This window comes from Odocoileus virginianus, chromosome 33, assembly GCF_023699985.2.
Source record: "Odocoileus virginianus isolate 20LAN1187 ecotype Illinois chromosome 33, Ovbor_1.2, whole genome shotgun sequence".
Lineage (NCBI taxonomy): Eukaryota > Metazoa > Chordata > Mammalia > Artiodactyla > Cervidae > Odocoileus > Odocoileus virginianus.
The window spans coordinates 37,315,577-37,437,472 of NC_069706.1; the positions used below are offsets into that span (position 1 = coordinate 37,315,577).

A 121,896-nucleotide genomic window follows, 5' to 3' on the forward strand; every position below is an offset into this window, starting at 1 on the left:
CTGGTGGCCCAGTGATTAAGAAGCCTCCTGCAGGGGACATGGCTTCAACCCCTGCTCTGGGAAGATCCCACGTGCCGCAGAGCGACTAAGCCAGTGCTCCACAACTACCGCACCTGCGAGCCGAGCCGAGAGAAGCCAGCTCCGTGATGAGAAGCCTGTGATGTCAGCGAAGAGCGGTCCCCACCCACCACAACTGGAGAAAGCCTGTGTGCGGCAGCAGAGACCCAGGCAAAAATAAATAAATAAAATAAAATAATAAAAAAAGAGGAGGCAAGGATTCCCTGGCAGTTCAGTGGTTAAGAATGCGTCTGTCAATGCCGGGGACATGAAATCGATCACTGGTTCGGGAAGATTCCACATGTCTTGGGGCAACGAAGGCCGTGCGCCACAGCTCCTGAGGCTGTGCTCGAGAGCCCCACAAGCTGCAGCTCCTGAAGCCCCTAAACCCAGAGCCTGTGGTCCGGAATAAGAGAAGCCTCCTCAATGAGAAGTCCCAGCACCAGCCAGAGAGGAGCCCCCCCACTCGCCGCAGCTAGAGAAAGCCGGTGCACAGCGACGAAGACCCAGCGCGGCCAGAATAAACAAACAAGTAGAAGAAAGCCTGGGACAGAACCACGCAGAGAGGGGACACCAGGGGAGGCCATACAGACAGAGGGTGGACGGCCTTGTGATGGCGGGGGCAGAGATCAGAGCAAAGCAGCTTTAAGCCAAGAAATGCCAAGAACGTTGGCCGCCACCAGAAGCTGGAAGTGAGGCCCAGAGCAGATTCTCCGTCGCGGCCCCAGAGACAGAACCAGCTCTGCTGACACCTTGATTTTGAACTTCTGGCCTGAGCGGTGAGAGAGTCAATTTCTGCTGTCTGGGCGACAGAGGGTGACGACTGGACGGCATCATTGACTCAAGGGACATGAGTCTGCGCAAGCTCCGGGAGACGGTGAAGGACAGGGAAGCCTGGCGTGCTGCAGTCCGCGGGGTCGCGAGGAGTCGGACACGACTGAGCAGCAGCCCCAGCGGCCACCTAGCTTGTGGCCCCGGCCAGGACAGAGCTGGCTTCAGTCGTGTCCTGGGCAACAAGCGCTGCGGCAGTGGCCTGGGGACAGGACAGGGCTGACCACAGTCTAGGCAGTGCCAGCTGGGAGCCCATCCTCTCCCTGGCACCTGCCCAGAACCCAGCTGCTCGTAGAGGGAGTGAGGCGGTGGTCACCCGGAGCACGGGGCTTCAGTGCCCCCCTGGCTACCTGAGTGCCTGCGAGCAGTCAGAACCGTGTGCATCTCAGGACCATCTGCATGGTCAATGTAAGCACAGCACTCCTGCTTGAGCTCAGGCAAGGAGCTCCACGTTACAGCCAGTAAACTGAGGCTCGGAGAGGGGAAACGGCTTGTAAACGTCACATACCAAGTGAATGGCAGAATCGGGCTTGAACCCAGGTCGGCTGGCTCCTCAGATCCCTCCTGCTTCCTTCCAGGGTCATTCCGTCAGCGGCCCCCCGGCACGGGCGGCCTGGCTGGGGACAGGCACCGCTGAGTTCAGACCCCACCACGGAAGGGGCGACACCGCGTCTTCTCTTTCTGACCTCGCTCTGGAAGTCGCGGTGTCACTTCACGTGTCTGGTGAGAGATGCAAGATTCCACTCCACTGGGAGAAATGCCAAGGTCACAGTGTAGAAAGGGGACACATCCTCGGAGGATACAATGTGTCATGACAGCCACTCGAGGATCCTGGCCCCAGGCCCTGCAGCAGCGGCATTTTATCGTCTGGAGCTGGAGCTGTGACCTGGTGATCCGGTGTGGGCGGGGTGTGGCGAAGGCCTGGCAGAGAGAGGACCAGAGAGGAGGAGGAGAACCGGAAGGAGGGGGAGGCGAAGGCAGCCGGGAGGGACGGGAGAAAGCCTCCAGGTTTGCCGCTGGTACAAGCGCCGCCCGTGGTGAAGCTCTGCCTCTGGGGCAAGGCTTTGTGGAAAAAATCTCATCCATCAGCCATTCCTCAGGTCTGATTAGATCTCACCCTTAGAGAAGCGTGTGATGGGAAGACAGGTCATTGGCAGTCTGTGTTCTGTCCAGCGTTTCCATCTTTTCGGATAAGCTGCTGGGGAATTGCCTCTATCTTGCTGCACATGGCCATAGCCTACCACACAGAGAAAACGGAGGTTCATAGGAGAGGATGGGGCCAATGGAAAGATAATTAAAAATTGAGAAGGAGGGAGGGGGTCCTTGATTCACCTAGGGCATTTGGGCTTCAGTAGTTGAGGCACGTGGACTCGGTACTTGCGGCTTCCAGGCTTCTAGAGCGCAACCTGGGCGCCAGAGCACAGGCTCCATAGTTGGGCTGCACGGGCTTTGTTGCTCCGTGGCATGTGGGATCTTCCCAGATCAGGGAGGGAACCTGGGTCTCCTGCTTTGGCAGGTGGATTCTTTACCACTGAGCCACCAGGGAAGCCCCCTTTTTACTAAAAAAAGATATCATTTATTTTTGGCCGCATCGGTTCTTAGTTGAAAGCGGGAGGGATCTTCGTTGTAGCATGTGGGCTTAGTAGTTAAGGTGTGTGACCTTAGTTGCCTCGAAGCACATGGGATCTTAGTTCCCTGACCAGGGATTGAACCTACGTCCCGGGCATTGGAAGGTGGATTCATCTCTGGGTCACCAGGGAAGTCCCAGCGCTTAGTCGCTCAGTCGTTTGCGACCCCATGGACGGTAGTCCGCTAGGCTCCTCTGTCCGTGGGGATTTTCCAGGCTAGAATACTGGAGTGGGTTTCCATTCCCTGCTCCAGGGGATCTTCCCAACCCAGGGATCAAACCCAGGGCTCCCGCATTGCAGGCGGATTTTTTATCTGCTGAGCCACCAGGGAAGTCCCTGGGGCCCACTTAAAACCTCTCTGTCTTGTTTCAGGCGGAGGCTCCGTGTGACGTGGCTCCTCCCGTTGCTCCTGGGCCTTCTCGGCAGCGCTCACCACGCTCATGGTTCTTTGTTACCCAGCTGTCCCCTTCTCTGGACTGGAAGCCCCGCAGGGAGGCGTATTCTGGTTCATTGTGCTCACCACTTTATCATCAGGCCCTAGCACAGAGCCTGACGTGTACGTATTTGTTAAACAAACACAAGGGAATAAATACAAGGAATGATAAATGCTCTGGCAGCGAGAGTCCTCTGTGATGATCCTCTGTTCCCCGGGATGACCTTACATGGAGGTGGACAACTCAGGAAATCTAAGTGCCCTGGGATGCTGAGTCACCACATGGAGTTCAGCTGCCCTGGAGGGTTGCCCAGGCTCAGAGCAGACCACGTGTTGCGGAGAACACATTTGTATGAGCTGTGTTGAACTACTGAGATATTGGGGACTTTTGTCACGGCAACGTAACCTAGCCCATTCTGACGATGCACCCTGAACAACAGGAGATCTGACCCCCTGGGGGCTATGGCTAGGCTGCAACCCGCTCCCCCCTCTAGATGCCATCCCACTTCTGTTCACTCGTGTTTCCCGCCTGACTCTTGTGGTCATTTAAATCTGGGATGGTATGGGAATTCCCTGGCAGTCCAGTGGTTAGGACTCTGTGCCTCCACTGCCGAGGCTGTGTGTTCGATCCCTGGTTGGGGAACCAAGATCCTGCAAACCGTGTGTCTTGGTCAAAAAAAAAAAAAAAAAGGAAAACTGGGCTGGTGTATTAGTTTGCTAAGGCTGATATAACAAAAGGTCATTGACTGAAGTCACAGAAATGGATTCTGTCTCAGTTCTGAAGGCGGGAAGCCCAAGGTCAAGGTGCGGGCCGTGTCAGTTCCTTCTGGACTAAGGGGCAGGATGGCTTCCCGGCCTCTGCCTCTGCCTGGGTCCCATTCGTATGAGGACGCCAGTCCTACTGGATCAGGGACCCCCCCCCCCCCTCTAGTATCGGAAAAGGCAATGGCACCCCACTCCAGTATTCTTGCCTGGAAAATCCCAAGGATGGAGGAGCCTGGTAGGCTGCAGTCCATGGGGTCACTAAGAGTCAGACACGACTGAGCGACTTAGCAGCAGCTACTCCAGTATGATCTCGTCACTAGGTACAACGGCCCTATTTCCAAGTAATGTTACACTTGGAGATATTGGGGGTCAGGACTTGAACACATGAATTTTGGTGGGGAGGTATTCAACACCCAGCAGAAGGGCTCCATGAGGAAGGCCCAGGGGGGCTGGGCCAGGTGAGCTGGGCTGGACAGAGGAGGCTGGGGAAGAAGCCACATATTTCCAGCAGAAGAAATCACGTAAGCAGGCCTTTCTGGCAGGGTCGCTCTAGAAGGTTCTTAAGAGACTCCCTGCGGCTGCAGAAAGTATGTGAGTGCATGCATGCATGTGTGTGGGGGTGGGGCTGCCTCGCACTCGTCTCTGGGTGGAGACAGACCAAGACAGGCAGAGAGAGTGGAGGGGCACGGGAAGGGGGGGCCTGTCAGGCTTGATCTTTGTGGGTTTGTTTTTGACTTTCTGCTGACTCTGGAAATGGACTGACAGGGGTGGGGGTGAGACAGAGGCAGGAAAGCGAGGGAAGCTTTCAAAGCTGTAGCCATGGGAAATGTTTTTATTTTCTGCTTGAAAGAAAAGTGCCAAAGAAGGATTAAAAAAAAAAAAGGCGGGAGGGGGTGAAGAGAGTAAGAGAGGCTCATGTGTGACTCACTCACACACGCATACACATCCTGGAGGCCTGTGGGGGTAGGAGGCTCCTGGGAGGCCTGGGAAGCAGGGTTTGGTCCTTCCGTCCTCTCCCAAAAGAGGCCACCATGGGCCGCGGAGGACAGGTGAGGAGCACAAAGACGCAGAGCTGGGTTGAAACCTGTCTGGCTTGCTTGTCGTCACCCAGACTGGGCGATCTTAGGAAGGCGTCTCACTGATGTGGCTCCCGGGGACCCTTTGGATGAGTGTGTCTCTAACAAGGGCACAGACGTGTGCAACAGAAGGTGTGTGTTAAGGAGCAGAACGAATACCTGGAGGAACGCCCAGACGGGGGTGGTGTGCCAGAAACCGGGAGACCCCAAGGGAGATGGGAGGTGGGATTCTCCAGGGACGTGCTGCGCCCGAGCTCCGCCAGGTAAACGGAGCCCCAGGCCCCCTGAACTCCTGACCAAAGAGCCCTCCCAGCCAGGAATGAGGGCCAGGCTCCTTCAGCCAGCCTGACCTTACCCTGCCCCTACCAGGCCCGGCCAAATGGGCTCCCATTAACCTCTGATCCCTGTTGCCTCCCCGTCCCAGGCGAGGGCAGGAGAGAGGCCCCAGGAGAAGGTGGACAGAGTGGACGAGGCAAGGCAGGAGGAGGGTGGCGGGCTAGGTCAGCACCGTCGGCTGGGCACCTTCTCTCAGCTGGCCGTGGTCAGGCTGGGGGCTCCCTGGGTGCTGGGACTCCCCGTAGGTCTCCCCCATCGCCCCGCGCCCCTGTGGGCCTGCCCTGCTTTCTGTACCTCGGGTTTCTGGTCTGTTATACGGGCCCGACAGCACTCATGTCAGAGGGCGGTCCAAGCCTGCACGGAGCAGAAGCTCGCATCAGGAGGAATTTTCAGACGGAAGGAGAGGAAACCCGAGCGTTCTGTTGTGGACGCAGGTGGGCTGGGTTGGGTGTGCAGGGGCCACGTGGGTCAGGGTGGTGGGCAGGGGCGGAGATGCCTCTGGGGGGCCAGGCTGCCCAAGGAATTTACTCCGGAGCTCTCAGCATGTACAGGCCTGCCGGGCAGGGGTTCAGAGGCCCAAATGGAGCTGCCAGCAGGCAGCAGGAGAAGAGGACCTGGAGGAGACGGGAGGGCGGCCCCTCGGGGGACACTGACTCCCCACCAAGAAGTGCAGCGCCCCTCCCCTGGCAGCCCCCCACCCCCCCACCAAGCACACGGGCTGCCAAGGCCTCCATTAGTCACCCTGGCCGCTGACATACATAAATCCCATTAGTCATAGGCGCACACACAGGCTTGTGAAACACACCCAGGCACACCCAGACAAAGAAGGCCCCCACAGAGGCCTTGTCTGTGCCCCGTGTCCCTTCCCTGGGAGCCTAGAACAGTGCGGGGACCCTAGGCGCTCAATGGACATGTGGTCAGCTTCACCCTCCAAATACTGCTAGCCCCCCCCCCCCCCCCCCACTGCAAGTAACCACAGCTGCCCTATCCCCTGGGCACACGAGCACCAATAAGCACCCCTGAATGCCCCTGGCCAGTCTCTCTTCTGCTCCTCTGCGGAGTGGGAGGGGGGCTCGGCTGGCACGCGGGGCCCCTCCCCGTGCCTGTCCCCCGACGGGTCTAGCAGGAGATCCAGTCTCCAAGGTCAGCAGAGCTCCTTAGCAGGCGGCCCCGGCCTGATTTATTGGCGGTTTATTTGGAGAAACACTATCGCTCTCGGATTCTGGAGGGGGGAAAAAAAAAAAAACAACACACGCTCGCGGTGGACTTTAACCTTGGGCTGAAACCGCAGCGCTTTGTTTTCGGAGGCGCTTCCTGGGGCGCCGCGGGGCTGGGGCTGGGGCCGGGGGAGGCGCGGCCGGAATGCGGCTCGGCCGCCTCTCCACTCCCAGGCTGCGTTCCCGCCGCGGAGGGGAGCGCTCAGATTCTTCTGGGCTCTGCCCGGAGGCCTCGGTCCCTTCACTTGTGCTTTTAGAAATTCTAGGAAGGAGCCGAAGCTCCCCGGGTGAGTATTTCGCAGCGAGGTTTCCAAACCCTCCGCCTCTGGCATCTTCCACGTGCCAGTCTGCTGTGGCGTCTCTGGCTCAGGGTGGATCCCAGGAGGCACGGTGTGTGAGTGTGAGTGTGTGTGTGCGGGTGAGTGTGTGTGTGAGTGTGTGTGCGTGAGTGTGTGTGTGAGTGTGTGTGCGCGAGTGAGTGTGTGTGTGAATGCCTCCCCCTTCGGCGGCTGTCCCCACCAAAGTCCAGGAGGCTGTCCGGAGGTGGCTGTCCTGATGAAGAGCGTGCATGCCTGCTTGTCGGCGGATGCAGGGCATTGGAGTGAAGGCCTGTTCCCCGCCCCTCTGGCAAAGAGACAGACAAAGCTGGTGACTTTAAGCGTTATTATTGCAAATCCACCCCATCTGGATCAGTCCCCCTCTACCCGCCCCGCTCCTGCCTGGGGTGGAAAGACTGCCGCCCCTACCAGGCTGCCTCCAGCGCTGGACCTGCTTTCCCGCTGGTTCGCCTGTTTGCGACAAAGCAGGTGGCCGACGAGGGGGCCGAACTGGGTCCAGACAGGGGAAAAGCCCAGGTCCCGGCAAGGAGGAGATGGGGCTGGCACGGGGGCGGGGGGGAGACCAGAGGAGCCCCTCGCCTACAGGCGAGGCGCCTGGAGACCCCGTTTGGTCCTCGATGCACACAAAAGCCCCCCTTCCCACATGGTGCACCCACGGAGCGCTCCAAGGGCCGAAGGGTGGCCTAGAATGGCCGCAGAGTCCGTGCTGGGAGGCCGAGTTCTGAGAAGTCACTCTGACCCAGCAGAGCCTGAACTGGACTCAGGCAGGTGGCGGCACGTGCCCACCAGAGCCTCACCTCGCCTTCTGAGTAGTAAGCGCGTGGCTGGGCGCCACTATCCCAGGGAGTGGTCAGGGGATGCCCAGGCCCCCTCAGGGTCCCGCGGCTGCAGGGATGGAAGCTGGCGGTGCCCAGTGGACAGAGCTGTTCGTTCCCTCTCTCTGGCCAACAGGGAAATTTCTGACTTGACTCCCTGCTTCGTCTTGGGGCGCCCATGCCCTGACCTGGAGAACAGGGTGTCCAGTGCAGTCCAGATGCCGGCCTCCCCGGGAATACCGGCCCAGGCAGTGGGAAGGAGGCCCTCCCCTGCGCCCAGATTTATGGCCCCAGCCGGCCCCCAGCGCCGGAGACAGTCTCCGTCCCCTTAGAGTCAACAGTCGAGTGGAAGACCCGACCCGGCCTGGCCTGGGGAAGAGGCTAGGGCTGGAGGCGGAGCCGAGCGCCTCAGGGATCCGCGGGACCCGGCCGTCCAGACGCTCCGGAGTCCCGGCTCTGTGTGCGTTGCGGCCCGGCTCCTGCGGCTTTCCGGACTCCGGCGCCGCGCCCTTGGTCTTCCTGGCGAGTCGGGACTGATCTCGGCGGGGCTGGTCGAACCTCGGCTCGGCGCCGAGTCGTGACTGAACCAGTCCCGGCAAGGGGATGGAGAGCCTGGCTTTCCCGGGCGGGGCCTCTCCGGGTTTTAGCAGCACCCGGGCCAGGAGCTCCCTGGTTGTTGGACCTGGAACCTGAAAACGGGCGCTTAAAAGACCGCGTCACGGCTTCCCAAGCGGGCAGCGGAGGCCGGCGAATTCCCGGGGCCCCCTACACGGAGAGGCTGGTGGAGCGCGGGGATTTCGGTCCCCGCTGCACAAGGCGGCTTGGGGCAAGTGGTGGAGGTGGCTTGGGTGTCCTCGCCTAGGAAACGATGGTTTCTTCTCGGGGGGCAGGGTGAGGAGAGGGGTCAGGGGAGAATGTCGTCCCTGCGGCCAGCCACACGAGGATTCCGGGGAGCGCAGGGTTTGACCCTGAACTGGGCAAGATTGCCCAAAAGTGCGGGACGCTGAGCCCGCGCCGCGACAAAGGCGCGGCTAGGGAGCGCCGAGTCCAAGGTTGGCCTGTCATTTGGTTTTTTAAACAAAGCGAAAGAATTTTGTCAGTCGGGCTGCGTCCACGGAACTGGAGATCCGGGAACGTACAAAAGGCCTCGGCTCTGGCGGCCCCGCGGATGACCGCGGACAACAGCGCGGGCCTGGGCGCGTTCTCCGGGGACTGAGGAGGTTCCCCGCTTCAGCCGATTTTCCGCCCAGCCAGTACAACACACACACACACACACACACACACACACACACACACACACACACACACTGCGTCAACGCACTCTCTTTTTGGCCACGGATCCTGCCGAGTAAACACAAGTATGCGGGGGGAGGGGCGGAAGATGGCGGCTGGACCCGGGAGCGCTGCGGAGTCCGCGCGCTGCGACCCGATCCACGCGGGGCGCCCAGGCCCGGGTTTATGTTGAGTGTGGTCACCTGAGGGGGGACCGTATTTTCCCAGGCCGCGAGGGTCGGCCGGGGGTGCCCCTGAGGCCCCCTACGAATGGTGGGGGGGTCTTGAAAGCAGCCTGGACTGCGCCCACCTCTCCATTTGGGATCTCTTCCCCCGCCCTTAAGATGGCTCCCGGCCGCCTGTTTACTCGGCGACTGCGGGCGGCTGGGCGCCGGCGGAGAGGGGCAAAGATCGGGGCGCACGCAGGTCGGCCCGGCCGGCCCGCAACCCCACCGCGCGGTAGCTCGGAGACCCGGCACTGCCCGGCACGGTCTGTCCGGCGAGCCAGGAGGAGCCGCCGCCGCCACCACCTCCGGGTTCCCAGGCCCTGCACCCGGGCAGCGCTGGCCAGGGGCTCTGCGGGCTGCCGGTGTGCGCGGGGACGGCCGCACAAGGGGGCCGCAGCCCGCAAAGGTCCGGGGTATGGGGAGGGAGGGGGCCTACGCTTGCCCCCCGAACCTCGGCCCTAATGAAATGCACGCTTGGTTCGCCACGCCGACCAGGCGCACACTTGGAAAATGCAGACGCCATTGGCAAATCCAGGGCAAACGCACAATTTTTATTAGCAACTAAATGATTTATGGCACATATACCGCGCCGGCACAATTACGGCGTCTTGGAGCATCCAGGGGTGAAAACATTAAACATTTATAAAAATAGGCTTTTGTTTTTTTCCACCCCCGTAAGCCCTTTGTATTCCCCACCCCTACTCTCTGGACATTTTTTTTTTTCTTGAGCTATATTAAAACAAAGAAAAACATTCCAGATCCCGGGCGGGGGTACTGGGATGGGGGATCAGTGTTTGGGGTCTGAATACTGAGCGATGGGGGTTTCAGGAGTGGGAGGGTTTACTAGGAACCCACAAAGGCCTCTGGATAAGGCTGGAGACACTCGGCGCCCACCCGGGCTGCGCCCCTACTCAGGGCCCCTTCCCCGGCTTTGGCTTCCAGCAGCCTCGCGCAGTTCAGCTGCATTTACTTTACTTCTGCAGTCACCCCCCTCCCCCAAGGCACACAGCACAATACCTCCTTTCTCTAACCCCCCTCTCCTCTCGGTCTGTGCTCCCGGCCGTACCGGGGCTGCACCAGGAGCCTCCGGCCGCCCCGGCCGCCCCTGAGACCTGCGTGCCCTGCTCCGCCACTCCTTCCCCTCGGCTCCGGCTATTTTCGAGGCTTTCTTTCCTTCTCTCCCCTCCTCCCCCCCAGCAGAGCTCCAGCTTCCAAAAGAGGGCAGCCTAGAAACCAGCGCAGGAGGCTCCAGGAAGGGCAACTTGAAACTGCCCTCAAGAGGCTGAACTTTTTTTTCCCTAAAATTTATACTGGAATTAAATTAAGACACCCCCAGTTCGCTCTCTAAGCCTACCCCCTTCTTTTTCTAAAAGTGGAGTAAAGAAAATAGAACGAATGGGCGCGAACTAGCTCATTATCCCCCTCCTCCAGAAAAGTTGCCTTAAAAATGGATTGAGGGAAAAAAAAAAAAAAAAAGAACGAACGATGCAAAAACGCTGAGTCCGCAGCGAGGGGCGAAAGAGCGGGCTTCTCTTGTTTTAATTAAAATGTAATCACCGCGGTCGGTCTCTGAGGCAGGATCGGAAAGGATTTCTGCCCCTCCAAGCTTCCTTTCGAGGGTACGTAATGCCTAGTCGGGCACGGGTTCCTGCGGGGCTGCGCAGGGTGCGGGCGCCCAGGACGGCCCCTACGACCGCGTCCGCACTCCTCGCGCCTGCAGCCAAGTAGGTTGCCGCGGGCAGCTCCCGGCTACTCAACCCAGAAAGGATTTTGCTGAAAGCGCAAAATAAAAGTACAAAGTCTGGGGGATTGGGGCTCCCCTCCCCCTCCGGCCGCTGCGGCCAGCCAAGCACTTTTTGGGCTTGGCTGCTGCTTCCTCTGAGCTCAACAGATTTTTTTTTTTTTCCCGGTCTCGCCCTCCCTGGAGGGGGCGCGGCGGATGGAAGGCGAGAGAGGCCCCCAGCCAAGAGGTTTTTAATATTACACTTTAATAGGTTTCAGAAGGCCCCGTGGAGAAATGCTAATAGGCTGAAATGTCAGAATCGAGAGGGAGTCAGTTTGCGCTCAGCCGATCTAATCCTTTTTTCTGCTCTGATTTTTTTTTTTTTGGTGGGGGGGGGGGAGAGAAAGGGAGGGGAGCGCCCACGCAAAGAGAGTCTTTGGGGAGGGGCGCGAGGCAAAGCGCCGCAGCCCCGGCCGGGACGAGCGGGGGGCGCGCCCTGGCCCGCGTTTCTATAGGAACCCCTTTTAGAAGATTAGAAACTCACCCGCTGCCCGCCGCCGCGGCCTCTCCAAAATATTAATCAGTAACCATCTGACACCGCGTTTCAGGGAGGAACCCGCAGACCAGGGCTAGAAAAACGGCCTTCTCGCCTGCCCATCCCACCCAACCGCGCTGTTCGGGGAGAGGGAATGAATCGCTGCTTTGTTTTAAAGCGAGGTGGGGGGAGGAGGGAAAAAGCCGCCCTTGTCCGTTTTGGCGTCTTCCACCGCGCGTTCTAGAAGGCGCGCCTCGGGGGGAGGTGGGGAGTCGGGGGGCCCCCGGGCGCGGGGCGCAGCCCGCCGGACCCCGGCCCTTGCCAGCTCCCTCGGCTTGTCACCTCCTCCCGCGAGCAGGAAGCTGACAGGCGGCCCATTAAACTGCGCCTTGCAAAGCCCAGGATTGCGGCGACAACCATCTTCCTCTATTCTGATCACTCAGCCCAGACGCTGGGGGAGGGGGGAGGAAAAGGGAGGAGGAGGAAAGGAGGGGGGGGGGGGTCCGAGCTGGTGGAGGGGGAGGGCTGCCTAGAAACGGCCCGGAAAAATTCTCACCACCAGTTTTGATCATTCAGCCCCGCCGAGGGGAGCCTGGAAACTGCTGGAGCCCCTTGGTCCGTAATTGGTTTTATAGGAATGGCCGAGGGCCAAGGTGTTTACATGCGCGTGATGGGCGGCGCGCGCGGCCAATGGGTGGCGGTCGGGGGCCGGCCTGCGGGGAGGCGGGCACCCGGGAACAATGCGTGTTTCTTCGCCCGAGAGTGTTCCCCTCCCCCAGTCGTCCCCTCCCCCCCCCCGCTTTTTTTTTTTTTTTTTTTTAGATCCAGCGAGAGGAACTTGAAAGGGGGGTTGTGTAATGTACCTTTTCCAATCCCGGGCTGTATATGGAGATTTGGGATTCTTTAAACCGGCGCTACCTGGATTTTATTAAAAAGCGGGGAGGTCGGCGGGAGGAAAGCTGGCTTTTCCGGGGGCTGCGGGAGCCCGGCCGCGGGAGGGCGGAGGAGTTGGCGCGCCGAGCGCTCGGCCCGGGGAGCGGTTTTCTACCAAAAAAAGGAAAGGCGGGCAAAAAGTGTGAGGCGGCTGCGGGTGGCGAAGGGGAGCTGCGGCCGCGGGATGGCGGGCAGCACGGGCGCTTAGCCGCCCCGGGAGCCGGGGCCGCCACCGGAGTCAGCGTCGCCGGAGCCCGGATCTGGGAGCCCCGCCGCGCCAGGTACGCCGCTGGGCCGCCCGCCTGCCCCTGGCCGGGCACGATGGTCTCCAAACTTCTCCAGATGGCCCCCACCCCACCTCTCCCTCGGGGTGCGCCGGGGATTCCCGCAGCTCTCCAGCTCCGGAGAACAGAATCGGGGGGACCAGGGCCGGCATGGTGGGGCGCCCCGGGAGGGGTGGGGGCGAGTCCCTGAACCCTGGGCACCCACCTGAGCCCCCAGCCCTGCTCTAGCCCGCCCAGCCCGGCCGAGGGGCGTCGGTTCCCTTCTCGGTTCCCGGCAGGCGGCGGGGGAGCCAGGGACGCCTAGACGTTTTCGATTATAGGCTGTTTTTAATTAAAAGCCGGATTCAGCCATTTTAACTGCATTTAAGAGGGGGAGAAAAGTAGGGAGAACGCAGCAGAACCCGCAGATGGCCGAACCAGCTTCTCTGCCGGAGCAAGGGTGTTGCGGGGGGCTTCACCCCGACTTCCCCAAACTGGGGCGCTGGGGTATGCCCCGAAGCGCTGCCTTTTAAAGGAAAGCTACACAAAGAACATTAAAAAAAAAAATCACGGAAAGCTCATCGCCTCTTTAAGACGTTTATCTTCGGATGTGGCGATCTTAGATTTTTTCCAAAGTAAACGCGGATCTGGTAACCAGAGCCTGATGGGAGGCATCGAGGGAGGGAGCGGGTGTTTGTAACCAAAACCGGGTTAAAATAAGCACCCTTAGCAAACTTGGGGAGGGAGTCTGGAGGACCCCGGAGGGTTTGTGGCTGAGAGGGTCTGCAGTCCGGGGCCTGGGAGCCAGCCGGTCGCGGGGCGCAGGGCGGGCAGCCGTGAGCCCGGTGGCTTTGGCGAGATCGGCGGCTCTAGGAGCGTCCCAGCCTCTTGGAATCAGGAATCCGAGCTGCCGCGGGCAGACGGAGGGCGAGGGCAGGGTTGGCTCCTAGACCCCTCTCCCGCCCCCACGGGAATCGGCAAATCTTTTAAACAAACAGCTTTAAACTGGAACGACGCGGGGATTTGCCCAACGCTGGGGGAGGCGCCCCTCCGTCGCCCGCGCCGCCAAGGTTTTCTTTGTAGGTTATTTTTGGGATCGGGGGCAAGCTAGGGTAGGAGCGAGACCCCGGAATGCCTCCCTTCCTCTCTGATGCCCCCCAAATCCCCCGCGCTAGGCCACGTCCTAGGGCCGCAAGATTCCCAGGCCAGGGCGTTGGAAAATGAAACCAAAGCTTGTTTTGAAGGATTCTTTCCAGTCCTCAGGCGAGAATGCCACGTCTCCGGTCCTCAGACTTAGACTGTACGACTCAGTGGCCCGAGGGGGGTGGCGAGAGGGGGCGATGAATCTCTTTTAAAAATAAGAAACCCACTTAGTACCCTCTGTCGTGAAAAAAACTAATCCCGCGTCTTGGGGCAAGCTCAGGGAAGCCAAACTCAAAAAAGGAAGACAAGGGTCCCCAAAGGTTAAATATTAAACTTTTTGGATCAGATAGTGACATAGTGTTTAGGGAGACATTTCGCACCGCTCACGGGAAGGTTTCACGGTGTGAAACTCTGGAGCATGTGACGCCCAGGAAGCCAACACACTTCGGAGGTTTGTATTGAGGCGCTCCGGGCGCGGCCGAGGGGCCTTCAGTTTCGGGAGCACCCGTGAGCGGCCGAAGGAGAGTCCGGGCTGGGCACTTTTTGAGCCGGGTGCGCAGGAGCCTGAAGCCGCTGAAGGAAGGAGCATGGAATTGAACTTTTTATGGAAAAGGGGCTCCTCCCAGTTTCATTTCTGGCCTCTTCGGCAGCCCCCAGTCCCGAACGGCAAGACGACTTTCTGAACTTGTTTCTTTTTTCCCCTCTCCTTTTTCTTTTCTCCCCTGCTTCTTGTTTCTTCCGCGGCCCGTCTCCTCTCCCCGCCAAGACGCCTTGTGCGCCGCCTCGCGCCGCTCCGCCTGGCCGCCCGGAGGGGCCCCATCGCCGGCCGGCCGTGCGCCTCGGGCCGCCGGCCCGCAGCCGAGCGCAAGCCCCGCTGGCCGCCGCCGCCGCCATGCACGCCGCGGAGCCCCCGCCGCCCGAGGACTCTGGGACTACGCCGACGCCGAACTTTTAGGTCCCACTGAACGAGGCCCGCGGGCCGGGTGGGGGGCTGGCCGCGGCACTCCCGCGGAGGATGGATGGCCGAGACTTCGGGCCCCCGCGGTCCGTGCACGGCCCCCCGCCGCCGCTGCTGTCCGGCCTGGCCATGGACAGCCACCGCGTGGGCGCGGCCACGGCCGGACGCCTGCCCGCTTCAGGCTTGCCCGGCCCGCTGCCGCCCGGAAAGTACATGGCCGGCCTCAACCTGCACCCGCACCCGGGTAAGTGCCCTATGCAGTGCCCGCTCTCTCTTGTCCCCTCGGGATCCTGCGGGGGAGGCCGGCCCCGGGGAAGCTGCCAGGTCTGTGCCCCCGTCCCCGCGCTCGCACTGGGGATTCGGCCCCTCCTTCTCCCCCGACCGGTACACAGGGTGCCCACGGGGTATGGGCAGGCCCAGGGGGTGTCTCCGCCCGGGGCAGAGGCCAGTCTGGAGGCCCTGACGCACAGGGGCGCTGGACTCGAGCCTTCCCCAGCGCGTCCGGCTCTCCCGAGGCAGTCGAATTGGCCGAAATCGGAGGCCCCAGGGGCGATTCCAAAGCCGGGGCTCCTGCAGTTGGAGCCTGGACTGGAGTTTTCAAAATCTGGGCGAGAAAAGAACAAACCCCGTTCCACACCCTTTGGAGACGTCTGCACCAGAGCTGCAATGCTTTTCTTGGCAAATGTCCTTTCAGGCGCCGTGCGTCCGGGATCGGGCCTTAGCTTCTGGTCTCTCGTGTGGGGTCTCCAGCTAGTCCGGGCGCTTGGTGTGTGCGGGGTGTGAGTGGGCAAGAGAACAGAGACCCCCAACACTGGGTTCTTGGCCTTCAGCGGGCGGGCCGGCTGCCCTTGAGAAGACACCGCGTCCCCGGGGAACGGTGGCAGGACCCGTACCCCGGGAAGAGGGCAGAACGCGGGCCCTGGAGACCCCTTATACTCCAGCAGCAAGGCCGGCGGCCCCGCCGCAGGGATGCAGACTGCGCGGCCGCCATCCCGAAGCTCGGGACGGCCTGGCCCGGCACGGCACGATCCGCGGCGGGAATACCCTGGGTCTGATATGGAAGCGCGGGCGGAGAAGGCCCGCTGGATCCTGCCGTTTCCCCAGCGGGGCTGCCCAGGCTCGGTGGGGACCGCGCGGGAGATGGGCAAGCCTGCCTCAGCCGCTGCGGTCTGGTGGGGGGACCTCAGACGCCGGGACCCCCAGACCTGGCTTCGGCCGCAGCAGGAACCCCAGCCCCTGCTCGCCCGCTGCCTTCAGTCTCTGTGCCTGGCGTGCCACGCTTCGGCTTTTAAATAAAAAAAAAACCCCACCTCTCCCACCACCAAGTGGAGTCTAGGATTCCTGTGAGTTCTCCGGGACCCCAGGACGCTCCCTTGGCCTTGGAAGGGACACCTCGGGCCGCCGTGGCCCTGCCCCACCGACCCTGCCCGCTCCGCAGCGCTCTATTTTTTTTTTTTTCCTGCCTCTTTCTTTGATTTTTCTCTTGAAACTTTTCAGGAACCTGAGTTCCAGGGCTCGGCGGGACAAAGGGCCTTTGTGAGGCACCAGGCGGGGGAGGGGCGCGCGCGCGAAGATCCCCGCCTGCGGGGGGCGGGGGACGTGTGTGTGTGTGGGGGGCAAGGAACCGGGTCGTGGCCTTGGGGCGCGCGTGTCCCCCAAGAGCTGCCACAATGAGAGCCAGGGTTTTCTCCCAAGTGGTGCACTGCGGGCCAGGGAGGGGTGCCGGAGACCCTAGCCAGAGGAAGGGCCGGGGCTGCACCCCTTTGCGCGCGCCCCCCAGAGGCCGCGGTCATTTTTGTGTCTGCGCTCCAGGGGTCGCTTGGCCCGGCCAGGGGAGGTGGCAGGGTGCTGGAATCAGACCACGGGGTCTTTCTGACGGGCGGGGCCTTCCCTCGCCTCCGAGAGGCTTGGGAAAGGGCGCCGCAAGCCTCTGGTCTCCAGTCTGGGCCGGGCCTGGCAGCCGCCAAGTCTTTTAACCAGAAGCCGAGGGAAAATAGCCGTGGCTCCAGGGGGCCCCTGCGTGCGCGCACCACGCTGGTGCGCTGAGCCCAACAGCAGCAGCAGCCAGACCCATTGGGTGCCCATTAGGTAGATGGGGAGACTGAGGCACGGGGCGAAGTGGCTTGGTGAAGGGGCAGGCAGGACGGGGAAGTCCAGCGGGAGGTGGCTTCAGAGGCCTGGGCCGGCGCCTTGTACGTTAGGAGCGGCCTGAGTTCTGCGTGCTCGGCGGCTGAGGTCATGGAGGAAACAGTCCGGCGCGGGAAGCGCGACCCGGGCAGGGCGCGGAGGCCGCCGCTCAGGCCGCTGCGGCCGCGGAGGGAAGGGTGGCTGGCTGGCTGGCGCTGGCTCGCGCTCCCCGCACTAGGGACCCCAGGCCAACGCCCAGAGCAAACCCGGAGCTAATCCCATTAACCAGGCGGTGGGGAGCGGCTCCCCATTCACTGTTTGGGGTGGGGCCGCATTACAAATTCCTCCACCGGGAACCGTCCCCGCCCCTCTTGCGGGGTGCAGGTGCTAAATTTTCTCTTTCTACGGGCATCACCTTCTTGGCTGTCAGCTCTCGAAGTCTCGCCAGCGTTATCTGCCTCATCCTTATTTGTTTATTTTTGTGCTGGGAAGCCTGGAGAGGCTGAGCTATTTGCCCGGGGTCACACAGCCGGAGAGGCCGAATTACCTCTGGACTCCAGTGTGGGCGGGAACTCCAGGTAGATCCAGCTTTCCAAGACAAGAGGGAGCTGGCCGAGTGGGGAGAGCTCAGAGCTGGAAGGGCCCCCTGGCTGGGGGGTGGTGGGGGTGGCTGGGACCCCATTCAGGCAGGTAGTGACAGGGAGGTTGTGGCGAGGGAGGGTCTTCAGGGAGGAGATGAGGTCTGGGTGGAGAGGGGTGACTCCTTGTTCTGCTCATGAGGAGGTGAAATCAGGAATAGAAGGGGCTTGGGATGAAGAGTCCCCGTTCTCTTCGCGGTATCCTTGAGTACTGTGAGGTGTGTGAGCTCTGAAATGTTCACAGCAGTTGGTGAAATGGACAAGTAAGTGACAAACACCTGGGCGGCCAGCCCCTCTGCTCTGGGTTTGGGAGGCCTGGATTCAGTCCTCCTCACCATTGCAATTAAAGAGCTGTTAGCAGGATTTTGTGTTTGGATGTTTATTTTCCCTGCCCCCACACCTGGGCCTGGCCCCTGGAGGCTCTGTGAATGTGAAGGTAGGAACCCAGGATCAGGCCCTGCACTTTGGACTGACCGGTGGACAATAGCTGGCCGTGGGCCTTCTCCAGGGTCTGATCAGCTCTATCTCTGGAATCCAGCCTGTCGGCCTACTGGGATTGATTTAAAAAGCTTAATCAGTGGGACTGGCTGGTGGAGTGATGCGATCCCCAAGATAAGGGAGATTTGCTGGGTGCATCCTCCTCTGGGCAGAGGCCCGAAGGAGGCCTGAGGGAGGTTCTAGAGTCTGGAAGGGCCTCTGCAACCCTCCCTTCCTCTCTGAGCCCCCTGGTTCTTTAGCTCTCAACCCCACGCTTTCTTCTTTCCACACTTGTTCATTTGCTCTGCAGAGGGATTTCCAAGGGCCTCCTGCGTGCCAGGCACCGCTCCGGCCGTGGGGCTCCTCGGTGACCAAACACAGAAGTCTTTGCTGTCATTGGATCTCCCGTCTTAGTGTGCGGGGGCCAGGCAGTAAACATAAGTCAGCCAAGGAAGTCATTTTAATGAGAGATAGAGGCTGTGAAAGAAGGAAAATGCCGAGGGTCTCTTGTTGGCCAGAGTGGTGACTGGCTGGAGCTGTGAGAATAGCTGGAGCTTTGTGGGGGTGCGGAATGGGAGGAGGGGAAGAGGAGGCGATGGGACCCTGCAGGTCCCTGAAGGCCAGTAATGAGGTCTTGGAATTTCAAACTGTGAGGAGTGAGAAGGCAGTGAAGGGTTTTAAATGGAGGGAGTGACTCACGTTGAGGGACGTTTTATGGAACCAGTCTGGACTCTTAAACAAAACACGTCGTGGAAGGCAAGATGAAGGCTGCGGACTGTTCCTGGTTAGAGGAGACGAAAGACCGACAGCAGGAGGCCCTGTGTGGCCCTCGATGGGATCTTGGATCAGGGAAGAAATTGCTCTAAAGGACATCACTGGGGCAATTGACGAAATTGGAATATGGACTGTAGATTAGCCGATAGCACCCAGTCAGGATCACGTTTCACAAAGTTGTACTGTGATTATGTAAGAGCGGCCTTGCTCTTCGGACGAGAAATATTCAGGGGCAGGGGGTGTGAGGTCTGCAGCGTAGGCTCAGGAATGGCTCAGGAAGAGGAAAAAAAAAACCATCTAAAATGTTGAGATGTGGGAGATGACGATAAGTCAGATGACTTCAGATAACACGTCGGGTGAGAAAGCAGTTCATAGTTGCTGAACCTCAGGGAGGTCATAGGGCAGTTGGATTGTTTGTTCGCTGTACTAGTTCAGACTTTCCTTTGAAATTATTGCCAGGGAGTCGTTTAACAAAGTTAGTCTGGATTGCTGGAGACTGGTAGACTGGAGAGAAGCCGGGGACTTGTCAGTAATGAGGAGGCTATCAGGATGATGATGGAGACCCAGAAGCGGGGCTGGAGGGGAGGGCTGGGGTGTGATGCCTTGGGAAGTTGGGGCCTCGGAGATAGATGTGGAGGGGCTGATAAGGAGGACGACAGACGGGGGTTTTTGGTCATTGCTGCTTTTGCAGGAATGGGGAGGAGCGGATTTGAGGAGATGGCAGTGATGGAGCATTCTTGATTTGAACATGGCCAGGTTGGGTGCTGTTGGTTCCTGGCGTGGACTGGTCTGCGGTCTGATCTTACTGACCTGCCACCAGGTCCCTTAACACTTGTCTTTGGTCACATGGGGTCCTGTCATGAACCTACCCTGTCCTTCGCTTCCCAGCCCAACTTTGGAGGCTATAGGCCTTAGGCCTGTCCAGGGGCTTGGAGGTGGGTGGGGCCCTGACCAGTGGTCAGCCTTGGCCCCCCAGGGCTAGCGTCCTTGCCGCACCAGCTGCTCGCAGAGGCCTGGCATTTGACTTTAGAGGAAGTCAATGCCCTTTAGTGGGGATCATAAAAGCTTACTACCGCTGCAGGCTACGAATGCATTCACCATCTGCATCCCAGGTAACGAAGAGATGGACCCTCAGCCCAGAGTGAAAAACCTGCTTTGCACACTGTCATGAATAAATGTGTATGGTCTGGGTCTCCATACACCAGCTGGGGCTCTGCAATCTCCAGATAACTGCTGAAGGCTGGAGGGCCTAGGGACCGAGGTTGGATTGCTGGAGTTTCGGTGTTTTCCTCCTCCCCTTGCTGGGTGATGACTCTAAGCCTCGGTTTTCTTATCTATGAAATGGGTTCATTTAGTGGCTCTGAAGTGCCTAGCACACAAATAGCCCTCTGCTTCTAGAACTGGCAGTAAAAGTGATTGCTGTCATTAGAATATGTCATTCACCAGTGAATTCCTGACTCTAGTCTGGTCCTCCCTCGGGGAGGGCCTCTAGGGTGTTGTTGGCCCCTCTGGATGGTCCACAGGCTCCTTAGACTCCAGGGTCCCAACTGGAACACATCATTTTTATTATTTTTCTTTTTGGGTGTAGTGAACATTCTGTAAAACGCTTCTGTCTCCAATAGTCAGTACTTGTCCTTTCACAAATCCTACAAATGGGTGTATAGAGCACACCCACCTCACCACCAGCCAGCTCAAGGTCAAGACATTTCCTGTATCCAGAGGTTTTCCTCTGCGCTCTTCCAGTCACTCTGCACTCCCACCCCCAGACTCATTTCTGTACCTTAGTTTTTTTTGCCTGTGTTTGAACTTTCTGTAAATGGACTCGTGCAACCTGTCATCTTTGATCTCTGGCTGTTTTCACTCATGCTGGGTGTGTAAGATGCGCCCGTATCTGCGGCCTGAAGCAGTCGTTGATTTCTGGTTGTTGTATAGTATTCACTCACACCTCTGCTGATGGACGTTCAGGTTGTTGGCAGTATTTACTATGAATAGTGCTGGTATGAGCATGGCCTTTTGGCCCATATAGGTGCACATTTCTTTGGATATATATATATGTGTGTGTGTGTGTGTGTATTATCTAGAACTGGAATTGGTGAGTCACAGACTGTGTGTAACTTCAGCTTTTGTATTGGTGAGCTTTCCAATGGTTGCACTGTTGTACGATCCATTCCCTGTCTTGCCAGCCGGTGAGATTGTCAGTAGCTTTAAATTCTATTCATTCTGGTGACTCAGTAGTAGTATCTAATTGTGCATGCATCTTAAATTTTTTTTTTTCTGTATTTGTATTGAGGAATACTTTGCATCCTATAAAATTCACCCAGTAAAAGTGTGTACTTCTGCATTATGCTTCGTATAAACTTTAGAGTAAAGGTTAGGTATCATTTTAAAAGTCAGATGGGGGCACTTCCGTGGTGGGCCAGTGGTTAAGACTTTGTGCTCCCAACGCGGGGGGCCCGGGTTTGATCCGTGGTCAGGGAACTAAGATCATGTGTGCCTCACCTAGAAAGATCCCTCATGCCCCAGAGAAGATCAGAGATCCTGAGTGCTGCAGTTAAGACCTAGTGCAGCCAAATAAATAAATATTAAAAAAAGACAATGTCATATAGTGTTAGGATTATAAAGAAAACCAGCGATCTCTTGCCTCCTGCCTCCCCATTCCTGGTGCCCCCTTTTAATTCTCTTGGCTATTTCTTTTGGCCTTTTCATCCATATTTCTGTGTAATAAGCTTCTACTGCTGGTTATTTTTTAGAGTTTGAGATTCTTTACTGACTCCTATGGAAGATGAGGATTTTGCGTAGATTGTCCAAGTTTCTTTTCTGACTCCCATTTATTAATATTAGCATGAGACCAAAGGCAAGTTTCTTTGCCTCTCCTACCTTGGTTTTCTCATCTGTAAAATGAGGATAATAATAGTATCTACATCATGAATCGTTAATACGTGTAAAGCATTAGAACAGTATCTGGGAAACAATAAGCACTTAGTAAATGTTTATTGTTTTGTTGCCTCACCGTCTCCCTGCCTCCATCTCCGCTTCCTTTCTCCTCCCAGTATTTGTGAAATACAATTTTGTTTAAACCAGTTTTATTATTCCGGCTTTGGGTTTGTAAATATTGTTGATATTTGAGTCAAGTGGTATGATAAAATTCATTTCTTATTTCCTTGAGTTATTAATTGCATCCCCACCCCACCCCTCATTTGCAGAGCTTTCTTAGAATCTCTGTCTCCTCGTTTCTTGGCGCACTTTTCATTTGGTTAGATCTGTTGGATGAACCGCCTCTTTCTTTTCTTGGGATTTCCTTTCTGCACTTTTTCTTCCTGCTCTAGTCTGGTTTGCCTGGTGCTTAGGTCTGTTCAAACTCGCTGTCCCTTTGTGCTGTGTTGCATCTCCTGTTTCCTGATTTTCGTTCCTCCCTTTTTTCTGCTTTACTTCCTTGTTTTGCTGGAGCATATTTGCAGTAGCATATACTGCAGTAGCATTCTATGAAAGGATACAGGGAAGGCACATTTTATTGAGGCCTCATATACCTGAAAATGTCTTTACTGTACCTTCACGCTTGACTGGCAGTTTGGAAATTATTTAAAGGAATTACAATGCCACCTCCTAAATTCCAGTGCAGCTCTTTGAGGGTGTGATGTTATTTTGATTCTTGTTCTTTGTATGTGAACTTTCAGTCTTCCCTTTTACAAGTACTTAAAATCTCTTAGAACCACATAATAGTCGAGCACATGAGCTCCAGACTTCCCTGGTGGTCCACTGTTAACACTCTGAGCTCCCAATGCAGGGGGTCCGGGTTCGATCCCTGGTCTGGGGACTAGATCTTGCACGGCACAATGAAGTTCAAAGATTCTGGTAACTAAGACCTGGAGCAGCCACATAAATAAAATATTTTAGAAAATGTACATCTTCAAAAAAAAAAAAAAAGCAAGCAATGCTAACAAGCTGATGGGACTGGGATCCAAGTGTGGGACTCGTTGACCTTTGTGGAACTTTCTGACGAGTCTGTAGGTCCTTGCTGTCTTCCTCTGTCTCTCAGGCAGGAGCCCTAACTGGCTGCAGGGAATTTAACGCTGGCCGCCCCTCTTCCGAGAACTGAGTGTACATTTCAAGGATGAAGAGTTGTACTCTGGCTGCATTTGTGTTTTGGTCCCCCCACCAGCCCTGAGAATCTAGCCAACCCCCTCAAGGGCTCCCTAGTGATCAACCTGTTCTCTTTTTAAACTTTGTTACTGTTATTTTTGTGACCTTCCAGCATTCGGGAGGGGATTTTTTTTTTTTGGAGGTGGGAGCGCTGTGCCGTGCAGCTTGAGGGATCTCGGTTCCCCAACCTGATCCTGAATCCCTGCCTCCTGCTGGGGAAGCGCGGGAGTCCTAACCACTGGCCGGCCAGGGAAGAGCCTGGGACAGAATTTGTCCTGCTCGGTCTCCGCGGGAGCCAGCCCCCTGTCCTCCTGGGTGCCCAAGAGACCCGGTCCCTCTCTGTCTCCGCCGTCCCCGCTGGGACAGACGCCCCCACGGTTCCTAGAATGCCCTCGCTCCATCCTTGCCTCTACTTCCTCTCGGCTGGGACCTCGGTTCGGGGGGGGGTGGGGAGGGAAGAGAAATCAATGGGGAAATCCTCTGTAATTGCTTTCGAATTGGGAACGTCTGGAGCCCTGGGGCGAGGCTGGGCTGGATATATTTGCATATCACTGGCCGGGCTGGAGCCTCGAGCTCTCGGCTGCCTGGGGACTCCCTTGTTTAGATTTGAGCCTCTACTTTGGGTGTGTGGTGGGTTCTGGGCTGGGGGAGGGGCTGGGGTTCCACCCTGATCGCCCTTCTCTTGCTGGGGAGGGGCTGGGAAGTCTGGAGCGACTAAAAGGTGCCCTCCGGGATCTGACCGTCAGGGGGTCCTGGCAGGCTCCAGCTGGAGGGGAGGGAGGCTGGATCGGGGAGCTGGATGGGGGAGCTGGATGAATAAGGCCCCTCCGGCCTCCCTCGGGCCAGCCCTCAGGCCCAGCCGGACCCCTCCCCACCCAGAGGGGGCGGGGCAGGTTGATCTCCTGGCTTGTAAGCCTCTGCTTAGATTAGAGGAGAAATACGGTTCTCTGCCAGTTACCGTAGGGATGGGAGCCTGGGGACGTTGGCCTTGGCCACGGGTCCTGTGGGCCAGTCACGGCGGCAAGGATGTGCAGGGTGAGTCCCCCCCCTACCCTCTCGCTCTGACCCCCAGCCTTACTGGTCTGTCTGAGGTCACCGACCTCCGGGAAAGGGGAGTGACACCAAACGGAGGAGACGGGCATGGCCCCAGTCACAGATTCCCTCCTTTCCTGCCTGCCCTTCATTTTACTTATTTTTAATTTCATTTTTAAAAGGGGAGAGCTTTGCATGATGATTATTAGCCACACTGCACAACTTGCGGGATCTCAGTTTCCCGGCCCAGGATTGAACCCAGGCCGTGGCAGTGAAAGCCTGGAGTCACTAGTCCACAGGGGAACTCCCCTTTTTACTTTGAAGGAAAGTTAGGTTCAGAGAGGTTGTGTCACCTCTCCAAGGTCACACAGCCAGGAAGTGTGGGATCTAGGGGCCAGACCTGAGCTCTTAGCAGAGGTGAAAGTGAAAGTGAAGTCGCTCAGTCGTGTCCGACTCTTTGTGATCCCATGGACTGTAGCCCACCAGGCTCCTCCGTCCATGGGATTCTCCAGGCAAGAATACTGGAGTGGGTTGCCATTTCCTTCTCAAGGGGACCTTCCCGACCCTGGGATTGAACCCAGGTCTCCTGCATTGCAGGCAGACGCTTTAACCTCTGAGCCACCAGGGAAGCAGAGGTAGTGGGTATGAAAATAATTTTTTCTTTCACTTCCTCTTTTCCCTTCGGGGCTCATTTTTATTTATTCGTTTGCTTTGGATTTTGCAAGTTCTGTCCATGTCAGAGTTTCATGGAAATTACTCAGAATGTAGCACTTTGCACACTTGTGTTCAGATCCGCCCTCTGCCCTCAATTTTTTAAAGGATATTTTTTATTGGGGCTTAAGGGACACACAGAAATAAGCAGGGATCATAAGTGTACAGCTCAGTTAGTTTTTTCACCAACGGAAACAGGTTAAGAAAGAAACCCAGGCGTCCTGTCCCAAGGTGACCCTTGCTGTGGCTGAAACCGGTGCCTTTCACGTTTGTGGAAGCACATGGTGTGTTCTCTTCCCTGTGAGGTCGTGAGCTTTATCCTGTTCTGGTTGCTATAGTGGCTTCCCTCGCTGAACGGGTTCCCTCCTGTGACATTGCCACAGTTTATCCAGCTCATTGTTGGAATTTGGGTTATTTCCCAGTTTTGGTGATTACTAGTGGGGAAGATCTCTGAATTCCAACTTGCAATCTTTTCTCTACGTACCTGCGAGGGCATTGCTGGGTCAGAAAGGTGTCTAGACTCTGCCAAACTCTTTGAGAACGGTTGCACTAATAATTTATGTCTCCTCTGGTTGTGTATTTTTCATATTGTCCATTCTAACTTTTCTGACATGTTAACCCTTCCGGTGGGTGTGTAGAAGTTTTCATTCACACTTTCTCCATGGTTTAAGAGGCTGAGTACCTTGTTGAGGATTTATTAGTAACTCAGACATACTTATTTGCCATCCTCTTGTTGAATCTTGCCAGATTTTACATTGAGTTGTCTTTTCTTATTGATTTGCAGGTGCTCTTTATATATATAAGCCCTTCCTTGGGGGCACAGGTCTTTTTTTATTTTTTTAATGTGGACAATTTTTAAAGTCTTTATGGACTTTGTTTAATAATTGCTTCTGTTTTATGTCCTGGTTTTTTGACCAGGAGGCATGTGGGATCTTAGTTCCCCAACCAGGGCTCGAACCTGCACCCCCTGCATTGGAGGCGAAGTCTTAACCACTGGACCACAGGGGAAATCCCAGGGCACAGGTCTTTTTCCATGAGGTGGTTCACGTTTTCATTCTTCCAATAGTGTGACGTGATGAATAGATGTTCCTCATTTTCATAGACTTCAGTATATCTGTCTTCCCTTCATGGTCAGTGCTTTCTCTGGGGTCTTTAAGAAAGCCTTGGCTGCCCTTGATCCACGAAGGAGTTGTCCCGTGTTTTCTTCTGGAAGCTTGTGCCCTTCCTGCCTGGCTCTGCCGTGCCCCTGGAGTGGGTTTTTATGTATGATGTGGAGGGGGTCGGGATTCATGGCTTTTCCCAGATGGGTGGCCAAGGGGCCCAGCCATGTTTATTGAAAAGACCATCTTTCTCCACCTCGTGTGCTGGGGGGCCTGTTTCCGGTGCCCTAGTCCCGTTTGTCCCACGTGCCCGTGCCACGACGGCTGCATTGTTGGCATCTGATAACCTAAGTCTCATGGGGTCGCAGAGTGGGACTCGACTGAGCGAATGGACAAGAACAGAACCCGAAGTCCTCCCACCTTTCCCTTCATCTGGAAGGCAGCGTTGCCTTCTTGACTTTGTCTCTGTGTCACTTGCTCTTTTAACTGGTAAAGTACATAGAACACACGCTTAGCATTCTAACCGTTTTCACGTGGACAGTTCAGTGGCATTAAGGGCTTTCACTGTTGCATGACCGTCACCCCATCCATCTCCAGGACATTCCTGTCCCAAATGGAGACTCTCTCCCTTGTAAACGCTAACTCCCAGTCCCCCTCCCCCAGCGCCTGGCACCCACCCTTCTACTGCCTGTCTCCATGAATTTGACTCCTCCAGGGACCTCCTAGACGTGCAGTCATTGTAAGGATATTTGCCCTTCCTGACTGACTGATTTATTTCACTTAGCATCCTGTCTTCAGGGTTCATCCACGTGGGGTCAGGTGTCAGAATTTCCTTTGTTCTTAAGACTGAATAAAGATAGACCACATTTAAAAAATTTTTTAATCTGATAACCCTTGGGTTGCTTCCACCTTTAGGCTGTTGTAAGAATAATGTTCCTATGAACATGGGTACGCCGGAATCTCTACAAATTTTCACCCTGCTTTTAATTTCTATGTCATTTTAGAGACAGGTGTTCAGTTTCCATCCTTCCCCACCCAGCACACCCCTCTGCCCCACTGAGGTTTGGATTGGGATTGCTTTACATCTCTGGGTCAGTTTGGCTGCAATGGGCATTCTCAGGAGGGGCCCCCGGAAATGGGTCCGGGCTTTTGATAATCTGCTGATTTATTTCCAAAAGCTGAGGATGTTGGCTCCCTCCTTACTCCCCCTGGGTTGTTCACCTCCACCCCCACCCTCCCCACAACTGAACCAAAAATATGCTGATTTGGTAGATAAATATGATGTCATCCTGTCTCGATGGCGATGCCTTTACCTGAATTCTGATGTTATTTACTGTTCTTCATCTGTGACTTGCTCGGGGTTTTTAATGAATGATAAGGCTTTTTCTTTATAAGATAGAGCATTAACCCCTTCTCCCGCCTAGATATTCCAGAAGTCTCTTGGGTGAATGAGAGTCTGAAGGTCATTTTATCCAGAGGGTCCTCAAACTATTTTCCACCGCTGTCATAGAAACGGCTAAGTCACATGTCCATGCTCTGGGCTAGAACGGCTCTTTTTTTCGGATGATAACCCTGATCTGATCTGGCTCATGAGATGTTCTGATAGCCTTTGGTGACATCTTTAAGGGATGTAGTTTCCTTTTAAGATAGGAAGGGGAAAAAAGAAACATGTTTGTTCTGTGTTTGGTTGGGGAGGGTTCTTGAGTAAAAAGATGAAAACAGGGTCTTGAGTCTGGGTGGTGTGGCTGAGTGGAAAAGTGTAGATTTCAGGGTCAGAGCCTATTTCTTCCTCTATAAAAGGGATAAGAATCCACCCCCCGCCCCCAGAGTTGATGGTGGGGCTGGGTGGGTGGCTTAGAGACAGAATCAGATGAAGGGTGGAAACTGTCCTCTGGCTGTACAGTGGGACCCGAGAAAGTCTCCTCTTCGTCCTTCATTCAGTCCTAGCTGATCATGACCTTGCCCACCCCTCCCACCCATAAATATTAATTGAGTACCTACTGTGTACAGTAGGGGGTCTTGGGGGGGGGGTTCCGGGGATGGAGTAAACCTTCACTGTAATGCATGGGTCTGCAAACTGCAGCCAAATCTGGCCCATCTCCTGGTTTTTGTAAATAAAGTTTTATTGGGACAAAGCCCAGTCCTTTTAAGTATTGTCAGGCAGGCAGAATAGGCCTGCAATGCCTGAAGTTTTTGTTATCTGGCCCTTTCAAGAAAAAGCCTGCCGACTCCTGTTCCAGTGGGTGGAGAGGGACAATATACAAGGAACTACAGTGAAGAAGGAACTAGCATGGATATGGTCTGATAAGTGGTGATAAGCATGAGGGAAAAAATAATTCAGGAAAGGGCGTGGAGGGCGGGGTGGGTTGCAGTTCAAGACAGCCCTGGTTAGGGAAGGCGGCATCACCTAGACTGTGAGAGAAGGGGTGAGGCATGTACAGATGGGAGTAAACAGATAAGCTTCTAGATATCTGGAAGGAGGAATGGCTTCCGGGCTGAGGTGCAAAGGCCCTGGGGCTTTGCTGGTCCCTGTTCCAGTCTGGGCTATGATAAAGTTCTCTGAGCCCTTCTCTGTTTACCAGACCTTTTGTACCCGCCCTGATCTCACTGAGTCCCCTCCCCGCCCCCACCAGCCAGGACTTCAGGTGCCTGTTACAAAGTCAGCTTCTGGAAGGATCCCCAGGGACTGCATGCATTGCAGAGTCACGATCCCACTGGCCGGCTCGGGGGGCCTCACCGGCGTCCTCTCTGGGGACCCCCAACAGGTGAGCACTATGCAGTCCTTTAAGGGGTGCATCCTGGTGGCCTTGTTCCCCAGCCCCGAGCATCCAGGAACCGCCCCGCCTGAGCTGTGACGGGAGGAAGGAAGCATCTTTTCGGGATTCGAGTTCTGTCTCCTGGTGACCTGGGCCAGCCTTGGACTTGCAAAGCCCTGAAGTCTGCCCTGTGTTCTGGGTGTTGATGGGGGGGGGGGTCACCCCCACACTCATGGCTCTCTGCTGTGTTCCCACAGTGCACTGCCTGGTGGGAAGGGCTGGGATGATGGTGGGTCCCAGCGAGGGGCGGGCCTGTTAGCTCAGTGCTGGAGGGGACACAGACGGGGTTGGGGGCGCCGAGGCTGGGTGGAGTGCCCAGCTCCCTGCTGTCCACATTCCAGAGGGACCCTAGATCCCTTCCCCAGGCAGCGGCAGGAGCGCCTTGCCCCATAGCCAGGCCTCAGTGTCTCCTTTCTTGCCCCCGGGGCGTCCTTCCTCTCTCCCCGGACAAGAGTAGACCTCCGAAGGCCAGGCCCTGTGTGTTTGCAGTGGAGGGGGGGTCCCTCTCTCAGGGGCCAGCTGGGACTCCTGAGCTGAGGCCTTGGTGGGCGGTATGCTTGCAGCATCACCCGAGGGACTTGATTGCCCAGGCTTGGTGATGCTGGGTCCTCTCTCTGAGCCTCAGTTTCTTAGTCTGTAAAATGGGTGTAATGAGATTCCTGTACTTTGAGGTCTGTGGGAGGGTGTGCCAGGATGGGAAGGTGCCCGTCTGGGGACCCCTGAGCCCTGAGGCACCCTGGGCAGCGGGGTCAGGGAGACCCAGGGCGGGATTCAGAGGCAGAGAGGTTTTGTATATGTGTGTGTGTGTGTGTGTGTGTGTGTGTGTTTTAAAATTCAGGTGAAATTCACACAGTATGCAGGTCACGACTTGAAAGCATGTGGTTCGGTGGCAGCTGTGTGTGTGTGTTCAGCCCTTCAGTCGTGTTCGATTCTGCGACCCTGTGGACGGCAGCCCTCCAGGCTCCCCTGTCCCTGGGATTCTCCAGGCAAGAATACTGGAGCGGGTTGCTATTTCCTATTCCACGGGATCTTCCTGACCCAGGGATTGAACATGCATGTCTCTTGCATTTCCTGCATTGGCAGGTGGGTTCTTTTACCACTGCACCACCTGTGAGGCTTTGTGGAAGTTAGTGCATTCATAGTGGGCGACCACCAGTTCTCTCGAGTTTCAGAATTAAAATCTTATTTTAAGGAATGACAGATGGAATTTGGGTAGAGGTGGTGGTTCTGCTCAGACCCTGCCCTTTTTATTTTAATATTTATTTGGCTGCTCTGGTTCTTAGTTTTAGCATGTGGGATCTAGTTACCTGACCAGGGATGGAACCTGGGACTCCCTGCGTTGGGAACACTGAGTCTTCGCCATTGGACCATCAGGGAAGTCCCCAGACCCTGACCTTGAGTAGTTGCTGGCCTTCTCTGAACCCGAGGTTGTTGCCCTTCAGTCGCTCAGTCGTGTCTGGCTCTGTGACCCTGTGGGCTGCAGCACACCAGGCTTCCTTGTCCATCACCGACTCCCAGAGCTTGCTCAAACTCATGTCCATTTTGTCAGTGATGCCATCCGACCATCTCATCCTCTGTTGCCCCCTTCTCCTCCCACCTTCAGTCTTTCCCAGCATCAGGGTCTTTTCCAATGAGTCAGTTCTTTGCATCAGGTGGCCAAAGTATTGGAGCTTCAGCTTTAGCATCAGTCCTTCCAATGAGTATTCAGGACTGATTCTTTAGGATTGATGGTTTCGATCTCCTTGCAGTCCAAGGGACTCTCAAGGGTCTTCTCCAGCACCACAGTTCAAAAGCGCCACAGGTTGTATAACTGTAAATAATGAGGCGCTTCATGAAAAGTATTTTGCAAATGTGAACTCATTTAACCTGCACGCCCCCTTGGAGGGGGCGAGGTTCCCATCACCCTATTCTTCAGCCTGGGGAGGTGAAGGCAGAGTCCCAGAGCCCTGGGCGTGGGGGCCAGGGTTCGCCTTTCACTGTCTCCTGGGGGCCCCCCGGTCACCCCCTGTTCTGGTGGGGGCCTGGCCTGCTCCAGTTTCCGGCAGGGAGGAAGCCTTCCACCCAGGCTGTGGCTAAATTAAGTCCAAATTAATTAAAATTTAATAAAATTGAAGATGCAGTTCTTCAGTCTCATCAGCCACGCATTTCGAGGGCTCGGTGGTCCCTGAGTGTCCAGCAAATTCTGAAACAGGTGCGGGTCCTGTGGGTCACTGGTTGCCCAGGTCCTGGTCTGTCCGGGGTGGCGGGCCGACCGGCGGGAAGGCTCTACCCCAGGGGTCCTGGGGGCCACGTGTGGCCGCCCTCCTGTAGGAGGGGGTATGGGCTGCAGGGATCCGGTTCAGCCCTGGCTCTGCCCTGCCCCGGCCCAGGGCTGTGTGTCTTTGGGGCTGTTCTCTGTGCCCCGTGGAAGGCCTGGGAGGAGACTCTGAGCATCTTCGTGAAGCCTGGGGTTCGCTGGAGTTGGGCTGGGTTCCCCTTTCTGATTGTGAACGATGATACTTCATGATGGGTGCCCTGCATGTGCCACAGGCCTGGAGTTAAGACGCTTGCATGGATGGGCAGGTGGCACAGAGGCCTCTAGTCACCAGGGGGCGTCCGGGGACCAGGCAGGGGGACCAGGCCCCCCTCAACCTCAGTCTGTGATGAGAGTGGTGGAGACCCCCCAGCCCCCCACTGCAGGCTGTGCTGGAGGATTTCTGGTGGAGTCGGTGGGCTCTTGTTTGACTCTCACTGCCCCCCCTCCGGAGCCCTGGGGGACCCCCAACCCTTTCGTGGAACCCAGGAGGCCATGGCTGTATCCCCAGGGGGTATGAGGAGTGGAAGACTCATGCCTAGTCTCTCAGGAGAGCTGAAGGTAATGCTGGGGGGGTGTGTGCGGAGCTCAGAGGCAGTCTGGAGAAGCTCGTGGGGTGGGGTGGGGGTCAGCCGCCTGACCTCGACCCCAGGGGGACCAGCAGGATGTCCAAGCTGGCACTTGTGTTCTCGGGGGTCAGGGCTGTGTGTGCCTTCTCCCCTAACCCTAACATGTGTCTGTCTGCTTTGGCCCTGAGTGGATTACATACACAGCGGCCCCTTAGGTCAAGAGTTGATGCCTGCTCTGTGCCAGGCCTTGGGCGCCCCTGGAGAGCCCGTGGCCCCGCTCGGGAGGGCATCCTCCCCTGGGCTCACAGCATCTCCACTGCCAGGTTGTCCTGGGCAGGGGGCTTCTCCGAGGCCCGGGGGGAGGCCTCCGAGGTGGGAATGAGCAGAGGGTCCGGTGGAAAAGGAGGCAGCGGCCGGGTTTGTCTCCTGTGGGCTCTGAGATCTGACCCTCTGCTTCAGGGGCGTCACTGGGGCAGCGGGCGGGGACACTGGAGTTGTGCAGATGAAGGCCAGTGTCCGGGGCTGGCAAGCCCGTCTTACAGAGCTGCACGCTGCTCTGGGGAGGTGGGGGACACAGGCCCGCCCGCGTCCCCAGGCTGGGGGCCCCCGGGGAGGCAGTTCGGGGCGCCGTTGAGCCCTGTGGCAGGCGGGAGCCGTTGGTGGCATCCGGGCCCCAACGCCCTGCCGGGCCTGGGGTGCCGCTGGGCGGGTTTCACAAGCTGGGGCAGGGGCAGGAAGAGCTGGGGGCTGATGTAAGCCCTTGCGCAAACCCCTTCCGGAGCTGGCTGCCCGCCCACCTGCCGAGGAGGAAGCCGGGGCCTGGGCGCCCCGAGGCCCCGCTGCCCAGGCTGGGGCCACACGGGCCACCGGACCGGCCACCATGGCCCTGGGGCCCGAGGGCTTGGCGTTGGAGTCTGGTGAGGGGGCTGGCGGGGCTGGCACTGGGGGCACCGACGGGGAGATGTTGACGCCACGTGTGGTCAGGTGTCCTCCCGCGGCTCTGGGGGACGGGGAGGAGGCCCTGCCCCTGCACCCTGGGAGGAATGCGGTGGCCATTCGGGGTGCCCTGTGCCCCCCAGGAGGTGCTGAGGGGGGTCCGCAGGCCCTTGGTGTGGGTGAGGGCTCAGGTCAGGTGGGGTCTGGGCTGGGCCCCCCTGGGTACCCCTTGTCTCATGTTGCCTGGGTCCCCATGGCCACCTCACTCTGGGCCGATATAAACTGCTGGCTTAGAGAGGTTACCTGGGGGGGCACATGGGGAGCCCTCATCTCGGATGGCCAGAGCTGGCGCTTGGTACCTTCCGTGGGCAGTGCTGCTGTTTATTATGGTTATTAAGTGCACCCTTCTTGCTTGACTATGCTTCTCAAGGGAGGTCTTACTCTCTCCATTTTGCTGATGAGCAAATCAAGGCCAGGGAAGGGTAGCCCCCTGCCCAGGTCTTGTAGGCAATCCCCCTGGGCTGTGAGCAGGGGGCCTGCCAGGGTCTCTCCCTAAAGGCTGGGTGTGGGGCAGGAAGGAGGAGGCCTCCCTGCGGGAGGGGGCCTGGCTGAGAGGGGCGTGGCCAGGGTGGGTGTGGTTTCCACCCGGGCAGCCTGGCTGTCCCGTCTGCCTCCCCAGGAGAGACCCCAGTGGAGGGCCCCCCGGGGCTCCCTTGCGTGCTGTTCTCATTCCTTCCCCGACTCACTGGCCCATTCCTGTGGTTCTGAGTTGCCTTCAGAGTCCCTGCTTACAGGCCGTGGGGGTCAGGCATGTCCCATCTCTGAGCCTCAGCCTCAGCATCTTCATCTGTTAAGAGGGCACACTGTCCCTCCCGCACAGGGTTGGCTGAGAGTTGATCCTGGTGCCTGTCCAGGGTTGCCGTGGGGTCCTCGGAGGTCCTTCTCCAACTGAACCAGGGGTTCCCCTGGGTCCAGGCACTCAGACCCTGAGTCCCCTGCTACCTCCTCATTCTGTGTCCTCTGGAGGTCCCCCGTCCCCGTCCCCCCCCCCCCCCCCCGCCGGCTGAGCCCCAGCTTTCAGCTGCAGATGAGGAGAACCACATCCCCTGGGGTCTGGGGAAGATAATGCCCTTCTGCCAAGAGTGCTGGGTGCTCTGGAGGCACCTGGGGTCTCTTTCTCCAGCCCGGAGTCTTGCTGAGTTGACCCAGGCTGGTGCTAAAGTCCAAGGCGCTGGGGTGGGGTGGGGCGGAGGTGGGGAATTTGGGGTGGTGGGCTGGGCGGCGGGGGCCTGCTGGCTGCCTGACGGCCCCCTTCTCTCTGCAGGCGAGGCCTTCTTGGGCAGCTTTGTGGCCGGCGGGATGGGGCCGGCGGCCTCATCCCATGGGAGCCCGGTGCCCCTGCCCTCTGACCTCTCCTTCCGCTCCCCCACCCCCAGCAACCTGCCCATGGTGCAGCTGTGGGCCACGCATGCCCACGAAGGTAAGGAGCGAGCCGGGCGGGCGGGCCCGGGCCGCTGTCCCCAGCACTTCTCAGCCTGCCCTCTCCCCTTCGCCCCACGGTCACCCCTCCGTGCTGCGTGTGGCCTGTGGGGCCCAGCCATGAGCCTCTGGCCTCCGCTCCCTGCTTCAAGCGCTCAGCAATCCCTCCGGCTGCTGCCACAGGGCCTTTACACGTGCTGTTCCCTTGCAGCCCCTCACCCCAGCTCACGGGCTGTCTCTTGTTCATTCTCCAGGGCTTGGCTCACCTCCCCCACCCCCATTACTGTTCTCCTACTCGCTTGTGACCACACTATCTGTGTGCTTTTTCATGAAATACCTGTCTTCCCAGCGGGGCGAGCTCTGAGGGCAGGGCCTCGTTTGTTCCGCTCACCGCCGTGTTCCCCACCCGCCTGGCGCGTAGCTCAACAGTAGCTATAATTGTGGGAGCAGTGGGGCCAGGCACCATGGGGCTCTCTTGCTGTCGTTCTGCAGTGATGCCCCTAAACGTGGGGGCTTGTCTGCAAATTGGCTCCCTGCCGGGCCTCCCTGGAGCCTCAGTTTCCCCTCTGTCACTGAAGGGATGGGCCTGGGGGACGCTGCGTTCCTCCTTGCCCTGGTGCTGGGGTGGATTTTATGTGCTGGGTGCTCACTTGCCCCTGGTGCCTCCTGGGCACCCTGGGGTGTGCTCCCGGCTCCTGGGAGATCGGGGTCTTGGGAGCAGCTGCTGCAGGTTCAGGCTTTCCTGGGCCTTTCACTGCCCACTGTCTCCCCGCTTCCTCCTCTGTGCCTTGTCGCTGAGCGCTTCCGTCACTGTCCTGACACAGAGGGGCCATCTGCCTCTAGGTCTGGGACGCTGGGCAGTCCTTCCGGGCTGGGGTCCCATCTGAGCTTCCTGTCTCCACCAGCCCCGGGGCAGTGGGGGTGAAGGTGAGGTGGGGGCTACCTCTGGTGCCTTGTGCTATCTGCTTGCCCCCTGCTTTCCCTGGGGCTTCCCAAATGGTGCTAGTGGTATAAAGAACCCGCCTGCCAACACAGGCGACATAGGAGATGCGGGTTTGATACCTGGGTCGGGAAGATCCCTTGGAGGAGGGCATGGCAACCCACTCCAGTATTCTTGCCTGGAGAATCTTCTGGACAGGAGCCTGGCGGGCTACATACAGTCCAGAGGTTTGAAAAGAGTCGGCTAGAACTGAAGCGACTGAGCACTGCATTCCCTGACTCACTTTTCTCCTTTGCCAACAAATACCAGTAACCATAGTAACACTGTCGATCTCGCAGTGTGCCTCCTATGAACAGAGCACGGCACACTTGAACTCTTTATCCTCAGAACAAGCCGTGAGGGAGGGACCGTTATGCCCATTTTACAGATGCAAAAGCAGCAGGACCAAGCGCTGTTTCAGTGATGAAATGACCTGTATCATTTCCCTCATTGTTTCGTGATGGTGGTCAGTGTCCTTGCCGGTGGGGCTGTGGGAGGAGAGGTGGGCCCAGTGTGTCTGGGGATAGTCTTGCCTCCCTGGCCTCGGAGGGCGCAACAAGGGGGCATAGGAGACCCAAGCCCCTCAGGGCCCGGGGTCCTGTATCACCCACAGCTCAGGTGGAGAGGCTGGGCCCACCCCCAGGGCCCCAGCACTTGCCCACCTGCTTGCCTGCTGGGCCTCCTTTGCTTGTGTACCCTTTTAGGCCTCTTGTTTCTGTTTCCGTGGCCACTCTTTTCTGTCTTCTGTGCCCTGTAACTTACAGCCCTGGTTCTGGGCACCATGGGTGGGAGTGGAGGGGGCTTGAGAGGTTTGGAGGACCCCCGGCAGGAAGAATTCCTTCTTAGCAACACCTGCCTGGGAGTCCCAGCAGCTGGAGATTGTGCTGGGTAGGCTGAAGTTCAGAGAATGCTAGCGACCTGCTGGGGTTACACAGCAGAGAAGTTTAACCAGTACACCCTTCAAACAAGGTCCGTGTTGGGCTGAGGTTAAGAGTCCTGGTGACTTCAGTTCAAAGGCAGGCTCCTCTGCTCAGGGTGGTGAGGGAAAAGGGGACCTTGGGCAAGTGGGCCATTCTGAGCCTCAGTTTTCTCATCTGTAAAATGAGGATATTAAGAGTATCTGCCTCACAGAAGTTTTTTTTTTTTCCCCCTTATCTGAAATGTGAATGGGAATTGAACAAAGGCAAAGCAGTTGAAAGGGGTGATGAAAACTGATGAGAACTGCCACCTGCATCATCATCATCATCATCATCGCCCTCCCCTGGAGCCAATTTGATTGCCTTCCCGGGGGATTCAGGAGTCCCAGGGGCTGCCTGGGACTGCAAGGAGGCCTGGCATGCCAGGAGTGGGAGGGGGCAGTCCTTGCTGTGGGGAGCTGGTGCTAAACCTCAGGGCCTCCAGCACCAGGGGGCGGGGCCTGACAGCCAGGAGCAGCAGAGAGGACGGAAGGAGCCCCCCGTGGGGAGGCACGGGGTCTCAGGGGCGTCTTCTCTCTCTTGCAGGCTTCTCCCATCTGCCCAGTGGGCTGTACCCATCCTACCTCCATCTGAACCACCTGGAGCCCCCCAGCAGCGGGAGCCCCCTCCTCAGCCAGCTGGGCCAGCCCAGCATTTTCGATACCCAGAAAGGTCAGAGGGCAGGAGTGGCGGGGAAACCTGGGGGTGGGCTGTGGAATGGGATCGGGGGGGGAACCACTGCCCCAGCACTCCAGACCACCACCCTGGCCGAGTTTCCCAAGACGCCAGCCCCCAGAGGCCCCCACAGGCTCCTGGGGCCCACCCATGGCCTTCTGGGACCTCCTAGCTGTTGGGGCCTCGTCTAATCCTGTTGGGCCCTCTGGGCAGCTCTTAATTCTGGCCTCCCTTTCACAGATGAGGAAACTGAGGCTCAGAAAGGTTAGGGGGCCGAGATGAGGTGTCAACTTGTCTTTCGTCCATTTCCAGAGCTGCCCTGTCCCGAGCCACACTGCAAGCAGTGTGTGGTCCTCCTCCGGGGCCGGGAGTCTTTCAGGCCTCCCTTGGCTCTGGACCAGGCAGTGGGGGCACTGGCTCACGGCTGCGCTCTTTCTTTGCAGACGGCTTCTACCTGCCCGCCCCGGGGGCTCCGGGCGCCCTGCACTCTCACACGCCCTCCTCCAGAACCTCCGGCGGCCACTCTTCGGGCGCCTCGACCAAAGGCTCTTCTCGGGAAGGTCCAGCCAAGGAGCGGTCGGGCCGAAGCGGCGAGCCGCCCCCACTGTTTGGCAAGAAGGACCCGCGGGCCCGCGAAGAGGCGGCGGGGCCGCGCGGCGTGGTGGACCTGACCCAAGAGGCAAGGGCGGAAGGCCGCCAGGACCGCGGGCCCCCGCGCCTCCTCGAACGCCTGTCCCCCTTCCTGGCCGATCCGGGGCCCCCGCGGGCGCCGGGGACGGCCGCCGCCGAGTCCAAGGGCAAAAACCCGCCGCCGCCACTGCCGCTGAGCCTCTGCAACGGCAGCGGGGACGTGGGGCTCCCCGCACTGGTGGCCGAGGGGGCCCGCGGCACCAAGGACATTGCGCGCCAGGACGAGAGCGCGCGGCTGCGGCGCGCGGAGGCCCTGCTGCCCGGGCCCTGCCCATGCCCCTCGCCGCTCCCGCCGCCGCCGCCACCGCCGCCAAGCAAGGGCCCGCCTGCGCCCCCCGCCGCCTCCGGGGCCTTCGCCGCGCCGCAGCCCGCCCCCACTGGCGTCTACACCATCTTCCCCGCGGCAGCCGCGCGCGAGCCGGGCCGCGAGCACCGCGTGGTGGCACCCACCTTCGTGCCTTCCGTGGAGGCCTTCGACGAGCGCCCAGGGCCCATCCAGATCGCGTCGCAGGCGCGCGACGCCCGGGCCCGGGAGCGCGAGGTGGGCCGGCCCGGGGTCCTGCAGGGCCCGCCCGGGTCTCCCCGGCCACCCCCAGACCGGCCCGAGAGCCTCCGCGAGAAGAGCTCCGTGATCCGCTCGCTCAAGCGGCCACCGCCCGCCGAGGCCCCACCGGCGCGGGCCGCGCGCGCCTCCCCAGACTCCCGGGCCTACCTCCCCGCCAAGGAGCTGCTCAAACCCGAGGCCGAGCCACGGCCCTGCGAGCGCGCCCTGCGCGGCCCCGCCGCCGCCACCGCCTCCCAGCACGCCGCCAAGCTTTTCGGCCTGGAGCCTGGGCGGCCGCCCCCACCCGCCGGCCCTGAGCACAAGTGGAAACCTTTCGAGCTGGGCAACTTTGCCACCACGCAGATGGCCGTGCTGGCCGCGCAGCACCACCATGCCAGCCGCGCCGAGGAGGAGGCCGCTGTTGCCGCCTCCAAGAAGGCCTACCTGGACCCCGGGGCCACGCTGCCCCGTGCCGCTGCCACCTGCGCCAGGCCAGGTGCTGACATCCATGCAGCGGCCCACGGGCCCGGAGAGGCCTCCGCCATGCAGAGCCTCATCAAGTACAGCGGCAGCTTCGCCCGCGAGGCTGTGACCGTGCGCCCAGGTGGCTGCGGCAAGAAGAGCCCCTTTGGCGGTCTGGGCACCATGAAACCCGAGCCGGCGCCCACAGCTGCCCCCCGCGCCCAGACGCGCCTCCCGCACCCGGGGGGCCCTGTAGCATCCGGCGGCCGACAGCTGAAGCGGGACCCGGAGAGGCCCGAGAGCGCCAAGGCCTTTGGGCGCGAGGGCTCCGGGTCCCAGGGTGAGGCGGAAGTGCGACACCCGCCTGTGGGCATTGCCGTGGCTGTGGCCCGGCAGAAGGACAGTGGCGGCAGTGGCCGGCTGGCACCTGGGCTGGCGGATCAGGAGCGGTCCCTGTCGCTGAGCAACGTCAAAGGTGAGTCCTGGGTCCCATCCCCGCCCCCGCACCTTTGATTCCCCGCCACCTCCCCACCTCTGGGCTCCTTTCTCCCTGCCCACCCCTCTTCCACACCCTTCTCTCCCGGCCGTCCTGGTTGTCTGTGTCCTTTATCCCCCTTGTGGACTGTGGCTGCTATTTAGGGTTTATTGCTTTTTCTGTTATGCACATAGAAGAATGTGTAAAATGCAGGAAAGGAGAGGGACATAAAGGGACCGTTATATTTGTTTTCATAACTCTGAACACCTAGAGATCTTCTGCCAGATTCATTTTCCCCCCAGTGCACTGTGATCTTGGGTTCTGCTTTTTTTTTGGCCCAGGTAGGCTCTTGCTCTTGCAAACTCTGTATAAGTAGCAGTTTTAATGGCCTCTGTTGTTCCCTCCAGAGCACTCACCATAGCTACCTTCGCCATTCCCTAGTGGCATTTCATTTTTCCCTCTGATGTTTTTGTGTTTAGGAAGTGGCTCTGAATATTTTTGTGCGTTGCGCCTCCCTGATATTTTGAGTCATTTTCTAAGAATAGATTCCGACGAATAGATTAACTTGAAGCTTTCAATTCTGAGTCCTTGAGGGAGGTAATCGTGCCTTACTTACCTAGTTCTGTGTTCCGAATAACTAGCGTGGGGCCTGGCGCATAGTAGGTGTCTGTTAAGTGGGGGAATGAGTGACTGAGTGTGACTGATGGAAGTTAGGGCCTCCCAGCGTCCCTGTGGTCTCGACGAAGGATGCCTTTGTGACTTCTTAGGTTGTTAGAGATTTTATATGCTTGTTTGCAGTCTGTTTCATTTTAGACTACTCAGAGTTGTGTTTTATTAAAAAAACAAATGTCATTAAGCTGGGTAGGGAGTAATGGTACATTTCTTTTAATTACTGGTGAAGTTGAATATCTTGTCGGAAGGGGGTTGATTGGTTACATTTAGTTTTGTCCCTTGCATATTTTCCCAGTTGGATTCCTTCCTGGAATTTTACATAGTTGATACAGCATTTTGGTGGAACTCTGGGCTTGGGCTGCCCAGAGAGAGCCCAAGTGAAAGTGAAGTCGCTCAGTCGTGTCCGACTCTTTGCGACCTCATGGACTGTACCTACCAGACTCCTCTGTCCATGGGATTTTCCAGACAAGGGTACTGGAGTGGGTTGCGATTTCCTTCTCCAGGGGATGTTCCCAACCCAGGGATTGAACTCGGGTCTCCTGCATTGCGGGCAGTTGCTTTACCATCTGAGCCAGCAGGAAGCCGAGAGAGAGCCCAGCTTTGAGCCAAAGGCCCCACCTGCAGGTCGGGCGCCGGCCCGCTCTGCTGGCCTAGGTGTGTTAGCGTGTGGAGGTGTCGGCGTGGCCGGCTGGGCTCAGAGCCCGTGACGCTCAGGGAACCTTTGTTGAATGACTGACTGAAGCCGCGGTTCTGTGTGGAGCACCCCTGCCTGGAGCCAGAGAGGCCTGCCCTCAGACCCTCGGAGCTTGCTGAGGCCTTGCCTGACTTAGTCTGCAGTCAAAAGTCTGGGTGTCAGCCCTTGGCTTGGAGGTGGCTGGCTGGGTGGTAGACAAGCCCTCTTACTAGGTAGATCCTTCTGGGAGAGAAAAGACCTTTTGGGGGTCCTTTTTGTAGGAGAATGCTCATGAGATGCGATAATGGCCCTCCGGCTGGGATCTCTTCCTGATACCCAGTGTACCTGTCTGTCCCCTCGGGATCTGTGTCTGTGGTTGCGAGTGTGTGTCTGAGAATGTGTCTGAGGGAATGTGTGTGTGTGTAAAAGAATATAGGTGAGAATGTGTGTTTAAGTGTGTGTATGTGACAATGTTTGTGTATGAGGGAATGTGTGTGAGAATTTGTGTATAAGGGTGTGTGTGTGTGTGAGAGAGAGAATGTGTATGAGGGAATGTGAGTGTGAGAATATGTATGAGGGAATGTGTGTGTGTGTGAGAGAGAGAGAGAATCTGTATGAGGGAATATGTGTGTGTGAGAATGTGTATGAGGGAATGTGTGTGTGTGTGAGAGACAGAGAGAGAATGTGTATGAGGGAATGTGTGTATGTGTGAGAGAGAATCTGTATGAGGGAATGTGTGTGTGTGTGAGAGACAGAATGTGTATGAGGGAATGTGTGTGAGGGAATGTGAGTGTGAGAATGTTTATGTATGAGGGAATGTGTGTGTGTGAGAATGTGTATGTGAGAGTGTGTAAGAGAGTGTAGATGAGAATGTGTATGTGAGAGAATGTGTATGAGGGGATGTGTGTGTGTGTGAGAGAGAGAGAATGTGTATGAGGGAATGTGAGTGTGAGAATGTTTGTATGAGGGAGCGTGTGTGTGTGAGAATGTGTATGAGGGAATGGGTGTGTGTGAGAATGTGTATGAGGGAATTGTGAGTGTGTGAGAGAGAGGGAATGTGAGTGTGAGAATGTTTGTATGAGGGAGCGTGTGTGTGTGAGAATGTGTATGAGGGAATGTGTGTATGTGTGAGAGAGAATCTGTATGAGGGAATGTGTGTGTGTGTGAGAGACAGAATGTGTATGAGGGAATGTGTGTGAGGGAATGTGAGTGTGAGAATGTTTGTATGAGGGAGCCTGTGTGTGTGAAAATGTGTATGAGGGAATGTGTGTGTGTGAGAATGTGTATGTGAGAGTGTGTAAGAGAGTGTAGATGAGAATGTGTATGTGAGAGAATGTGTATGAGGGGATGTGTGTGTGTGTGAGAGAGAATGTGTATGAGGGAATGTGAGTGTGAGAATGTTTGTATGAGGGAGCGTGTGTGTGTGAGAATGTGTATGAGGGAATTGTGAGTGTGTGAGAATGTTTGTATGAGGGAGCGTGTGTGTGTGAGAATGTGTATGAGGGAATGTGTGTGCATGTATAAGAGTGTAGGTGAGAACGTGTCAGTGTAGGTGAGAACATGTGTGTTTAAGCGTGTGTGTGTGTGTGAGAGAGAGAGACAGTGTGAGAGAGAGTGGGAGCTGGGAGCAAGGAGGGGACGGTCTGGGGATGAGGGCTTCAGGAATCATGGGGCTGGGCCTGTTTTCCTGTTTCCTGATGACAGTTGGAGAGTAGGTGATTGGAAATTTGACTTGAAAAAAAGTAAGTGTTGATCACTCAGTCGTGTCTGATTCTTTGTGACCCCATGGACTGTGTAGCCCACCAGGCTCCTCTGTCCATAGGATTCTCCAGGCAGGAATACTGGAGTGGGTTGCCATTCCCTTCTCTCCAGGGCTTCTTCCCCACCCATGGGTGGAACCAGGGTCTCCTGCATTGCAGGCAATTTTTTGTTTACTGACTGAGCCACCAACTTTCCTTAAAAAGAAGTCCCCCTAAGAAGTGGGTTTTCCCCTAATCTGGATGGCCTCGAGGGAGGAAGGAGTTGGCATCATCCTAATTGAATGGTAGTTGTCAGCCTGGTGCCGCTGGGCCCTCCCAGCCTCCTGGCTCCTCCTGGTGGAGTGAGCCCTTTCCCTGGCAGTGAGTTCAAGTCTAGGCTCTGCCTCTTGCAGTGATGCGACCTTGAACCAGAGGCCTAAGCCCTCAGCCCTGGTGTGTGCATTTACTGCATGGCGCTAGGAGGGCTGCCTCGTTCCCTGGTGCCCGGTTGGCTGATGGGCACGTAATAGGTGCTTCATACACAGGTCTGCCTTTTCTCTGCTCACGTTCAGAGTCTTCAGGGCTCAGAGTTTCTGCCCTGAGCCTGAGATCCTTTTTGAGAAATGTCCCAAGGGGGCTCCCTCAGGGTCTGGTCTGGCTTCAGGGATCTCGGACCCTGAGATGGCTGAAGGACGGCATCGTGTACGCCTGTGAGCCCCGGACGGCACTGCCGATGCTGGAGAGGCCAACACACTAGCACTGTCCCTGCCATTTACCCGGGGGTGGGTGCAGGCAGCCCCGTGTAGCCCCGGCCAACGTCTCCTCCCACAGCCCCCAGCGGAGGATCTGTTCATCCCTCAGCTTCCAGACGGGAGAGCAGGGCCTGTGGAGCTGGAGTGACGCGCCCTGGGTCACTCGGGCTCGAATAGGCGGGCTGAGCTTGAACCCGAAGCCCAGGGCAGTGCCTCCTGCCTCTCCCCCTTGCCCGTTGTCAACTCTGTGGTGGCGCCAAACTGGGGACCAGATCTGGGGGGCTGTGATGGTGCCCCCCGAGCCCTGCCCCACTGTCCATATCGCCCGGCAGAGCCAGGGTCGTGCTGGCTGTAAGCAGTGCTGTTGACCCCAGACTCGAACAAGCACGTCGTCAGCCGCAGCCTTGGAGAGGCGCAGAGGGAGTCCAGGAGGTTGCCATGGGAACTGGGCCTCAGCCTGGGCAATAATGGCTGGGATTAGAGGCTGTGACCCTCAGAGAAGCTGTCACTGCTGGGGACGCGGGCCCCGGGGCGGGGCTGCACTTAGGCAGCGGCTGTAGGGCTGCCGTCTCCCGGGTGCTCACCCCGTGCAGGCTCTCTGCCTGGGGGCCGTGCACCCCGGGGCAGGCGGGCAGGACAACTCACTCAGACCCTGACGGCAGCCTAGCGCCTCCTCGGCAGTCAGGAGTGTGACCTGGGCAGTTCCTCTGCCTGCCCGTGCCTCAGTTTCCTCATCTGGGGCGGCTGGGGTAAGGGCTGAAACCCCCCTCCTGCTTGATGACCACTGGATGAATGTGTGCATGGAGCGGCCCTCGGACCCTGCTGGGCACAGGGGTGACTTGAAAATCACCAGAGCTCATGCCTCGAGGGCTGGGGAGGACGGGTCTTCTGTGTGTGTGGGACCTTGGGCTTGGCTCTCCTCCGCCCCACACACTTGCCTCCTGGAGGAATTGGCCCCCCCGCCAACCCGGAGCTCAGCAGAGACAAGCTATGGATCACCAGGAGCTCTTTGCCAAAGCCTGTCCCCCACTGCAGCGTGGCCCCGTGGACGGAGGCCCTGGGGGTTTCTGTGGGCCTGGGCGGCCCTCCCCCGGGGAAGCTGTGGCTCTGGTTTCTCAGTCCAGCTGCAGGACCCTGAGTGGCCCTGCCCAGAAGTGTGGCCGCCCTTTAGGGCCTCATTCCCGGGGTGGGGCCCACGAGCAGGGTCCCTTCCAGCCCTTGGTGAAGGGGGTGGGCGGGAGGGTGGGCGCGGGGTCCCCTTTGACTTGGGAACCACGCTGACTCTGGTGGCCTGGACACCCTAGCTGGGTCTCACCTGCTCTCCTACTGCCCACCTGTCCCCTCTGCCTCCTGGCCTCCTGCCACGAGCTGGGCACAGTCGCGGGGACGGGGCGCTGGCACACACAGAGGGTCTGCTCTGCACCTGCATGCAGTGAGGTGGCGGGCGGCCTGGGACTCAGCTCCGTGACCCATGGGGGCAGGTGGGGAAGACTTCACCCATTCTCACCCCGCCCGCCTGGTGCCCCAGCTCGCTGGTTCTCTGCTTAACCGCGGATGCTGCTTCCTTGTTGCCCCAGGGGCTTCTGGAACTCCTGGGCCTGCCCCTGGTGGCCCCCAGCCCATCTCCGGCTGTCTTTTGAGGGGTATCCTTTCCCCGACCTGCTTGGTCCATCGGGCATATGGGCTCGTGGCTGTCCCCCCCTGCCCGCTCGTCGCCTGTTCCCGGCGGTGGGCTCCCACATTCCTGAAAGGAAAGGAGAAGCTGCCTGCCTCCCAGAGCCTCTCCTGGGGAACAGTTCTCAGGAAGTCTTTGGGAGTTCCTGGTGTTGGGGGTACAGGAGGGAAGAAACGAGGGGAGAGGCCGATGGCAGCATGCCAGGTTGGATCCCTGCCCCCGGGGGCCGTGTGGGGGTGGGGGGCCTGCTGGTGGACCCCGGAGAGGGGGCTGGGACACTGGTCCGCAGCAGAGTAGTAACTGACAAGGTCCATTTGCTGGCGGGCCTGGGGGCGGCTTCCTCCTCGAGCGCATCTCTGGAGCCCCGGGTGGGTGGACACTGGCCCCAGGGTGGCTGATCCTAGGCAAGGAATTAGTTCAGCCTCAGCGGGTCTCTCTTTATTTTTGGTTGCTGCCCGTGGACTTCCTTGCGTTGTGACTAGCTGGGGCTTCTCTCTAGTTGCAGTGCACCGACTTCTCATTGCTGCCGCCTCTTTTGTTGCAGAGCATGGACTCTAGTGCGCACGTGTGCGTGGTAGTTGGGGCTCCTGGGCTCTGGAGCATAAGGGCTCAATAGCCGTGGTGCACGGGCTTCGTTGCCCGGTGGCATGTGGGATCTGCCCGGCCCAGGGATCAAACCCATGTCCCCCGCGTTGGCAAGTGGATTCTTAACCTCTGGACCACCAGCAAAGTCCTTGGTTTCTCTTTTCAGAAAAGTATTGGCTGCCGGCTGAGTGGTCTCTGCTGCTGGTGGCCGTGCCCGCCTCCTGGGCCCTGGCCTGCCTCCGCAACTGTGCACACTCTGAATTTTGACTCATGGTGTAGAAGACACCCGGGGAAGAGGGGCTGGGGAAGGTGGTGAGCGAGGAGGGCTGAGCGCCTGTGGAATGGTCCGGGCTTGGGGACCCACTCTCTCTGCTTTGGGAGGGGCGGGGAGCCCAGGGGAGGTGCAGTGGGACCAGCTGTGGGGGGTGGGGGGTGCCTCCTGGGCACCAGGGCTGGGATGGGCCAGCCAGGGGGCAGCCCCACACCCTCCAGTCGCCCCCCGCCCCACGTGCATAGGGTCCTCCGGGTTCAGTTTTCCGTCTTGATTTTGAAGAGATCAGCCATACATGTGCAACCGCCGGAACCATGGCGGGGCCTCCGGGTGGCGGCTGGCTCCCCGTGACCTGGGCTTGACTGCGCCTCTGCATGGCGACCGCTTCTTTGGGTTGTGGTTTTCCCTCCGTCTTGACCCCCCACCCCAGCACCTGCCTTTCCGGCGCTAAAGGAGGAAACCCTGTCCCCGAGTGCCGCTCGGTTCATCCGTACCGTCCGTTTTACGACCTTTTCCTGCAGCTTCCCGGTTACCTGGGAGAGTTATAGGTGGGCTCTTTGAGGGCGGTGGAGGGCCGTTTCCGGGCACAGAGGACGTCTGGCCAGGGTGACGGACCCGCTCAGACGCTGAGGGCTTGTTGGGGGCCCTGAGTGGGGCTCACTTCCTCCCCTCCCGCCCGCCCAGGGCACGGCCGAGCCGACGAGGACTGTGGCGATGACCGGGCCAGGCACCGGGAGGAGAGGCTGCTGGGGGCGCGGCTGGACCGAGACCAGGAGAAGCTGCTCAGGTGAGGCTTGGGGGGCCCTGTGTGGGCGTGGGGTGGTCCTGCGCATGTGGGGGCCCCCTGCTGAGCCCCGACCGGCTCCTCTGCCCCAGGGTGCCGAGCAGTGGCCTGGTGGCAACCGGTCCCTTGGGGCGCCCCTTTTTCTCTCCCCCTCGCCCCGGGGCCGTCCCAGACTCACTGCCGCCTCCGCTCCCCTTCCAGAGAAAGCAAGGAGCTGGCCGACCTGGCCCGCCTGCACCCCACCAGCTGTGCTGCTAACGGCCTGAACCCCAACCTCATGGTGACTGGGGGCCCGGCGCTGGCGGGCTCTGGTCGCTGGTCTGCTGACCCTGCGGCCCACCTGGCCACTCACCCTTGGCTGCCCCGCTCTGGTAGCACGTCCATGTGGCTTGCTGGACACCCCTATGGTGAGTCGGGGGTGGGGATAGCGGAGGCCTGAGTGTTTCCATCAGAGCAAGGTGCTGGGCGCTGGTGCGGGGCGGGACCCCTCCTCTCGTCCCTGTAGTTCACCTCTCTTGCTTGTCCGAAGCGAAAAAGGGTTAGTTACCTAGCGTGTCCAACTCTTTGCAACCCTGTAGACTGTAGCCCACCAGGCTCCTCTGTCCATGGGATTTCCCAGGCAAAAATACTGGAGTGGCTGGCCTTTCTCTTCTCCGGGGGATCTTCCTGACCCAGGGATCGAACCCAGGTCTCCTGCATTGCAGGCAGATTCTTTACCAGCTGAGCCACCAGGGAAGCCCAGGCAGGGTCATCATTAGCGGCGCCAGCCTCGTGGGGTTCCTCTGCCAAGCCTGTTGGTGGACAATGGTCAGAAGGGGCGACGGGGGAGGGTTCACAGCCAGCCAGCCCTTACCCTTGGCTTCCTCCATGGAGGCCCAGGAAGGGAGGGGGCGTGGGGAGTGGCCCCCGGCACTGACTTGGGCCTGGGTCTCTCCTAGGCTTGGGCCCCCCTTCTCTGCACCAGGGCATGGCGCCTGCCTTTCCACCTGGCCTGGGGGGCTCCCTGCCTTCAGCCTACCAGTTCGTCAGGGACCCCCAGTCGGGCCAGCTGGTGGTCATTCCCAGCGACCACCTGCCTCACTTTGGTAAGTGGTGGTCCGTGGTTGGGGGCAGGGGCTGTGATGGCCTGATACAGTGAGGCTCTCCCAAACGCCATGGGCCTCCTGTGGTGGGGAGGGGGTGTCACGGAGCTGCAGGGGTCCCTGTTCTGATGAGTTCCTACCCAGAAAGCCCGTGTGGAGAACCACGGCGGGGCTGCGCGGTGCCCCAGCCCTCAGCAGTCCAGTTTGCAGAACAGTGGGTGTCGCGGGGGGAGGTGTGGAGTCGCCACCACGTCGGCCACTCCCGCTGTGTGGCCTCTGGGACCCCCGCATGGGCCCCGGGGCCTGGGGTGTGGCTCAGGAGGAGGGGGACCGGCTTCCAGGCCCCCAGGAGGCCCCCGGAGGCCCAGCTGAGCCCGTTCTGCCGCAGTGTGAGCGTGTGGTCCCTCTCTGGGCCTCGGCTTCCCCGTCTGCGAGTGGGGTGGCAGGCGCCGGGCGCTGGGCGCAGCCTCAGGGTCCTCTCGCCCGCAGCGGAGCTGATGGAGCGCGCCGCGGTGCCGCCGCTCTGGCCCGCCCTGTACCCGCCGGGCCGCACCTCCCTGCACCACGCCCAGCAGCTGCAGCTCTTCTCGCAGCAGCACTTCCTGCGGCAGCAGGAATTCCTCTACCTGCAGCAGCAGGCAGCCCAGGCCCTGGAGCTGCAGAGGAGCGCCCAGCTGGTGGTGAGTTGGGGTGGGGGCATGGTCGCAGGAGGGCCGTGGGGGCCTGGAGACCCTTCTGGGAGCCCGCTCCCACTGATGGCAAGGCAGGGGGGCAGCTGGTAGAAAATCCAGTTCTGGACTGGGAGGGAGAAGTGAGCGGCTGGTGGTCACGGAGGGCCCCCTGGAGGTGGTGACGTCCGCCCAGAGACCTGAAGAAGTCAGTTGTGGAGGAGCCCTCTGGGCAGAGGGGACGGGGAGCAAGCCCGAGAGGCGGACAGAGCCCGGTGGGGGCGTGGGGGGTGCAGGGAGCCACAGGGAAACCGAGGCAGGAGAGGCAGACCTGTGGACGGGAGGTGTCTGCCTGGGAGCTGAAGGGATCCCAGTGGGCTCCCGCTGTTTCCTGAGCCCAGCCTGGCCCAGCTGGGGGCTTGATGGCCTGGGCTCCCCTCTTGGGCCAGGGCTGGCCTCCACCCACGTTGCCTGGTCCCATGAGGTGGGTGGCACTTGGTGTCCCCCTGTGTAGTGACTCCCTAAAGCCCACAGCTCTCCTGCCTTCTTGAAGGTGTTCCAGCACACCTGTCCTCTGCCCAGCCACGTCCCTCCTTTTTCCTGCAGCAGCCGCTCTGAAGGACTCAACAGAGATGACACACAGCGCATGGGGCCCTGGTTTTGAACCTTTAGTTCTGCCACGCCTGGCTGAATGCCTTTGGGCGAGTGAATCCACCTCTCTGGGCTCCAGGTTTCCTCCTGTGGAAATGGAGTGGCTGTTAATTTCTGTGTCATCGAATTCTTTATTGAGATTTCACAGTGGTGAGGGTGGGGGCCTGGAGCCCTCTGCACGGCGTATTTGTGTGCAGACAGCCCGCCAGGCCCAGGCTGCTCTTGAGCCGCTTCCTCTGGGCCCAGGAAGGCTCACCGTGGTGGTGTTTGAGAGCACGCTGTCATAAAGCAGGGGAGGGTCCTCAGGTGGTGAACCCTCCGTGCAGGCAGCTGTCCTTGTCCCGTGGGGGAGCTGGGGTGGGACAGTCCTGTGTCTTCAGGAGCCTCCCGCCTCTGCCTGGCCCCCTGCGCTCTGTCTCTGGGGGTCCTGGGGCGGGGATCAGGGTCTAGACCGGAGGTTCCCCAGCCCCATCTGCTGGAATTCTACAAGGAATGCTGTGCTTGTTATGCGAGCCGGGACGGAATGTCCGTCTCCGGCAGGGTCCTGCAGCCCCCAACCCCGCCTGGAGTTCTCCGTGGGCCGGGGGAGCCTGGGGCCGGTGCTGGGTGATGGGTCCTGCTGCGCTGACCCTGCCTGTCGGCCCTCTCCACAGCAGGAGCGGCTGAAGGCCCAGGAGCAGCGGGTGGAGATGGAGGAGAAGGTGAGCAAGCGCAGCCTGGAGGCTGCGGGCAAGGCCGGCCTGGCCGCCGCGGGCCCGGGGCTGCTGCCGCGGAAGCCCCCTGGCCTGAGCACCGGCCCCACGGGCGCCTACGGCAAGGCCATGAGCCCGCCGCCTTCTCCCCGCGCGTCCCCCGTGGCTGCCCTGAAGGCCAAGGTCATTCAGAAGCTGGAGGGTGTGTCCAAGCCGCCGGCCTACGCGTACCCTGCCACGCCCAGCTCCCAGCCCAGCAGCCCGCCGCCCGCCTCCCCGCCGCCCACCCCGGGGATCGCCCGCAAGGAGGAGGCGCCCGAGAACGTCGTGGAGAAGAAGGACTTAGAGCTGGAGAAGGAAGCCCCCAGCCCCTTCCAGGCCTTGTTCTCAGGTGGGAGCTGGGGAAACGGGTGTCCCGCGCGTCACTCACTCATCGGTTCAGCCGGCCATTCCTCCTTTCCCCGTTGAGCGCCTGCCATGTTGGCTCAGCCAGGAAGTTCCTCCTGGTGTTTTGGCCAAACCAGTCCGTGGCCTGCTGTCAAGCTCTGGAACGAGCTGTCAGCCATTGTCTCTCGAGTCTTCCCTCGGTTGTAGGTCAGGGGAAATGGGTGTAATGTTAGAAGTATGTCCTGAGTTCAGGAGGCCTTGTTCTGAGCATTGAACAGGCAACGCCCGTAAGGTATTCGGCGCCATGATGCCTGGCTCACAGGTGCTGCGTTGTCACACTGATGATGACAGTACCTTCCGGGTCGTGCCCCCGCCTACCTGTGGCATGCATGCACGCATGCACCCTCTTCCGTGTCCCGTGTCCATGGGGACACGCAGTGGGTGGCCTCGGCCCGTGAGAGGACATGAGCTTGAATTCCAGAATTCAGACTTCGGCTGCTGGGATGCTGTGTGGTCTTGGGCCGCACGCGCCGCTCTCTGGGGAGAGCCGATATCTTGCTGACAGTTGAGTCAAGTGTGGAGCACAGGCCAGGCTGCAGTGCGGGTTGGGGGTGCTCCGTGCATCTGTCTCCCCTCTTTGGTTCCTGTTCAGCTCTTACTGCTTGCATGCCCGCCCGCCCTCCTGACGGGGCCTGATGCTGCAGAGAGTCAGCTGCACACCACCCTGCTCTCCGGGAGATTACACTTTGTGGTGGGGGGAGGTCAGAGGTAACAAGGTGGGTGGCAGCACAGTGTTACTGTCAGTTTTTTAACAACTTGAATGTCCCCAGCTCTGCTGAAAAAGAGGTGGGGCTGGTGGGTTCTTGCGGGACGGAGGACAGAGTCCGCTGGGCTGGGTGGGGACCATTTCGGGTCTTTTTTCTTTTTAATAACTTTATTTATTTTGGCTGTGCTGCGCGGGGCTTTGCCCTAGTTGCGGGGAGCAGGGGCTCCTCTGTTGCCGTGCATGTGCTTCTCGTTGCGGTGGCTTCTCTTGTTGTGGAGCCTGGACCCTAGGGTGTGTGGGCTTCGGTTGTTCCGGCTCCCCTGCCCTGGAGTGCGGGGTCGGTAGTTGCGGTCCATGGACTTAGTTGCTCTGTGTCATGTGGGATCTTCCCGGACCAGGAATCGAACCCATGTCTCCTGCATTGGCAGGTAGTTTCTTTACCACTGAGTCGCCAGGGAAGCCCCCTGTGTAGGGTCTTATTTCCAGATCCTTCTGGTCCAGCTTTGTGCCGGATGCCCAGTTTGCGGGCACCAGAGATAGAGCCGTGGATGGGTTCTGCCTTTGAGACCCGAAGACCCTTGGGGACTGCAGGGTGGCCGATTTTTTCTCTCTGGGACCCAGATGTGCAGAGGTCCTGGGGTTCATCAGGTGCCATTGGGAAGGGCCTTCAGCCCTGCAGGCTGGCCGGAGAGAGAGGGAGGCGGGTGGGTGGGTGTTGACGGCGACACGGGGCTGGAGGGGGCTCCCACTGACCTGCGTGTCCTCTGCAGATATCCCAGCCCGGTACCCGTTTCAAGCCCTGCCGCCGCACTATGGGAGGCCGTACCCGTTCCTGCTGCAGCCCACGGCGGCTGCCGATGCCGACGGCCTGGCCCCCGACGTGCCGCTCCCAGCCGATGGGCCCGAGCGCCTGGCGCTCTCCCCTGAGGACAAGCCCCTGCGCCTGTCCCCGTCCAAGGTCCCAGAGCCGCTGCGCGAGATCCCGGACGAAGAGCCGCTGGTGGACCGTGAGGTGAAGGCAGAGGTGGAGGACATGGACGAAGAACCTGCCCAGCTGGCCTCTCTGGGGTCCCCGCTGACGTTGCCCCCCGAGGATGCCCTGGCGGCCCCGAGCCCGGCGGGCGGCCTGCTGGAGGCCCAGGCGCTGAGTGCCAGCGGCCAGGGGCCCGAGGAGCCCCCCGGGTGCCCGGACTTTGCCGAGGGGGCCGAGGCACGGGTCGATTCGCCCAGCCGGACAGAGTCCTGTGCGGCCGCCCCGGACCTCGGGCCGCGACTGACGCCAGAGCCGCTGGTGGAGGCCAAGGAGGAGCCGGTGGAGGTGCCCGTGGACGTGCCTGTGGCCGTACCCTTGGCAGAGGCGGTGCCCGGCGAGGAGGACCTGGCCCAGGCGGCCCCAGTTGAGCCCCAACCCAGCCTGGAACTGCCGGACTGTGACATGCCCGTTGGGGAGGGCGAGTGCCCAAGCCTGGAGGCCCCCGAGGCTGGCCCTGTGCCTGGCGGCGCCTGCTTCCTAGAGGAGGCGGGTTCTGAGGAGTTCTTGCCCAGCCTGGAGGACCCGCTGGCCGGCATGAACGCCCTGGCGGCGGCCGCAGAGCTGCCCCAGGCCCGGCCCCTGCCCTCCCCGGGCACCGGAGCTCCGGCCCGGGAGACACTGGAGGCTGCGCAGAGCCTCGTTCTGGAGCAGAGCTTCCTGCACGGCATCACCTTGCTGAGCGAGATCGCCGAGCTGGAGCTGGAGAAGAGGAGCCAGGAGGCGGCAGGTGAGGCTTCTGGGGGTTGCTTTCCCCCCCTTGGCCTATTTTTTGTCATTGATTTTTGGCTGCGCCACCAGGCTCATTGGGTTAGGGTTAGGAGTTCCCCGACCAGAGCACACAATCCTAACCACTAGGCCACCGAGAAACTCCTGCTTTTTCCCTTCCTATTAAAAAAAAGTTTTTTTTAAGTGGGATTTTTAAAGTTTCAGAATCTCTAGAATATGGTTTATTTCTATTCACTTTTTTCCCTTTGTGAATTAATTTTTTAAAATTGTGGTAAAATACACTTATTGTAAACTTTACCACTCTAACTTTTTTTTTTTTGGTGGGGGGGCTGTGCTAGGTTTTCACTGCATGAGTTTTTCTCTAGTCACAGCAAGCGGGGTCTGCTCTCTAGTTGCGGAGCATGGCCTCCTCATTGCAGTGACTTCTCGTTGCAGAGCACAGGTCCTAGGGCGCTTGGGCTTCAGTAGTTGCGGCTCCAGGCTCTGTAGTTGTACGGGGCATTGTGGGATCTTCTGGATCAGGAATGGAACCCATGTCTCCTGCATTGGCAGGCAGATTCTTTACCACTGAGCCACCAGGGAAGCCCCGCCTTTACCATTTTCAAACGTACAGGGCAGTGGTGTTATGTAGTTACTTTGTCATGCAGCCAGCTTATGGGTTTCTTCGTGGTGAAACTCCTCCTTGTTCTGTCCGTGGTGAATTAGCGGGATGCGTTGCAGTGTGAGCGACAAGACTCACTGGCTTAGAAAAAGTCGGGGGAAATTTTTTTGGCTTGTGGAATCACAATGTGTCAGTAATGAAGGAATGTTTCAGGTACGGCTGGATCCAGGTGCTCAAGCCAAGTCATCAGGAGTTCTTTTTTGCCTCTTCCTTGTCCCTCCCTCTCATAGCTTCACTGCTTTCCACTGGCTTCATGCAGGGTGGGTCCACTTTCCTCATGGGGGTCACTAATACTTCCTCCCAAGCCCACGGGCCCAGGGACTGCAGCCAGCAGACACACAGAAGAGGCCACCTCTCTCCTGGTAGCTCTGGCGAAGATGCTGTGATTCACTCATTAGTTGGCTGACTGTGGTTCATGCTTTTTGCAGAAGCAAAGCCTGTATCCCAGGAGATGGGGTAGACTGGGCTGGTCCTGCCCAGCCCTGGATGGGGGAGCAGTCACTTCTAGGATGTAGGTGTGTGTGTAGGGAGGTGGTCATCCTCAGAAGGAATGGAGTGCCTTCAGTGAATTCTGGGCTGGCACAGACCCACTGACATTCAACATAGAAATCGAAGTGCTCCACAAAGTATGTAAAGCGCCAAAGGGTCAGGCGCAGCCTTGCCAGCCTGCACTCCAGCCAGAACACTCGCGGGGGCGGGGGTGGCGCACAGCTGGGGGGAGGTCATAAGAGCAGTGAGCAGTGCAGGGTGTTCAGCTGTATGTCCTCTAGAACTTTTTCTACACTTGCACACGTTTCTAAAATTAAGATCATTTTGTAAGCAACTTTTGTTACCTGCCTTTTCCACTTTGTTGTTGTTCAGTCGCTGCACTGTGTCAGATTCTTTGTCCGAGCCTTTGTGACACCATGGACTGCAGCACGCCAGGCTTCCCTGTCCGTCCCTGTCTCCTGCAGTTTGCTCAGACTCATGTCCATTGTGTTGGTGATGCCATCCAACCATCTCATTCTGTCGTCCCCTTCTCCTCCTGCCTTCAATCTTTCCCAGCATCAGAGTCTTTTCCAATGAGTCAGCTCTTCGCATCAGGTGGCCGAAGTATTGGACCTTCAGCTTCAGCATTAGTCCTTCCAGTGAATATTCAGAGTTGATCTCCTTTAGGATGGACTGGTTTGACCTCCTTGCAGTCCAAGGGACTCTTAAGCACTCTCAAGTCTTCTCCAGCACCCCAGTTTGAAAGCATCAGTTCTTTGGCGCTCAGCCTTCTTTTCCCCTAAGTATATTCTTTATTAAACATTTTCAACACTTGTGCATTCTTAAAACATTTTTTGGAACTACGCCGTTTTCTGCCTGGTGGAGGCCCCAGCCTTCAGTTGACTCAGCCCTCAATTGTCAGGCATTTTAATTTGCCTTCTTTTCTGTAATTTTCCTTCCTTCCTTTTGCTGTTGTAAGTAATGTGATGATTCCTCTTGGAGAAAAATCTTTGTCCGCACCTCTGCTTTCCAAGGGGGTTTGTTCCCAGGGGTGGAATTGCTGGGTCAGAACCAGATCTTTTTCATCATCAGGGTCCAATGCCCCTTTGCTGGAAGCTTGGACGAGTGACACCTACTTCCCTGCAGGTGTCTGTTGCTTTGTGGGTTTTTTCTTTCTTGGGTTGCAGTGCTTGGGCTTCTTGCTGCGGTGTCCTCTCTGGATGTCGAGCACGAGCTCTGGGCGAACAGGCTTCAGCAGTTGTGGCACGTGGGCTTAGCGGCTCTGTGGCTTGTGGAATCACCCTGGACCGGGAACCGAACCTGTGTCCCCTGCATTGTCAGGTGCCTTCTTAACCGCTGGACCACCAGGGGAGTCCTGTTGTTCAAGTTCATTGTTTCTTTTCTTTCATTGAAATAGTTGAGTACAAATTTTTTTTCCCCCAGAAGACAAACCCCTCTTGATATCCTGCCAACTGGTGGGTTTTCAGTGGGGACCACACAGGCCAAGGGGCCTCTGGGAAGGAGAGGGCTGGGGATGGGTCACCAAGTTTGGGGGCCTCTGCCTGCTGTTGCCTGTCTTCACACGGCTGCCTGATTCATGCGCTCATTCAGCTCCTCCTGTATGCCCAGCAGTGTTTGGTACCAGCAGTGAACCAGGCCATCCGCGTGCAGCCCTCAGCACTGTTCGGGTGACACAAGCGGGAGGCCCAAACAGTGGGAGGGGGTCAGGGCAGGGGTGGGAAGGTGGTCTCCCATAGCAGATAGCCAGGGAAGCCCCTCTCAATAGGTGGGGGAGGGAGATTCTTATGGGGAAAACCATGCCAGGCTCAAGGAAGAGCAAGTGCAAAGGCCCTGGGGCGACTGTTTGCCCCAGGGTAGAACAAAGGTGAGGAGGCCAGGGGCTGGAGGGGAGAGTGATTGCTAGGAGGTGGGATCACTGGGGAGGGTGGGGGTCACCTTTTATTCACTTGGAGTGAAATGAGGGGCCACTGGAAGGTGGATTTCAGTTGCACTGATAGGATCAGACCTAACTGCAGTCTCTTTGGGGGCTGTGTGGGGGGCCGATGCTGGGGCGAGGGCCGAGGTGGGGAGACCCAGTAGAGGCTCCCATCTGCATCCGGGCCCAGGGTGGTGAGGGGCGCACAGGTGTGGGCAGGTGGTTCTGGGTGGACATCGGAGCCAGCAGGCTTTGTGAAGGGACTGCAGTTGGGTGTGTAAGGACGAGGCTGAGGTTTTTGACCTGAGTTGCTGGAAGAGAAGAAAGGTTTCTGAGGTGGGGAAGCAATCGGAGGCACGCTTTTGGGGGAGCCCAGCGGTTGGCATGGATGCGGATGCTCCTGGTGGCGCTCTGCAGTGCGGGTCTGGCGGCCTGAGCATGGTCTCTGTGATCCCGGGGCGGGGGCGGCGTTGGGCTGGAGTGGGTGCTTGGAGACGCCGGTGTGCAGGGGTGTGGGCACCACACGGACAGGGGAGGGCCTGGGGGCCCTTTGCCTCCGATAGTCACGGACGGACCCTGAGCATCGGTGCCCTGCAGGGTGCCTGCAGGCCTGGGCCGTGAATGGTCCCGGTCATACGGCAGGCCCAGGGCTCTGGAGCTTTCCCCACGGCCTGGCCACTTCCTGGCGCCGCTGGCCCTCCCGCTTCCCCACTCCTGCCGGTGGACAGCAAGCCCGGTGTCCCAAGGCGAGCGGCCGTCCTTCCTGCCCTCCAGCACCATAGTCTCTGTGAGGGAGGCCTGGTCCCATGGAAGTTCCAGTGCGTGTCGGGCCCGCTCCCAGGTCACCTCCGTGTTGGTACAGCCGCAGGGCTGGGATATCAGCTCTGGCTACTGTAATAAGCATACAAGCGTGGCGGGGCGGGCAGGGGGCTGAGTCTCGAGTAGCAAGAGTGTGGTCTCATGACTCGAGAGGCTGGGCGTTCTAGATCCAGGGCTCAGCAGGGTTGGGTTGGCTCCTCCTGAGGCATCTCTCCTCAGCAGGCCTGTGGAATTCTTCCATGTGTGTCTGTGTCGCCAAATGTCCCCTTTTATGAGGATGCAGTCTCACTGGATCAGACAGCCCACCCTGACGCCCTCTTTAAAGGCTCTGCCTCCTGAGGTGTGATGGTGTTAGGGCTTTCCACGTGGCCTTGGGGGCACACAGTCTCTGGCCTCGGGCCACCAGGCTGCCCTGTGTCCTGGGGACCCCAGCGAGGCTGGTGCGTTGGGGGGTGAAGCAGGTGATGGAGTTGCTGTGTGGTCCCCTCTGATGGAGCAGCTCTCCCCCGCCTGACCCAGTGACTGAGAAGCTGACAGCTCGAGGACCTGGAAGGGATTAGGGTGGGGTGTGGCACCTGGGGGGTGGGCCACATGCTTCAGTCTAGTGCCAGCTGCTTGAGGCTGGTGGGGCTCACTGCTGTGGTGTCTGTAAAGACAGAAGAGCAAAACAGGGACTCTCAACTCATGCCACTGGTGACATGTGGTTGGGACTGGAGGGGAGCGCTGCTGACACCTAGCGGTGAAGGCGAGGACGCCTCTCAGTGTCCCAGGACGATGCCCCAGAGACGCCCTGCAGCAGAGATACGAGCCCACGGCCGTGTGAATGGCGCCAGGGTTCAGAAGCCCTGATCTGGGTGACACGCTTGTTAATGTCAACGTTAGGGAGTTCTGCATGTTGGTTGTGAAGAACGTACTTTTCCAGGACTTCCCAGGTGGTCCAGTGGCTCAGACTCCACACTCCCAACGCAGGGGGACCGCGTTCGATTCCTGCACAGGGAAGTAGATCCCACATGCCCCGACTAGGAGTTGGCGTGCCACAGCTAAATGTCCTGCATGCCACAAGGAAGGTCGAAGGTTCTGCATGCCACAACTAAGACCCAGTGCAGCTAAATTAATAAATACTTTAAAAAACTTTCTTTTTAAAAAGAGAACATATTTTTCCCCTCAAGTACACATGGACCGTTCTCAAAAATTGATCATATGTTAGATCACAAAGGAAACATCAGTTGGAAAATGAAAACTCATGTTATTTTGGTAGAAAGACTGTGGAGAAGTAGGTTCTCAGGACCACTGTTGAGATCCTGAGTTGCTGCAGAGTCTCTGAAGGGCAGCTGGAATATTCATCAGAGATGAACACACATACTTTGATGTCATGTTAATTGCACAGACAGGCACTGTCTCCGGAAAATTCCTGTCTGTTCACTACCAAAAAAAAAAAAATCTGGAGCCGCCTGAATGCCATCAGCGGGGGGATCGTTTAGGTAAATTAAAGCTCATCGATCCAAGAGAAAAACCAGGCTGCTGTCACTCGGTTTCGTTGTATAAGTTCCTGATACTCTAGTGGTTCTGACTTACAGAAATGGCGCTTTCTTTTCAGGTTCAAGCTACAGCATGAATGCGTGTGTATTTTTGTGTTAATGCAGAAACATGTTGAGTAGCAACAAGCAGTGTGATGTGGTGTGTATTGATTGGTGCTGATTTCTGCTTGTGAAGGATGCCTGGGTGTTACCCATGTTTGAATGTGTGTAAACGTTTCTGGAACCACCTGCCGCGCAGTGTCGGCCGAGGCATTCTCCCGGGAGGGGCCTGGCGGCGGGAGGAGAAGGCGTGTGTTTCATGACTCTTCTCTGCTCGGTTTGTGGTTTTTATCATGTGCACATGTGACTTTCGCAATTTGCAGAACTTATCATGGGGTTCTCTTTTTTCTGATCGTGAAAACCATGCATAGTCCTTGTGGAAGATTTTCAGGACAGATAAGCAGAGAGAGTCGCCTTGTTAGAGCGCGGCTCCGCCGTTCTCTGGTGACCTCCTGCCCGTCTGTGCACAGACGCGCTGTGATGGACAGGACTCTGGCCCGTGTCCCCTTCCCAGGTGGGGGTCTGAGGCGGGTCGGCCGTGGCACCCGTGAGCCCGGCCCCCAGAGCACAGGCTCACCTGCCTCCTCCCACAGGCACGGAGCGGGGCCTGCCGGTGCGGCCGTCGCTGGAGAGCCTCCTGGCAGCCAGCAGCCACGTGCTGAAGGAAGTGCTGGACGGCCCCTTTGTGGATCCGCTCAAGAACCTGCGGCTTCCACGCGAGCTGAACCCCAACAAGAAGTACAGCTGGATGCAGAAGAAGGACGAGCAGGTGAGGCGTCCCGGGCTTGGCTCGGGGAAGCGGGGTGGGGGGAGGACGGGGTGACCCCAGAGAGGCCGCCTGGCCTGGGCCTTGGCAGGCTGCATGCTCGGGGGAACCTGTTGCATGCCCAGCTTCCACCACCACCTTGCTGGGTGGTCCCCGGCGAGTTGTCTCCTCTTCCCCAGCCTCAGTGTATCACCTAATCACGTGTCAAGGGTGTGTCCCGTGGGCAACGGCTTGGGGGCTTGGGGAGAGCAGATGTGCGTGTGACAGATGCCAGCCCTGCCCGAGAGATGCTTGCGGGCCACCTTGGCCTGAACTCAGCCCCACAGGGTTGGCTTTCCGGACCCTGGTGTGCACACAGGGAGTCTTGGTGAGGGGGAGGGTGGCGTCCCCGCTGCGGGACCCCGCGCTCACCCGCTGTTCCCCGCAGATGTACGCCATGAAGTCCTCCCTGGAGAGCATGGACGCCATGGAGCTGGACTTCCGGATGCGGCTGGCGGAGGTGCAGCGCCAGTACAAGGAGAAGCAGCGTGAGCTGGTGAAGCTGCAGAGGCGCCGCGATTCCGAGTGAGTGCGCCCCGCCGCCCGCGGCCCGGCTCTGTAGGCGCCGCGATGCCGAGTGAGTGCGCCCTGCCACCCGCGGCCCGGGCTCTGTAGGCGCCGCGCTCAGGAGGTCCGCCGTGCAGGCCGCCAGGTGTGCGTGGCCCCGAGTGACGTGTGCGCTCTGTGCGCCCCTTCTCCGCGCCCCCCACCCCCGGGTTCACAGCCCAGCGTGTGATTCTCTTTAAGGGACAGGCGCGAGGAACCCCATAGAAGCTTGGCACGCAGAGGCCCTGGCAGGCCGCGGAAACGGACCCACGCCCTGACCGCCCTGTCGCCCCCCCGCAAGAGAGGGAAGAGCCGCATCCATAGCGGAAAGTAAGGCTGGCCCCTCGGTGGGTCGGGGACTGGCACAGAGCTCGGAGGGGAGGCGTGCGGGCCCGCGCGGGGCCTGTGTCGGCGCCGGGGACCCTCGCGTCCCTCAGGCTCTGACCCGCCGGGATCGGCGGCTCATGGGCAGCACGGCGCGCTGCCCCGGGCCGGCCAGGAGGGCAAGCGTGGAGCGGACAGGCACACCCACCCCAGCCAGCAAGTCGAGCATCACCCCAGCATCAGGCCCGTCTTCCTGCCGCACCGGCGTCTTCCGCGGCTAGGGCCCGCTTCCCTCTGAGCTGGACGGCGTCACTCCCGGTCTCCTGGTGCGTTGTGCCCGGGATACTCCCTGTGACCGGGACCTCCGCCTCTGCGCACGCTGGGGAGAAGCTCCTTGGAGCCACAAGTGGCCGGAGCGAGAGCGCTCCCTCTGGGTTAGGTGTGGATAGAGGAGCGATGCTGTGGTCCCGCCGGGCCTCCGGAGCGCGCTTCAGCCTGGGCCAGCAGGGCTTGGGTGAGGAAGCAGGGGGCCACAGGGCACCTTCACAGCCACAGGAGAGGCTGTGGGTCTTCTCAGGGGAAGACCGTCCCAAGAGCCCCCGTCTTGCACTGAAGCTTGGACGTCCCTGACTGACCAGAGGGTGCAGAGAGCAGTACCCTGTTACCAGCCACAGGCGGGTGGGGAAAGCTGCTCCTGGAGGAGCCAGCAGAGGCTGGGACTGCCCGCGCGGGGAGCCGCCTCGTAGGAGTGCGGACCCCGGAGGTGGGTGCGCCTCCTGCCAAGTCCCAGGTCTGCTGCGCCTTGTGACCTTGGGCCAGGTGTTAGCTCTTCTAGGTGAGCGCCTTCCTCTATAAAGAGCAGTATGTGGAACCAAGTGTTGTTTTGTGGTTAAAATACAAAGCACAGACATGGAATGAGACACATAGTAAACACCAGGTAAAAGTTACTGCTCTCTTATCACTTGTGAGGATTTAGCGCGAAGCAGGCGACCGGGACCATGGCCTGACTGCTAGTGCTGCTCGGGTACAGAACAGTGAGTGGCTCCTCCTTCAGAGCAGCTCTTGATTGTAATCCCTGCCCCATCCTGGTAGATGTCCATGGCGTTTCTGATCCATGTTCTTGGCATGCTTGGGTACAGAGGTCTCTGACCGTGACAAGATACTTGTGTGTGTGTATGTGAAGGAGCACGAGAGAGAGGGGCCAGCAGAGACGCTGCTTTCGAGTTCTTTTTTTCCCCATTAAACGCTCATTCTGCCTCCTTCACAAGTGTCCCAGAGTCCTGGCACCACAGTGCTTGACTCATCAGTCTGTGCTTCAGCATCCAGAGCCCACCCTTCAGGGCCATGAGGGCGGACCCCGGCCCGTGAATGCCGCCTGGCTGGGGCGCTGACCAGTTCCACATCTGGGTTTCAGGCTGAGCAGCAAGCCCCTGCTGACCTCAGATGACTACGAGCTGGGAGCGGGGATGAGGAAGAGACACAAGGGGCCTGAGGACGACCACGACGCCCTCGGCGGAGCGGGGAAAGCCAGGGGGAGGAACCAGCCTTGGGAGGAGCACGAAACCTCTTCAGACTTCATGAGTCAGGTTGGTCGCCCCGTCTCTCAGGAGTACTGGCGGCTCGAGGCGGAAGGTCTGGAGGGCCGCTGGGGCTCACACACTTGCTTTGCGGGTCTCCTGGCCCTGTTGCACAAACACTTTTGGGCTACACTTGTTTTTTGTTTTTTGAGCTACACTTAACTGTGGAATCACTATGGATAAAATGGAATAGTAACCCAGGTGCGAACGCTTTCTGTTGAGGGTGGCTGCCTTACTGCTAGAACCACTCCTGCAGTCTTGGTCATTATGCAGAGCGGGACAGTAAGGCCCAGGGCAGGTCAGGGAGCTGGCGAAGTAACACGGCCCCAGGTGGCGCAGAGGGTGCTCCGTGACCCTCTGCTGAAGCGCAGAGGAGAGGCTGCAAGCTCTTAACCCAAGAGTGCAATTACTCAGTTGTTTCCTGGTGTAATTATTTAATGAGCAGCTTCACCATTCTGGAGTTTGAAGAAACAAGGGCTTGATGCCATTGTAATTTCCTCTGGGAACTCTCCTGAGGTAAAGGGCCAAGCGCCAATGCCTTGAATTTTCTTGTTTCTGCAGAGCAGTGAAATCACCCACTTGAAGGCCCTCACCGCTGAATACTAACATACCCTGTCGTCCCTCCGAGAAAAACCCTGTGGGAGGGGGCTGTTACAGCTGACTCAGCTGTCAGAGAGAAGGACTTACATAGGGGAGAGTGGGTCCGTGGGGAGCAGAAGAGAGCCAGTTTGTAGTTTGTACGTCAGCATCCTTTGTACTCTTGAACCGTGAAGGGCACTCTTGTTGTCTAATTGACACTATCCCAACTTTTTCTCTCCTTATGAAATGTTACCTGATTAGAGAGAAAATAGCGATGAAATGTTCAAACGAGGGCCATTGAAGCTGCATGTTTCAACAGCAAATGACTCCAGCTGACGGGAGACGCACAAGCAGGAATTTATCTGTGAAATCTCTAATCATTCTTTCTGCTTCAGGCGTCCAAGGCACACTCGAGGCATTTTCTTGGCAGCTTCAGCCCATTTAGCTGGATGGCCTGGTTTAGGCTGTGAGGCCGTCTTCATCACCTGCTTTAGGCAGCTGAGATAAGCAGATCAGCTGTGCTATGATCTGGGTTTTCCATCTTTGGGTTCATCCCTCCTCCCTTAATCCAGCCACCTTCTCCCCCTTGGCTCCCTGGCAGTGCTGTTTGTTTAAGGCGCTCCCCGATAGGAAGCATAGCGCCACAGCCAGCCGGTGGCGATGATAACTGTAACCACAGTAACAGCTCTTTAATAAGTGCTTCACGTGCCTTTTCTCAGTTCCTCTTCAGTACAACCCAGCGCTGCCTGTGCGTAATCACCCCCATTTTACAGAGTAGAGGAACTGAGGCTAAGAGGAATTCAGCAACGTGCCAGAAAGCCACAGAGGCAGGGAGAAGGAGCCTGGGTTCGTCCGAGCTCATGCACTGAGACCCACTGTGGGTGTCAAATGTCTTAACCCATGACTTCCCAACTTCCCTTTCCAGCTAAAGATTAAGAAGAAGAAGATGGCTAGCGACCAGGAGCAGTTGGCAAGCAAGTTGGACAAAGCCCTCTCCCTCACAAAGCAGGACAAGCTGAAGTCGCCCTTCAAGTTCTCGGACGGTTCTGGGGGGAAATCAAAAGCAAGCGGGGGCTGCGGCAGGTACTTGACGCCCTACGACAGCCTGCTGGGCAAGGACAGGAAGGCGCTGGCCAAAGGCCTCAGCCTGTCTCTTAAAGCCTCGCGAGAAGGTAAACACAAAAGGGCCGCCAAAGCCAGGAAGATGGAGGTGGGGTTCAAGGCCAGAGGTCAGCCCAAGTCGACCCACTCCCCCTTCGCCTCGGAAGTGAGCAGTTACTCCTACAGTAAGTAGTGGGCCGCGCCGCCTCAGGGCTGCTCTTCCTCGCTCTCTTTCCTTTCCTCCTCCTCTTTCGGCCTCGAAAGCTTGATGGTCTCTGGTGACGGTCTCTTTTCTGCTTTGGCGCCGGTACCAGGCCGGAAACGGAAGTGGTTGTGATGAATGCACGCTGTTCTTTGGGCGGCCATCTGTGATTGGTGGGTGCTCTTGATTGGCGGGCAGGTGGGAGCGGAAGTCCGCCAGCCTTCCCGTACCTGCCTTCCATTGGTCAGCGCTAAGGCCATCGGTGTGGAGGCCTTGTGGTACAGAGTTGGCGGTTACTCAGCCTAGAGCAGTCGCTCGTGAAAACCTTAGAGCTGGTCGGGTCGCTCCCGCCCTCAGGCGTCAGCCAGTTCTCTAGCTCTGCGTTCGTGAGGAAAGCGTCTATGGAGCGCACACCAGGGTGGCCTTTCCCGTTGTTTTTGCGACAGCCTTCCACGTGGTTACCTGGTTTGTTTCCGAGGATAGATGCTGAGGCAGGCCCAGCCTGTCAGATTCGGCGATGCGGGATGGCCTGTCACGATGGGCGCAGCCTGTTTGCTGCCCGGACGGCAGCCGCCAGCCCCATGCTGCTTTCGGGCCCCAGAAACGTAACAGCTGGTGGTACTGAGGAACCGAATTTATGCGGAGCTTGCGGCCTTTGGCGCTTCTTGTCTGGGAACTGGGGGAACGTGGGTTTCCGGAGCCCGGACGGCCTTGTCCCCACCCCCACCCCCGACGCCCGTCCGCTGGCCCGGAACCCGCCGCCTGGCACGTAATAGGTGCTCAGTAAGTACCTACGTGTGGAACGCGTAATGCCTAGGATGGGTGGGTACCAAGGGCTGGCCGCCACAGCAAGGCCAGTGGGGGCGGGGGGCGCTGCTTGCCTCCTGGCATCCGTCCGCGGCCTTCTTTGAGGGGGACCCCAAGCCGTGACTCAGGTAGAAAGCTTTCTCGTTGGTGACTGCGTGCATTTGGGCGACTGGGCCTTTGATCGCCTCTGCCTAGTTCATGGGGCTGGGGGCGAGGGTGATGACTGTTAGGGGCGAGAAATGGTGTGTGTTCTTAAGGAAAGAAAGTCTCTGTGGATTTAAGATGCCATGGACTGCCCCCGAGCGCTGTCCAGAGCTCTACCTGAGCTTGCTGTGTGGGTGAACAGCTGGGAGAAGGCGCCTGGCAGGAGATGAAGTTGCTGCTGGTGTCTTTGGATTTTAACGTTCCTGGTTTTGGTTGCCCTGTGTCTCTAGCCTTGGTGCTCAGATGGGTGTGGGGGCGAGGATCTGCTTTTGTGCCTTATGTCCCCTGGGTGGGATCGGGGGCCAAAACACCTCAGATTCAGTTGGGTGTGAACTGAGCGGCACTGCCCAGGCCCCTGGCTGCTCTGCGTCAGTTCTAGGCTTGTAGCTTTGCAGGAGAAGGGAAGGGCTTTCCTTTGCTTGTTTTGGAATATCACAGAGAGAGCAGGGATTGCTTTTCCTTTGATCTTTCAGTGGATGTGGCCTGGCTGGTGGTGGAAGGATCCTCTGCTCGCCCTGCTTACAGGTCCACAGATAAGCTGAGGTCTTTGCAGGGGTCGGGGGGCCTCTAAGCTGCCATGTCCACTGCGGCAGATGTGTGTACGCACGCAAAGCAGTGTTCAGATTGCTCATCTCTGTTACATTCTTGTCTAAAACTGCACTGTTCAGTTGAGAGAAGTGGGTTAATGCTGCCACAGGGTGGTCAAAAGGCTTGTCTGCAGTTAGCTGGTGACTATGGTGTGGGAGAGAGTGGCTGGCTGTGGAGAGAGTGCGTCTCTTCTGTTTTTCACAGTAGTCTTTTTGTCTTCTCTGTAAATGTGTGCATGCAGGGTCACGAAGAGGTCAAGGTGTTTTCTAGCCTTGAGATGCTATAATGGCAGGAGAGAGTACGTTGCCCTCCTGCGTTTTCACTATGTGTTGTGGGGATCTGGTGGCTTGCGTGGTGAATTCTGGTGGGAAGCCAAGTTTGTCATTGTCACACACGGACTTGTCCTGCCCGGCAAGTGGCTTCAAGAAGGACAGGATAGAGCACACGGAAGGGAGAGCTGTGTCTGGGGGACGGGCAGAGGTGTGTCCTCGTCACACCCAGAGTTGCCAGACCACCCTGCAGTTGGGTGTTGAGTGGAAAGCATAGATGCTGGAGGAGGCAGCCAGAGGACACCTGCCCCCAAGCACACACGCACGTGCGCGCACACACACACTCTCTCTCTCACTCATTCTTTTTCTTGGACTTCGGGAGGGCAGCTGTGTGTGTTAACGCTCCCGGTTGGAGCGGATTTGCCGAGATGAAGGGATTACAGCCTTTGGCTGCAGAGCCTTTCCGTCCAGTGGAGTCTTGCTCACCAGTCTCGTGTGTAGAACAGACCAAAGTGGTGTGAGTCTGCCCGGGGGGGATCGGAAGGGGCCAGAGCTGTGCCCACTTGACTGCCCCTTCCCCAAAGCCTCATGCAGCTCCAAGGCTGGAGACGTGTGGGAGGCGGAACCAGCGTGCTGGTCACCCAGCTCCTATAGGAGAAGGAACGGGGTAGAGCTGGGAACCACAGTATCATTTGCCAGACACCGCTCTCCTGACATTGCCGAGCAGGAAGCTGGGTTGTGAGTCTTTACATGCTTGCCCCGAATACCACTGGGAGCTGGTGCTTCGGGAAAGAAGGGCTTTACCTGAGTCCTTCCACTCCTAGGCTGCTTCCCTCCCCACAAGGAGCCTGTGGGCTGGCTGCAGTCCCGTGGGGTGGACTGGCCTCGGCAGTGAGCGCCCTGCGCAGGGCAGAGACTTTCCTGAGAGTGGGGCTCCCGCCTCCTGCAGGGCCAGGAAAGACTCTTCGCCCTGTGGCCGTGTGGTGGGTGGTGCTGGCAGCAGCGGCCCAGCCAGGGTCTGGGTCCAAACCGTGCAAGATGGGTTGTGTGGGGCCTGCGGCTCAGAGGCCACCCAGGTGAGAGGCGAGGCCCGGATGGGGAGGAGCGCGCCAGGTGGTGCAGCTCTGCCGGTTCCACGGCCAGTGGGCATTCAGACCTCAGTTCTGGCGCGTGGCAGAGTGTCCTCAAAGGCACCGAGGCTAATGGAAGAGACCCCAGCCCCCTCCCTCCCCCGGCTCTGTGACTTATCTTTATTAAAAACTACTTTGACTGCAGATACGGATTCAGAGGAAGAGGAGGAATTCTTGAAGGACGAGTGGGCTGCCCAGGGTCCCTCCAGCTCCAAACTGACACCTTCCCTCCTGTGCGGCATGGTGGCGAAGAATAGCAAGCCGGCCGGCGGCCCCAAGCTGACCAAGAGGGGCCTGGCGGGCGCCCGGACTCTGAAGCCCAAGCCGGCTGCCGGCAGGAAGCAGCCGTTTTGTTTGCTGCTTCAAGAGGTCGAGCCCCGTTCCTCCTTCAGCGATTCCTCGGAGGACTCGTTTGACCAAGGTTACTAGCTCCAAACACAAAATAACCTTCCGTGTTTCCTATCGAGCGAGTGAGTGCGAGAGCGAGAGCGGGGCGCGAGCGCAGGGAGGGCGGCCGGGCGCCGCCAGGATGGCCCGGCCAGGGGGGCCGTCCAGTTCTTGGCAGCGTAGCCTGCCGTATCAGCCTGGGTCCTTTAATTTTTGTTTTTATTTGTACCTGTATCATTGTGATAATACCATTGGCTGGCTCTTTTTGAGCTTTTATATGGACTGTTTTTAGTCTTCCTCCCCTTCTCCCTCTTCTGCCCGCCCACCCTCCTCCCCTCGCCTCCCTGCTCCCTGGACCACAGGCCTGGGTGGATCCTCCTGGCGTGGCCGCGGAGGCCTCCCAGGGGACGTTTTGTAAATGGAATTCTGTCGTGTGGGCGTGTGACTTGATGTTTGTACCGCGATTTTGGTAATACCAAGCTTTATTAAACATACCGAGTTCATTTTTAACTAAACCCGTGTGCCTTGTCTCTCTTGCTGTGTCCTGACTGGACCATTAGGTTGCCGCTTCCCTCATTTGTTCCCCCCTCCCCCCTCCCCGCCCCCACCCCACCCTCATCCCCACCCCCACCCCCACCCCCACCCCAGAAGGGGTAGATGGAATAACGCAGTCTGCACTCTCTCTATTATTCAAATATCCCTGGTAGCTGTTGGCATGCCTTTCATTTTCCAGGTTTAAAGTCAACTGCTTTCACCTCAAGCTTCATCTTTTTTTTTTTTGTTAAGCTGCTTGTTTGTGTTTTGTTTTCTTAAAGCTTCTTATGCAACAGTGGTTAAAAAACACTTGTAAATACTCATTTTCTAACACATGTTTCTGCTTTGAAGGGCATGTAGGCAGTGCAGGGTCAAGACCACTCTGCGTCCCCCGAGTTTTGTTGCGAAATTCAAAGGCTTCATTGCCATGTTAGGGGCAGAGCTCAGAGTCGTCCCAGGAGTCCCAGGCTGGTCTGCCCCCCCCCCCCCCCCCCCCCCCCCGCCTCACTTAGGCAGAGAGGGTTGGTTTAAGGGACCCCTGTGAGCTCCTTGGTAGACTGACTTGTCTCAGTCTTCCAGGACCTCCACTCCCAGATGTCCTGGGGTGCGGGTGAGGCTTTCCATCCTGGTTTAGGGTTTGCTTCAGGGTGGACCCCTTTCAGGGACCCCAGAGGTGGGGGGGGTCGCAGCACCCCAGGGGTCTGAGCTTACATCCTGATGCTGACTGGGAGGCGTTCTGGATGGTCAGGAGAGGATGTAGCCGGAGCCTCGGGGCTCAGGCTCCTTGTGTGGCCCCCACACCTGAGTGAGCACAGCCTGGGCCGCTAGGTCTCTCGCCGGCCTCTTCTTGTGAGGCCTCCCCAGCCCCGGCCTCTGTGGATACGTCTGGCTGGTTCCCCATTCCCCTCTCTCCTCCCCGGGGCTGGGTCCCCACGCCTCCTTCCCCCTCAGAGGCCAGAGTTACAGCTTCCAAGGTTTGGAGATCTCCTGCCCTAGCCCAGACCCTGTAGAGAAGCAGGCAGCATCCCAGATCTGGTAGCCAGGGGCCCACCCACCATCAGACAGAGCCCGGATAGGGGACAGGCGGTTCCCCACTGCACCCAGACTGCTGGTCAGGTCTTGAAAGGGATATTTGGGTAATAGGGCCTTCCTGATGCCTGGTACTAAAACACCTAACTGGCTTGGCTTTTCTGGTGTGTCTGCTTTCTCCCCCCAGCAGCTTGGCCATACCTTCACCCTTGACCCCTTCCCATGACGCTTTGAATGTCTGTTTTGGTCTCTCGCATTTGCTCTCACGCTGCACTCTGGACGCACAGCGAAGGCTGGGAGTAGGGCAGACGCGCAGCGGGTCACTGAGCTTGGGTGCGAGCCGGGCTCGTTGCTCCGTAGGTAGGCACAACCCCTTTCTCTGTGTCCCCTCTGCACCCCCCACCCCTCGGGGTTTGCCCCCATCGGCTATGGCAGCAGCGGATCACTTTGGCATTTATGGATCAGGTTTTGAAAAACCAAGTGACAAGAGCCAACCCCCACATATTGAGCCACAGGTTGTTTTTTTTCCTCTGGAAAAAAAAAGTTTTTCTTCATTTCCTCGGGTTTCTTTGTTGGGACATTTTCTTCCCCTTGCCCTTGGCAAGCTCTGTCGCCTCAGGTGTGGACAACTCCAGAAAGGCTTCCTTGGTCCGGAGACACCTCCCCTCTCTCAGCTCCCCCTACTGCCTTGGGCTCTGGCCTGAGCAGACCGGCCACCCTGGGAGGAAGCCAGGGTGGGCCTGCAGGCTCGTGGGAGCAGGAGGCGGGGAAGGGTCTCAGGAGACCAGGGTAACCCAGTCGGCATTTATTTTGTGGGAGACATGCCCTTTCTTTTGGCTTTTTGCTTTCTAAACATTCTTCCATCTCGCGGTGCCGGGTTTGGGCCAGTCCTGGCTTTCTGGGATCCAATGCAGACATTCCAGACAGCCAAAAACCCAGAGCCAGACCGAGAATCCTGGGTGGGAGAGAGAGCCGGAGTCTCCACACCTGAGCAGCCCCACGTCCCACCCCACGCCCCCCTCAGCCCAGCCAGCCCCCCTGCCCGCCACCCTGCTCAGACTGGTCAGCCCCAAGGTGGGGAGGGGGGGCCTGCCCGAAGCAGGGGACCCAGGTGCTGCCAAAAGTCTGCCTACACTTAGCCTGCTTTGCCGCTGTGGCCCACTGGGCGGAGACAGAACCATGTGACGTCCGCAATGTGAATGGATCGCAAGTGTGCACGGCCTGCCTGCCGCCTGCCCGCCCCGCCGGCCTCCATCCCGCTGCCCCCATCGCTCAGGGAGCCGGGTCTCCGTCCGCTCACCCCTCCTAACAGCCCTCCTCTCTCTCTGCCTCCTTCCTCTCTCAGCCCCTTCCGGGTCTTCCTCGAGCTCTCGTCCGCCTCCCTCACCGAGGGCTCACTCGGCTGGGACAGGCAGACCAGACCCCCCCGCCCCCCGCCCCCCGCCCTCCCTGGCACCCCCGGGGCCGCCTCTTTGGGCCGCTCACTGCAGAGGAGCAAGCAGGCGGCTTGGGGGCGTTGGCAGGAGAATGTGGAGTTGGCCACCATCTAGGGCTCGCTCATCCCCGGACCCAGACTCCCAGCCCCCAGACAGTGCAGAGAGGCGGTAGCTCATAATCCTCCTTCCTCTTCTTGCTGGTGAGTCCCCTCCAGGCTCCCAGCGCCCCTGGGCAGATGGGTACCTCCTTGGCCACAGCACCTTGCGGGCAGGCAGGCCGGGCGCCCTCCCACCCACTGCCCTGGTGGGGTCAGCTGAGCCGTCTCCCGAGAAAGGCGGGGGAGCTGCCCTGTACCTGCAGGCTGTCTCTCTTCCTGGCAGAGGACTTAATTCACGTGCATGGAAAGGCACCTTCCCTGGGGCGGCCTCCAGCCCCACCACCCGCCTGCCTTTGTGGCGATGGTCCCAGCTGGGCCAGGTCTTGGGCAGAAGCACCTTTCTGTCTCACCATCCAGCGAGGCAAGCTGGGGCTCCCTGAGAGTCTCTTTCCCACTAGGCCATGGGCAATGAGCCGCCAGCCCCGGGTTCAAGTCCCGCTCTGCTGCCTGAGCATCTAACCGTGTCTAGCAGAGTGGGCCAACCTGCCCGGGTGCTCCCTTCCCGCTTCCTGGCCTGGGAGCTGTAGCCGGCTTGTGGCTCCCTTGGTTGAGCTGAGCTGAGATTCTCATAGATAAGGAAACAACAGCCCAGAGAGGACTGTACGTTTGCCCCAGGTTTCCCTGGGGTGCTGGGCCCCAGCTGTGGACCCCCAGAGTCTGCTGAGGGTTCCCGTCAAGGGAGCACCCCCCCCCCCCCCCCCCGCCCACTCTGAGATGAGACCGAACTCCACCTTCTCCTGCTGCCAGCCAACCCCCAGGCCTCCCGCAGGCGAGACTGCCCCCTGCCTGCCCCCACACACTCCGGGGGTCTGTGTCCTGAGCCCCGGCCTGCGCCTGCAGGGTCCTCCCACCCCCCACCCCCCCTGCCCCGCCCTCACCTCCCTCCTCCTTCCTCCCGCCTCCTCCCCCGGCTTTCTTGTTGTGCGTCGGGTTGTGTGTGCGCGTGTGTGCGTGTGAGACCTTGGAGAGCTCTGTCTCCAGTCCTCGTCCGTGTGTCCATCCCCACCCCCCACAGCACAGGTGCATGTCGGTGCTCCCCTGCAGAAAACACTCGACTCCCAAAGCCGCCGCCCACCTCTGGGCTGCCCAGGATGCCCAGGTCTTGGGCTCGCTTTGATGGCCGGGGGCGGCAGGGTGGGAGGCGCCTGGGCTGGTGAGGAGTCCGGAGCCGGGCTGGAGCCGCGGCCCCCCGTCGCTGGCGCGGCTGCGGCGGCGTGGGGGGCGGCGGGGGGCGGCGCTGGCCCAGGCCAAGGCTCTGACTCGCGCCCTGTTTTCTGCACGCCAGATGAGAGCTCCGAGGAGGAGGATGAGGACGATGAGCTGGAGGAGGACGAGGCTGCCGGCGGCTATAGGCTGGGCTCCCGGGAGCGGGCCCTGTCGCCAGGCCTGGAGGAGAGCGGGCTGGGCCTGCTGGCGCGCTTTGCAGCCAGCGCCCTGCCCAGCCCCACTGTGGGGCCGTCCCTGTCCGTGGTGCAGCTGGAGGCCAAGCAGAAGGCCCGCAAGAAGGAGGAGCGCCAGAGCTTGATGGGTGAGTCCCGGTGGTGGGCTGCGGGGCAGTGGGTCCCACTGCCCGGCCTGCAGGCGGGGCTCAAGAGAAGGACAGGAACTCGGCCTCTGGGGCTGGGCCCTGCCTGGGCGGACGGCCAGTGATGGGGCCACCCCTCTCCCCCCCAGCCTGCCACTCCCTGGGGAGGGGTCTCCAGAGCTGTTCCGTGACCTTCACTGTTGATGCTCCCAGCAAACAGTACCTCAGGTGCCCAGTGTCAGGCAGCTCTGGGGTCTGCAGAGGCCTCGGATACACACCCTGGGGGCTGTGGAAGCCCACGGGAGGCCCCTGACCCAGCCTGGGGGTGAGGGAGACCACTGCAGGCTGGTAACACGTAGGCTGAGCCAGGGGAGAAAAATGGGAGTTGGCTAAGGTGATGGAGGAGAGATGGAGGTGTACGTGAAAGGAATAGGCCGCACAAAGGTCTGGAAGAAGGGGAAGCTCTTTACACTCAGGGCAGTTAGGAGAGGCGGTTTATTCGGTGAGATGCGTTGGCCCAGACGGGGCAGATTTCGTGGGCCTGGGGTTGCAGCCCAGTGGAGGTCATTAGTGGTGGTGGCCAGATGCCGGCTTACTGTCCCGCTGCCCACGTGGGCAGACAGAGGCAGCAGGCACCAACACTCGGACCGGAGGCCCCGCTGTGTCCTGGCCCTGCGTGCCTCCTCTTCCTGCGTCTCCAGTCGTATCTCTGCCTTCTTGGGACGGACAGACACCTTGGGACTGTCTCCTGGACCGAGCTCACCTTCACCAGGGGTTGATGTTTGAAACTGAGATGGCTCCACATGTGTTGGGCTGTGAGCTCCCCTTGCCCGTTTCTGAGCCTTGGAGGTACATGTGAGGCCCTCCTGGCAGGGGCTGGGGCGTGGGAAATGGGCCCTGCTTGCTACCCTGCCACCCCGACACCCAGCCTCCCCTAGCTGCCCCGACTTCATGCAACCCAGAGCCCATTCCCAGTGGCCCGCACCACCTCCCGGGACCACGTCTTTTCAGGGCTGGATGACCCAGTGCTTTCTATGCTGAGAAACGTCCCACTGTCAAGACGGGCCGCAGTTTGTCTCTTCATTCACCTGCTCAAGGGCTTCGAAGGACATCTGGGTGGCATCCTAGTTCTGGTGGTTTTCACTGAAGCTTCTCTAGACTTCTGTGTGCAGGTTTTTGTCTGGACATGTTTTCAGCTCCTTTGGGTAAATACCAAGGAGTGTGATCACTGGATTATATGCATATCTCAAGATCACGCTTAGTTTTTTAAGAAACTGCCAGACTGTCTTTCAAAGTTAACTGTACGGTTTTGCAATCCCGCCAGCAGTGAATGTGAGTTCCTGCTGCTCACCATCCTCACCAGCGTTTGTTGTTAATGTTTTGGATTCTGGACATTCTCATTGTTTTAATTTGCATTTTTCCCAGTGATATGCTGTGGAGCATCTTTTCATATGCTTATTATTTGCTATCTGCATATCTTCGTTGGTAAAGTTTCTTTTAAGGTTTTTGTCCTATTCTTAAATTGGGTTAATTTAAATCTTAATACTGAGTTTTAAGGGTTCCTTTTGTATTTCAGATAACAGTCTGATGTGTCTTTTGCAAATATTTTCTCCTAAATCTCATCTTTTCATTCTCTTGACAGTGCCTTTCACAAAGCAGAAAATTTTAATTTTACTGAAGTCCAGCTTATCCGTTCTTTTTTTTTTTTAATGGATTGTGCCTTTGGTTTTGTATCTAAAAATTTACTGCCATACCAAAGGTCATCTAGATTTTCTCCTACATCATCGGCTAGAAATCTTGTATTTTTGCAGTTTAAGTTTAGGCCTGTGGTCCACCATGAATTAATTTTTGTGAAGGGCGTGAGGTCTGCATCCAGATTCTGTTTTTGTTTTTTTTTTTTTCTTTTGCATGTGGATGTCCACTGGCTCCAGCACCATCTATTGAAAAGATTCTCTCTTTTCCATTGTCTCGCCTTTCCTCCTTGGTCAAGCGTCATCTGACAGTTCTTCTGGTAGTCTGTTTCTGGGTTCTCTACGCCGTCTCATTGACCTGTTTGTTCTTTTGCCAATATCTCCCTGTCTTGATTACTCCAGCTTTACAGTAAGTCTTGAAATGAGCTACCTTCAATCCTCTGACTTTGTTCTTATCTTTAAATACTGAGTTGGCTATTCTGGGCCTTTTGTCTCAATATACAAACTTTAGAATTGATATGTACAAAATAACTTGCTGCTATTTTTATTGGGTTTATTAACATTGAATCCATAGATCAATTTGGAAAGGAATGACACCTTGACAGTATCAGTTCTTCCTGTCCCTGACAATGGAATATCTTCTTTGATATCTTTCATCAGATTTTTTTTTTATAGTTTCCCTCATATGTATCTTTTACATATTTTGTTAAATTTAACTTACTTCATTGTTAATGTAAGTAATACTATGTTTTAAATTTCAGATTACCACTTGTTCATCATTGCTGGTATATAGGAAAGATTCTTATTTACTATACCACCAGGGAAGTCTTTTAAAGTAGATTCCTTAGGATTTTCTTTTCTTTTTTTTTTTTTTCCATTTATTTTTATTAGTTGGAGGCTAATTACTTTACATCATTACAGTAGTTTTTGTTATACATTGAAATGAATTAGCCATGGATTTACATGTATTCCCCATCCCGGTCCCCCCTCCCACCTCCCTCTCCACCCGATCCCTCTGGGTCTTCCCAGTGCACTAGGCCCGAGCACTTGTCTCATGTACCCAACCTGGGCTGGTTATCTGTTTCACCCTAGATAATATACATGTTTCAATGCTGTTCTCTTGAAACATCCCACCCTTGCCTTCTCCCAGAGTCCACAAGTCTGTTAAAAATATGGAACGCTTCACGAATTTGCGTGTCATCCTTGCGCAGGGGCCATGCTAATCTTCTCTGTATCGTTCCAATTTTAGTATATGTGCTGCCGAAGCGAGCACCCTTAGGATTTTCTATATAAGATCATCTCATCTACAAATAGAGGTAGTTTTATGTTTCCCTTTCCAATGTATATTCCCTTTATTTTCCTTGCCTAATTGCTCTGGCTAGGATCTTGGTGCAGTGCTGAGCAGCAGTGGTGAGAAGAGATATCTTTGTTTTTTTTCCTGTCCTCCCTGCCCCATAGATATCTTTGTGAGAAAGCATTCATACTTTTTCCATTAAATTTGATGTTGTTTAGTTGCTCAGTCACATCCAACTCTTTACGACCCCGTAGACTGTAGCCTGCCAGGCTCCTCTGTCCACGGAATTTCCCAAACAAGAATACTGGAGTGGGTTCCCACTTCCTTCTCCAGGGTATCTTGCTGACCCAGGATCTCTTCCTTGAACCCAAGTCCCCTGCTTGGCAGGTGGGTTCTTTACCACTGAGCCACATGGGAACCCCACAGATAATGTTAACAGTGGTTTTTCATTTGTCAGGTTAAGGAAGTTTCTTCCTGTTTCTTGTTTGTTGAGTGATTTTATCACAAAAGGGTACTAGATTTTGTTGCTTTTTCTGTGTCTGTTCATGTGTTGTTCATGTGGTTTTTATGTTTTATCCTATTAATGTGGTATATTACATTGGTTTTGTAAAGAGTCAAACCAACCTTGCATTCCTGGCCTATGTCTCACTTGGTCGTGGTGTATAATCTTTTCTGTATGTTTCTGCACTGTGTTTACATTTGCTTATAATTATGTCTTCTTGATGGATTGATCATTTTATCATTGCAAAACATCCTTTTTTGTTTCTCAATTTTTGTCTTAAAACCTATTTTGTCTGATCCTAGTAGAGACATACCTCAGAGATAACGTGGGTTTAATTCCAGACCAACACAGTGTTGCATTTAGCCAGTATTGCAGTAAAGTGAGCCACACAAATGTTTTGATTTCCCAATATGTGTAAAAGTTATGTTTATACTATATTGTAGTCATAAGGATGCAATAGTATTATGTCTTAAGAAGAAAAGTACATGCCTCAGTTAAAAAATATTTTATTGCTAGAAATCGACAACCATCATCCGAGCCTTCAGTGAGTTGTAGTAGTAACATCAAAGATCACTGATGACAGATACAACAAAGTGTAATAATGTAATGATAATGAAGAAAGTTGAAATCTTGTGAGAATTACCAACATGTGACACAGAGGCACAGAGGGAACGAGTGCTGTTGGAAGAGCATTGCCCACAGACTTGGTCGACGCAGGGTTGCCGCAGATCTCGAGTTGGTAAAAAGGTGCAGTTTCCGCAGAGCGCAGTTAAGTGATGCATGTCTGCACAGCCACTGCGGCTTGCCTTCGCTTATTATTCGTATCACATGTCTTTTTTTTTTAATCCCTTGACTTTCAGCCTATTTGTGTCTTACTCTTTTCTCTACTATTTGTTGTCTGTTTTCCTGGCCTATTTCTTTGTTCCTTTCTTCCTCCTTTCTGCCTGTTTTTGGGGGGAGGAAGCATTTTGGACGCTGGCTGGGAATCCAGGATGGGGGTTCTCTTCCCTGCTCCGGCCTCTCTGGCAGTGAGGCTGTAGCAAGATGCCTCTGTCTCTGCAGGCCTCGTGCCTGTCCCCACCGCAGGGCCCTGACGGCGACCGCGTCCTCTGTTCCAGGCACTGCCTGTGCTGCCCCACTGGGCTCGTAACTGTCTTCCTACCCGATCTTACCGTGAGCCGAGAGGCTCCAACCCCCGCTCTTCCAGGCGAGTGTCCGCTCCTGGTCCCCGCCCTGCCCTGCACCTGCTCCCCGTGCAGTGCACCCGTGGTGTTCTGCGTGCGTCCAGGATTCCAGGTGGCTTTCTGCAGGGGACCCGTCGTCAGCTGGGATCTCGTTCCCTCATACCCAGAGGCAGAGCTCACAGGCCAAGGGTGTCTTATGGCCTGCACCCTAATCAGCCCTGAAAGCCCCAGCTGCCTCCCCTGCAGCAGGAAGTCTGTTAACAGAAGATGAATCAATAGGATCGTTATTCTTTGCAAGTGGTTCCTTCCCCTGGAGTGTGGCCCCTCCCCTGGCCCTGCCCTTGCCACCGAGGCTGCATCTGTTGGGGTGATGGGTCTCAGCCTCCTGCAGGAGCCTTTGTGGCCAGGCTGCTGGCTGCTCAAGGGTCAGTAGGCCTGTGGTTCAGCCCTGGCTTCTAGACTGACCCAGGGAGAGTCCTTCTCTGGGACAGTCAGCCCCCGACTTGTCACAGACATCTTGTCCCTGGAGTCTGCCTGGAGGAGGCAGGCCCTCTTCATTCCCCTGATGGGGAGAAGCACCACTCATCCCCATTTCGAGTCTTTTCTTGGCCACCAGCTCTGGGCCAAGCGCTGCACTGTACAATGCTGGGGCCTCCAGGAGAAGGTGGGGATCTATTTCTGGGGGGGCGGAGCCCGCCAAGATAGACAGACACAGACGGGACCTCTGCAGTGTGCCGTGTACCTGTGGTGAGGAGGGGTGGTCCGAGGACTCCCCAGGGCGCGGAGTGGGTCTCCTCAGAAAGGAGGCTGCAGTAGTCCAGGTGGAGGGCAGGGAGAGATGGTGCTCTGGGCAGAGGGGCCAGAGGAGCGAAGACCCAGAGGCTTAAAAGGACAGATGACAGCGGATGTTGGGGAGCGGTTGTGCGTTCAAGGAACCCAGGAACTGGGCGAGAGCTGGGGCTGCCCTGCGGCAGAGGCAGGTGGCCCCCTGGCTGTGGGGAGGGGCTGGGCCCCAGATCTGTGTGGGTTCTGGGGAGTCCTGTCCTCTCGAAAGGGGAGTGGGTGTCTAGGACCCTCCAAGTGAGAAGTGGCACCAGGATGCAGAGGTGAGGCCCTGCTGGGGCTCGGGGATTTTGGGTGGACTTTCCCGCCCGCCTCCCTTGGAGCTGCTGCCCATGCAGGTGTGGGCCCTCCAAGGCTCACCCTCCCAGGGCTCTGGGGTTCCCGAGGAGGCCCAGGAAGAGCCGGGAAGCTCACACATGCCCAGGCAGGAGACTCCACATTCCCAGATGGTGCTTCAGGCGTGAAGGGTCCGGAGCAGAGTCTGGGCAGCCTGGGGGGACTCAGGATGGGAGTGGGCCACAGTCCTCCTGACCTTGGGCCTCGGGCTCCTCCCTGGAAGCGGCGGAAGCCTCCCCGGGTGGCCCGGTCCCTGCAGCAGGGATGGGCTGGCCAGGGTGGGAAGTGGGGGCCTCAGAGCACCCCGCCCACAGCGCCCCCCTCACCTGCGTGCAGGCACGGAGTTCGAGTACACCGACTCGGAGAGCGAGGTCAAGGTGCGGAAGCGGTCACCCGCCGGTCTGCTGCGGCCCAAGAAGGGGCTGGGGGAGCCAGGTCCGGCCCTGGCCGCGCCCAGTGCGCGGGCCCCCGGCCCCAGCAGCCCCGACAAGGCCAAGCTGGCAGCCGAGAAGGGGCGCAAGGCCCGCAAGTCGCGGGGCCCCAAGGAGCCGGGCCCGGAGGCAGGGCCCGAGGCCAGCGACGACGACCTGTGGACACGGCGGCGCAGTGAGCGGATCTTCCTGCACGACGCCTCGGCGCCCCCCGCGCCCAGCAGCGCTGCGCCCGCCGCCACCAAACCTGGCCGCTGCGCCAAGGCCGGCCTGCCCAGCCCGCGCAAGGACGCCGGCCGCGCCAAGGACAGGAAGGACCCCAGGAAGGTAGGCCCGGGGCGGGGCCCGCCGGGACCCCGGGGGGCAGCGTGCTGCTGAGACGCAGGTACCCGCCGAGACCTCCGCGGGTGGTGGGCGCTCCTCTGGGTGCCCGTCGACGGGCGCCTTTGATGAGGACACCTGGCAGCCGGGTGAGCAGTGCCCGTGTGAAGCGGTGGGCTCAGGCGGTGTTCCAAGGCCTCTGTGGGAACTGTTGTGCGCACCGCGGCAGTGACTGCTGTTGGTGACAGGCTTGCCCCGAAGGGAAGCCTCATTTCTTGAGCAGGTAGTGACAATCGAGATGGGATTTTTTTTCCCCTGTCTGAGGAAACACCTGCTTTGTGAGAACTCTGTACTGATGAGGCTTGCTGCCCTTCCCGCTTCGGGTGGCTGCCTGCATGCCTCACTGCCAGCTCACAACGCTGGTCTGTGGCTCAGGCCCCTTTGCCCCGTGTCCTCCACACCACAATGTCATTCTTGTGAAAGCCACCCAAAGGGACGGGACTCGGCGTCGGCTGGTAGTGAGGAAGGGGCTGCATTTGAGCGGCATACGCAGGGACCCCTTGTTCATGACCCCTCACGGCCGAAGCCACCTCGGGCTTTTCTGGTCCCTGGAGAGAAGGTGCTTTAATAATACATAATGATGATGACCATACCGAGGGATCCACGTGGGGGCCAGGCCTGTCCTAATCGCTCTGCCACGTCTGCTGCATGTACTGGGGAAGGGACGCTCATGTCCTCTGCTGAAACACGTCTGACTCCAGCTCCCCCGAGCTGGCGCAGACCCCATAGGTGGAGGCCCCACCCCACCCCCGAGGCTGGGCGCACACCCCAGGTGGCCACCTGTGCTCTTTGCCTAGCTGGCTGTAAACAAGGATTTTCATGACCCCCCCCCGCCCCAATCCCTGGGTCGATAATTCCCTAGAATGACAACTCGGGAAGACACTTGATTTACTGGTCCAGTTTATCGTGAAGGATGCAGGCGGAGGACACGCGCGGGGCAGGCTGTGTGTGAAGGGGCACCGAGCCCCATGCCCCCTCCTCGGCATGTGGGCCAGCCCTGCGGTGCTCGGAGCCCCCGTGCTGAGGGGTTTTCGTGGCTGCTTCATCCAGGGGCGTGATGGAGAGCAGTCTCTCAGTCTCCACCCAGCCCCTCGCTCCTCTTACAAGAACGGGGTTGAGGCGGCGGGTTCAAGCTTGGGGCGTGGCTGGTCTTTCTGCGGACCAGGCCTCATCCTGAGGCCATCCACGGGCTCATCACGTGTCCCGTCCTTAGAACAGAAGATGCTCCTGTGACCCTGGAGATGCCAGGGTGCATAGGAGCACTGTATCAGGAACACAGCAAGGGGTGGGGAGAGACCAAGTACATACTGCTTTTGACATCACAGTTGAGTCCTTACAAGGCCATGTAAGGCGGGTTTTACAAGCCATGTAAGGAAGTCTTAAAAACTGCACCTCACAGGTAGCCCTGGAACCTTCCCAGTTAACCTAGCGGCTAATGATCGTCAGAGCTGAGCTTAGAACACTGGAGGTCTAGTGCCTGAGCCCTTAACTGCAGGGCCACCAGCCTCTCTGAGCCTTTCCCAAAAAGGCAGCTTCCGTTAGGAGAGGACCAGGGGCTCACCTGATCCCAGCCTTCTGACGACGATAAGAGTCAGAGATGGAACGGAACAGATTAACTGTCTAAGACGTCAGACACAAAGGAAATCGCTCTAGGGCCAAACAGAGTTCACAGTTTTGAGAGATGCACTTTTGTATCCTGCTTTTTGGAGTTAGATCTTGTGCATTCCCATATGCCATGAACTCTTTAGTTTACTTTTCTTTCATTTTTTTTAAACTCACTAAGTGACGGAATAGTATCCCACCATCTGGCCATCCCATGGTTTTCAATATCTCCTGCCAGCAGCCATGCTGGCCATCGGTGATTTGGTTGATGATGGTGTTTTGCCATGGTAATCATCCCAGCAATGGACATCTCTGCTCTGTCTACAGAACTTGGCACCTTTGGAAAAGAAGAAATGTTTCTTAGAAATGGGCTTTCTGGCTAGTGGGAAAGAAAGAGTTACCAGTTTTATCTGATTATAACAGTAATTGGATGATAAAGAAAAGGAAGAAAATTAAATTCCACGCAGTAGTAACTTTTTTTTTTTTGGCTGTTGAGTTCCCGTTCCTCCTGAGTGTGCAACTGCAAAGACATACCCTATAAGACAAGCTGTCTATTTAATAATAGAAGTCAGGTGGAAGAGGAGACATAACCACATGAAAAACTGTCTGTCCACTCCCAAGATGCCTTCTGATTTCAGAAATGGGAATAGGATTACAAGACATATCAGAAATAAGAAAACATTGTGTGTGTGTGTGTGTGTGTGTGTGTGTGCGTGTGCGCACGCGTGCCAAGTTGCTTCAGTATATATAAACTTGTATATATGTATATAAACCTATATATATGTCTCCCCCTAAATAGAGATTAAAACAAACGCATTTATCCTTGTAACATTCCCCACTTTGTTCCTTTTAACCCTGTTGGCTTTGAATCTCACTCGTCTCTTGTGGAAGCTGGGACTTCTGCTGCTGTCTCGGTAACATTTGCCCAGTCTTCTTTTTTTCTCTGTCTTAATTTCCGTCTCTCCTGGCCCGTGGCTTGGTCGTTGGTATCCTGCGTGCCGCTTCTGAAATGCACACAGTGACCCCCACCCTTGCCTCCCGTCCCCTCTGCGGCCTGAGCCCGCTTCCTGCCCCGAGTGTCATCGTGTGTGCTGCCCATGCTGTCACCTCTTCCTTGGAACAGAGCCTTTGGCCCCTGGGATCGAAGCTTGTAACTGTATCTACCGACACGCCAGGTTGCTTTACATCTCGGTTGTTCCCACGCCTTTGCTCTGATAAGTGGAGCCTTGCACAGTCCCCGTGCACTGGCCCACTTTCCGTGCCCCCATTGGAGGGAGCATCCCAGATGCACCCTGGGGGCTTTGAGCTGGGTGTCCCCCACTGCTGGGGTGAGAGGAAAGTAGCCGCTGCTCCCCAGAAGTGCCCCGGGCAGTACGGGCATGGTTCTGCACGCTCCTTCCAGGAATGTGTCTGCCTCACTGAGTGAGGCTGTCGTTATTCTTGGCATCATTCAGCAGAGGGAAGAACAGGCGGGCAGTCAGATGAATTTCAGGGCTCCACGTCAAGGCACCTTGGGCGGCTGGTCACAATAAAAAGGGAGGCTTCTCCTCTGTGTCTGCCAGATACACTTGGCAGAGGATGGGGGGAGGAAGGTTGCACAGTGGAATTTTCGGTAAATTCCCATCTGTGTTTAAAACAAGAAAGTACCGTGTATATACAAATGTGTTTGCATAGCCTGTGAGTTTACATGGTTGTGTGTGCTTGCGGAAAGTTCTGGAAAGGACACGCCACGCCGTTATTCCCTCTAGTCACCTCTGCGGTTGGTGGGATCGTTGGAGAGGAACTCAGTTATATGCATGTCGATATTCTTTTTTTTTTTAATATATATAACAAGTAATATATAGTGGTAATAAAGCAAGATTAAAACCAGAAATGCTTGCCGGGGGCGGGAGGGCGAGTGTGGGGCCTGGGCCCATGCTGCCCTCTGACAGCCGCTCTCTGGCTTCATCCCCAGAAGAAGAAGGGCAAGGAGGCCGGGTCTGGAGCCTCGCTGCCCCCGCCCCGTGTTCCCGCCCTGCCTGCCGAGGCCCGGGCCCCTCACGCCAGCTCCCCGGCCTCCGCCAAGAGGAGCAAGGCCAAGGCCAAGGGCAAGGAGGTGAAGAAGGAGGTGAGGTTCCCCGGAGGCCCAGGCACGGCGGAGTTGCTTTGCTTGGTTGACAGATGGGGGCAACCCTGCGTGGCCCCACCCCCACCCCAAGATCCGTGTGCGGCTGGAGGTCCTCCCTCGGCCCGCTTTGTCCTCCCTCTGGCGCCCAGGTGGGATCTGGCTGCTCCCTGGGCCACGCTGCATGGCAGCCTGACGGTGACCCTGGGCTTCCGGCCGGGCCTCAGCCGTCGGTCTCTCCTGCTCTTTCTCAGAACCGGGGCAAGGGGGGAGCCGTGAGCAAGCTGATGGAGAGCATGGCCGCTGAGGAGGACTTTGAGCCCAACCAGGACTCGAGCTTCTCCGAGGATGAGCACCTGCCCCGCGGCGGGGCGGTGGAGCGGCCGCTGACCCCAGGTGAGCGCCTGCCGTGCCGCGTGGGCCCCGGCCTGCAGTGTGGGGGTGCCGGGAGCTTCCCGGAGGCGGCTGCCAGCGGGGCCCGAGCAGGCCAGGCCGGGCTCACACAGAGAGGGGGCAGGGTGATGGGGGAGGCAGCGTGTGCAGAAGCCCCGCGGTTAGACAGGAGCACGGTGCCTGAGGTGAGCTGCAGGAAGGCCCGCGTGAGTCTGGGCTGCTCAGTCAGGGCAGGAGAGCAGCCTTGGACTGGGGGCAGGCAGGGCAGACCCCCCTGTCTCGAGGGCCTCGGTGGGGCTTGGACTTCTTCCCGAACAGTAAGAGGGAGGTCAGCATGGTCAGCTTGATTTCACGGTGCACTCTTTGGCTGCTGTGTAGACAGGGAACTGGAGGCTGGGGCAGGGGGTGGGGGCCAGAAAGTTGAGTTAGGAGGCTGCTGGGGGATCTGGGTGAGCAGCAGTGGGGGTGGACCGCGGGGTGGGTCCAGGGATGGTGGGACCCCTGTTGAGGGAGCTGGGGGCACGTGGGCGGGATGGAGCATACGGGGGCTGTGTGAGCAGATGGCGGGGAGGCAAGGTATGTGGACAGGTTTTGGCAGGTGGGGACAGCTGTCAGCGAGGTGGGTCACAGGGAGCCACTGGGCTTTGGTGGCTGGGGTTTGGGGTGCCTGGAGGGCATCCCAGGGAGGTGACATCCCAGGGAGATGACTTGGATCTGGAGGTCTGTAGCTTGAGACTAAAGAGTGTGAATTGGTGGGGGGAGTGCAGTGAGAAGAGCCGGGCTAGCCCCGTGGAGCTTTGTTACCTGCTGGGCAGCGTATCTGTCAGCTGTTGCTCTGTAAGGACCAGGCACGCAGACTCAGTGATGGGTTGGGATGGGCTGTCAGCAGGACGGTGGGGTGACCTCAGCTGGGCTGACTCGTGTTAATGGGGTGGCTAGTGGTCCACTGACAGCAGACACAGGTCTGCCCCACGTGGGCCGCTGGGCTGGCCAGGGCTTGTTCTCTCACGGCCCTGCTGCCAGAGGCTTGAGAGGGACCAGAAGGCCTCTGGAGGGAGGCCTCCCTTCAGATTCAAGTGCTTCTCCCCTCATCCACTGGCTAAAGCAGGTCACACGGCCATGCCCAAGGTCAAGAGGTGGGAAGTCCATTGCACCCACTGTGAGGCTGTGGCAGGGATGTGGGTGCAGGCAGGGACCGAGACCTGAGCCCGTCACTCTGTCCATCCCAGCCAGCGATCTGGGTTTCTCTGAGTGAGGTGACGGCAATGAGGGGCTGGGTCCAGGGTCCTACAGAGAAGAAGACTGGGTCCAGGAGGCTGAAGCAGCGTGTGTGGGCCTGGAGGAGAATGGAGGGGAAAGGGAGCGGCAGCCTCGGGCTGGGGCCTGGTCAGAGCAGGGAGCCCAGCCGTGGGGGTGTGGCCGCCAGAACAGACAGCGTTCCTGGTTGGCAAGGAGCTGATGGGAAAGGCTGGGGACTGCCATTGAGGGGCAGCAGTGGGGTCTGATGACCCGGAGCCTCCGGCTGAGGCTCAGTGAGCGCTGGTCCTTGCATGGGCGTCACCTGGGTTCCCACCTGCCTAGGATCTTTGTGGATGCTGGGAGGGGGCCTGTGCGCTGTGGGCATGCGTGCGCGCGGGCACACTGCAGAGAGGGGTGATGGGGTGGCTAGGTATGCCGGGGGGGGTCTCGAGGCCACCCCCTGCTCCAGCCCCGCCTCACTGCCCCCCCGCAGCCCCTCGCTCCTGCATCATCGACAAGGACGAGCTGAAGGACGGCCTGCGTGTACTCATCCCCATGGACGATAAGCTGCTGTACGCGGGGCATGTGCAGACCCTGCACTCGCCAGACATGTGAGTGGGGACGGGCCACCCTGTGCAGAGCCTCAGACCCCTGCCCAGAGCCTTGCTGGGCCGCTGTGGGCGACTTGCCTCACCTCCCTGAGCTGTGGCTTCCCCGCTCCCCCACCATAGGATGGGGGCTCGGGCAAGCTCAGAGGAAGCACACTCTGTGAGTGGGCCAGGGGCAGAGCGGACTCCCAGGTGGCCCCCAGGTGGACAGGGCTCAGTGGGAGGGAGCAGGCGAGGCTGTGCTGGCCTTCCCTGCGTCTGTGACCCGGCCTGGTCATGTCAAGGAGATGGGCCCAGAGTGGGGGCCCCAAGCTTGTGCAGCAAGTCAGCAACCCCTGACTTGCACACCCCATCCTGGTGGCCCGGGAGGTGGAGCTGGCATGGACTGCGCGGGGTCCCCGGGTTGCCTCTCGTCACCCCACCGTCACCCCGGCTTCGCAGATACCGAGTGGTGGTGGAGGGTGAACGTGGGAACCGGCCTCACATCTACTGTCTGGAGCAGCTGCTGCAGGAGGCGGTGAGGGCGGGGGCGGGGCTGCTGCAGGAGGCGGTGGGGGCGGGGCTGCGGGGCGGGGCGGGGGCGGGGCTGCTGCAGGAGGCGGTGGGGGCGGGGCCTGGGGCGAGGCTGGCCTGGCGCTCACTCCTCCCCTCCCCAGATCATCGACGTGAGGCCGGCCTCCACGCGCTACTTGCCGCAGGGGACCAGGATCGCGGCCTACTGGAGCCAGCAGTACCGCTGCCTGTACCCTGGTACCGTGGTCCGAGGTGAGAGCCGCTCCCGAGACCCTCCCAGCGCCCGCTTTCCCAGTGTGTCAGCACGGATCCATCTGCTCAGATGGATTTAAGCATAGAGCGTTGGGCATGGTTGGAACCGGGACTGTTTCCTGGTGTCATCAGGACTCAGGGTTCCCGTGTCCGTCAGCTCTCAGCTGTGCTGGCTTCACTCCCCACTCCCGAGGACTCTCTCTCACCTTCTGAACAGACCCTGTCCTCGTGGAATGCCCCACTTTCCCATCCGAGTCCCAGGGTGGACTTGCACTGAACTGGCCTGGGTCACCTGGGTTACGGGTCTTATGCTCATCCTTGCTAATGAGTGAGGCAGCTTCCTGGTTTTGCCTGTGGACTGGAAGAGATGGGAAGGTGGCTTCCCTAGGAAATCTGACCTTGTGAGCAAAATAAGAGATTGGCAGCTGGGCAGACAAAGGGTAACAGTAGCCCAGAAGATGTGGGTGTGGATGCAGACAGACAGAACAAGCAGGTGGGCAGTAGGTGGACACAGTTAGTGCAGAACCAACGCATCTGTGAGCCAGGAGTCTGGGTGTGTGTTACAGCCCCAAGTCAAACCTGGGGCCAAGGGAGCCCACCTGTCGGCCACCTAAGTCACCCATGTGCCCAGGAGATGGGTCAGGGCGCTGGGCTGGAGTCCACTGACGAAGGGAGCCATGCCTCCCCATCCAGCTCTCCTGGGGCTCCAGCCTCCTGAGCCCCGGGGGCTGGCGGCTTTCCAGGCCTGCCTTGCAGGCGTCACTTCTGGGACCTGCCCTGGCAACCCTGCTGAGAATACCACCTCACCTGTGCTGCATCTCGTGTCTGTCTCTTCATGTCTCTTTCCCTCCTTGTGGCAGAGGACCTTCTCATGGCTTCCGGAGAGAAAGGGTCCATGGGAGGGAAACTCCTCAAGTACACACATGTCCGAGTCTCCTTATTCTCTCCTGGTCTTTAGAGATAGTTGATCTGGGTATAAATTCTACATTGGAAATCACCTTCCATTGCTTTTTCTGAAGTCAGCATTCTATGTTTATTTGGGTTCTGATGTTGGAGGTATCCTACACCAGAGTTATTCGTGAATCATCATAGGAGACTTGGCACCATCCCCTTATTCCCAGATCTGGAATCTCGTGTGGTCTCTCTGTCTCTTTCTCTCCTCTGAGTCTCTGTCTGTATCTCTGTCCCTTCCTCTGTGTCTCTCTCTCTGTCTTTGTGTCTCTATTCCTCTCTGTCTCTCTCTCTGTCTCTCTGTGTGTGTTTTGTTGGGTATCTGGGGGGAGGGTGCTTTGGTTTGAAGGTAGATTTCCAGTTCCTGGAGATTTTGCTCACGTCTCTTCCTGGAGAGCCTCCTCCCTCGTTCGCCCTCTCTCCTTGGGTCTCACGCTTGTCTGGTGGCCCTCTGCTGCTGTCTTTTGCCCATTATCATCTTTATCTTTTTGTTCTACTTTCTGGCAGATTTCCTCACCCCTGCCTTCTGGTCCTTCTATTCTGTTGCACTTTTGATGTGTCTGCTATTGTTTATAAAATTCCTAAAAGTTCTTTTTTATTTTTTGATTTTCTCTTTTTTTAGTGATCTCTTTTTGTTCCGTGGATTCCTCTTTTCCCTGAGGACATACTGTTTCCATTTTAGGTTTCTTCAGCTCTGTTTCCTTCTGCAGTCCCCCTCCCCTCTTTCTGCGGACTCCTGTCTGTACCTCTCTGTCCTTCCGCTGTCTTCTGCTGAAAACTGTTCTTTCATCACTGGCGATGCTCAGCAAGGGGACTGGAAGCGGGGGGTGCCAAGTACCAGCGCTAGCGGCTCCTCTCCCACCAGCCTGCCCATGGTGCCATCCTTCGGGGCCTGGGGCTCCGCGTCCGGCGCCTAGGAGTGGGGCTGGGGGTCACCATCCAGGGTTTGGACTTCACTGTCGCCCTGGTTGGCATGGTGCCCACCACCCTCCTCCACTGTGCCCAGTGTCCTGGCATAAAGCTCGCTGCTGCCGTGTGACCCCCAGTCTGCCCAGTGACCCCTGCACTCCTGCCTGCAGGGGTGTGCAGTGCTCAGGAGAGGGGACCCCGGGGCTCCCCTTTGAAAGCTGGCCTCCTTCCCTGTGGCACAGTGGGCCTAGCCTGGAGGGGTCCCGCTCGTCCACTCGGGTATCGTCTTCCGAGAGGCCCGCGTTCTTGCAGCCGCCGTCCTGTGGCCCGCTCCCTCTGCTGTGTGGTCCCACGCTCATTGTTCGTCACTCTCGGGAGAGCCCTGGATGGGTGAACATGCCTGGCTGGACCGGGGGAGCCCATGGTTCTGGGCCTGCCTGGCTCAAAGCCCAGGTCCTGCTCCACCGCCCACCTGCCCTCATGCGTCCTGGGCGCAGGGCTGCTCGCTGGCTGGTGTCTGCTCCCTCTGCCCCGTGTCTGCCAGGGGGCCCAGGCTGGGGGCCTCCCCTGACCCCGCCCTCCTCCAATAGGCTTGCTGGGTCTGGAGGACGATGGGGACCTCATCACCGTGGAGTTCGACGATGGGGACACTGGGAGGATCCCCCTCTCGCACATCCGCCTCCTGCCACCTGACTACAAGATCCAGTGTGAGTGGTGGTCTGGGACCCCCCTGCCCTTTGACCAGTAGGAAACCCCGGCTTCGGAGGGGAGATGCCTCATCCCGGCTCCCTTGACTAGTCAGAGTTAGGACCGGGACACTGACCCAGAACTGCCAGGGCTCCAGGGTGTTCATTGAATCCTCTGAAAGGACCATTAAAACCACAGTCAGCCCTGCCATGCTCGTTTATTCGAGGAAGCCCCATTGCATGCAGGTGCAGACCCCTGAGCTGCGTCCCTGCAGACAGGCCTCCTGCCCGACCATGAAGCTGGTCTTGGCCCTGCCGCTCACGACAGGTGACGCTCCCGCAGCGGTAGGGGGTGGAGGCCGGGCCTGAGCCGCTCTCTGTCCTGCCCCGCAGGTGCGGAGCCATCCCCGGCACTCCTGGTGCCCAGCGCTAAGCGCCGCAGCCGGAAGACCAGCAAAGACGCCGGGGAGAGCAAGGATGGGGCCGCGCCAGGGTCTGAGGAGCCCGGCGCCAAGGCTCGGGGTCGCGGGCGGAAACCCAGCACCAAAGCCAAGAGCGGTATGTTTTGGGGGCCAGCCCACCAGGACTTGGGGCATGCCACACTCTTGGGGTGTCTGCACAGAGACCCCCCGCCCGCCTGTGCAGAAATGCTGACAGGAAGCAGGCTCAGGGCACTCGTGGGTCTCTCAGAGGCAGAGCTGAGGTCCAGGAAAGCGTGTCCTTCCCGAATCCAGTACAGTGTGCCTGGGGCAGCGCCACCTTGCTGCCAGCACGTGGGGACAGCGGGGTGTGAGAGCCGCTCGTCCCGAAGCCCCGAGAGGCCCCCCAGCCCTGATTCACGGGGCTCCCCCTCCTCTCTTGCAGACAGAGCTGCCGTCCTGGAGGAGGGGGGCTCAACAGATGACGTCCCCAGTACCCCACTGGCCCTGGAGCCCGTCAGCACCCCAGGTTCCAAGAAGAGCCCCCCGGAACCCGTGGACAAGCGGGCCAAGACCCCCAAAGCTCGCCCGGCACCCCCACAGCCCAGCCCAGCTCCGTCCACCTTTGCCAGCTGCCCGGCTCCCGAGCCCTTTGGGGAACTGCCAGCCCCTGCGGCAGCCCTGGCGCCCACCCCCCTTGTCACCGTGCCCATCACCATACCCGCCACCCGCCCCAAGCCCAAGAAGGCCCGGGCTGCCGAGGAGTCGGCCAGCAAGGGCGCCCGGAGGCCGGGGGAGGAGGCCGAGCTGCTGGTCAAGCTGGACCATGAGGGCGTGACGTCTCCCAAGAGCAAGAAGGCCAAGGAGGCCCTGCTTCTGCGGGAGGAGCCCAAGGGCCTGCTTGGCCTGGGTGGCTACGTGCCAGCAGCCGGGAGCCCCGAGCCCAAGGCCGCCCGGCCCAAGGCCACAGACGATGACCTGGCCCAGGAGCCTGTGGTCGGGCTTGCGTTCGAGGACTCGGGGACCGCCAAGAGCCCGGACAAGGGCCAGGCCGAGCAGGATGGGGCGGAGGAGTCGGAGAGCAGCAGTGGCAGCGGCAGCAGCAGCAGCGACAGCGGCAGCAGCAGCAGCAGCTCCGAGACGGAGGGCGAGGAGGACGGCCAGGGCGGCGGGCGGAACTGCAGCGCCTCCAGCTCCAGGGCCTCGTCCTCGTCCTCGTCCTCCTCCTCCTCCTCCTCCTCGTCCTCCTCGTCCTCATCTTCCTCGTCCTCGTCCTCGTCCTCATCCTCGTCCTCCTCCTCCTCCTCGTCCTCGTCCTCATCCTCCTCGTCCTCCTCCTCATCCTCCTCCTCCTCCTCATCCTCATCCTCCTCCACCACAGACGACTCCTCCTGCAGCTCGGACGACGAGGCCGCCCCCGCCCCCGCCGCCGGCCCCTCCGCCCCGCCGGCCCTCCCCAGCAAGGCGCCCAAGCAGGCGGGCAAGGCCCGCTCCTCGGCCCACTCCCCCGGCAAGAAGGCGCCGGCGCCCGCAGCCCAGGCTCCCCCGCCGCAGCCCACGCCGCCTCTGCCGCCCAAGGCCCAGGCCGGGGCCAAGAGCCGGCCCAAGAAGAGGGAGGGTGTCCACCTCCCCACCACCAAGGAGCTGGCCAAGCGGCAGCGCCTGCCCTCCGTGGAGAACCGGCCCAAGATCGCCGCCTTCCTGCCCGCCCGGCAGCTCTGGAAGTGGTTCGGCAAGCCCACCCAGGTAGGTGGGCGGGGGGTCGTCTTTCTCTGTCGTCCCGGCAGCCCCATGGCAGAGGTTTGGGTCATGGCCGTGGAGTCCATGGGACTCCCGGGTCCTGCCCGTCCCGGAGCAGCGCTGCCCCCTGGTCCCGGGGACCTAGACCCACCCTCGGAAGTACCTGGTTGGCCCACACGGTCCTGTGGCAGGCCTGCAGTGACCGTGCGGCTGGTCTCAAAGCCGCGTGGCCTGAGTTTATGTGTCTTCACTTCATTTTCGGGCTGGCCAGGTTAGCCGTCGTAGCAGGCACTTCTTTCCCTCTTTGCAGGTCGAAGTCCAGGGCTGAGTCTCCTGGGCCTGTCTGGGTCCCTGCCCACCCTGAGCTGGTCAGGGCGGCCCAGAAGGCCCAGCATTCTGGCTGACTGGGTCTGAGGCACGTGCCCGCCCCTGTAGTGGGTGGGGGTCGGCTCTACAGAAGGACCACTCCTGGCCCACCCTGTGTCTTGTGCACACACAGGCACACACCTGCATACACATGCACATACGTGAAGCTCTGTATGTAGAAGGGGAACAGCCCAGAGGCCACCAGTCCGCCCCGCGCCCCTGGACAGGAAGAACCGGGCTCCTGGTCCATGGGTACAACCGGTCAGGTCAGGTTTGCCCACAGCATCTGCTGCCCTGAGCCAGGGTCCTCTGAGGCCACGCGGGAGCCAGGCGCCCTGCTGGGTGTGGGCCTCTAATGCCGGTGCTGCCAGGCAGGCAGGCTCTAGGGGTTTGATTCTCTGGTGATGTATCCAGACTAGCTTGGGGGTTTCTGTCTTGGCAGCAGCCTTTAGGACTAGCCACTGTGCTACCCAGGGGCGGTTCGATCCCCTGGGGTGAGGCAGACAGCTCTACCTGGCCCCAGTCTGAACCCCCAAAGGCTGTTTAGGATAGGGTGGGGGGTCCCCCTTTGTCAGACAAGGGGACATCCCCCCCACTCCCACAGCTCGTGCTCTCCCTCCAACGTCCCTGCCTTTGATCCGTCACCTGGGGTTGTCTGGGGCAGAAGATCTACTTCTTGACCTTGCAGGGTGTGAGCTATCTTTCACCCACCCCGATTGCAGGCTCCAGGCTGAAAGCGCCTCTCTTGGCAAGGCCACTACTCAAGACAGCGAACCAGGGTGTATGGATTCTTGTAGGGTCTTTGCTGATGAGCCACACGCAGACATTCCTGACCAGGCCCACCGCTGATCCTGACAGACACTTTATCCAGGGATGTATCCAGGAGCGGTGGTTTCTGCCAAGGACAGGCCCACCCTCACTGCCCTGTCCCCAGGGCGATGGCCAGTTCCTTATCTTATCTTAGCATCTGCTCTCTGCACATTCCAGTGTCACTGTCACTGAGTGCACTTACTGCTGCAGTAAGCACAGGGCCAAACTCTTAATAGGAAAGTCTGGGATTTTCAGCTTCAGGTCCAGCTGGATCCAGCAGCCCAAAGGCTGTCTTCAGATCCCTCTCAGGCCTGTGCTCCCAGCTTCCGTTTCTCCTGTCTCTCTGTCCTGCTGTCCTCTTCGCAATAGGCAGCCCCATAGCTTTCAGCTGGCCTGCTAACTCAGAAGTGACAGTGGGAAGGAAGGATCTTTTTTTAGGGTTCCAGCTAAAGTAGGTGGAGCCTCCTTTGGCTTAGGGCCTGAGCACACACCTGAACCAATCACAGTGGCCAGAAGGAGAATGGGCTGTTTGGATTGGCCAGATCAGGTCCCATGTTGGCCACAGGGGCGCGGTCAGCCCCACTGGGCACCCCATGGATCAAAGGGGCATCTCTTTGAGTCTGAGGAAGGTAGCCGTGGAGGCCTGAAAACATACCTGCTGTCAAAGATGAGCTGGCTTAGAGGTCTTAGCCATCCATCTCACCTTGCATCAGTTTGTACCATGCCTTGAGCTGAAAATAATTTGAGCAGTTTACAGAACAGGTAAAGTCTGCCATGGACTTCCCTCCTTGTCCAGTGGTTAGGGCTCCCTGCTTCCACTGCAGGGGGCACAGGTTCAATCCCTGGTTGAGGAACAAAGATCCCACTTGCTGTGATGTGGCCAAACAAAAAAGTCTCACCAGGGACTCAGTGAATTAAAAATAGAAAAGGGCCAGCGGGGTAAGGTAGGAAGCTTGCAGGTTTTCCTTGTTTATTAAAAAAAAACCCCAAACAAACAAACAAACAAAAAACCCTTTGGCGCCGCCTAGTGGCCAATCCGAGAAGGGAAGGGCGGGTTTTAGGAGTCGGTTTGGAGGGACGGCGCGCGGGCTCCACTGGAGGGCAGAGCAGAGCTGCGCGGGCCCGGCTTCTGGGCAGCGTTGGCCTGGGGGCGGTGACTGGTCCCGGGGCTGCCAGGAACAGAGTTTGGGCTCCGATGGGTGGTCTGTTTCCTCCTTGGAGCCTGCACTCCGGTCTCTCCCAGCGCCAGCCGAGGCGGGAGTGCTGAGAGGGCGTCAGGGAGTGTGTGTTGCAAGAATTAAGAGAAATCCAGCCCCGCCGGGGCCTGGCAGCCACGAGCCCAGGGCTGGATCCTGTTGGCCAAGCTCCGACCTCAGCCAGTGGCTTCCTTGGGGTTATGTGGGGGGCAGTCGGCCTTGCCTGGGGGTTGACACTGCCCAGGTCCCCCTCCCTGGCGCCTGGTAGGGCCAGCTGCTGCGGAGACTGCTCCGGGTGATGTGTGTAGATTGAGGCTGCCCAGAGAGTGGCTGGGCTCTGGGTGTGTCGAGTGGAATCTGTGTCCTGTGGAGCGGAGATCACGGGGCTGAGGCGACCTCCCCATCCCTGTCTGGAAGTTGGGGGTCAGCAGGGGCCGGCTCTGCCTCATGGGCTGGTGTCAGAACCCCAGCAGTGGGTGTGGCTGCAGCGCGGTGGCTCCTGCGGGGGGCGTCCCCGGGGCCCTCCCGCCACCTGCATCGTCGCCCACGGGGCTCTCAGCGCAGAGCCTCAGTTCATGTGAAGTCCCTGTTCTGCCGCGGGGATGAGCCAGGGCTCCCAATCAGGAGCGCCTGCAGAACCCAGGGCCTGGGGTGGGGGTGGCGCACCCGCCCTGACCCCCCCGCCCCCCGCCTGCCCACAGCGCCGTGGCATGAAGGGCAAGGCCCGCAAGCTCTTCTACAAGGCCATCGTGCGCGGCAAGGAGATGATCCGCATCGGGGACTGCGCCGTCTTCCTGTCGGCCGGCCGCCCCAACCTGCCCTACATTGGCCGCATCCAGAGCATGTGGGAGTCGTGGGGCAGCAACATGGTGGTCCGCGTCAAGTGGTTCTACCACCCCGAGGAGACCAGCCCGGGCAAGCGCCTCCACGAGGGCCAGGTGGGCCGGGCTGCCCCGCTCTGGGGTCTGGGGGCCGGGTTACGGGCCAGGGGTCAGGCAAGGCAGGGCCCAGGCTCACAGCAGCCCCTCGTCTGCGCACACAGCCCTGGGACCAGAAGTCCGGCCGCGGCCTCCCTGCCTCTCTGCGGGCCTCCAGCCAGAGGAAGGACTTCATGGAGGTAGGAGCGCGGGGGGTGGGGCCTCCTGTGACCCCGCCTACTCCATCTCCCGACCCTGCATCTCTGCCTCTCCCGGTCTCTGTCACCCTTGCTGGCTTCTCCCTCGGTCTCTGGGTGCGTCTGTCCCTCCCTCGGTGTCTCGGTCTCTGTGTCTGTCTGTCTGTCTCTGGGTCTGTCTCCGCCTGTCTGTGACCCTGTCCCAGGGGCTCTCCCTCGGTCTCTGGGTCTCTGGGTGCGTCTGTCCCTCCCTTGATGTCTCAGTCTCTGTATCTGTCTGTCTCTGGGGCTCTATCTTCGCCTCAGCCTGGATCCCTGTCCCACGGGCTCTCTGGGTCACGGCCGCTTTCGTCCTCCGCCCCCCGTGTTTCTTTGGGTTCTCTCCGGGGCTCCCCTGCGGCCCCTGATGCCACCGTGTGCCCGCAGCGTGCCCTGTACCAGTCCTCGCACGTGGATGAGAATGACGTGCAGACGGTATCGCACAAGTGCCTGGTGGTGGGCCTGGAACAGTACGAGCAGATGGTCAAGACCAAGAAGTACCAGGACAGCGAGGGCCTGTACTACCTGGCGGGCACCTACGAGCCCACCACGGGCATGATCTTCTCCACTGACGGCGTGCCCGTGCTCTGCTGAGCTGGCGGCCTGCCGGCCCCACTGCCAGGGCTCGGCGGCCACGTGTGCGGGTCGTGTGCATGCAGGTGTGCCCGTGGACGCCCCAGTGCGTCAGTGTGTACATGTGTGTGCCCGTATGCATGCACGTGCGTGCTCACATGTGCACACGTCCAGACCCCCTCCCCACTGAGCGATCAGGGTATGGCTCTGCCGGCCCCTCGGGGCCCCCCAGCACCTTGTAAGCACTTGGCCAGGCCAGGCCCCGGGACCCTCAGGCCGACGCCAGCTGGGGATTTGGTGGGAGGGGGTGTCTGAGCAACCAAACTCATGCTTGCTCGGAGGTTCCCACCGCTGGTGGGTCCTCCTGGTGCCCAGCCCCCTCAGCACAGCGCCCACCCTGAGCCTCCCACCGTGGGGCCGGGGCGGCCTCCTGCCCCCAGCCTCACTGACCCGGCCGGGCCTGCACGGGTGCCTGCCTAGGTTCCAGCCTCCACCCTCCACCCTCTCAGGATGGCCTGGACTTGGGGAGCAGAGCCAGGCAGGGGGGTGGTCCAGCAGCATTGGCCAGGCGCCAGGGGGAGGGGGCTACATGCCCTGAGGCCCCGGGGAGGGCCCACCCGCCGGTCCAGACCCTCACACTACAGACAACCCCATGGTGCTGAAATCTCGTCCCCATGCCCGCAGGGAGGCGGCAGTTCTTAGCCTGTACAGTTTTATTGTACCAAGAGACTCTCCCCTGTATCATACGCCTTTAAATGGAGTCAACTTTTTAATTATATATATAAAGATAAATATATATAAATATATATAAATATAAACTTTTTAAAACTGTGAAAAAATAGCTACGAAATTATAAAAAAAAAAGCGAACACATTCTGACGTGCAGAATATTATTTTTTATTTCCTGTTAGATTGTGAGTGTCTAGCACCCCGCTTCACGGGCCCCGCTCCTGTCCCAAGCACACCCCCCGCCCACCCCCCGGCCCAGGTGTACTGTACTTGCCCCCACGATGGAGAAGGACCTAGGGAGAGCAGAGGCTGAGCGGAGAGATGGCCCCGCTCAGCCCACGAAAGCACTTAGCAGCCCCCCGCGCCTTCCAGGGGACGGGAGGCCTCGTCCAGACAATCTTAAGGGAAGGAAAAGCCAGACTTCGGTTTTGTTTTTTTGGGGGAATTGTTGTTTTCCTTGTTTTTTTAAGTTTCTTTTGGAATTTTGTTTGTTGGCGAATTCTGTGTGATCTTTTTCATAAAAAGAAAAAAGAAAAAAAAGAAAAAAGAAAAAGCTATAATTGGAAAAGTATGGTTGTCTGGTGTGGTTCATTTCGGGGGCCGGGGTGTGCTTGGCGTTGGGTCGCAGCTCTGGAGGGAGGCTGACACTTCCGGGGGGAGCAGAGCAGCCACCGGCCGCCTGCGACTGGTGACGAATGAGCCGGTCTAAGGGAAACTCCTTAGCAGTACCGATGCCGACGGTGGTCCGCAGACACGGTCAGTGGCTACCAGGCGGGGGCTGGCCTGTGTCCGTCAGTGCAGAGAGTTCCCCGGCCAGGCTGGAGTGCGCCAGGATGGCAGAGCGTAAGGACCTGTGAGCACACCACAGTCACATCTCTGCGGAACAGTCCTCAGTGAAAAGGACCAGGACCTACCAGAAAGATCTGCAACTGAAGACATAAAGAAGGAACCCCAGTGAGACAGGTGGGAGGGGCGGACTTGCAATAGTCTACTCCACACCCCCAGGGGTTGACCACACTCTGGAGAAGAAGGACATCACAGAGAATGCCTCCTGCAGGAGTGAGCCTCTGAGCCGCACACCAGGCCCCCCTGCTCGGGGTCCTACACGGGGGAGACACGCCCCCAAGCATCTGGCTTTTAAGGCCAGCAAGGCTTAATTTTGGGAGTTCCACAGGACTAGGGGGAAAAACCACCCTTAAAGGGCACACACGGAATCTCTTGTGCTCCAGGACCCAGGGGCGAAAGCCATACCTTGATGGGAGCTTGGCCGGGTCTCCCACGTCTTGGGGGAGGTCTCCTGGAGAGGCAGGGGGCGGACAGCTATGGCTCACCCTGGGGGCAAAGACGCGGGCAGCAGCCAGTCTTGAGCCCTCCAACCACGTGGATGCTGGTTCTACCCAGCCGTGGGGCACCCCCTCCAAGAGCTGGTCCTACCCAACAGCCTGCAGGCCTCAGTGCTAGGACACCGCCTCCCGAACAACAACTGGGTGGGGGACGCAGCCCCACCCACGGGCACACCTAGAGGCAGCCTGTAGACCCGAGGCCAGCAGAGAGCCCAGCTCCGGGGTGCCAGCCCCTGGCCCTGATCTCCAGGACGCCGGCTGCAACCTCGGGCCAGCCTCACCCACCAGGGGGCGCACACCACACACATACAACAATTCCACTCCAGGACATAGAAAACTATAGAATTCAAAAAGACGTGCACGCCTGTGTTCACAGCAGCACTATTCACAACAGCCAAGACATGGAAAGACCCTAAATGTCCATCGACAGATGAATGAATAACGAGGTGGCCCATATATGCAATGGATGCTGCTTAAGGGTGAAAAAGAATGAAATAATGCCATTTGTAACCAGAGTATTATACTATGTGAACTCAGGAAGACAAGTATCATATGATATCACTTACATATGGAATCTGAAATATGACACAAATGAAACTATGAAACAATCACAGAGAACAGGCTGATGGTTGCCAAGCGGGCAGGTTGGGGTTGGCAAATGTAAGCTTTTATACAGAGAGAATGGATAAGTGTAACAACGTCCTGGATAGCACGGGTAACGTCACTATTCTATGATTATAATGGAAAGAATATGTTAAAAGATATTAACCGAACTGCTTTGCTGTACCGCAGAAATTAACACACTGCAAGTCAACTATACGTCAACAGAAATGTTAAAACTGAAAAAAAGCATCCACAATCTGTAATACACACACAAAAAGAAAAAGGAGTACAAACATTAAAAAGTCATCACATCACGAGAACAAAAAAGGTTAAAAAAAGAGCTATAAAATGCAACTCCAAGCAATTAACAAGAGGGTTATAAGAAAATACATGTTGGTCATTACCTTAGGGGCTTCCCCAGTGGCCCAGTGGTTAAGGATCCGCCTTACTATTCAAGGGACGCAGGTTCACGCTCTCTGGCTGGGGAACTAGATCCCACGTGCCTCGAGGCAACTAAGCCCACGCTTCGCAACTAAGGAGCCCGTGCTTCCAAGAAGAAACCTGCGCCCTGCAACTGGAGAAAGTACACGCGCGGCAACGGAGACCCTGAACCACAAGAACGACCCCGCGCAATCAAAGAAAAAAGCTAACAAAAACCTATGGAGCTGAGTCCTCCCAGCTGCATCCACTCTGGAAGAGCTAACGAGGGTGCTGACGCTCTGCGGGGCCCTGAGCCGGCGCGAGATGGAGAAGCCGCACCCTTGCCGGTTCGGGCCCGGGGGAGGCTGGGCCAGGGTCTTGGCGCTGCCCCGCCCCGCCCCCCGGCCCTGCGTAGCTCAGGCCAGACCCCACCGGCACCAGCCCAGCGCCCCAGCGCACCGGGCGTGCATGGGACACGGATGGCTTTGGTCTCTGAGGGCGGTGTGTGGAGGGCACGGTGTGCGGATGGCGAAGGCAGTGAGCTCAGCGTCTGCAGAGCTGGAGACGTGGTCCTCCTTCTGGGACCGTCCTCGGGTTTTAGAGGAACCGAGTCACGGGCTGGTGCGCGCTCCCCCCTCCCCCGAGCCCAGATGAGCGGCCCCTGTGGCATCGCCCCGCGCGGGCTCGGCCCCGTCCCCGCCTCCCCAACCCTCCCACGCGCCCACATCAGACCAGACCGACCCGGTTCTCGGGGAGGCCGAGACACAGCACGGCGGAGGAATCTGTTCTAATCACAGTCCGTCAGCGACAGAGCAGAGACCTGACCCCAGAACGCCCCCCACCCGGCTTCCCCACTCTGACCCTGGACGACAGGGCCGAGCTGCTGCCCCTTCTCCTCCCCCTTTCCAGTGGGCGCGAGCTGCCCCATCGGGCGCCCTGAGGCCAAGGGGCACCGAGCCGCCCTTGGAAGCCCACGTGCATCCTGTTCGCGCCCCTCCACACGGATCCTCCTGGGCCTGCACGTGCGTGGGGGGAAGACCGGTCCCAGCCGGCCGCGGGTCTTGCCCCACCAGGACCCCTCCTCCCACCCCGGCGGGCAGAGACGACGGTGCGGCACAGACGTGACTTGGAGGCGGAGGTGGGGCAGAGGCTCTGCCTTCATCTTTAATGGCCAGTGCGGTACAGTCAGTGGACAGACGCGTGGACGGGACCAGAGGGGGTGGGAGGGCGCCTGTCCTGCCCCTGGAGAAGTCCGCCGCTGGCAGGATGCTCCAGGAATCCCCCCAGCTCGGGGTGCTGAGCCAGCCTGGAGCTCTGGAGGGACTGCCCCCCACCCTCTTCTACTTGCCAGGGACCCCTGGGCACGTCTGTCCCTCCCTGGACAGGGCTCAAGGCCTAGGTTGGGGGTGTGACTCCAGCCAGGCTGTGGGCCCTGCTCATGGCCTTCAAACTGTGCCCTCTGGTATCACAGGTGGCTGGAGGAAACGGGGAGGTTGATCAGGCTCCCTGGGCAGACAGACCCCCAGGCCTGTGGCGTCAGGTGGGTACCAGGGTGCATGGAGGTGCTGGCGCGGCGTGGGCACACCCAGGCTGCAGCTCCCTCGTAGCAAAGGCATTTGCTGGGAACCCAGGGTTTGAGGACAGGGTGTGGGGGCAGGCCTGTGGGAGCGGGGTCCCCAGTGGAGGAGGTGCCGCCGACAGTGGGGACAGGGCCGTGGGGCCCTCAGAGCGGACCCAGCAGGGGTCGCGGGCTGGTGGTCTGCTCTCCCGAGGCGGGGGGATGGCTGTGAGTGACCCCACAGAGCGGCCTGCCAGACACGGGCAGGGGGTGGGGGCAGGCGGGAAACGGCGCGGGGACCACAGCCGCGTGCCCCCAGGCACTGCAGGCAGGAGTGGGCAGGGGGCCCGGCGGCCCTCCCTGGGTGGGGCTCAAAGGCCAGCAGGGAAGGAGGCGTTGGCGGCGGAGGGGCGCAGGCAGCTCCGGTGGGCATCCCGCGTGAGGCTGTAGGTGCAGTAGGCCACGGCCGAGCCCAGTGTCAGCCCCGTCATGTAGGACACGGTCATGGTGTTCCCTGCGGACAGGACCAGGCCTCAGCAGGAGGGGGCGGGGGACCCTGCGGGCCACCGCCGGCGCTAGAGCTGAAGCCCTGCTCCTGGGGGGTGAGGCAGTGACCACCACCAGCTCCCGCCGCCGCAGGGCTGCTCCCCCCTGACAGACCGCGCTGGGCGGCCCAGGCCTGGCCTGCTTCTTTCTCTCCAGCCTTCCTTTCTCTCCACCTTGTCATGGACGACCTGGGGTGTCCATTGGCCTCCCCGCAGGTCCCCTGACCACTCAGCCCCCTCTCTGTCTCACTTGACGACCGTCCAGCCTTCCTGCCCTGAGCAACAGGCCCAAACTTGGGAGTCCTTCTTGACCCCCGCCCCCAGCCCTTTCTCACGCTCCATCTCCCAATCCGTCAGCTGGCCCTGCAGGCCCCATGGTCAAAACAGATCCCGGAACCAGCCCTTTCTTCCAGGCTCCTCCCACCTCTTCAGGCCACCTTCCTGGCCCATGCCACCGCTTCTGCCCCCCGGGCCTTTGCACATGCTAGTCCCGCCACTGGCCCCTCACGCCTCCCTCCACGGCTCTGTTCAAGCCGCCTCCCCAGCGATGCCTTGCCAGACTTGCGCGGTGAGGCCCGACCCCGACTCCCCCATTTCATCACTGTTTTATCTTCCACCAGCACAGCACGCCTTTCTATCCTCTCTCGGTCAGCTCTGGACGGTCAACCCCATCAGCACAGGAACTGCTTCTATTGTCGCTGTGTCCCTGGAGCTCGTGGCAGGGGCTCATCAAGCCGTCGTGGGACGAATGAGGAAGGGGATTGACGGACATCCCAGCCTGCATGCTCCGAGCTGACTCGCCCCTGGGACCCAAACGCAGCTGCTTGCGGTGGGGCCTTGACTTCTACGGGCCTGGGTTTCCCTGCCTGGCGGTGGATAGTCTCACAAGGCAAGCGGGCCGAGGGGGGCCTTACCTGCCAGCTCCCGCTGCTTGGGGCCCACTTTGCCCGCCGCCAGGATCATGGGCACACTGCCGAAGTAGCCATTGCTGATGCCCATGAGGAGGGACAGGACGCAGGGCCAGGCCGGGTGGCGGAGGGCAGGTGTGCCGCTGGGGTAGACGCACAGGATGAAGAGGGGGATGAAGACCACGCGGAGGCAGGAGCAGGCCAGCAGGTGGGTGCCCCGCCAGTCCATGGGAAGCGCCGCCAGGATCTGCGGGGAGACGGACGTGTGGGCCCCGGCCTCTGCCCTCGCCTCTCCAGACCCACTCCTGTCCCTGGACGCTCCCGGCTCAGGCCGTGTCCCTGTCTTTATCAGTTTTTGTCCCCGAAAACCGACCAAACCCCTCATTATGGCGACACACAGGCCGTGCGGTGTGCTCAGCACTCAGCTAAACGCGACACGTGTCCTGCCACAGTCCTCACAATGCCCTCACCGGGCGGGCTCGCGACCCCGTCTGAGAACACGCGGCCCAGAGTCAGGCCCACCTGTGTTAACTTGTGGGAAGCGGCGGCAGCTGGACCCGCTAACTAAGCCTGGCTCGGAGTTTCTGAGACCTCCCTGCTGTGTGACCCCAGACAGATGACTCTCCCTCTCTGAGTCTTCTTTTAGAAAAGCCCAACTGGCTAGCCTGTTCTGGGTGCTCCTAAGCCCCTTGCGTGTCTGCACACCTGTGCTGCCGGAGACCCCCCCAGCCAGTGAGCCTGGGGCGGGGGCCACATGCCCTTCCTCTTGCCCCTGGCTGTGGTCTGATCCTTGGCTCAGTTCCTACCCTCCCCACCCGGAGCCACGTGCATCTTCAACTGGGGGCATGCTCCCCTCTCCCAGGGCGGGGCCCACCTTGCCCACGAAGTCGGAGAGGTTGAACACAGCCATCAGGAGGATGGGCAACCACTCGCCCAGGATGCAGTGGCGGATCTCGGACTCGAGACCCGGGAACAGGCACAGCGTGATGAAGTAGGTCACGGCGATGGAGAGCATGTCCGCCCAGATGACGCGGGCCACCACGTAGCGGTGCACGAGCAGGGCTGTGGGCAGCCGGCGGGGTCAGAGGGCGGCCAGCTCAGGGGCCCCTGCCCGCAGCCCGAGGGAGCACCCGCCCCGTCCCGCCCCGCGCGCAGACCCGACGCCTGGTCCGGCCGGCCCACCTCGGAAGGAGGGCCAGCTGCGCCTGATCCTTGGCCGAGGCACGTCGAAGCGCGTGTAGGCGCCCCCGCCCGTCACCTCGTGGGCCGGGCTGTCCTTTGGGGACCCGCCGTTGGCCAGCGCTGGGCCCTGGTGCTCCTGGAGGGAAGACGGAGGGGGCGGGGTTTGCGCGCAGGTCCGGAGGGCCCACTGCTTCCTGCTGTCCGGCAAACACGCCAGGCTCCTCCCTGCCGCCCAGCCTCTGGGCCTGCGCTCCCCTCTGCCCCCGACGCCCTTCCGGCCGCAAGGGTCAGGTCTCAGCCCAGAGTCATCCGGGGAAGTTCCCTGACCATCAAGGGGGCCCCAGCTTCTGACCTGGGCCTTGTCACAGGCCTCCCGTGGGCCAGTCTCTGGCTCACTGTTGTGTCCCCAGTCCAGGGCCCAGCGAGGGCGACTTGCTGGAACATTCTGGCTCTCCTTGCCCTGACCTCCTCGTGGCCGGCTCCCCGGCTCCCCTGTGCCTAGCCCCCACACCTGCCACCCCTGGGCCCTCCATGGGCTAAGCGGCCCTGCTGCCACCAGAGCGCACCCCAGACCCCAGGACGGCTCCGCGCGGACCTCAGGCCGCAGGTGTGGGCCATCACAGCCACGGGGACGCCCAGGCTGCAGGTGTGGTCCCTCACAGCGGGCGTGGGGGGGGTGTTAAGGACTCGGGGGCTGTCATACACAGAGGGGACTCAGGCCCCGGACAGGCGTGCCACCGAGGGATGGAACCGTGGTCCACGTGAGGAAGGACGGCCCGTGAGAAAGCGCCGCGGGCCACAGAAGGAGCTAGAGCTTGAGACGACAGCGGGATGGGGAACGCGGCTGGGACAGGGTGGCGGCCGTGCCCGGGGCCCCCAGACGCCCGCCCCCGACCTCTCGACTTACAAACTGCACGTCCTCGGCGGCCACGTCGTGGTGCACGCGGTAGCCGGCCCTGCGGCTCGGGCGGCAGTGGCGGGGCCGCGCCGTGTGGTAGAGCACGAAGCGGCTGCCCCGCACCAGCAGGTGCAGCAGGAAGCAGAGCAGCTCCAGGCCCGCGGAGACCAGGAAGAAGATGAGCGTGCCAGCCCTCTCGTCCGGCAGCAGCAGCTTGGTGAGGATGCGGCTCAGAGAGACCATCACTCCCGCCGTGCCTGCGGAGGAGGGGCCGTGACGCCGGCCCCGCCCCGCCCCGCCCGCCCCCAGCCCGGCCCCGCCCCGCCCCGCCCCACAAGCTAGCCGGCAGCCCTAAGACTTGCCCACAGGAGGCTTCCATGCAGACCGCCCCTCCCCGGCCCGCCGCCTGCTCACACCCCCTCCCGCCCCGCTGGAAGCATAAATGGAGTGCTTGCTCTGTGCCTAGCACCGTCCCGGCCTGAGGACACAGTGGGGATGATGCACACAGGCCCTTTCCTTATGAGGCTGGTGGGGAGAGACCCCCAAGGTCTCATAGAAGAACACCAGGATTTGGGGGTACAGGCAGAGACCTGGGCGGGGGAAGAGGGCGGGGATGAGCATCCCTGGCAGGGGGCTGGCATGAGCTCTGCGTATTTCTATCTGAGGAGCTGAAAGGAAGTGGTGGACTTCGAACCAGGTGGATGGGGGGTTCACAGCAGGCCAGGTACCTTCCTGGGGGCCCCTGCTGCTTGGGGCTGGGTGGAGGGTGGAGCTGCTGCTGTGTGGAGTGGGGGCACCGCATGAGGGGGTCAGCTGCCTGGACCGGGGGCTGGAGAGGAGGGATCAGCCGGAGGGCAGGCAGGCAGGCCCTCGCGACTTGTGGGAGGATGGGGTGTTGAGTAACTTTCAGATTGGGCGTGGGGATGCAGTTCACTGAGGCGGTGGGAAATGACATGGTGGGCTTGGGACAGTGAGTCTCAGATGCCAAGTGGTGGTGGCTCATGGGTCTAGGGCCGCGAGGAGAGCCTGGTGTTGAGGGACAGCCCTTGACATCATGTGTGTGGGTGTGTGCGGGCACGCACACGCACACACAGACACACAGCACACGCCTCACACAGGCGCTCCGAGACACTCCAGACCCACGCTCAGAGGGGCACCTGCGCCTCGCATCCCGGAGGACGGCACACCAAAGCGGCCACGCCCTTCACAGCCAGATTCCTGGGAGTCCCGCCCCTGCTTCCCGCCAGGCATGCCCACCCCAGGAGCCCAGGGCTCCTGAGCCCCACCTCAGTCCCAGGGAGAGGCTCCCGGAGCCCAGAAAGCCCAGCGCCCAGCCCTGGGTCTGCAGACACTCACTCTCTCCTGTCATCACCCCCTGCGTGTACCTCTTGGGCAGCATCCCCGTGTACCCGTAGAAGCTGGATTGCTGCACTTGAGAGAGAGAGAGAGTAGTGACCACTGAGACACCGCCTGTCACCTGTTCATCAGTTCAAGAACACTGTGTTGGCAAGAGCGTGGGGAAGGGACATGAACACCTCTGGGGGCAGACGGACCTGGTCCTACCACCGTGTGGGGTGTGGGGGAAACAGCATTGCCTGCTTTCCGTGTCCCCACCCTGGACTGGCCAGGCTCCCCCACCTCCTCTGGTCATTGACAGCCAAGCAGAAATGACACACATCACTCCTGGACCAGGCAGGAAAAGCCCACTTGGTCTTCCGGTCTTTTTCCCCGCAGGGGCAGCTACAGACAAGGCCACACAGGAGAGCCACCGTCAGTCCCAGTGAGTCTGGAAAGCCCCCAGGGACAGGCTGGACGTGCAGCAAGAGGCAGGAGTGAGACTGGTTCTGCGAAGCCACTGAGGCTTCTGCGCTCATTTGTCCCCAAGCATAACCTCTCTCCTCCTGACCAATAAGACAGAAGTGTAGGGGCTGCTCTGGTGGTCCAGTGGCCAAGGCTCCTTGCTCCCAATTCAGGGGGCCTGGGGTAGATCCCACCCGCCACAACTAAGCGCCGGTGCAGCCAAATATATATATATTTAAAGACAGAACTGCAGCAGTATCTAGGCAAAATAAAACCATGCTGGCTCACACCCTATCATCTAATGACTCCACGCCTAGAAGTAAACCCTGGAGCAGGACTGGCACATGAGGATCTCATGGTTGTCACCAGGATTTTTTAAAAAATAGAACAGACCTGTGTACAAAGCCTGGATTGAGAATATTATTTCACAAAGCCTTGATTTCATTTATAAACACACACACACACATTTGCTGGGTCATAATGTGAAATGCATTTCTTCATGGAAGTCATGATCAACAAAACTACTGGCCTGGGCCTTTGCAAACATCGCTGCCATGAAAGACAGAAAACTGACGCCACTTGGATTAAAGACACTACCAGTAATGCAGCACGTGGTCCTGCGTCAGAAAGACAAAAATTATAGAGGACATTATAGGAACAGTCTGTGAAATCTGAACATGGATTATAGATTTGATGACAGTGTATCAGTGTTCAATGTCCTGATTTGGGCAATTGTAGAGATGGGAATACCAGACCACCTGACCTGTCTCTTGAGAAACCTGTATGCAGGTCAGGAAGCAACAGTTAGAACTGGACATGGAACAGCAGACTGGTTCCAAATAGGAAAAGGAGAATGTCAAGGCTGTATATTGTCACCCTGCTTATTTAACTTATATGCAGAGTACATCACGAGAAACGCTGGGCTGGAGGAAGCACAAACTGGAATCAAGATTGCCGGGAGAAATATCAATAACCTCAGATATGCAGATGACACCACCCTTATGGCAGAGAGTGAAGAGGAACTAAAAAGCTTCTTGAAACCAGACTCAGAAGGAGAACCTCAGGAAATTCTATAAGGGCAAGAAGTACAAGCCCCTGGATCTGCGGCCCAAGAAAACACGTGCCATGCGCCGCCGGCTCAACAAGCATGAAGAGAACCTGAAGACCAAGAAGCAGCAGCGGAAGGAGCGGCTGTACCCCCTCCGGAAGTACGCAGTCAAGGCCTGAGCTTCCAGCTGTCAATAAAACAGACAGACCACTGAAAAAAAAAAAAATAAATAAAAAGCCTCTTGAGGAAAGTGAAAGAGGAGAGTGAAAAAGTTGGCTTAAAGCTCAACATTCAGAAAACTAAGATCATGGCATCCAGTCCCATCACTTCATGGCAAATAGATGGGGAGACAGTGGAAACAGTGTCAGACTTTATTTTTTGGACTCCAAAATCACTGCAGATGGTGATTGTAGCCATGAAATTAAAAGACGCTTACTCCTTGGAAGGAAAGTTATGACCAACCTAGACAGCATATTAAAAAGCAGAGACATTACTTTGCCAACAAAGGTTCATCTAGTCAAGGCTATGGTTTTTCCAGTGGTCATGTATGGATGTAAGAGTTAGACTGTGAAGAAGGCTAAGCACCGAAGAATTAATGCTTTTGAACTGTGGTGTTGGAGAAGACTCTTGAGAGTCCCTTGGATTGCAAGGAGATCTGACCAGTCCATCCTAAAGGAGATCAGTCCTGGGTGTTCATTGGAAGGACTGATGCTGAAGCTGAAACTCCAATACTTTAGCTACCTCATGTGAAGAGTTGACTCATTGGAAAAGACCCTGATGCTGGGAGGGATTGGGGGCAGGAGGAGAAGGGGACGACAGAGGATGAGATGGCTGGATGGCATCACTGAGTCGATGGGCATGTGTTTGAGTAAACTCCTGGAGTTTGTGATGGACAGGGAGGCCTGGTGTGCTGCGATTCATGGGGTCGCAAAGAGTCGGACACGACTGAGCGACTGAACTGAACTGAGACACGGTTCTAGGAGAAATGTCTTGGGTTTAACTGTTACTGTAGTGAAACGCCCTGAACCGTTAGTGTTAAGGCAAAAAGTGATGATGTCTGAAGTAACTCCTGAATGGTTTAAAGAGAAAACGTTCATTATTTTATATATATGTATTATTTATATTTATATGTTCATTATCTATATATATGTATGGGGAAATTTATATACACATCTGCTTTAGAAGTGGGGAAAAGACAGAGAAAGCCAGAGAAGGAAAGAAAGCATTCGCAGCAAAATGTTAACAACTGGGGAATCAAGGCGATAGTGAAGGGCAGGGAGGCCTGGCCTGCTGCCTCCATGGGATCAAAGAGCTGGATGTGACTCAGCGACCGAACAACAATACGAAGGTGACAGGTATATGCGAACTCATATTATTCTTGAAACTTTTCACAGGTGTGAAATAGTTTCAAAATAAAAAGCTTTTTTTAAAAAAATTGGAAAGCTACTGCCCGAGGGAAACAGTGACATGGAAATATGTGCCTGAGAGTTTGGGAAGCACAGTTTATGCCCGAGAAAACCAGGGCGGTGCCTTAATGTCCGCATGAGACTCCTGGGCGTGTGGACATGTGTGCGGGGGGTGCGCTCTGACACTGCATGCCCAGCGCACGCAGCCCTGTGGGTGTGCAGTGTGTGATGTGTGAAAGTGGATATGCCCGTGTGCATGTGGACACAGACCAGCCCTGAGCCTGGCTCACCCTGTATAACACGCCCCCGGCACACACTCAGCCCACGCCCGCCCCGGGACCTACCTGTGCAGCCGAAGGCCACGGTGCCCACGGCAGCCAGGTTGATGGCGTAAGCCTGGTCCCTAGAGAAGAGCTGCAGCCAAACGTCGCAGATGCTGATAAAGAGGAGGGGGCCCAGCGCTAAGAGGTAACCTGTGTGGGGAGAGGCCAGAGAGGGGAGCAGTGAGCGGTGGGCTGGGGGAGCCCCCTCTCCCCACACAGGGCCAGGTCTGAGGTGCTCTCTCTCTGCCGTTCCCCTTAGGACTGGGAGCGCAGGACATCTTAGAGGTTTCAGCAGTGCACCTGGAAGACTTCCTGGAGGAGGCGCCTTTTGAGCTGGACTTTGAAGCTGAATGTTACCATGGAGACACACGGGAGAGAAAATGCAGGGGAGAGCAGGGGCCCCGGGACACATGGGGGGCACACAGCAGCCTCCCCAGGTGTGGGCATCAGGCCAGCGTGTGCTGCACCCCACGAGCCCGACCCGGTTTTCATAGTGGAACTTGTGACATTCCTAGGAGGAGGCGCGCCCATCTTACAGACAAGGAGAGTGAAGTGCAGGGGATGGAGACGTGTGTGGTGGCCAGAGGGGACGGCTGGGAGCCGGGCGGGCAGTGGGCAGCGTACCCGCGGTGATCCTCGTGTGCAGGCTCAGTCTCTCCACCAGCGCGTTGTTCAGGAGCACGGCCACCAGCGCCACGAGGATGTAGGTGAGGCTCATGTCAAACACAATCGAGGTTCCTGCGGGCGGGAGGGGGACGCTGGGGGGGCAGCCGGGGCTCAGGGGAGCCCAGGCTCTGCACCTGCCCCCACAGAGCATTGCTTCCTCCCTCTGCCCCAAAGGGGCTAACAGCCCAGAGGGGATGAGGGGCTGCCCTGGGGTCAGGCAGCAACTCACAGCTGAGCTAGGGTTTGAAGAAAACGGGCCCTGGAGTGGGGTGCTGCCCGAAGGGTTTCTGGAGGGCAGCAGGCCCGAGCCGCGTGAGCAGGGCAGCGCGTGATGGCAGGACGCGGCTGGGGGCCCACCTGGGTACTTGTGATGCAGGTAGTCCACGTCGGTGATGAAGCTGTTGTAGGGCAGCAGGAAGCCCACGCCGGCCAGCAGCATCGCGAAGTAGATGGCGTGGTAGCGGTCGTCAGGCACCGGCTCCTCTGCCGACAAACCCAGACTCCGGGTGAGATGTGGACAGGCCCATGCATGGCCGCGGCCAGCACACTGAGGCTGCAGGCCACTGCCACGGGCACAGGCCACTGCCACGGGCACAGTGGACCACACCCCCCCATCGTGACCACCATCAGCGTGGCCACTCCTAATACTCAGCCACTGAAGCCATCATGACTGTGGGCACTCTCCATCCCTCTGGCCACAGCTGCCCACCACTGCCATCATGGCCAGCATCAAAAGTTACAAAACACCACAGCCGCTGTCACCATCATACCACCATCACGACAATCATCACTGTGCCGTGGCCCGTCCTCACCCTGGCCGCCGTCACCACGGCTGCCATCACCCCGGCTGCCATCCATCCCACAGCCGAGGGTGGCAAAGCCAACCATGCATCACGGCTACTGGCATCACCATCACAGCCACTAGGACCAGGGTCACCGGGCCACTGTCTACCCTCAAGGCCACTGCCACCCGAGTCATCACCATCGCGGCTACTAGATCGACAACCACCCACGCCACGACCAGAGCAACCCTCGCCACAGCCGCCATCCATCACCGAGAGACCACCACCTCCGTGACCCTCACCGCCGCTGTGACTCTCATCGTCATGGTCACTGGAGCGCCTGGCTGGACAGAACACTGAAATGGCTTTTTGCAGACTCAGTTCAGGGCCAGTTGGGTGGCAAGAACTAGTGGGGCTGAGACAGTGTTCTCTGGGAGGCTGTCTATGCTCCAAGTCCATGTATATGAGGCTGGTTCTCCTAGAGTTAGCGTTCTCATACCCAGGAACCACGGCGGAAGTGAGAGTGGACCAAATCACTATGACTTGTAGAGGTCCCCTAGCTAGGGATACTGATGCTTTCAAACTGGTGCTGGGAAGAGTTTTGAGAGTTGCTTGGACAGCAAGGAGATCAAACCAGCCAATCCTAAAGGAAATCAGTCCTGAATATTAATTGGAAGGACTGATGCTGAAGCTGAAGCTCCAATCCTTCAACCACCTGATGCAGACTGATTCAGAGCCGACTCACTGCAAAAGACCCTGATGCTGGGAAAGACTGAGGGAAGGAAGAGAAGGCGGCGACAGAGGATGAGATGGTTGGATGGCATCATTGACTCGACGGACATGAGTTTGAACAGACTCTGAGAGATGGTAAAAGACAGGGAAACCTGGTGTGCTGAAGTCCATGGGGTGGCAAAGAGTCGGACACAACTGAATGAACAACGGCAAGATGTTCGCTTCCCACCCCATGTCTCCAGGCTCCGCTGGTGCAGGAGGCTGCGTTCCAAAGGGCGGGATGGTTCCACCCCGAGACACAGTGATCGTGCAGAGGACGGGGTTGCTGTGCCAACTGTGGGGGGTAGGGGGTGCTGATCCTGACCATCATGGGGACATCCGGGTGCTCCCACGTGTGGGTCTGGAAGATGGGAGATTCCTTATGGCCTCTCTCAGGACATCCGCTCCCTGTGATACAGTCCATGGCAAACGACACCAACCCAAGTCTAGCAGGACTCCTAGTGCTCCAGAGCCTTCAGGACAAGAGCCCTGACCAACTAAGGTGCTGGTGGAGGGCACCGGGAATATGGGGTGGGGGGTGGGAGAAAGTAGTTATAAATACCAGCTATAGCCATGTGACTAGCCAGACAGGACTGACTGTTCGAGCATTTCTTATTTTGATATGAACATGTGTGTGTATATGTGTTAGGGCTTCCCTGGTGGCACAGACGGTAAAGAATCTGCCTGCAATGCAGGAGACCTGGGTTCGATCCCTGGATCGGGAAGATCCCCTGGAGAAGAGAATGGCAACCCACTCCAGTATTCTTGCCTGGGGAACTCCATGGACAGAGAAGACTGGCGGGCTACAGTAATCAAATGCTCTTATTTTATTCACTTTCTCACCCCTGTATCATCTAACATAAGGTGTGTTCGTAACAGTTAACTCTGCATCTCAGTATTTAAGTTTCAGGGAGCTAAGAAGAGGTGTGAACATCAACGCACAAGGACTTTGCACCCCCTGGGGAAAGGGTTAGTGTGTTTCCCTGACTTGCCCAAGATCCCTGAGCAGACAGAGATAGGAGCTCTTTGGAACCCAAATCTGCCTGACTCCAGACCTGCACGCTGCCCACTCTGCAAGCCTGCCCTATTTCCTTCACCGAGGGAACCTGAGGCTCAGAGAGGTGAGGTCCTTGCTCTAGGACACACGGTCAGGTAGTAAACAGGGTCCTTGAATTGCACATCAGTCCTCTTTCCAGGTACTTCACTGAAGTGAAGCAAGGCTGGCTCAGGCCAATGAATGTGGCCAACATAACATACGTCGCCTGCAGACGGAAGTCTGCACATGGGTCAGTGCACCTTAAGTCCACATTAAGAGGGCGGCTTCCCTGAACACACCTGGACACACGGCGTCGGGGAAGGCACTGGGGCCGTGGGCTCCTCCGTCACCACAGCAGGTCTAATCCATCCTGACCAGTGCTGGCTCCTGGGCTCAGTGATCCCCCCACCGAGGTTCCCCATCCCAGGAAGGCTCGGGAGGACTCCCAAGGCCGACCCTCCGCTGCCCCTCACTCACCAGAGTCGGCGAAAATCGGGATGCCCCTGGTCCTACTGCCCTGGGCCTGCGTGGCTCCGGCCACCGCCTCCTCCAGGTGGCCGCCGTCAAAGCTGAAGCTCATCACCAGGCTCCCGTGTGGCGTGCTCGCCACGCTGGCCTCCCGGGGGCGCTGGCTGCCCACTGAGCCCATGGCGGCCGCGCTGCAGAGAAAGCAAAGGAGGCCGGATGGGGAGCCCGGGAGAGGACCCCCCCACTGCCCTGCTGCCAGGCCTGCACCCCACAGGGCCTTCCATCCTATTCATCCCATCCTTTTTTTTTCCCTCTTTTTCCTTTTTTTGCCATGCCACACGGCTTATGTGGTCTTAGCTCCCTGCCCAGGGATTGAACCTGGGCCCTCGGCAGTGAAACTGCAGAGTCCTCATCCTGCCCATCTTGAAACACTGTGCTGGATGCAAACCTAAGCGGACACGTGATGTCATGTGACTTGTGTCTTAAGATGCTCCCTGGCTGCAGCAGGGAGCAAGACTGGAGGACTGCATGAAGGCGGCGGCGGTGGGTACAGTTGAGGGGGAAACAGATGCGCTGGTGGGGGAGGGATGGTTTGAGCACTCTGTGTACCAGTGCAGCACTCGAGTGTCCCATGAACCACTGCCCTCTGGGAGGAGGTTCCAACATCCACTCATTTGACGGCTGATGAAAATGGACGTGACTGGGTGAACAGCTCCTCTGCCCCGCCACCCCCGTCTCACAGGCAGTGAGCAGTGGGGCCTAAACCTGGACCCAGGCCTGTGGGTCCCCGAGCCACCACGGCCCACGTACTGGGGCCAGCGACATGAGGTGGCAGGAGGTCCTTCCTCTCCTGCTCTCGCCTCAGTTCCAATCTGTATCTTTGGAGGAAAGGAGCTAACTGATCCCAGTGGAGGTGGTTGTTCAGTCCCTCAGTCGTGTCTGACTCTTTGCGACCCCATGGGCTGCAGCATGCCAGGCTCCCCTGTCCTTCACCATCTCCCGGAGTTTGTTCAAACTCATGTCCATTGCATCGGTGATGCCAGCCAACCACCTCATCCTCTGTCACCCCCTTTTCCTCCTGCCCTCAATCTTTCCCAGCATCAGGGTCTTTTCCAGTGAGTTGGCTGTTCCCATCAGGTGGCCAAAGTATTGGAGTTTCAGCTTCAGCATCAGTCCTTCCAAAGAATATTCAAGACATTTCCTTTAGGATGGACTGATTTGAACTCCTCGCTGTCCAAGGGACTCTCAAGAGTCTTCTCCAGCACCACTGGAGAAGTTGGGTGTCTAGCTTTTTTCCCTAAAATACTGACCAGTTTGTTTTTGTAACAACCTTTAATCATTTATCTGACTGCCAAGAGGATACACACCCATTGTAAGGAACGGAGACAAAGATGAGATGTGGCAGCATCGGGCACTGAGTGTGGCACCCCTACTTCTTGATTCCCCCTCCCCCCGGAGCACGAGTCGGGGAACCCACGGAAGAAGCGGGGAGAGGGACCGCTTCCCGAGGGACCCCCGTGCCCGAAGCCGCTCTGATTCTCCTGAGCTTGGCCCATGGCCACGCCCACCCCCACCTCTGCCGAGTTCATCTTTCCTCCAGCAGCCCAGCTGCAGTCTACCTGCTCCCAGCCTCCCCTGGGCTTCCCCCACTTCTTTGCTCCTCATAGAGAGTTTTAGTTGGGGTCTGAGAGTCTGGAGCCTTCTTTGCTTCCAGGTGGGTCCTGGGGAAATTCTGTCCCTGCCAGCTGAGGGCTGACCGGCAGATGGGTACCCAGGAGCAATGTGTGTGTGGGGGGGTGTCCAAGAAGCCAAGTGTGACCCCTCCTCCAGGCTCAGCCTAGGACCTCCTGCCACATCCGGAGCTGGGGGGCTGAACGGGATTCAGGACGGAGCTCAGCCTGGGGGTGAATGGCTGTGGCCCTGGGCAGGGTCCTGCACAGAAGGCTTGGACACCCTGGGTCCCCCAGCCACCCAGCCTCCCAGACGGGCCCAGGGCAGGGGTGGGCTGCAGCGCGGCGGTCTGTAACGACAAGCACCCCTCCCTCCAACCCTGGAGGATGTCCACCTCCAACCCCCTGGCCTGTGTTCCCGAGACAGACGCGGTGCCCAGGACACGCCCGGCCTCTGCACTGAGGTTTCCGCCTAGCTGAGAGGCCACGCCACCCAGGAGGCAGACGTGCTCCGCATGGAGCCAGGAGGCCACCCCGCTGTTCCCAGACGCCCTGCGGGTGAGACAGGCAGCTGCCACTCACACTGCCTGGGCCGCTGTGCCCACATGCTCCTCCAGGCCCCCTCCTGGGAGGTGCTCAGTGGCCCCAGGACCCCCGGTGTGACCTCCCATGTTGGCAGGGCAAGGGGGGCTGGCTGGAGGGGGCTGCCCCCTGTCTCCTGGGCTGCAGGCCTCCAAGCCGACCCTCCAGAGCCCCCCACGCCCAGCTCCACTCCACACAGGCAGCCCGGGGCCTAGCTCTTCCCCCGGCCCCTCCTCCTCGGGGTCCCGCTTTAATTAAACTTTATGGACAGGGCACAGGGGTCTTCTCCCTACCCCAGCAGTCCTGAAGGTCCCCACTTCGCAGAAAGAGACGGAGGCACAGAGAGCCGGGTTCAGGGGCCACAAAGCATGTGCTGGAGCCCTGCCAGGCCGACCGCCTTTGGCCCCCCCCCCCCCCCATTTCAGAGGCAACTGAGTTCTAACTGCGCCCTCAGGGCACTGTGAAGGCTCCGGGTGTGTGAACCCCATGGCCAGGCCGACCCGTCTCAGGGGCTGCGCTCTAGCCGGAGGGCATAGGGAGCCTGGGATCCGCTTGGAAAGCCAGCCGGCTAGTCCCCCTGGGGCCTCAGGCCCCTGTGAGCCCCTGGCCCTGGCTGGCTGGACGCCCTTGGATGGCCCTGCCCCGGACCCCCTATCGGAGCCAGCTTCTAAGTTCCCTACTGCTCTTTCCCCAGCCAGGCCTCCCCGACTGGCCGAAAGTCCTCCCTGCTGGTTCTGCCCAACAGGAAAGTGGGTTTCGAGACCCTCGGGCAACCCCCCCCGCCTGGAGCGCGGGTAGGAGGCAGGCGGGAACGCACCGGCCCAGGCGCCACAGGCGCACGCTGGCCCGGGGTGCCTGGCCCCGCCCCTGGCCCCTGGCCCCTGGCCTTGGTGCTGCAGTGCCCCCACCCCCGGCTCCCTCGGCGAGACCAGCCCCACAACAACGCAGTCGGTTCGCAGGCCGGCGCTCCTGGGCGAAGGACAGACGGTAGGACCCCTGGGAGGTGACCTCTGGGCGCAGGCCCCACCTCTTTCAGCCGCTCTCCCGAGAGCTGGGAGGGGGCGGGCAGGGGGTAGGGGCGCGGTGGGGCGGAGGAACTTCCAGGGAGGAACTTCAGCTGGAAGGATGCTGGGGTGTGCCCGGGGAGGAGGTGGCGCCCGGCCCGGTAGGGCCTGGAGCCGCCGGCCACTCTCCGCTTCCCGGGTCTGGGTCCTGCGCTCGCAGAGGGGCTGGTGGCGGGCTGGCCCGGTCCGGAGGCTGGACAGGGTGCGCGTGGGAGCCCGCTCATCCCGGGATGGGGTGGGAGGATGAGGGTCTCGGGGTCCCCGGGGTCACGCGCCCGCGCCCCTAGACTCGGCGGCCGGAGCTGGCGCGGAGTGGGGGGGGGGGGGGAGCACGGAGCCGGGCCGCGCGCGCCTCAGACAAAGGCTCCGACAGGTTCCTGCGTCCCGGCCGGCCAGCGCCCCGCCCGCCGCCCCGGCGATGGCCGCTTACCTCAGTCCGGTCGGGTCTGGGGGTGGTGGGGGGGGTCCTCGGGGCGTCCGGCCCCGCCCGCGCCCGACGTCCCCGCGCCGGGACCCCTGGGCGCCCGCGCCCGGGCCCACTGCGTCCCGCTCCCCGCACCCAGCCGCGGGCCCGGCGCGGCCGGCGTCCTCCGCGGGTCCCGGTCCCCCGGCCCCCGGGTCGGCGAGCGCGTCCGGGGGGCGCAGCAGCCGCGGCGAGCACAGCGGGGGACCCCGCGCTCCGCCCCGGCCCGCCCCCCGCGCGGAGCCCCGCCCCTTCCCCTCCTCCCTCCCCTCCCCCGCCCTCCGAGCCCGCGGGGAGGGGGAGGGGCGGAGACTGAGGTCTGCACCCGCCCCCCCCGTGCCCTCGGGGTGACCTGTGGCTGATCTGGCTACCACTGCCCATGCCCACCTCCGCGCCTGGGTGCCCAGTCCCACTCCCCTCCCCATCTCCCCCTTCCCCGTTCACCTCCCCCAACTCCGGTGCCCTCGCCTGGGAGGCCTGTGGTGCTTGAAGAGTGGGTGGGACAGGTCACCGGGTGACCAGATTCAAGTTCTGAAGGATGAGTAGGAGCCTCCGAGCAGGAGATCCTGTGCATTCCAGACAGGTCTGGGGGCTTCTGCAGCCTCGGTCCCCACTCCTGCCCCGGGGTCCCCTTGCTCACTGCTTGGGATCAGACAGCTGAGGAGGCGGCTTACTGTCTTGGAGCCTCAGTTTGCTCCCAGGGGGGTGGACTTAGAACTCCCCGGGGCTGTTGGTCCCGCGCGCCGCTCTGGGAGCCTCCCTTTGCTCACGTGTGACCTGGGAGGAGCCCACCGTGCCTGGGAGATGGGAGGGAAGGTTCCTTGTCAGGAGAGGCGTCCAACCTCAAGGCGGGGAGAGGTGGCAGGTGGATGAACCTGCCCGTCGGAAGCCCCCGACTCAGGGCTGAGCCCCCCAAGGAAGAATCCACGCAGGTGCCTGGCAGACACCCTGCCAAGTTCCCACCTGGATGCCTTCCCCTCACTTCCCACCAGACTAGCCGCTCCTGTCTGGTGACCCACCTCTGGTGAGCAGAGGGTGGGCTGGGAGACAGGGCCAGTTGCTCAAAGTCATTAATCTCAGCGTTAATGAGCCTGGTGTCTCCCAGCGCTCTAGAGCTTTGAAAGGGCCAATGCAGGAGGCCGTGGTGGAGCTGCCCTGGTGCAAGGAAAAATTATTTGGTGCCTGTGAGACACTGTTCCAGGTGCAGAGAGCCCATCAGGGTCCCTGCCCCCATGGCGTTTCGCAGGCAGTTAGCAAGTGCAATTATTTCTGGAAGCTTCAAATGCCTGGAAGACAGAGGGAGACAGTGATGGGAGAGACAATGGCGGCTGCCTTCCGGGGGTGGGTGGGTGTCCTTGTCTAGCGGTCAGGGAAGCCCACTCTGAGAAGGTGACACTGGACCAGAGAGACTGGCCCCTGGTGGGGAGCTTTGTGGGAAGCGTGCTCTGGGCGGAGGGACCAGCCAGGGCACAGTCCCGAGGCCAGAAAACCTCATTCTATTCAAGAACAGAAAGAAGGCCAGTGTACCTGGAGCAGAGAAAGTGAGAAGCCACTCTGGGGGGAAGAAGGGGGGCAGAGGGCAGAAACCAGCCTGAGGCGTCCTGTTGGAGCGTCTTATTTCTTTATTTTGGCCACACCGAACAGCATGTGGGATCTTAGTTCCCTGATCAGGTATCAAACCCACATCCCCTGCAGTGGAAGCAAGGGGTCCTAACTGCTGGACTGCCAGGAAAGTCCCTGGAGTGTTTTAGTAGGAGGGGGTTTTTAAGCCTAGATTCCTGGGGTAGGAATTGGAACAATCCTCCTGGAAAGTAAATTGGCTTAAAAAAGATGCCTTTGATTTGGAAAATCTAGCCTAAGGAAATAATTCTAAAAATACAGAAAAGGCTTTCTGTACAAAAACATTCACCATAATAGCCAGAAGAGAAGATAAGGAATATTCATCATGGTGGGAGACAAATGACATGATTGTTATATTTGAAAAAAAACGAACAAAACTAGTGGAATAATTTGTCACCACTAGGATGTACCGTTTAACGTGGAAACGGGCCATGTGAAAGCAAGTGACATATAAACAGGAAGTGGGAAGAAATACAAAAGATACTTTGCACTTTGTGGCCAAAATTGGAAAAGCTGGATAAAATGATTTTCTGGGAAAATAAAAATGAGCAGACAAACTGCCATCAAATGAGAAATCAGATCTAAATAGAACATTTACTGGAGAAGAAATAGAGAATTTTGTTAAAGAACTACGTCTTTTCTGCTCCCAAACCACAGGTGTGGGCAGTTTCACAAAATTACGGAATTCTACCCAACCTTTAAAGAACAGAGAGCCACAGTGCAATGTCATCCTTTCAGAGCACAGGGAAAAAGAAAGACCGTTGTAAATCTGAAGAAGGTTTCTCTAGGAAAATAATAGGCGAGTCTCACCTGTGAATATCAACATAACACCCTAAATAAAATATTACCAAATAGCGATTGCTTCTGAGAAAGGAGATGGTGGGGGCGGGATCAGAGAAAGGACACTGATTTTTTTACTGTCCCCTCTTGTACACTGAATTTTTTAACATTACTTGGACAAGCCCGATACACAGTTTGCACACAGTATATTTATTCTGCATAGAGGAAAGACTATAAGGAAATGAAGCAAAATGTTAAACTGTGGTCGCCATTGAAGGTGAGGACTGGAGAGGCATCATCATCTCTATTTTTCTGACTTTTTTTTTTTTTTTTGGTTATGCTGCAGGGCACACAGGATCCTAGTTCCCTGACCAGGTTTCCTGTGGGTGGAAGCCCAGAGTCCTAACCACCGGCCCTCCAGGAACGTCCTCGCCTTTTCTATTTGCTGAGAAAAGTTTCATTTTGCTAAGACACGGGAGAGACTTCAGGGTTTAGATGAGGGCCGAGGTCTGGGAGGGTGACTGATGTTGCCCGTGTCCAGAGGACCTTAGCAGGAGCTGGCGATATCGTGGGGGTGGTCAGGGCTGTGTCGTGGGGGCTCCAATGGGCCTGGGAGAGGCGGATGCATTTGAATAGGGCTCGGAATTGAGAGGGCCCAGGCCACTGCCACAGCTTGCCGCATCAGGACCCTTCCTCAGGGCCAGTCCAGCCACGAGCTCCGCAGGGCTCATGTGAAAGCCACACACGCCTCCTGTCTAGGCCGCTGGCCTGGGGAGGGTGTCTGCCACGCCGCATGGCCGTGGCTGTGGTCACTGAAGCGCTGGCTCGCCCTGTGCCCCTGCCCTGCTCTTGAATGTCTCCCAGCCGCGCACCCTGCCGTGGGCCTCACGCCCAGGGGCCTTGCTTTACCCTCAGAGGGAGCTAGGAAGACTTCCTCTCCCCCCGGGGACCCTCAGCCCTCAGCAGCTGGCGAGAGCTCGGCCCCCCCGCTGTGTGGGCCGAGGCCACTCACCGCCTCTCTGTCTCGCCTGGAAAAGGAGAACCGGAAGGACTGTTGTGAGGAGTAAAAGACATGGCCCTCTTCACCAGGGAGGGGGCCTGACGCTTGCTAAGACCTCAGTGCACATTCACAGGCATCCTTCCCTGCGTCCCCCAGCTGCCCTGCGCCGGAGGCCCTACCGTCGTCCCCATTCTACCTGCGAGCAGAGACCCGGAGAGGCCCCCAGCCATCGGGCAGGGCCGAGTCTTTGGCTCTGCCTGCTGAGTGCTCGGGGGCAAGTGGCAGACCCGGGAAAGTGTTCTCGGTGGGTGAGGCCCGGGGCCTGGCCCGCCGTCACTGCCGACGACACCCCAGCCTCGCGGACGGCAGCAGAGACCCTGCTCGTCGATGCCTGTCCTCCCGTCCCTGTGAGCGGCCTTCCCTTGGAGAAGCGCCCTCTGCCAGGCTGCAAAGCGCAGCCAATTAAGGCCTCCTGGAGCAAGCAGGTGACGGGCTGTGGCAGGGGCCGAGGGAGGGGCCCGCCATCACCCTGTTCTGTCACCCAGGCTCATGGAGGCGGCGACTGGCGCAGGGAGAGGGTGGGGTGGGGTCTGCTCCGTGCCCCAGAGTGACCAGGGGCTGCCACCGTCGGGGACCAAGGCCTGCACTCAGCAGGTGCTGGGCGCTGCTCTCAGGGGCCTCAGCAGCTCCTCCCAAAGTCACCGCTGAGTGGGATCCTACCAGGGCCTCCTCCCAGCTCGCTAGGCAGATAGAGCGAGCTTCCTGAAAGCCGTCCTGCTCATACTAACTCTCCCGTGACCTCTCAGGGTCTGCAGGGGTCACGCCCAGAGCCCAGAGTGTTCTGACCCCAGCTGACCCTCCCTGTAATCTTCCCCACACACGTGTGACGAATGGGTGGGAAGGTGGGTGGGCTAGTGGGTTCTGTCCCAGCCGTAGAGCTTTGGCTCAGCTGTTCACCCAATCTGATATAATTGTTTTAAAACTGCTGTGGTGTCCTGTGTATCAAATTATAATCCATTCCACTATTAATAGGTAAAAGCTGCATCCACACATCTCTCAGCGCTGCGCTGAGGAACAAGGTCCCTATGATTTTTAGAAGCTCTCTAGTCTAATAGAGAAAGTCTGAGATGCCCGCTTTTAAGATTCTTAGAAGCCTTTTCATCTAGCTGAGAGTTTCAAGCCACTACCTTAAATATTTCTTTTAAAAAAAATATTTCTTAAAAAAAATTATTTATTTACTGGTGGCGCTAGGTCTTAGTTGAGACATACAGTATTTTTGATCTCAGTTGCAGCATGTAGGATCTTTTAGTTACAGTATGTGGGATCTAGTTCCCTAACCAGGGATCAGACTGGGGCCCTCTGCCTTGGGAGTACAGAGTCTTAGCCCTTGGGCCACCAGGGAAGTCCCCTTAAATATTTCTTAACCATATCGTTTACCCCTGACAATGGTACTTTGAAATTTTGCTTGACCCAAGACCATGTTTTGTTGGCAGTACTCTACATTCGATCTTTCACAAGGGTGATGGCTTTCCTGGAGGCTCTTGGGCTTGTTCCTGCTGGCCCATCTAACCAACTCTCCAGGTGGGTGCCCTTGTGCACGAATCTCAGGGGAGGCACTTCGGGCCCAAGGCGGATGTTTCAGAATAACTCCCACCATTGCAGTGACAACAGCTACCAGCCTGCCCGCTCACTGTCCATCCCTTCCCAGGGAGTAGGTGCCTCCTGGACCACCATGGCCCCCCACGAGACTCCGTGTGGGAGTAATGTGCTCAAGCCAAAGACCAGCGGGTGTATTAGGGTATTTTCCTGTCCCCTCCAGCTATAGAGTGAGCTTGGTTGGTTTGTTTGGAGGGAGGGACTCAAGTAAATCTCAAAAATAAATGTCCACAAAAAGGCAGATACAGATTTTATGCATAATAGTAGAACCTGCAAACAGCCTGGGGCCTTGCAAGGGAAGATGGTTAAACAGACTGTGTCCCAGCCCTACCATAGAATACTACTCAGGAGTGAAAAGGAACACGCTGCTGCTGCCCCCAGTGACTGGATGAACATCAAGTGCAGTTATGCTGAGTGGAAAAGACAGACACGGGAAAGATAGGTGCAGAACTCTTATCATGTGGGTCCATTCACATGAAATTCTAGAATAGACAAGATGAATCCAGGGTAATCCAGTCAATGCTAACCCTTGGGGAGGGGGAGGGGGAGGCATCAGGGTGAGCAATGCTCTCTGTTTTGATAGAGATTTGGCTAATCCAACATGTCCATCTGTCAAATCTCAGCAAATGTTCACTTTAGATTCGTGCCTTCCACTGTTGGTAAATTTTGTCTGAAAAATCCCCAAATATTGACCTCTAGCTGCCACTCTGCAGGTGTGGGGGCAAAGTGTCCTGGTGTCTGCAGTTGGCTTTGAACTGCATTGAAGGAAGGTGGGTTGCTAGGAGAAGAGGGGGTGGAGAGCTGGACTCTCAGAGTGGATTTCAGGCAGGCTCCTCTGGGGGGGCCTCTGGGGGTCCCCGGCATGACTCTTCTGACTCTTCCTTATGTTGAAAATGTTTGCAATGACATGTCGGGATGCGGGGTGAGGGGAGCGGAGAAGGAGCCCATGGTGCACCCCGCCCCATCCCTGCGAGGGCTGTTCCAGTCCATCTGCTTCCCGCAGAGCCCAAACCTAATTTATTCCCAACTTATTAACTTAAAGCCCATTAGAATCTTCCCATCGACCGGGACATGCAGCCAAGAGTCAGGCAGAGACCGGCAGGAGGGGCTGGGGAGGGAGAAGCAGACAGAGACCCCCCACCCCGGACAGAGGCTGGGTGCTGACCTGGGTCTGCCAGCTGCTGCGCTGGGCAGGGCTGGGCCTCCGCAGATGGTGGAGGGATGAGGGTCTCCCCCGGGGGCACCTCCCCTCTCACCTCTTCTCATTCATACAGGGACCGGGGAGTCCCCTGTGAGGGCTGGGGAAGCCAGTGGGGCAGTGGGGAGGCTCGGATGAGGGAACAGAGGGTCTTATAACCATGACCCTGCTCACAGCCACACCACACACGAGCCGGAGTCCACGCTCACAGTGACCCCAGGACAAGGTGGTGTTGGTCACCTCAGGTCAGGCGCCGGAACCAGGCTTCTGACCCAGGCGGAAAGGCCCCCTGGGCTGGCCGGGACCCCCAGCCCGAGTCTTGCCGGCATCACACCCCGGGACACAGGCCGCTCACCCTTGCCTGTGCTCTGCGTTCGAGCATCGTGGTGTCAACTTGGAGAAAATGAGACGCAACCCTCTGGGCTAAAAAGGCAACTTGAATAAATAAAACCCCAGGATTCTCTCCTAGGAGGGCAGGGACGGCGTGTGTGGTGCTGAGCAGCCCAGGGTTTGGGGGGGTGGCACTGACAGCTAGCGCTGGGAGCCGGTCCTAGGCCAAGGTCATTGCTCAGATCCTCGCAGTGAGTCTAGGAGGGGAGGGCCCAGCTCAGAGAGGCCGGCTGCCTCGCCCAAGTCACAGAGCAAGGCCAGGCTGATAGTGTCCCTCCTCAGCCTCCCCTGCCTGTCCTGGGCGGGGCACGCTGCTCCCCAGAACCCCCCAGACCCCTAGGGCTGGAGGTCAGAGGTAGGCACACCAGGGGCCAGGTTTCCGGGACTGGGGCCCCGAGCCAGCAGTGGCATCTTGGGGTCCGCCCCTCAGGACACCCCAGGCCAGGCAGTGAGCGGGCATAAAGGCTCCCCTGCGCCCTGCTGGAGGCTGGCCAGGGTGGCGGCAGCTGCTGGCCGGGTTCCAGAAGCTTTGAGCTGGAAGAGCTCTTCATTACAGCCGCTGAGGACGGTGGGGGATGGAAGCCTCGGGGGACCCTGGGCTGGTTGCCGCACCCGAGCTCTGATCTCCACCTCCTGCAGCTCCGAACCTGCCCCACGACGCTCCCACCCACCCTGGACTGTCCACCCCCTAGCCCCTCCCTTGAGGTCCCAGCCACACCCAATTTCCCGAGGCTTCCCCTCCCCCAACAACGAGGCGATTCTTTTTTGCCCAAGCTTTTGCCCACCTAGTTCCCTCCACCCCCATCCACACACGCCCCTCCCCATCCTGCCAGCTCCTATCCACCCACGAAGGCTCAGTACCGCTGTCCCCCGCACACGGAACCTCCCCCGGGCTTGGACCTGTCGGGGGGCGACCCTGAGCACTCACTGGGGGTCACCAGACCCTCACGGCCTCTGAAGGAAGGCCCAAGGACACCCCAGTATACAGATGGGGGTGAGGCCCAGGGGAGGGAAGGCGTTTGCCCAAGGTCGAACATTTGCCCAAGCTGAGAGGCCTCGAGGAGTCAGCCCATCTCTGAGCCTCGGGGCCTGGCCTGGAGAAGGTCTGGGTCAGTGAAAGGGTCTGGGTGAACCAGCTACCACTGGGGTTGGGGACAGGGCCCTGGGGCCACCAAGCTGACCCCAGAGGAAGGCAGACAGGGAGGCCAGACTCCCAGATCCCTGGGTTCCTAGAGCACCCAAACGATGGTTCACATCTGGCTCTCTTGCCGTCAACATGCCCATTTCACAGATGAGGAAACAGGTGTCACACGCTGGCCCGAGTTTTCCCAGCCAGGTTCTGGGGAGTGGCAGGAAAATGGCCCCGAATGGCCGACGCTCCTGGCCACGCCTGGCCCACGCCTGGCCTTACCTGGAGCTTACCTGGGACTTTGCTGTGCTCTCTCTGAGGCCTCTCCACCGTGGAGTCGGAATTTGCTCATCAGACACGCGGCGCGAAGGAGCCTTTGTACTCTCTATTTACAAGAGGAGCCTTGTGAGCAAATTAGCAGGGTAACCAGGGAAATGTTTGGCTTCCGTGGGTGGGAGTTGGAGCCATCTGTTCCCATGTGCTGAGAAAACACCCGAGCAGTCAGTCTCTGGGGCCGCCGTGCCCAGCAGAGCCATTCAGGGTGCCCGGGGCTGCGGGCTGCGTGCGCCCTAGGATGCGCCCCCAGCCTCTCAGGACCTGCCCCGGTAAAGCTGAGGGGCCCCGTCTGGCGCTGGGACTCCTGAAGGCTTCCTGCCTGCCTCCCTCGTCCTTGCCGTGTAGACGAGCCCCCCCAGCAGGAGGAGGCTGCCAGCCGTGAGGATGACAGAGTCGGCCTCCCCGGCACCAGACTTTGGGGTTGGATCTACCATGGCACTCTTGTTCCCGAGCTGAAAATAGCTGCATTGTCTCCTCTGATTATAAAGATGATAATTTGCCGATCCAGAAAAGTCAACCAAGCAAGGTACACCTCTCCTTGGGTGGATGGGTTATCCGTCCAGGAGAACATCTGTCTAGACTGCTCTCTAAGCAGTGTTGGAGGGGGCTGGGTCCCTGTAAGGGGAGGCGGGGCGGGGTCATTGACTAGGATGTTTCAGAGATGGAAATAGAGATGGGGGAGATGCAGAGACAGGGAGGGATTTACTGATACCACCCTCATCCCCTTGTTAAGGCTCCCAGAGACCGTGGCCTGTGGCACAGGGCTCCCCGCCCCATGCCTCGTCGTCGTCCCCGCTCGGGAGAGCAGAGGGGTAGATTTGAGCCTCTGTGTGCGTGAGTGCTGTCGTTCAGTCACGTCAAACTCTGCGACCCCCTGGACTGTAGCCCACCAGGCTCCTCTGTCCAGGCAGGAATACTGGAGTGGGTCACCATACCCTCCTCCAGAGGATCCTCCCGACCCAGGGATCGAACCTGTGTCTCATGTCTCCTGCACTAGCAGGCAGATTCTTTACCACTGAGCCCCTGGGAAGCCTGGGTTTGAGCCTTGCCATCAGACAAATCTGGGTTTGACTTGAGTCTTCCACCTCCCAGCCGTGGGACCTGT

The 121,896-nt window shown here is 58.8% G+C and overlaps 2 protein-coding genes, 3 long non-coding RNA genes and 1 other non-coding gene across 14 annotated transcripts; 1 reads left to right on the forward strand and 5 right to left on the reverse strand.

Annotated features, from left to right (window-relative positions):
• Nucleotides 1-4,526: 4,526 nt before the first annotated feature.
• Nucleotides 4,527-11,881, reverse strand: LOC139032744 (uncharacterized). Of its 3 annotated transcripts, none has more exons than XR_011485340.1 (5): nucleotides 11,263-11,881; nucleotides 7,090-8,185; nucleotides 6,863-6,967; nucleotides 6,144-6,348; nucleotides 4,527-5,480 (listed from the first exon to the last, which is right to left on the reverse strand). It is a non-coding gene; the product is annotated as an uncharacterized lncRNA (long non-coding RNA). The 3 variants fall into 3 exon arrangements; XR_011485339.1 differs by having other exon boundaries at nucleotides 4,527-4,891; nucleotides 5,421-5,480; nucleotides 6,863-8,185; XR_011485338.1 differs by having other exon boundaries at nucleotides 6,863-8,185.
• Nucleotides 11,882-14,518: 2,637 nt separating this feature from the next.
• TNRC18 (trinucleotide repeat containing 18) lies at nucleotides 14,519-93,714 on the forward strand. 6 transcript variants are annotated; one of them, XM_070460469.1, is made up of 29 exons: nucleotides 14,519-14,794; nucleotides 33,488-33,643; nucleotides 36,124-36,249; nucleotides 36,696-38,423; nucleotides 45,475-45,577; nucleotides 45,776-45,981; nucleotides 46,513-46,659; nucleotides 47,146-47,336; nucleotides 48,629-49,058; nucleotides 50,591-51,580; nucleotides 57,634-57,809; nucleotides 58,234-58,370; nucleotides 58,593-58,721; nucleotides 60,130-60,301; nucleotides 61,797-62,157; nucleotides 65,318-65,593; nucleotides 70,002-70,244; nucleotides 76,428-76,849; nucleotides 80,460-80,612; nucleotides 80,864-81,005; nucleotides 82,735-82,852; nucleotides 83,291-83,366; nucleotides 83,506-83,614; nucleotides 86,065-86,181; nucleotides 86,554-86,718; nucleotides 87,025-88,325; nucleotides 91,393-91,629; nucleotides 91,734-91,808; nucleotides 92,232-93,714. In XM_070460469.1, exons 1-29 carry the CDS (start codon nucleotides 14,608-14,610, stop codon nucleotides 92,436-92,438), a joined length of 8,880 nt encoding a protein of 2,959 aa, XP_070316570.1. In that variant the 5' UTR covers nucleotides 14,519-14,607; the 3' UTR covers nucleotides 92,439-93,714. The 6 variants fall into 6 exon arrangements, with proteins under 6 accessions (XP_070316570.1, XP_070316571.1, XP_070316573.1 ...); XM_070460470.1 differs by having other exon boundaries at nucleotides 48,632-49,058; XM_070460473.1 differs by lacking the exon at nucleotides 14,519-14,794 and adding an exon at nucleotides 32,077-32,144.
• LOC110125623 (uncharacterized) lies at nucleotides 47,977-48,455 on the reverse strand. The gene is made up of 2 exons (XR_002310134.2): nucleotides 48,232-48,455; nucleotides 47,977-48,062 (listed from the first exon to the last, which is right to left on the reverse strand). It is a non-coding gene; the product is annotated as an uncharacterized lncRNA (long non-coding RNA).
• Nucleotides 59,654-61,800, reverse strand: LOC139032745 (uncharacterized). Its single transcript, XR_011485341.1, has 2 exons — nucleotides 60,980-61,800; nucleotides 59,654-60,847 (listed from the first exon to the last, which is right to left on the reverse strand). It is a non-coding gene; the product is annotated as an uncharacterized lncRNA (long non-coding RNA).
• On the reverse strand, nucleotides 73,099-73,205 carry LOC139032902 (U6 spliceosomal RNA). Its single transcript, XR_011485540.1, has one exon. It is a non-coding gene; the product is annotated as a U6 spliceosomal RNA (small nuclear RNA).
• A 2,924-nt stretch (nucleotides 93,715-96,638) lies between the features above and the next one.
• SLC29A4 (solute carrier family 29 member 4) lies at nucleotides 96,639-120,846 on the reverse strand. Of its 2 annotated transcripts, none has more exons than XM_070460476.1 (11): nucleotides 120,749-120,846; nucleotides 108,913-109,094; nucleotides 106,204-106,329; nucleotides 105,805-105,918; nucleotides 105,202-105,330; nucleotides 101,960-102,034; nucleotides 100,613-100,860; nucleotides 99,706-99,841; nucleotides 99,398-99,585; nucleotides 98,530-98,770; nucleotides 96,639-97,584 (listed from the first exon to the last, which is right to left on the reverse strand). In XM_070460476.1, the coding sequence occupies exons 1-11, from the start codon at nucleotides 120,805-120,807 to the stop codon at nucleotides 97,442-97,444; spliced, it is 1,641 nt and encodes a 546-aa protein (XP_070316577.1). In that variant the 5' UTR covers nucleotides 120,808-120,846; the 3' UTR covers nucleotides 96,639-97,441. The 2 variants fall into 2 exon arrangements, with proteins under 2 accessions (XP_070316577.1, XP_070316578.1); XM_070460477.1 differs by lacking the exon at nucleotides 120,749-120,846 and adding an exon at nucleotides 112,650-112,907.
• Nucleotides 120,847-121,896: the final 1,050 nt, after the last annotated feature.

Excerpts from the sequence above, each read along its gene's own strand:
- SLC29A4 (XM_070460476.1), bottom strand. The coding sequence starts at position 120,807 with ATGAGCAAATTCCGACTCCACGGTGGAGAGGCCTCAGAGAGAGCACAG. Across the intron at positions 105,919-106,203 it reads CCTGCATCACAAGTACCCAG|GAACCTCGATTGTGTTTGAC; the intron begins GTGGGCCCCCAG and ends TCCCGCCCGCAG. Across the intron at positions 99,842-100,612 it reads CCGCCGAGGACGTGCAGTTT|GAGCACCAGGGCCCAGCGCT; the intron begins GTAAGTCGAGAG and ends TCTTCCCTCCAG.
- TNRC18 (XM_070460469.1), top strand. The coding sequence starts at position 14,608 with ATGGATGGCCGAGACTTCGGGCCCCCGCGGTCCGTGCACGGCCCCCCG. Across the intron at positions 51,581-57,633 it reads GAGGAGCCAGGAGGCGGCAG|GCACGGAGCGGGGCCTGCCG; the intron begins GTGAGGCTTCTG and ends CTCCTCCCACAG. Across the intron at positions 86,182-86,553 it reads ACCTGACTACAAGATCCAGT|GTGCGGAGCCATCCCCGGCA; the intron begins GTGAGTGGTGGT and ends CCTGCCCCGCAG.